Here is a 144179-nt window from a genome sequence, read left to right as displayed (position 1 = left end):
TGCTGCTTCACTGCTGCCGCCTCTCTGATGTGGCTCAATCTGTATATCTGTATACATATTATATATGTACAGTACTTGTGGTGGGTTCATTGACCATGTTGTTGTGTGTGGCTTTTCTGTAAGTGCATTGGCCTTGTAATTGCTGGTGGGGAAAGCAGATAATGCCACAGATGAGAGGAGGCCGTTTGGTCTTGTTATACGGGTCACAAGACTAAGGAAGCTGCAATGTACAATAATAAGAGTGGTAGCTTTAGGAAGTTCTCAGCTAGGAGGTTTTAATGCGGATTCTCACAACGAAAACAATTGGGACACATTTAGTAAGTGTGTTCTCATTGTTTTAATTGGCAAAAAGCTGTTCTTTCACAACAAGAATATAAAACTTAACTAAAAACTCTGGGATGTTTGTAAATATCCCCACTGTGGGACTAATAAAGGATAATCTTATTCAGCTTGAAGAGAAGCGATAGCTGCTTTTAAGTTCAAGTCTTTCCATCACAAATACAGAAATGTCATTTCCAAAGGTATGTATCTCAAATACAGAAATGACGGGAGCGATATCCATGAGAGCATTCCCATTTTGTTAGTATCTTTATATTGCTTGTTCATATTACACTTCTTTTATTTATTTATTTATTTATTTATTTTTAAGTTGCTGTTTCACTCAACAAAAACTCACAACAAAATGATGACAAAAATAAAAATAGACATGAAAGTAAAATGGGGGTCACCATACACTCTTTTCAACCTTTGATCCGTACTTTTCGGACCAGCTGAGAACACTACCCATCTTTTCTCTTATATATTGTCCATTTTCCACAGCGTTGATCAAGGATCCCTGCTTTAATCCTTAGGTAAAGAGTACATTTTTCCATTTCCTCTACTATGTCCAGCCACTGTCCAGGACTTGGAGGTTCACTTTTCAACCAGCTCCTTGTGATGGCCTTTTTACTTGCGAGTATCAGGATTTCAAAGAGGTAGATGTCCTTTTTTTGGATTATGTCGCAATCCGGGGGTCCCTGGGAATCTTGTAGCATAAAATCTCCTCCAGAATCTGAATAACCCTGTCCCAGAATGTTTGTATTTTTATACATGACCAGAAAATGTGTGAGTGATAGGCATTCATCTGCCCACACTGTCTCCAGCATGGCTGCTCTTTACACAATTGTTTATGTTTCATATGTGGTGTAATAAAAAAGTGTTCTTCCAACCGAATTCCCTCCATCTTTTAGAGCTAGTAGAAGTTTGTTGCGTTCTACACATGGAATGCCAATCACTCTTCGACAGTTTAATGTTCATATCTACTTCCCATTTCAGTTTTACATATAGTGTGTTTCTTCCGTTTCGTTTTTGTAAACTCCTGTATAGTTTGGAATCCAACTTTGAGGAGGTTTGTTTGCACTTGTCAACACTTCAATCACTTCATTACCTTCTGCTGGAATTCCTTTTTTAATTTCTGTATCATAGAAATGTCTTAGCTGTAAATATCTGAACAGGTGCCCATTTTCTAAATTAAATTGTCCTAACTTAAATAACTTAAAAAGTTATTTATTTTTTTATGTTTTTCCCTCTATGAGTGTACATACCGCTGTTATTCCTTTTTCTCTCCACCGTACAAATGTATTATCTATCTCTCCCGGTCTAAACCTGGGAGTCTGAGAAGGCCAAATCAGAAGTTTGCTGTCTCCTTCCAATTTGTATTTTTTCTCATTCCAAATTTTCAGTGATTCTTCTAATATGGAATTTTCTCCCTTTTGGTCTGTATATTCTTTTCCACCTAGCCTGGACTGAGGTTGAGATTGACCCAGATTTAGCTCAATGTGTTTCCATCCAGCTTGATACTCCGGGGAGCACCAATAAACAATGTATCTCAATTGAGTCGTGTAATAGTATTCTCTGAGATTTGGAAGTGCTAGGCCTCCGTTTTCTTGTCAATTTGGAGTGTCTTAAATTTGACCCTTGGCCTTGCCCCTGCCAGGGATTAACCAGGATATCTGTTTGTCCCATGCTGTAAACTGAGATTCTGGGATTCTGACTGGTAGTGATCAGAAGAGGTACAGCAACCTTGGCAACATATTCATTTTCACCACCTCAATTCTTGAACTAAAATCCAATACTAGTGTAAATAACCCCATGGAAGGTTTATTGTTTTGGGTTGATTGTTTTGTATTTGTCTTATTGCCTAGATGATACTGTATTGTTAGAATAATGTATAGACGTTTTATGCTACTTTATCTGTAATAGATAAATAATACTTTTATTTTGAAAAGGTTAAAAGGAAGCGCATACTTGTTTTATGCTTGAATGTGAGCTTGACGGTACGGCTACAGATCCTGTTACGCGGATGCGCGTTTTATACAGCTAAAAGTGTTATAGTTTAATGGACTCGTATGAGGCTAAAGCTCTTACGGTGGTGACTGTTTAAGGAATATATTTTGACCCAACGGAAAACAATAAAGGAGTAATTTCACCAGCAGTAAGTTTCACGCCACTTCATATACGGGGATCCGTTACAGTAAGAGCTTTTACGGAAGAAATGGATAAGGGCGGAGGTGAATTAAAGACGCGGGAAAAGTAGCAAAAGACGGGAGGAAGTCTAACGAAAATGGAGGGAAACGGCGCTGCTCTGCGCAGCAAGGATAAAGAGCAACAGATCGAAATCCTTCGAAAGGTAATTCATGAATACAAGGAAATGCTAGAAAAGGAAACAGAACAAGGTGCTGTTAGACAAGAACTAAAGGAGTCTTTGCAAAACAATCAGAAGATTCTTGCTGGACTTTTAAGTGATGAAGATGATGATACAGATTTAGCGTTTAGACGTCCTGGCCGGGCGCGAGTTCCCACTGAAAAGATGCTAGCATATCGTAAAGAACAGCAGAGCAAACGGGCAAGGATACTTGTTTTTATGAACAGTGGAAAGCCCAAGCTCGTCAGACACGACAAGAGATAAAATCTGAGCTAACGGAAAGTCACTTGGCATCCCTCGCATACAATTTGGAAATAAGGAAAATGGATATCATGAAAGTGTATGATGAACTGAGAGGGTACGGCCCGCCCGATACTGAGCTAAGGCGTAAAGTTGATGCTTGTGCAGCAGTAACGAGTGACATTATCAAAATCTTGAACGAGAGACTGACTGGTGTAAATGGAGATTATGATGCAGAACATGAAGGACGGCGCTTGCGTGAGCTACTTGAGCCCGACTATGCCCGGTCCATTTATGGCTCCTCTGCTTCAGCACTGACTGGCAGTCATCGCTCCATGCACTCAGGTGTTGCAGCCAAGCGAGCAGAAGCAACGGCGGAGTTAGCTGCAAAGGAGGCTGAATATAAGATGCTAACGGAGGAAAAGAGACAAAAGGAAAAAATCCGAGCTTTAGAGGAAGAACACAGGAGGGAATTAGAAAAACACAAGGCTGAATTAGAACGATTACAAGCTGAAAAAGACTTGAAAGCTGCCCAAGCCAGACTTGAAGCATATGACAGAGAAGTGAGAGAGGAGTCTGATGCCCAGTCCTTTAACTCATTTCAGGAGCCTGTACGCTCTTTTCCCCCTGCAACACCGCACCCTCACACAGTTGTTACTCCATCTCCTCCTATTGATGTATCCTGCCTAGCACAACTGCCAGAGTGGCTAGCCTCACGATGGAACCGGCAAGTGACACTGCGTCTCACGGAGGGAAAGGATTTCCCTAGCTTCAAGGACTTTGCCAAGTTCATGTCCGTGGAGGCCGAAACCGCCTGCAATCCAGTCACCTCTTTCCTCGCTCTCCATTCAGCTGAATCCAGTCAAGACAAGTGGAGCACAAGGGAAAGCAAAAGAAACAAAGCCAGCGCTTTCAACACACAAACAGTGGTGGAAAATAATAAGCAAACATCAACAAAGGAAAAGGTCAAGGCCCCTTGCATGCTATGCCAGGATATCGGTCATCAGCTTTGCAAATGTCCAGACTTCATGAAAAGAAAACTGGAATACAGGAGGACGTACGTCAAAGATAACAGACTGTGCTACGGATGTCTAAAACCCGGTCACAACGCAAAGGAGTGTCGGCATCGCCACACGTGTGACTCATGCAAAAGACGACATCCCACATGTCTTCATGACGATGGCTACGGAAAAGGTGAAAACAAAGAATGGGCAAAAAGGGAAAATTCCGCGCAACGCAGTGAAACAGAATTAACATCTGCTCTATCCCTCAATGTCACCAGTCAAGGTCAGTCAGAAAACACCTCCATGATCGTGCCAGTGTGGGTGTCGAGCAACAATAATCCTTTCAGACAAAAACTTGTGTATGCCCTGCTGGATACACAAAGTGACACGACATTCATTGAACAAGATGCAAGTAACGAACTGCAGCTGACTACTTGCCCAGTTAAACTGAAGCTCACTACGATGATGGGCGAAAATATGGTCTTTAAAAGTGAACGGGCATCTGGTCTGCGTGTGAGAGGGTTCAATTCCACTGTTCACATCAAACTGCCTCCTACATACACGAAAGACTGCATACCTGCGAACAGACAACATATACCAACGCACAAAACGGCCAAAGGATGGTGCCATCTCACAGAAATTGCAGACCAAATACCGCCTCTTCTTAACTGCGATGTGGGGTTACTGATAGGCTACAATTGTCCAGGAGCTCTCGTACCCAGACGTGTCATAACAGGAAAGGATGATGAACCATTTGCCATTCTTACAGACTTAGGGTGGAGTATTGTCGGCTGTTCAGCACCTCACTCTGATGCGCAATTGTCAAACAGTCACTGTCACAGAGTAACTGTGAAGGAGCTGCCCGCAGTAACTCCAATGGATGCAATAAGAATTCTCGAGACTGATTTCAGAGACACTCAAGGAGATGACAAAACAGTCTCTCAAGAAGATTTGATTTTTCTTGACAAATTAAAGGAAAGCATAAAGACAAATGGACATGGACATTATGAGATGCCCCTCCCCTTCAGAGAGAGGCCATGTTTACCTGATAACAAGCAGCTTGCTGCTGTGAGGCTCAGTCACCTGAAAAGGAAGTTCATTGCAAATGAAAGTTACAAGAACGACTACACTAACTACATGAAGGACATCATTGAAAGAGGTGACGCCGAGGAGGTATGTGTTGGAGGCACTTTTGGAGAAAAATGGTACATACCTCACCATGGTGTTTATCACCCCAAAAAGCCTGGAAAGCTGAGAGTAGTTTACGACTGCTCGGCAAAGTACAAGGGAAGTAGCCTCAATGAACACCTTCTCCCAGGCCCAGACATGATAAACAGCCTGACTGGTGTTCTCATTCGTTTCCGACAGCATCACATTGCTCTGATGTGTGACATAGAAAAAATGTTCCATCAGTTCCATGTCTCAGAAAATGACCGTGACTACCTGCGCTTCTTATGGTGGAAGAACGGCGACCTAAGCACACCTCCCCATGAATACAGGATGAAGGTCCATCTCTTCGGAGCCGTATCTTCACCAGGGTGTGCAAATTATGGATTAAAGCAGCTCGCCAAAGAACACAGTCACTCACACCCTTTAGGGTCACAGTTCATAGCCAGAGACTTTTATGTAGATGATGGCATCATTAGTGTCGAGTCTGCTGAAAAGGCCATTCAAATAGCAAAGGAGGCACGTGACCTGTGTGCAAACAGAGGTTTACGGCTTCACAAATTTGTGTCCAACAACTGTGCTGTTCTCCAGAGCATCCCCTCAACAGAACACGCCACAGACATCAAAGCAAAGGATCTCAGATTCAATGACCCAGCCTTAGAGAGAGCATTGGGAATATACTGGAACATCGAGAGGGACTGTTTCACATTCAAGGTCTCACCAAAGAACCAGCCCGCAACACGGCGCGGCATCCTGTCATCTGTCGCCTCCATATATGACCCACTGGGCTTCATAGCTCCTTACCTCCTCAACGGAAAGAATATTCTCCAGGACATGTGCCATCAAGGAACGGGATGGGATGACCCAATTCCAGAGCGATTGAAGCCATGTTGGGAGAAATGGCAAGATGACTTTGTTAAGCTGGAAAGGATACAGGTAGCTCGCTGCTACCAGCCAGCTGGCTTTGGAAAGGTGATAAAAACAGAATTGCATCACTTCTCAGATGCCAGCACCACGGGCTACGGCCAATGCACATACCTGAGACTGAAGAATGAAAGAGGAGACATTCACTGTGTTCTTCTCATGGGAAAAGCGCGCGTCTCGCCGCTGAAGGTCACAACTATACCAAGGTTAGAACTTGCCGCAGCAGTTGTCTCAGTCACAGTGAGCAACATGCTCAAAGAAGAATTAGGCTACTGTAATGTCGAAGAATTCTTTTTGACAGATTCAAAGGTTGTCTTAGGCTACATTAATAATGATGCTCGCCGCTTTCACACCTTTGTAGCAAATAGAGTGCAGAAAATCCATCATGCCTCAGACCCCAAGCAATGGTTCTATGTACCAACTGATAAAAACCCAGCAGACTACGCATCAAGGGGGAAAACAGTAGACAAGTTGCTTTCTTCTGATTGGTTCACTGGCCCCAGCTTTCTGTGGCAAAAGGAGATAGAAATGCCAACGGAGGTGCCTTCAGAGCTACCTGTCGGTGACCCAGAAGTTAGAAAGGCTCAGACATTCCAGACAAAGACCTCAGAACAAGTTGACCTTGTAGGCAGACTGAAAAGATTTTCATGCTGGTTTCGGGCCATCAAGGCAGTGGCTCGTCTCTTACGGCGTGCTAGAAAGGTCAAGTCATGTGACCTCTCAACAGTTAGTGAAAGACAAAGTGCAGAGCGACTCATCATCAAGAACATACAAAGCCAAACATACGGAAAAGAGATAAAGCTCCTAAGTAAAGGACATCAGCTTCCAAGAAACAACAAGCTGTATCACCTTGATGCTTTCCTGGATGCAGAGGGTGTGCTCAAGGTGGGAGGTAGGCTCAGCCGCTCATCTTACCCTGACGCATTCAAACACCCAACAGTCATTCCTCAGGGACATCACGTAACAAATCTGATCATCGCCCACCATCATGAAACGGTGAAACATCAGGGCAAAGGCTTCACCATCAATGAAATTAGGCCCAACGGCTATTGGATCTGTGGACTGAGCAGAGCAGTCGCAACCTACGTCCGTCACTGTGTGACGTGTCGAAGGCTGAGAAGGCCAGTTGAAAGCCAAAGGATGAGTGACTTGCCTGTTGAACGAACAGAACCCACCCCACCGTTCACTTACTGTGGGATGGACTGTTTTGGTCCTTTTTGGACAAAACAAGGGAGAAAACAAGAAAAACGGTATGGGTTGCTCTTTACCTGCTTCTGCTCTAGAGCCATTCATATTGAAATGTTAGAGGACTTGTCCACAGACACATTCATTAATGGACTGAGATGCTTTATTGCTTTAAGAGGTGCTGTGCGACAAATTAAATGTGACCAAGGCACTAACTTCATGGGTGCAAAAAATTAACTGAATGCCGCACTGCAAGAATTGGACATGAATAGACTGAATATATTTCTCACAGAAAAGCAGTGTGACTTTGTAATGAATGCACCTCATGCCAGCCATTCAGGGGGGGTCTGGGAACGACAAATAAGAACTGTCAGAAGTGTTCTCAACGCCACTCTGCTACTCTCCCCTGGTGGGCTTAATGATATGTCATTGCGCACCTTCTTTTATGAAACCATGGCTATTGTGAACAACCGTCCACTCACAGTTGATGTTTTGAACAGCCCCAATGGTTTGGAGCCACTTACTCCTAACCACCTGATCACAATGAAATCCACCACAGCCTTGCCACCACCTGGTAAATTTGAAAGAGAGGATCTTTATGGTCGAAAGAGGTGGCGTCAGGTGCAGTACTTGACAGAACAGTTTTGGAGTAGATGGAAAAAAAGAGTACCTCCATAACATCACAACAAGACGGTGCTGGCATAGCACTAAAAGGAACCTGCAGGTCGGTGATATAGTACTGGACACTGACTACACTTTACCACGAAGCAAATGGAGACTTGGGACAGTCTCAGAAGTCATTCAAGGCAAAGATGGACTTGTGAGACGGGCCAAAATCTTGTTTGGAGAAAAGGAACTGAACCACAAAGGACAGCACACCAGCAGGCCTGCTTTGGAGCGCCCTGTCCAGAAATTAGTTTTATTGCTAGAAGCTGTTTAAGCACTATGCAGTTAAGAAATGTGATATTGTTTCCTGTGTAGTATAGCCTATACATTTGAAGGGTTATTCTGTAAGTGGAAATTGTGTGTTTTAAGGTTTCCATTTTGTAAAACACTATAATTTGATGGGAGTGTAAATAACCCCATGGAAGGTTTATTGTTTTAGGTTGATTGTTTTGTATTTGTCTTATTGCCTAGATGATACTGTATTGTTAGAAGAATGTATAGACATTTTATGCTACTTTATCTGTAATAGATAAATAATACTTTTATTTTGAAAAGGTTAAAAGGAAGCGCATACTTGTTTTATGCTTGAATGTGAGCTTGACGGTACGGCTACAGATCCTGTTACGCGGATGCGCATTTTATACAGCTAAAAGTGTTATAGTTTAATGGACCCGTATGAGGCTAAAGCTCTTACGGTGGTGACTGTTTACAAGTTTAAGGAATATATTTTGACCCAACGGAAAACAATAAAGGAGTAATTTCACCAGCAGTAAGTTTCACGCCACTTCATATACGGGGATCCGTTACAACTAGTGTTGACCATTTTGTTATATCTTTCTGTATCCTATCATTTATTCTATTGTAGTTTGTTTCATATATTTTGTTCATTTCCTGAGTGATTAGCACTCCCAGGTATTTTATTGATTTTGCTTCCCACTTCAGTTGATATTTCTGCCTAATTGCTTTACTTGGTATGTAGTTAAGAGAGAGTACCTGTGTTTTTGTGATGTTCAATTTATAGCCCGACATCCGACCGTATTCAGCCAAAATTGTCATAAGTTTGGGAATTGTTGAGTTGGGATTTTGGAGATAGGTAATAATGTCATCTGCAAAAAGTCCTATTATATGTTCCTCCTTTGTTATATTGATCCCTTTCAGCTCTTTGTTTTGTCTGATAGCTTGAGCCAAAGGCTCTATGAATATTGCAAAAAGGGAGGGGCTAAGGCTTTGTATAATTAGTGTGGTAGTCCAGTGAGTCTGGGAAGTGAAAGTCTAGTAGAAGTTATCTCTTATGTGTCTAAAATTTGTGACGGTATTTAGTTGACATTGTTCCAAAAATGTACTTCTGTGAATTTATGACTAAGATATGTGTAACCTAGTGGGAAAAATTATGTTGCCACTAAAGCTACTAGAGGGCACTGTACTCCAGAGAAAGCTAGTGGGACATGAAGAGCGAAGCAGGAAGTGAAATCCTTCTTTTCGATTGGCTAACCTGTGGGGCGTTAGTTGTTTTCCGTATGTTATCAACACATGCTGAGCATTCAGGAGAGAACTGCAAGGCTAATAATGTTTAGCATTTTAAGACCATCCTACAGTGCTGTATGGGATTGGTGTCCGTGGCCGCCATATGTGCAATTGAGCTAGGACAAAGATAAGATGTGAGTATATTGAGATATACTGCATCATTTCTCTTTATTAATTAGATAATTTCAGAGTTAACTGTGTGGTATTGTTTGTTTTATTTTTGTATTAACAGAAGTTACTTCCATTACAGTTGTAGTTTGTAATGCATTGACAGCATGCATTAGATTGATGCACTGATTGTTTGTACTAAGCTACAGTTTCAAGGCACCTTAAGTCATTAAATCAGATTGGTTGATACACATTATAGGTTAGTGACATGGATTTATAAGACGTTTGAAGTGAGATTTTGTGTTTACAGTGTAACTTTAAATGCACAGGAAAATCTTTGTTAAATCTAACACAAGTTTAACATTCCAAATTGATTTAATACTCTTTTCCCCTTATCCAGGGGAGAAATAAAGATCCCTAAATATAGTTTTGTCTGGTGTTGTATCAAATTTCACCTGCCTACATATGAAAACAATTGAAAAATAGTAAGCTTATTGCTCAGAAACATATTTACTGAGTAGAATTTGTCATGCTGAGACAGAAAACACCAGAACCTCTTGTCTCCTTCTCAGGATGTTCCTAGAGACAGCGTAGCCAAACTCTGATGGAGAGTGTTAGCATTTTCAGCGAGAATGGGCAGGGGTGCGAGGGCTGCAGACAGGTGCGGTTTGGCCAGCGCTGGCAGGTCACCTGAAATCTGGACGCTGAAGAAGAGAGCTGTGGGGAAGACAGAAGACCACCAACCTCATCTCACCACATGAAAGGCCTCAGAAACGCAGTGTATATTCAGTCAACATGGTGAACTATTTTTCTCGTAGAGTTGAGCTAACAACCTCCAATGCTATTGCTTTCTGAAGAGAATGCACACAGGGTGGTTCTTACGTCCAGAGAAGACGTAGTGCTTGTATGGGTCTCTCCTCTTGTTGATGTTCTTGGTTTTTAGAATAATCTATGTCCCTATGCAGCAACCTCTGGTGGGATTTCATTTGAATCTATTTCCCTGGTTTTCTTTGAAGGGACAGTCCAACATTTTGGGGAAATTGCCTTGTTAGGCTACTGACCAGCCTGGCGAGCGACCAGTCTCTTCGAGGACCCCCTTGGTGTCTTGCTACAGGAGGTAGTGCTGCCTGATGGGAAGGTGAACCTCTGCATAATGTCTCATGGAGGACAAATATAGGTAGAGATTTTCATAGATTGACACTGTATATCAGTCTATCTGCAGCTGTGTTTTGTTACCTTGCAGAAGAATACGTGTTCAGTCGGCTGCGTGCATGCTCATCCGTGTGTCCGTCTGTCTGTCCAAAGCTAATTTCGCAAACTACTGGACCTATCGGGCTTATCTTTTTGTGCTCGTTTATGAATGCATGGACCTCGGGTGGTTGCAGTGATTCACACTTTTTGAAAACATTTTATTGACAGTTTTATACATTGACTGCAGAGCTAACGGCTAACAGAGCAAACGGAACTAATTGTGGTTTGTATTACAGCTGTGGTCTTTTCAGACGCACCTGGCTGAGATCTGCACTCGTTAATTTACATATCTAGACAGATATTAGAGCTCCCTGCTTTATAGCCACACAGTTTCACACATACTGGAACAATAGAACAAAACAGCCACACTGTTTTGAGCAAGGAATATGAAGGCAAACCACTGTCAAAATCAGAGAGCGCAAATGAGATCAATGCCCGCGTATGTAGAGGTCCAGCGCGTGCAAATCAAACAGCCGCGCACGTATATTACTTCTGCAAGCTCTTCACTTCACTCCAAGCAGAATATCTCTTCTCGCGTGAGCAAAATTGCAGCCTGCGAGGAGAAAACCATGCTTTGAGGACGAGGGGCGTCTCCTAGTGCGCGACTACTATCACTGCTCTTCTGCTCGCAAAAGCTTTTACCTGCTCACTCACAAATAGTTTTGCTTTTTGAAAGTGAGTGGGCGGACCCAGTCACCATTGTATCTCAAGATCTAATTGGTTACAATCCTCGTTTTTGGATTGGCCGGATATTACTCTGACACAGATGCTAAGTGGCGATATAGAGGTGGTTTTCAGATGGCACTACATCTCAGAGGTATACGTTGTACTTTTTACTCCACTACATCTCAGAGGTACACGCTGTACTTTTTACTCCACTACATCTCAGAGGTAAATAATGTACTTTTTTTTACCTCTGAGATGTAGTGAAGTAGTGTTTAGTGGCGGATTGAAAACCACCTCTACAGCGCCACCTAGCGCATGTGTCAGAGTGATTGGAACCAATTAAATCTAGAGATACAATGGTGAGTGGGTCATCCCACTTACTGTCAAAAAGAAAAACTAGTGTAGAATAACAGGTGATAGTAGTCGCACTAGTGATTTGCCTTCATAAAAGGACGTTTTTTTTGGACCCTGGGAACAGTACATGTCACTAAGTAAGTAATCTCAATTCAATGGTCCGCTTACTATTTTTTTTCAGATCTCACAGCTGCATCTCGTGGTCTTTCATCGTCAGAGAATGTAACTGGTTCAGGTGTCGAGAACAGTCGACCAACTGTGACCTGAACATAAGTCACCTGTTGACACCGGTTTCATTTACTGATGGAGACCGTGAGCTCTGGTTGGAAGCCCCAAAAGACAGGTGCGTGGACCTTGAGTTGAGATTATTTTTCTCACACAGCCACACTGTTCTTTTGGCCAGTTGGCAATTGTGAATTTGAGTGCCTTGCTCAAAGACACTTGAATGGTGGCTGTTAATGCATGGCACTGATGATTAATGTATCCCTCTCTTGCCGCCCAGACTGGTATTCAGCAACTTGTACTTAAACCTGGTGATGGTTGCTTAGACAAGTAAATTCCTCCCCAGGTCCAGATCAGGCCTTTGTCCCTCGGTTTATCAGTTTTAGTTGAGTCTGTATTCCTCACCGCTCTTGAAGAAGTACACAGTCTCTGCTCTGCTGCCTGCTGATTCCCATGACTGCACCCCCATCCACTCTAACACTATAGTGAAGTTCACTGATGACACCACTATAGTAGGACTGATATCAAACAACAAGGAGACGCATTACAGAGAGGAGGTACAACATCTGGTTGAGTGGTGTACTGACAATAACCTGGTCCATAACACTATAAAAACCAAAGAGATCATCGTGGATTTGAGGAGAACCAAGACGACCCCACCTCCCCCTCTCCACATAAACGGTGAGGAGGTGGAGAGTGTAAGTGACATCAAATTCCTGGGAATCCACACCACAAAGAATCTGACATGGGCCCTTAACACCTCCCACCTGGTGAAGCAAGCCCAACAGAGGCTGTTGTTCTTGAGGAAACTCAAAAAAAAAAAAAAAACTCCCCTCTCAGCTTCTAGTCAACTTCTACAGGAGTACCATAATACAATTCTCTGCCATTGCGCCACCGTGTGGTACACCAGCTGCACAGCAGAGAACCGGAGAGACCTGGCCAAAAGTCAAAACAGCACAGAGGTTTGTAGGAACCAAGCTCCCGACCCTGGACATGGTATATGCTAGCCATCTACACAAGAAGGCTAGCAACATCAGCAAGGACCCAACCCACCCAGGTCACAGTCATTTTGTCACTGACATTGAGGAGAAGGTACAGAACAATACAAACAGACTGAGGAACAGCTTCTTCCCCAGAGCGTTTTTATTCTTGTATAGTTTGTTATCGTTGTTCGCTGCTGCTGGCTGGCTGAGGGCTACCAAACAGAATTTCGTTGTATCACTACAATAAAAACCTCTTTATCTTATCTTTATCTGATGCAGAAGAAAGCCGAGATTGAGTGCCTGACAAGCGTGTTGGCACAGCGACCGGATGACGCTATCCTGAAGTTCGAGCAGTGTCAGTGGGACAAGAGAGACCTGAGCAAACAGTTGATGGCAGTAAAGGGAAACTCCATGATATACGAGTCAAAGTACAAGAGTGTGGAAAAGGAGAACAAGGAGCTGACAGATGACCTAAGGAAGTTGTCTGTCTCAACTATGAAGCAATAGCTGCTCTCAAGTTCAAGACTGTCCATCACAAATACAAGAATCAATCCAAGAATATGAATCTAAAATGCAGAAATGAGAGAAGCGATATCTCAAATGAACCTCAATGTGTTATGTGGTGTAGTAGGTGGACCCAAACGCACGCTCGCACAGCAGGTTTAATCCAGCCAAGGACTTTATTTCAAAAGCAAGTTCAAAACAGAAAAACACAAACAAAAAACTATAGCACCGTGTCCAGCGAACCGAAGTCGGGAGGGAAACTCCACCAAACTCACATCTGGAATCGGTCCGGACAGGGGAACAACAGGACCTCGATCGGTGCGCTCAGTGCCTCTTCGCACTGGTGAATTCCCGGGGATTGACTCAGCGCGACAGGAGAGCAGAAGAACAGTCAAAAAAGGTTAGAAACGAACGAATCCTTTTCCTTAAATAGACAATCTGGACTCACGTGGCAACAAAATCCAGACAGGTAACCGGACGGACTGACGGTGTGTCGGTGGAAAGCTGAGGTATTTAAGTCAGCTGGAGCTGATCATCCGAATTACCCACAGCTGAGCCCAAGGAGAGGGGCGTGGTCGAGGGCGGAAAACTGTAGGCTGACACAAAAACAAAACATAAGCACATGGCCCACAAAAACAAACCAGACAAGGGAAGAACAGAGGAGAACACACTAGGAGCATACAGGAAAACCTAACACAATGATACATCTTACTAGTGGTAATTATATATAGCATTCATTTCAAGTGAAGTATAAGATAAAACTAGAAAACTTTGCAAGAAATTTTGACGATAGATAGATAGATAGATCGATCTTCGGGCAGTCACAATTTCTTGCAAAGTTTTCTAGTTTTATCTTATGCTTCACTTGAAATGAATGCTAACATCAGCCTGCTAACATGCTCACGATGATGATATTAACATGCCGATGATTAGCAGGTATTCTTAATGTACCATGTTCACCATCTAGTGCAAGGGTATTCAATTACAGTTCAGCAAGGGCCAGTTAGAGAGAAGTTCCTCACGCAAAGGTCCGTAACATCACAATGTCTAACTTGCGCTATAATTTAGTCCCATATGTATTGAATTAGCCAACAGTTGTATTAATGTCTGTATTTAGTCAACAACTGACTTTGTTGTTGTGATAGTAGTAGTAATAATATTATTAGAAGTATTAGTAGCATCAGAAGAAGTAGTAGTACTACATTACAGTTATTTAGCAGACACTTTTATCCAAAACGACTTACAATAAGTGTATTCAACATAGGTATTCAAGATAACTACTAGTCACCAGAAGTCATAAATGCATCTCCTTTTTTTAAACAAGCATCTAAGAGCATAGAGCAAAAGTATAGTGCAGAAACAAACTAATACAATAAACTAATATGAATACCATAAGTGCTAAGTGGAAGGCTCAGGGTAGTACTTTTTAAAGAGGTGAGTTTTCAGCCTGCGCCGAAAGATGGTCAGCGACTCTGCTGTCCTGACGTCAGTGGGGAGTTCATTCCATCGTTGTGGGGCCAGGACAGAAAAAAGCTGTGACCGGGTTGATCGGCCATATGGACCTCTGAGCGACGGGGCAACCAATCAGCATGAGGCAGCAGAGCGAAGTGGTCTGTCGGTGGTGTAGGGATTGACGGCCGTTTCCTGGGAGGAACAGTAGCTCGGACAGTAGCTCGGTTTTGTCCAGGTTGAACTTCAGGTGGTGTGCAGCAATGCGTGCCTCAAAATGACAAGACCAGCTGGGTGTCATCGGCATAACAATGGTAAGAGAAGTCATGCAAGCGAATAACAGAACCCAGAGATGTTGTGTATAGCGAGAAGAGAAGGGGGCCCAGAACTGAACCTTATGGAACCCCCGTAGTCAGCATTGGAGGAGTGAAGAGAAAGTTTCGAAGAGTTTTTTAGGATTGGAAGCAGTGGTTAGGATTTTCCTCTTTTAGGCTCCGTCTATCAGTACGCACTGAGTCTGACAGCCATGGGTCAGGTGGAGTAGGCTGTACAGGCCTGGAGGTGAAGGGACAGAGGTTTTCCAAAGAAGAGGAAAGGGTGGAGAGGAGAAGATCAGTAGCAGTATCAGGGGATTGGAGAGAGAAGGATTCAGGGTCAGGGAGGGCAGAGGTAACGGAAGAGGAAAGATCAGTGGGGGAGAGGGAGCGGAGATGATTACGGGGAGAAACCATTTGGGTAGGTGGAGGAAGTAAGGGGGGAGAGGAGAGGGAGTAGGACATGAAATAGTGGTCAGAGAGCTGGAGGGGAGTGACAGAGGTGTTAGCAGTAGCTCTACTGCTACAACTATTAGTACTAGTAGAGGTAGTTATAGGAGTAGTAGTAGCAACAGCAGATGTTGTAGTAGGAGTAGCAGTAGTGATAATGTAAATATTAGCACCAATAGTGGTAGTATTAGTAAAAGCATCAAGTTGTCACAGGGTGTGGTGGACGGCTCAAAAGCAGAAATATGGAGATGCAGTGAGAAAACGGGTTTTAATGATAAGAGAACAAAATAGGAATTGTTACCGGAATACAACAGGAAATCCACGACAAGACAAGAGACAAGGGGGAGAAATCTAGCAGGGCAGGCAGACGGGAAAACCGGGAACAAGACGAGCGGGTAGATACGACAATGACCTGGCAAAGAGTGACTGAGAGGCAGGGGTTTATATAGTAAGTGCAGCAGAGTGAGCAGGTGAGAGTGATATAGCTGATGAGGTGGGTGACTAACAGGTGCACTTAATGAGCTGATTAGGAGGCAGGTGAGGGGAGTTGTGCTGATGACTAGAGTGAGGAGAGTATGGAGGGATGGGAGAGAATGGGCTCTCTCTGCTGCACCTACTATTTAGACCCCAGTCTTACACTCACTCACTGCCAGATCGTTCTCCACTTCCATGCAAGACCTTCCAGCGTTTCCCTTTGGACTGATTCCCCGTTACCGACCCTGCCTGTCTTGGACTACCCCGCCTTGCCTCTGCCCCGGTAATTCTCTCAGCCTTCTGTCCCTGACCTCGAGATAATATCGAAGAGGCGATGCAGCGAACCGAGACCATGATGGTCACCAACACCGCCAAGGTTAGCCACAACCTGGTGAATCAGAACCAGATTCTCACCACTTTGATTGACCAGGTATGGCAACTCATGGCAGCCATAGCTCAGACCAATGCAGCGGCATCTCCGTCACCTGCTCCAGTCCTCTTGGGAATGTTTCCAGCTGGTTCTACGGTGGTCTTGGACCCCCGGGTGGGGGAGCCCGAACGTTACACTAGGGATTCTGAGGGTTGCAACGCATTCCTGACAAACTGTTCCATCCTGTTTGCGTTCTACATCCTGGTACGTTCCCACCTTAGGGGTGCCTTTATTCCCTGACGGCTCCTGAAAGAGAAGTGATGGACAATTATATTAATGATTCCCTGGCTTCCGGTCTCGTACGCCCCTCGTTCTCCCCGGAGGGGCTGGATTCTTCTTTGTAGAGAAGAAAGACAAGACTCTCAGACCCTGCATCGACTACTAAATTAAATCACAATTAAGAACCGTTACCCCTTGCCACTCATCGCGACGACCTTCGAGCTACTTCAAGGAGCCACCATCTTCTCCAAGCTCGACCTCCGCAACGCTTATCACCTGGTCCGTATCAGAGAAGGGGATGAGTGGAAGACGGCATTCAATACACCTAAAGGACATTATGAATACCTTGTGATGCCCTTCGGCTTAACCAATGCCCCCGCCATCTTCCGGGCCATGGTTAATGACATGCTCCGAGACATGGACCGGCATGTATTCGTCTACCTTGACAACATCTTGATTGAACCAAGAGGAACATGTGCACCACGTCCAGTCCGTGCTTCAACGCCTACTGGAGAACTCCCTGTTTGTGAAGGCGGAGAAGTGCGAGTTTCATGTTCCCACAGTTTCATTCCTGGGATACATCGTTTCCCAGGGCAGCATCTAGATGGACCCAGCTAAATTTGCTAAATTTCCTGTGGTTCACCAATTTCTATCGGAGGTTCATCAGGAATTACAGCGCGGTCGCTTCCCCATTCACTGCCCTCACCTCCTCCAAGATCCCTTTCCTGTTGTTCTCTGCTCCCGAAGAGGCCTTCCAGAACCTGAAGTCTAGGTTCACCTCAGCACCCATCCTCCAAGTCCCGGATCCGGACAATTTGTGGTGGAGGTGGATGCCTCCGACATAGGGGTTGGGGGTGTTCTGTCCCAGCGCTCGGCCACTGACCAAAAGCTCCATCCCTGCGCCTTTTTCTCGCGCCAGCTTTCCCCTGCCGAGAGAAACTATGATATTGGTAACTGAGAACTACTAGCAGATAAGCTGGACCTTGAGGAGTGGCGGCATCGGTTGGAGGGGACCAAGCTCCCATTTCTGGTTTGAACCTACCATAAGAACCTGGCCTACATCCGCACAGCCCAGAGACTCAATTTCCGACAGGTCCGGTGGTCGTTATTCTTCACATGGTTCCACTTCACGCTCTCCTATCGCCCTGGGTCCCGCAATGTCAAGCCTGATGCCCTTTCCCGTCAGTTCCAAGGGGAGGAGGAACCTACCTCTAGCTCCTCGTCCATCCTTCCTGTCTCCTGCCAAGTAGCTGTCCTCACCTGGGACATTAAGGAGTCAGTGAGGGCCGCGACTAGGGGTCAAGCCGGTCCCAGCGTATGCCCTCCTAACCATCTGTTCGTCCCTCAGGGCCTTCGGTCCGACATCCTCCAGTGGGCCCACTCCTCAAAACTTAAATACCACCCGGGTATCCAAAGGACCCAGGATGCTCTTCGGCAGCGCTTCTGGTGGGTCTCGCTCAACGAGGACACCAAGGAATTCATCAACGCCTGCCCAGTCTGCAATCAACACAAGCCTTCTCACCGGGCTCCAGCCGGCCTCCTGCAGCCTCTCCCAGTGCCTCATCGTCCGTGGTCCCACATCTCCCTGGACTTTGTCACTGGGCTACCACCATCTGAGGGCCACACCGCCATCCTGACTGTGGTCGACAGATTTAGCAAGATGGCCCATTTTATTCCTCTGCCCAAACTCCCGTCTGCTAAGGAGACTGCAGAACTCATATCCCTGCACATCTTCCGCCTGCATGGGATTCCAGTCAACGTAGTCTCTGACCGAGGTCCTCAGTTCACCTCCATCTTCTGAAGGGAATTCTGCGCTCTGCTGGGGGCCACCGTCAGTCTGTCCTCTGGGTTTCACCCCCAATCCAATGGCCAGATGGAGAGAAAGAACCAGGAGATGGAAACAGCCCTCCGCTGCTTGGTCTCCCGGAATCCTGCCTCCTGGTCCCGCCAGCTGATGTGGGTAGAATACACGCACAACTCCCTGACCAGCTCCGCCACAGGCTTGTCACCCTTCCAGTGCTCATATGGGTTCCAGCCGCCTCTGTTCCCAGCATTGGAGAAGGAGGTTTCCTGCCTTTCAGTCCAGACCTTCATCCGCCGCTGCCACCAGACCTGGACGAAGGCCCGAGCAACCCTGCTCCCATTTACCGACCGCTACGCCACCTCGAGATTGAGAGGATCATCAACCCGGCGGCAGTGAGGCTCAAGCTCCCCAGAGCCATGCACATCCACCCCACATTCCATGTATCCAAGGTCAAACCTGTCCAGGAGAGTCCATTGGTGCCAGCTGCTCCTCCTCCTCTGCGCCCTTGCCTCGTCGAAGGAAGCCCTGTCTACACGGTTCATCGCCTGCTCGCTCCCGCCGCTGGGGGCAAGGTCTTCAGTACCTGGTCAACTGGGAAGGATACAGTCCGGAAGAGAGGTAATGGGTGCCGGCTCGTAACATCTCCGAGCCCTGAACCATAGCCAGGTTTCATCGGCAGCACCCAGAACAACCATCCAGGACCAAGACGCCTGCCAGAAAGACCCAGCAGGTTCCCGGTGCGGACTATGAGGACCCTTACTCCGGGGCAAAGGAACCCTACCGCCAGACCGCTCCACCCACCCGGCTGAGGGCTGTGACTCGGAGGCCTCGGTCGCAGCCATTTTTTCACATTCCGCTACGACACAACCTTGCAGTTTTACTTACAAAACAAAGCTATCATCATAATCCACATAATTGATCACATCATAAACCAGCTCCTTACTTTGAGATGTTCTGCAGCAAAAAAAAAAATCAATCCGTTCATGTTTACTATCGATCTGCGCAGCTCATCCGTCTCTGTGTGAATTCAAAGCTGGCGCTGCTGTCATGTGCCTTGTGTGCCTGCTAGCGGAAGGGGCAGGGTTATACGTCTCAGCAAATCGGATTTGAGAAATTTGACACTCGGGTAGTTTTTATTTTATGATTAGCTAACGGATTCTGTCATTCAAAGTCACATTAGGTTGTTTCAACAGAGCAGGCTGTGACGCGTCTATGGAATGTCCATTGGGTCAAATCGGCCCTTCACACAGGCTGTAAGGCACTGGAAGAAAAAAAACTGGAATTCAGACGATAAAATCCCATGGATGACAAACATTAACAGTCTCAGAGAGGATCCAGGCTCTCAAAATGATGCCAAACTGCTGCATATGGATAGATTGAACACTATTAGTGATAAAAGAAGTGAAATATATAATTATATAGTATATAAAATTACAATGAAACAGCTGGAACAAAATTACATTTTGGTTGACCTCGTTTGACCTCTCCGTACTAGATCAAGATGTACTAGATAAAGCTTCACTTTATCAAAGTAAAAATTTGTTTAGAGACCCTCAACATATAGTTCTATGATTTGGGAGAGCTGGAAAGCTTGGACCTACATGATTTCTAATAAAGAAATATCCTGAAATTGCTTTTTTTTCCATTCAAAAATTAGAATTTTCAATTTGTGCTGTGTGCCATCTTAATCTACTCTTAACCAGTAACATACATACTGATATTTACACATATCAACACATCTCACAAGTGTTAGGGTTATTTTAATACCAAAAGTATTAAAATAGCCCTTACAGTTGCAACGCTACACTCATTATCGTATGGGTATGCTATTTTCGAGCTGAGGGCCTAAAAATCGGTCTACGGTCCAAAAGGTTTAATTAATTAAGAACAAAATAAAGCTTTGATTCAAATCATCCCTGGTGTTTGTCGTACTGCTCCTGGGTCCTTACTACACCCGTTACATGAAGAGTGAAAATTGTGGAAATGGCAAAATAGAAATATTTTTTTACAAGATTCTGATGCTCCTCTTCACTCTGGCAATGACATCACGCTCTCTGAGCTGCGCAATACACACCCATTATAAAGTCAGAAAAGGAAAGAAAAAATCATAAATGTGACAGTTCAAAAAGTGTAAAAGAATCACCAGAAGAATGAATCATACAGTAATAGTTTAGGGTTTTGTCAATATTTTAAAGTTGAAATGGTGGCTATAGCTAAAAGTATGAAGAAGAAGACTTTCACAGTTGAAGAAGTTTAAGAGGATTTGAGAATTTTGAAACGTAATAGCAGGAATGTCCTTAAAGAGCTGAACATTTTGATAGTTGAACGGTTTCTGTAGCTTAAAAAATGCAGAAGAAGAGTGCCAAAAAATGTACAGAAGAAATATAATAAAAAGAAAATGGAAGAATAAAGATTTGAAGAACAATCAACAATAAAGATTCAGATAACAATATTTGGAATAATGCTGAATCAGCATTCCAACAATTAGCATTAAACGCTAAGTATAGCTGAAGCTGATGGTCAAAAACCATTGAATTAAGTGAAATTGTGACTTGATGATCCGATGATCTGTACTAGTCCATCTAGTAAATGTCAAGATATGAATGAATCCTCTGGGGACTTTGAATATTTGTAACATTTTAATGGCAATAGTGGAATAAAGAAATTTCACTTGTAATCACTGTTTTGATGGTTTGCCCCTCCAAGTAGCTCCTATGAACTTAACTCCATTTTAGTTTTAATTTGTTGTCTTTTTCTCTTTGTTGCTGGAGCATGTATCACAGAGCCACACCTGAAAAGGAAGCATAGTCATTGGATTAAGTGCAGTTACCTTGAGACAATCATCGCCCACGACATCTTGATGAACAATGTTTCCCTGATGGCCATATTATCTGCCAGAGAATTCTCCAGTGTTTTCTCTGCTGCCTGTTACATTCCTCCGGATGCAAACTCAAAACAAACTGTAGGGTGAGGTGGGGTCAAATGAGAGAAAGGGAGGCTGCCAAGTTCTTGGTGGACCTTTCCTTTAGTGAGCACATGTATCATTTAGAGAAACTGACTTGCTCATGAGTCACGATTCTGAATAAACGTATCAACTTATCACATTCTTCAAGTGCGAGTGGATGTTTTAACACTATTTCAACTTTGTCAGGAACACCATGTCATTTATTGCAGAACGTTTGGCTGTGACCGAGAGTTTGCAGTGATTACATAAACAGGAAGTGAGCTATAACCCCAGAAATATCCTTCCATCCATCCATCTTTTTATCTATGCAGCTAGTGACCAGGTTAGTCCTTCTTACACTAATAGTGAAACAGGCTAAGTGAGTCACTGCCTGGAGGACCCTCAGTCAATCGGGAGCAAGATGACACATGGCAGGGTAGGCTATATTTAACTGTATCTAGGTCCAGGCATACTGTAGGTACATGTGGAGGAAATGATATGTGTGGTGTAAAACAGGTGGTTCATAGTTATGAAAGCACAGAGTATTATCATCAGTTATATGGAGCTTTTTTAGCTTAATTAAGCTCATTGTTTTGCAACTTGTTTTTAGCCAGAACGTTGTCACGCAGCCGTTATCCACCACCTGGCCTGCATCAGCACACATAAGCCTTAGGAAGAAAATCAATAGAACGGTAAGTAAGTAAAAAATAACATTTCCCCACTGAAAGAAAGAAATCATGTTTCCATCCAAATTTGAACTGAATTTCAAGAATACCTGCAAATGAAAATGAGAATGAATGTATTTCCATCTACTACTGCTAGGTGAATGTTAGGAGCTGGTTCATGGAGATTCTTAATACCTGGTGGCCATAATTTTTCAGTCGGTGCCATTAAACCATTACAGAGGAAGAGGAGGTTATTAATATAGAGCCACTTTGAGCTACAATTACAGAATAATAATGTGGAAAATAGGGCGATTGTGGCTAAGTGGAGAGCAGGGCCATCCTTCAATTAGAGGATCCCCGGCTCCGGCTCCGCTAGTTGCATGATGGTGTGTCCTTGAGCAAGACACTTAACCCCCCCAAAAAATGTCTCCTGTAGCTGTGCCTACGGTATGAATGTGATGGAATCTTAATTGTAAGTCGCTTTGGATTAAATCGTCTGCTAAATGGCTGTGATGGAAATATGACATTTATGTTTCTTTTATGTAAAGGTGCAATGTTAAACAACTGGCCACCAGCTCCTAACAAATAGGATCATCATTCCACCTCTAGGTCCATACAATGTACATTTACAGTCATCAGTAATAAAGAACTAACAGCAGTCATCGGTCATAATCTTCTGGGATGTTTACTGTGACACTAATCGGAGGCTGTACATGGTCATCATGGTACATTTGATACACAGTAAAATCAACAGTGTCAATGTCACACTTAAAGAGTTAATTTTAACACTAAGTCAGTGAACATATGGTCCTTTTCTACAGAGTGTTAAAGTTACACTGGACATAGTGTTACATTTTTAGCGTCAATTTAACTCTGGTTAGAGTTAATATTTTACACTAAGAAGTGTTACTCAAATTTTACACCATGATGTAAATAACTTGTAGTGTTATTTAAATTTGACACCAGGTCTTTTTGAGTGTTAATCAAAATTAATTAAATTAATTAAGTTACTCTTCATGAGTGTTAGACCTACTTGACACTAAGTGTTGATTAAGAAATTACTCCAAATACAGTGTTGATTTTTAACTGACTCCTGCCAGTGTTAAAAAAGATTTACTCCCTTAGTGTAATTCTTACCCAACACCTTATTTTCAATTTACTTATTTTTAACTCTTCAACAGAACACTTTTAAGAGTTTTGCATTATCTACTTTACCATGTCCAGCTAACACTTATACACAAAAAAACAAAAAATGTTTGCAGGGGAATAAACAACAAACAACATTATATCCATATCTTAATAACAATTTATTAAAAATAAAAACATTAATCCTCTGGTTAAGTTTAGTGTGCATAGAATTTTTCATTATCAGTTTAGAGATGCAAGTGTAACTCCCATTTGTGCTACAATTAAACCTCACTTTTAGTTTCAAAGATGGAAAAAAAACATTGTTCTTAAAAGACATGATATATTTAGAATAGTACAATCTTAACAATGTCTGTAAACACTGAAACAAAATCTGATTATCTGCTGCCTCCAGACATTGTACTGTTGCTGGGAAAACTGGGAAAAACTAAATTCATAGGGTTGTCATTTTTTATTTGAAATACTAATTCTGTAACTATATGTTATATAAAATTTTACTGCAGTTAGATTTAATAATGGATTTTTGATTTGCCACAGATAAGTTGGTCTTCTACACCAGCAGGTATTCAGATTACATTTTTAAAGTAGAGATTCACAGATTTCTACCTTTATTTCAATTTCTCTGCTCACGATGTGTAAATCTAACTGCACTCAAATTTGGTATCAAAACATAGTTACAGATACAATATTTTAAAGTGACAGCCCTAATGGCTCTATTGTAAAGGTCTTAGTTGGAATCTATTAGTATCTTGGCAGATGATAGAAAGTTGTCTATAAGTTGAATAACAATAACTCTATTTTAACCACAGTAAATGCAGAAAAATCATCCTTCGGAAAATACAAATGACTCTTTCAATTCCTTGACAAAATGGTCTCCACCAGGTTTCTTGGCCAACGCAGATTTTTCCAACTGTGAAATGACGATTTTTGTTTAAACATGATGGTATCTGTAAAAACAACAAAAGTGAAATCACATTATGACCTTTTACATTATAACACAATTCATTCTGAGACAACACTGAAGTTAAATTGAACACTAACTAGCTTTTGTCAAACACCATAAAAATGACTGAATGTAATTAGACGCTCACGTTACTTTGAAAAGTGCTTATTCACTTTAACAGACAAAAACGAAACTATTAAATTAAACTAATTGGCTTTAAAGTGAATCCTTGTACGAGTGGCCATGCACTCAAAGGGAAAGTGTTAGAGAAATTTACTCAAAGCCGATGTAAAAGTCACTATCACAGGACATTTATTCTTGCAAGAAGGAGACAGAGTTGAAACACATACAAGTCATGCATCAAGGCTGTTCAGAGGTCTGTCTCTGAGTCTCTGATATTTATACTTCGGATAACACATAAGTGCACTGACACAGAATCATTTGCATAAAGCTACATAGCATGTCTTGAACTCGTTCTTCTCCCCTTCCGCACAAGCAAACATCATCTTGACGTTTAGTAAGATATACAATTGCTACTTACAGAAGGTCACAGTGAGTGCTAAACGAGGAACATCTGAGATAACAAGTGTGAAGAGATTTCACACAGTAGTCACAGACTTCACGGAGCCTTGTATGTTAAACAATAAGAACTGATCATTCTAAAAGTTATTTTTCTCCAACAGAAAGTTTGTCCCGGATAATATCACTCCCCACACATGCAGTATTTGCTATTTTAATTAATCTATGGACATTTAAAACAATACAACACTGTCAATCCTCCACATTGACCTCTCTTGCCCACATTGTCGAGTTTGATGTTAGCTAGTTAGCCTAGCTAACTTAATGTGGGAGCACATTTGAGCTAGCTTCCAACTCAGTCAAGTTAGCCCTCTGCTATTCGGTATTTCAAGACACAAAAACAACTGGAGTGTATGTTGAACAACAATATAAAGTTATTCTAATTATTATTTTCTGCTGAAATGCCAAAATTTGGTTTCATAAGTGATTTAGAGAAACTTACCACAGTCTTTCGAGAAGTGCAAAATGGCGGGGCGATGAAACTTATGATCTGTTTGAAAGGAGAAGGAGGTGGGGCGGAGCTTTCCAGAGTGCAGAGTTCTTTCCAGAGTACAGAGTACTTTCCAGAGTACACTAGATATTGTAGCAGTGAACAATTACATCAACACTGGGGGTGTTTTACTCTTGCTGTTGTTGTAATAACTCTGAAATAGTCAATGTACTTTGACACTGTATATTTTACACTGAAAAGTTTAACTCTGATTATTTTCACCAACACTGGCCGATCAATTGGTAGTAATTACTTTTGCTGTTGTTGTAATAACTCTGAAAGAGTCCATATACTTTGACACTGCATATTTGACACTGGGGAATTTAGTTTGTTTATTGGCTTGGGTCCGAGGTGGCAGAGACGAGGGTCTCACAGCTAATGTGGTGCATTGTTAAAAATCTCGACATCCCCTTCATTCAGAAACATTTGGTCAATCCCATGTAGACACCTCCAAGTGTGAGTTGTTTATGAACTGCATATTGTGTGGGTTGATGTCTCGTAGACAACAGAATTAATGATTCACAGCACACGTTCAAATCATAACAAACCAACATCCACAGCACAGGAAAAGTTCATCCACTTCCCGACCCACTTCTCCTTAACACACACACACACACACACAGTCACAAACACAAATTCCTTTCCTTCCTTTCATGACCATGGTGTCCATCTCCCTGTCCATCTGTTGTGTCACTGCCTGAACGCACACACACACACACACACACACACACACACACACACACACACACACACACACACACATCATCAGTTGCAGCCGTTCCCATGCACTCTCACCACATGCAGCTAGGAAGGAACACTTGACTGCACAAACACAGAGCTGATTCAGTGTGTCTCCTCAAGCAGCTGACCACAGTGAGGTGATACTGTGTGTCTCAGTCTGAAGCTGGACCGCGATGAAGCTGTGTGGAGTGTGAAGACGGCAGCGTGGGTAGGACTGATGAAGGTCACATACAGATGACATTGTGAGTTTTTACATATTTACAACTAGCAGGACTCATCATCATAAGGTGATATGATAATCATTGTTGTCCTCTTCTCATATAGCCTCTGTTCAATTTTGCATAGTGCAATAGTAGAATACAGGCTCAGGCCATTCATTTCACTTTCAAATCATCATCAGCTCAGCTGGTGTCCTTAGAGCCTTACATCTACACAAAGTCTGAAATCTTCTCTGTTATCTCCACCATAGTCCTTTTACCTCCAATAATGCTCAGACTGAAGGCATTTACACTCCAAGTTTGTATCTTTCCTATACCTTTTCTCATTCCAATAAAAACTGTTGCAGACTGAGTACGATGCGTTTTATTTTTCTACTTGTTGCAAAAAGTCGCAATACATGACAAAACTGAATTCATTACGTGGGTCCCAATGAACCAATGACATTAGCAAGGCGCGATAGTTTAGCTCCCTAGAGGACAATCTCACCTCTCTGATCTTTCCTAAGTCCTTTGTTTAGGTAACACCAAGCTGTTCTGTGATCACCTGACACAATCGGTCTTTAAAGGGACAGTGTTTACATTTTAGTAGCATCTAGTGGTTTGTGGCAGATTGCAACCAACTAAACAGCCCTCAGCCCAGCCCTTCCCTTTCCAAGTGTGTCGGAGAACGACGGTGGCCTTCAGGTAGAGAGTTATCTTTAGGATTTTAGTACAACAAGGAGCTACTCTTATCAAGATACTGTTCTTATTCATGACTAAATAATTGCTTTTTAAACAAATATAGAATTTTTAAAACAAATACATTCAGAACAGAATTAATAGTTATTTATAATTTAGATATAACTAGATGTTGTTTCTAGAGCAGCAACAGTTATGTTTACAACAGCAAAGTCACTAATATCTCACTAGAAACAAATCTAAAATGTTAATGCATAATGGGGCCGTTTAATATTGGGTTTCGGAACGCATCCCTACCTTCAGATAACATAAAACATGTATGGCTCTCACTAGGACCAGTGTTTGTTAGTTTTTGTCCATTCTGGGCTGCTGTAGAAACATGGCGGACTCTGTGGAAGACGATCCGCTCCCTAGGTAGATATAAATGGCTTTTTCTCAGCTAATGAAAACATAACAATTCTTAGTTTCAGGTCTTTATACACAGATTACAACATAGTTATAAATATTATGTTCAAAATCAATTAATCCTTCTAAATGTTACACACTGTTGAAAAAGTGTTGAAGTTGGTGCGTAGAAGTGATTGACACAGGAGGTCATATTTATTTTTAAACATGGGAATTTTTTTTTACATAATTACAGACGTGGTGCGAAAAAAGTCCTTTAAACACTTAAGATGCTACAAATCTCCTCTGCCAACCGGGAAACAACCAATCACACTGGTGGAGTCCTTCATTAAACAAGAGGCACACCAGGAAAGTGAGTTGTTGCCATGACTACCCAATTCTCTACAGCATGACTTTAGCCAGTAGTGGGCCGTCAGGGGCCTTCAAGGCCTTCTCTGCTGGCCTAAACAGAATCACAAAGTTATAGCTAGTTTATAATTTAATATTTTTTCTTAAATACACTACATGTATTATAATTTATAAAAATATTTTTCCCATTATCTTATTTTCTCATTGCACAGCTACTGTCTTCCTCTGTTGCTCTGCTTCCAGCGCAGCTTGTTTTAAGTAGAGCTTTTATCCGATCAGATTTCACCTCTATGTCTCTAGGTAAGGAGAGAGGCCCAGGGCCTTCAGAATCACAAGTGAATCCCTTTGCAGTTCAAGTGAATGGGGACAAAAATTGTTGATTGTCATAGTCTTCAACCAATCAGATCTTTAGTTTGACATGGTGGGCGTATTCTTTGACGTGCCAGAGCCTGCTAGCTGGCCCACAACTACGTCAGCATTAACGGGCAGACTTAGCAGCAATGCAGTGAGGTGCAGTGTGTGCTGTGATTGGTCAGTGGGCCAGCACGTGACTATTGTGAAATGAAACTCAAGGAGCTTATTTGGAGGAGTAAGAGTTCACATTGAAAGATATAGAAGAAATTATGAAATGTTTAGGGTTTTGCTTGGTGTAGTTTTTTTTTTTTTTTTTACCAAGATTTGTTTTTTTTAACACTCAATGGCTGAATAAGGAAGAGAAACGGATTTAGTGGTGGAGTTACTGACAACGCCTCTCTCAAGAAGGACATTTCAGGAAAAGCTGGACATCATAAGAAATTGCCAGTCAACCCCAGAGCTAGCAGCCCTGAGTCAGCCAGGAAAAGGATTTGTATGAACGGTATTTCTTACTGACAGCATCGGAGAAGCGTTGCACATGTTATGGCAGGGAATGTGTTTCATTTTAACTGAGCGTTGGTGTTTGGAGCTACACTAGCTAACCTAAGGACACCATAGCACGGCAGTAAACAAGCTATGGTGCTTTTGAAAACTTTTGGATCCACTCAAGTGGATCTACAACTCAACGACCACGTTCGCAGGGAAACAGCTCCACAACGTGGGGCGGCCGAAGACGGACGGCCGAAGACGGACGACTGGCCGGCGGCCAAAGACGGACGACCGACCAACGGCCGAAGATGGACGACCGACCGGCGAAATACAACTGGGGAGGCTCGACTATCATCACTGGCGTCCATGAATCGAGAAGGACTTCTTGCTGGAACTGAAACGATGTACTGGGATTAAACTCTTTATCAACAAAGAAAGGAGGATGAACAGTATCTGGTAAGTGAAGTGCGTTTGTTTGTTTACATCTATTGTTCCTACTGTTCATTAGTCTATCATGGCGTTATTATGAATAATATTTGAATGGCTTGTGCTCTTGTGTGGTGGAATGCGTGGATCCGCTGCAGGTTTGCTGGACTGATTTGTCATGCTTTGTTGTCATATTGATTTGGACTATATTGTCCGCTAATGACGCAGTGTCCCATCATGCTCATATTCATGTATCTGCACTCTGCAGTTCGTGTTTTGTAAGTGTTGAGCTTCATGTAACATTTTCTTTCACTTGTCAAATGTTGCAGTGTTATGTGAATATGCGGCTTTTACACAAAACAAATAATAACCCGTAGCTGTGGCGTCATAATGAGGTTATTAGAAGTGTAGTAGAACAGCACTGAAGGCCCAGATATAAAATCCACTGCCCGCCACTGACTTTAGCAATATACATACAGTAAATCCTATTCAATATTTTCATGGCACATGATATGGGGCACGTGTTATGTTATTCTAATGTTAGCATGACTAGATAGGGCAAATTAGAAGCAGTACCTACACAAAGCTAACGTAACTCGTGAATGTGCACTCACCAGCTCACCCAAGCCATGTGTAAAATACCACGTTATTAGGGAGTCCCGCAGCAGCAAGGACACAATCCCTCACTGGCTTCCCTTCAATAAGGACAGTGGTGCCAACATGGGAATTTAACTACAGACCTCTGTGGTGATGGACAATAATTTAGTATTCGGAAAAGTAAGGGTTAGGGAGTTAGTGATCTCCATATTATGCTGGTAGAGCATACTGGGATGTGTGACGTTGTGATTGAAGGGGACTGTCTAATGGGCCTATGTGAATATTAACAGAGGATGCATCATAAACTAGAAAATTTCGCAAGAAATTTTGACAGTGTGGCTTCTACTGCCCGAAGACATCGCAATATATACATAAACGCTGATGTTACCGGCAGTATCGTTGAGGTTCGATTGAGATAATGCTTCTCTCTTTTCTGCATTTTAGATTCATACTCTTGAAAAAGTTAAACCAAGTTAAAGCTGATGCTTTTATTTTGAAAACTTACCGGATGCTTTATCCCTTATCGGTGTCTGACTTCCTGCCTGGGTCGATCTGCTCTGTGTTAATTGACGCAATAAACCCGAGCCTTGGGCTCTCGCGCACCCTTCATTGAGGCAGAGTAGTGTTTGCCTCCCCTTAATGTCAGATCAGCAACACTAAATATGTTCTACACAGACGTGAAATACAGTACCTATTATATGGAAAGAAAGGACATATAATAAAAGTGTCTACAAATATTACAGTGTGTGCAGGAATGAGACAGCAAAAGGCACGCGCTCAACCCAGTTAGTGAGGGATTCACAGTCTGAGGTGAGGAACAGCTGGTCACTGCCTCATCTCACTGTCTCCTCTCTGTTTGAATAGGACATACGCTAATTCAGAGATTTTGATTATAAAAATGTTTGGAATAATACAGAAATTACATTTATAGCGCAGATCAGTAGAGAAATATTAATATTTATTTTATTTTAGCATTATTTGTTTTTTACATTTCATCATCACACCCTGACCGCACGTCCCTGCGTAGAGCACTGGGTGAACACAGATGGCTACAGTTTGTACTTCCTGATTCTACAACAACAGGACGTCAGTGATGACAGGAGAAACATCGCGGCAACCGCGTCGCTTCAAACGCATCGCCCCAAACGCGTCGCCCCAAACGCCTCAAACGCGACGCCCCAAACGCGTCGCTCCAAACGCCTCAAATGCGTCGCTTCAAACGCGTCGCCCCAAACGCGCCGCGCAAAATTCGCGTCACTGCAGTCTCATCGCGTCTGTGCAAAGACTTTGTATGTAATCTCATCACGCGAATAATTCGCCCTGCGTTCGGTGTGAACACAGCTGGCAGCCTCGTGGGGAGGGGAGGGGGGAGCTGCGCTCATGTGATTGCTTGAAAATGAGGCTGACATCTGATTGGCTACAGATAGGTCCATGTTAAAAAAAACGTATTTGTGAATCCGGCCAGGCAGGGGAGTCTCAAATAACCCACCACCAAATGTGAAGAGATCCACAAACAAATACACACAAATCCACAAACAAATAGAAAACATCCACACACAAATACATACAAATGCAGAAATATATTTGTTCTGCGTGCATTTGTGAGTCACATTTATTTGTAAATCCTTCTGTGTAGAGACAGACAGACAGACAGAGAGAGAGAGAGAGAGAGAGAGCATGCGTGCGTGTCACTGGTTGCCATGGTGACGACGCAGGGCCTGGAGAGTCTGTGAGTCTTTGTTTATAAACATCAGTAATTAGCTGAATTAAGAACACCTGTGAGCTTGGCAGACTTTTCATGAGAAAACACTGGAAAACACCTGTCAAACAAATGCACTTTATACCAAAACCATGAGTCCAATCAATAAAATAAGTGCACCGTGAGAGAGATAAGACTCTGCCGAACGCCCTGGTATGTTTTTTATGTTCATAGTGTTATAAATGTGAGCGCCAGCGCAAGTTACAAAACTGGTACCGTCTGCTTTCTTTGACAAATTTCTTTTCTGATTTAACATGGGGTTTAATGGAGCAGTCGGTTGGAATTCATGTCGCTCCACGGCTGTTTGAGCCAAATGTGTAAGTCCGTTGGATTCCATAGACACTTTGTTGCGAACAGCACAAGATTTCCAAGCTTTTTGGCCAAAAATGGTGTATAAAGAGTAAAAATTGTGGGAATGGGAGCAATTTGTTTGGAAAAATCACAGAACATTTTCCTGTTCTGCTTCACTCTGACCGTGATGTCATCACTCTAGCACTTAACGAGCTGCGCAATACACACCCATTATAAAATCTGAAACAGACCCAAAGTTTTGCTGAAACTAAATCGGTGACTTCATGAAAACTATGCTAGCTAGCAAAATGTCCATTTGGCTCAATAACGTCCATCAATTTGTCTACGTTTTAAACTTTGAATCATGTTTCTACGTTAAAGTATGGTTGGTCAATATGGGTCCAAAGTTAAGTGTTTTTTTTGCTTTCTTCACGCCGAAATCCCATTCAAGTCAATGGGCCGATTTTTCATCGTAGATCGCGATTTTCGGGGAAACCGCTGGACGAATTTCTTATAAAAGTCATAGCTCACGATTCCCGATCAAGCCGCACGTGTTGAATTACTTTTTGAGCAGGTGTTGGCAACGCTGTGGGACTAGTTTCGCGGCAAACTCTGATGTGGAAGATGGAGAATAAGAATAACTAGAAAATGCATTTCCTGCTGAAAATGCGTTGGAATGCTGAAAGCTGAAAGCTGAAATGAATTGCAAAAACATTGTTGAAAATACAGAAATGAGAGACTACCTGTCTGAAAAATGTTGAAGCCCGAAAGCATTTAAACTGCACTGCTGAAAACCCTTCTAGTTGAAACGTCTAACTATGGTGTCTGTAGCTGAAAGTATGAGAAAGAAGGCTCTGAAAGTTGATGAAGTTTAACAGGATTTGAAGATTTTCTCCATAAATATCCCATTCAAAACAAATTGCAAAAAGCTTAATCATTCAAAAAGTTTAAAGATTACAAATATGAAAAATATCACCCCTCTCCTGAAAAAGCTGAATATTTTGATAATCGAACAGCTTCTGTTGCTTAAAAAATGTCAGCAGTAGTGATATTTGTAGTAGTAGAAGTTGTAGTTGTAGTAGAAGTATTATTAGTAGTAGAAGTATTAGTAATTAGAAGAAGCAGTATAAGTAGTAGTATCAGTAGTCGTAGTAATAGCTGTAGTAGTGGTCGTAGTATTTAATATAACACGAGTAGTAGTAGAAGAAGTAGTAATAGTAATGGCAGTATTTGAAGTGATAGCAGTTGTATTAGTACTCGTAGCAATCGTACTAATAGCTGTAGTAGTATTGGTACTGGTAGTAGCATGAATAGCAGCAGTAGTGGTAGCAGAGAGAGAGCCAGAGGGAGAAAGGGAGAGACAGAAAGAAAGACAGAGAGAGAAACACAGAATGACAGGAAGACAGAGATAGAGAGACTGAATGAATGAGTGTGAGAGAGTGAGAAAGGCAGACAGACAGTTATATGTACTGAGTGAGTGAGGGCGACAGGAGGACAGACAGTCATCTGGATTGAGTGAGAAGAGCAGACAGACTGTAATATGTACTGAGTGAGTGGGAGAGAGAGACAGGCAGACAGATAGTTAGATGGACTGAGTGTGTGGGAGGGAGAGAGAGACAGACAAACAGACAGACAGAGAATGAGATGGACTGAGTGTGTGGGAGAGAGAGACAGGCAGACAGACAGTTAGATGGACTGAGTGTGTGGGAGAGAGAGACAGGCAGACAGACAGTCAGATGGACTGAGTGATTTGGAGAGAGAGACAGGCAGAAAGACAGTCAGATGGACTGAGTGTGTGGGAGAGAGACAGGCAGACAGACAGTTATATGAACTGAGTGAGTGAGTGAGACAGGCAAACAGACAGTTATATGAACTGAGTGAGTGAGACAGGCAGACAGGCAGTTATGTGTAGTGAGTGAGTGAGACAGGTGGACAGACAGTCATCTGGATTGAGTGAGAAGAGCAGACAAACAGTTATATGTACTGAGTGAGTGGGAGAGAGAGACAGGCAGACAGACCGTCAGATGGACTGACTGTGCGAGAGAGAGACAGGCAGACAGACAGTTATATGAACTGAGTGAGTGAGTGAGACAGGCAAACAGACAGTTATATGAACTGAGTGAGTGAGACAGGCAGACAGACAGTTATATGTACTGAGTGAGTGAGTGAGACAGGTGGACAGACAGTCATCTGGATTGAGTGAGAAGAGCAGACAAACAGTTATATGTACTGAGTGAGTGGGAGAGAGACAGGCAGACAGACAGTCAGATGGACTGACTGTGTGGGAGAGAGAGACAGGCAGACAGACAGTCAGATGGACTGACTGTGTGGGAGAGAGAGACAGGCAGACAGACAGTTACATTGACTGAGTGATTTGGAGAGAGAGACAGGCAGACAAATAGTTATTTGTACTGAGTGAGTGAGACAGGCAGACAGACAGTTATTTGTACTGAGTGAGTGAGTCAAAGAGGCAGACAGACAGTTATATGTACTGAGTGAGTGAGGGAGACAGGAGGACAGACAGTCATCTGGATTGAGTGAGAAGAGCAGACAGACAATTATATGTACTGAGTGAGTGGGAGAGAGAGACAGGCAGTTATATGTACTGAGTGTGTAGAGAAAGACAGACAGACAGAGAAAGAAAGACAGTGTGTGTGTGTGTGTGTGTGTGTGTGTGTCATTGGTTCCCATGGTGACGACGCAGCAGTTGGAGAGTCTGTGAGTCTGTGTGTTTATAAACATCAGTAATTAGCTCAAGCACGAACACCTGTGAGCCTGCCGCCTTTTCATGAGAAAAAAACTGGAAAACACCTGTCAAACAAAACCACAAAACCCCCATAACCATAGCCCCTATATATTAAGACTGAAGTGCAAGGATGACTTGAAGAACAGATCATGCGAATATTGGATCTGTAGTGTAAAAAAAAGTGGCTTCAATGGCGATTTTAGAAATGGGGTACGGTTGTCCGTGCAAGACTTTTTTGAAGTACGTTTTAACATTGGGGTCTATGGAGGAGAAAGTTGGTTTTCCTCTCAAGTAAAGGCTTTTGAGCCAAATGTGTAAACCTGTGGGATTCCAAAGTCATATGTCTACGACAAGGACAAGATTAGCTACGTTTCCATCCAAAAATTATGCATGTAGAATGAAAATTGAGGAGTCAGTCGCAAAAGACAAATATTTTTTTCACAGGAATCTCAAGCTTCTCTTCACTCTAGCGATGACATCACGCACTCTAAGCTGCACAATACACACCCATTATAAAAGCAGAAAAGGACTGAAAAACACATGAAAGCAAAAATGCTACTATTCAAAAAGTGTAAAAGATATCAAAATGATTATAACATACAATCATTGGTCAGGGTTTTCTCAACATTTGAAAGTTCAAATGGTGTCTGTAGCTGAAAGTATGAGGAAGTAGAAGGATCTGAAAGTTGAACAAGTTTAAGAGGATTTAAAAATATTCTCCATAGACATCCCATTCAAAAAATAAGTTGCAAAAAGCTTAATAATTCAAAAAGTTGAAAGATTACAAAAATTATGAGAAATAGCACCCCTCTCCTGAAAAAGCTGAACATTTATATAGTTGAATGGTTTCTGTAGCTTAAGAAATGTGGAAGTTTTTAAGTGCCAAAATACGTACGGAAGAAATAGTTGAATAAAGATTCGAAAAACAATACTTGGAATGCTGAATCAGCATTCCAACAATAATAAGCCCGCAGGATTACAGTCAGTGTGCTTTGGCACAGGCAGTATTACTGCCTTGTGCCACAAAGCCACACTGAATGATAGATGTGCATGTGCATCTAAAAAAAGATGCAGCTCTATAATTCAAGAGAGATTACTTAAGGCTGAATGATAAATCACATGCAGCAACTGATTTAGATAAAAAAAGATTTTCAGTATTTTTTTCCGCACAGGATTTTCAGTTCATGCTGTTAGTAAGTGTAGCTGACGCTGACTGGTGTATAAACGTTGCCATGACAACACCGGAAGTTGACTTACGCGATATGTATTATTATTAGTTTATTTCTGCAATTGTAATACATCACGTTTACTGTAATTTCGGGTACCTTGTGTTAAACTCATAACCGTTTTGTCCTTGTTTTACTCATGATGATGGACAAGTTTTTGTTGTTGTAACATGACCATTATCAAATCTGGAAAGCTGCCTAGTAACCACCAACTCTACCAGCTTGACCCACTCCTGAAAGATAATATACTGAGAGTGGGAGGACGACTGAGGAGAGCATCTACACCTCTTGCTCTGAGACACCCAATAATGCTGTTACACACCTCATCCTTGCACACCATTATAGAAAAACACAACACCAAGGCAGAGGACAAACCCTGAATGAACTAAGGACCAATGGCTACTGGATTATTGGTGGTAGCAAGGCAGTAGCCCAGTACATAAGGCAGTGTGTCCACTGTAGGAGAGCTCGCAGGCCACCAGAGGAGCAACGGATGGCAGATCTACCTAGCGACCGTGTTGATCCCTCACCACTGTTCACCTATGCGGTATGGACTGTTTTGGTTCATTCCATACTAAGCAAGGTTGCAAGGAACATAAACGGTATGGTCTCCGTTTCACTTGTCTATGCTCCAGAGCAGTCCACATAGAGATGCTAGAAGACATGACGACTGACACATTCATAAATGCCCTACGGTGTTTCATGGCCATCCGTGGAGCTGTCAGACATCTCCGATCTGATCAGGGATCCAACTTTGTTGGAGCAAAACATGAAATGGAAAGAGCCCTAAAGGAAGTGAACAATGACAGAGTGGCTGCATATCTGGCAGATAAGCAGTGCAGGGTAGGACATTTACACATTTTTTAGGGGGCAATTTTTGCCCCCACTGACTGAAATCCAGGGGCATTTAAAAAAAATTGGGGGCACTTTTTTTAATAAAAAACTAACAGAAAACATAAATCAGACAATCCAATTGTATTCTTATTTCTTTGTGGTTATTTATTGTTATTATTACATTTTTTAAACAACTATTAACAATTATAACTTTTCTTTCTTTTTTTATAATTATAAATTATATTTATTGATATACCTACCTAGTACAAGAAATACAGATAGGACAGACAAAACAAAGAACAAAAACAAAACACAATAAAAGGGCTATACATATATTAATTAAATTAAATTTACAAACAAAAACCTCAGCAGAGCTGAGGGGAAAATGTCATTTCAGAAAATTAAAAAGTACATATTAAGTTATATGTACAGTGGAGAAAAATAATAAATATGTACGTATACATACACAAGTGGCTTATTTGTCAAATAGCGCCAGTTCATCATCGTCGTCATCTGTGTCACTGTCAGCCATTGGAGAAGTTGCTGGTCTGTCCTGCTGCCTTTTCCCATAGGGTTTTATGTGGGGCCGCCTTGCTTTCTTCCCACTGCGGAACTATTTTTTCACAGCAGATTCTGCACATGCTGCAGCAGCTGCATCTTCTTCTTCTGGTTCCTCCAGTGAGATAATCATTAGGTCTTCCACTGTGGCTGTGTTGAGATTGATCCGCCAGTCAGTTTTGACTCGATTCAGAAGAGAAAACGCCCTCTCTACCTTGGAGGTGGACATCGGCATGACTTGAATTATTTAAATTATGTGGAGTATGTTGGGGAACTCCTCAGACCACACCCTTAGAATCTGTGCCCAGAGTTCCTCCCACTTTAGACCTCTCTAATTCCTGTTGATGACCTTCTTAAGACGGGTCCACTCTGCCATTACGCTTTCTACATCGCAGCCGTTTTTCGTCAGTATCTCCTTGAAATGCTCTAGGAGCAGCAAGACCTCCTCGCTACCATACTCAGTCAGATCTTCAGGCCACTGCTTAGGGTCCAGTTTACACATGACCATGAGGATTGTGTCTATTTGATACCTTTCATCACGGCAGGCCACAATGTCATGGATGAGCGGCTCTCTGGAACTCTTCAATCTCTCCTCAGCATCTGCATAAGTGTCAGAAAGCTCTACACCTCTGTAGCTACCACACCTACACTCCACCTTCACTGCTCTCAGCTTTGGGCCATCACCTTTCGCCATGTCTTTCAGCACCTCTTTGGAAGTCTCAATAGCCTCCACAGCTGTGGGAAGAGAGATGCTGTCCTTCTGGAATTGGAGAGATAGATGGGACAACTCACCCAAAACATCCATGTAAAGACATGTATGGAGGAGGAATTCATTGGACCTAACCTTCTTGAGCCATCGTCTCACTCTTGCAGCATCTGCTTACTTTATATCTTGTCGCTGATCACTTCCCACCTCACCTAGATGAGCGATGATTGCAGGGATGTTTGTCTCGAGTGCTTTAAGGGCTCTTCTGCGGTGATCAACCCATCTGGTCCCATCTACTCTAGTGGATGTCAGGACAGACTCGTCTAGCAGTTCAGCCAGCTGGTCCAGCTCCTGTCGTCTTTTCCCTGACCCTCAATAGAATGATGTATAGAAAGACAGGAACCCATCAATCTGAAAAATGAAAAGAAAAACACAAATAAGGCATTGAGAATCAAAGTCCCACAATGTTTATACTGTTTGCTTCAGGGTCCAGCAATGTTAATAAATACTATGTTTTTTATAATATGTTTTTAATATCAAAAGTTAAAATAACACACAATGTAAAAAAAAAACTAAACAAAACACAAGTGAGCCACTTTAGAGAAATCCTTGTACTGTATGTGTGTAAGTAACCTTTATATTAATTGATAAACAATAAACTTGAGCAATAGATAATTGATAAGAGATCATTGATAATTACCCTAGAAATGCCATGCGAGAGACACCTTTATGCAGGAATTTCACATAAAGGACCTCCTTCTCCGTTGTTGACCAGTCTGTGCTCCCATCAACAAGGACACTGATATATCTGGAAGCCAATACTTGCTTGCTAACCTCAAGCTGTATTTGTTCCGCGAGGTACTGGGTAAAAACTCTTGCTTGTTTGGGGTTAATGTAGGCATCTTCCAAATCAACTCCATGCCGCTTCTCCAGATTGACTAGAGATGGATAATAAGCAAATGGCTTCTCGTGTTTAGCAATATGGTAAGCAATGTCATACAGCTTGACCATTTTGCAGAACGCTGTCTTCTGCATCAGATTCACAGCTTCCACAATTGTTTCTCTGTTATTGAGCTGATTACTCCATGCTTCTGTAAAAACAAAAACAAAAATAGTATGTTACATGTGATAAGGGACTTTAAACATTTAAACCTTGAAAACCCCCAGTCAACTGCAGTCTCAACTAATTGTATTTTACCCAAATAGAGGATTGGTTGTCAACCACAAGATGGCAGTAACTTATGAGGATGGCGGACAAATCACTCACTGACTGCACTCTGTCTAACTTTAGCAAAGTTAGCTAGCTAGCTTGCAAGCAAGCCTTTGTAACTAACACACTATCAGAGCTAACTAACGTTAGCTAACTAATGTTAAACTAGCTAAAGCAAACTAAATAATTTCAAAATAATTAGTTTTAGTAAAATAATTAAAGCTTGGTGTGTGAATTTTATCTTTGGAACCTGAGATGGTGACGGAGACTGTGTTTGCTGATCCTCATTTCTCCTCACACTCGCAGTCACAGGTCTGATTAAGAAGCGCTCCATTTAAAAAAAAAAAATTTTTGAACGTTCGATCGGTCAAGGCGAAAATCAAAAACATTCTATGGCAACTGGACCGGGTCATATAGATTACGATGTTTTTCACAAGTTCATTAAATTATCATAATTATTAGAGGAAATTATGGGGGCATTTTTTGCCCCTCTCCTAGTGATATCAGGGGCAAAATTATATTTCTTAGGGGCAGTTTTGCCCTTTGCCCTCGTGTATTTCCGACGCTGAAGCAGTGTGACTTTCGCATGAATGTACCAGATTCAAGTCATGTTGGAGGCATATGGGAGCGACAGATCAGGACAGTGAGGAATGTACTAGGCTCCGTCCTTGCACACAGTGCTGGAAGACCTGACGATGCTTCCTTAAGGACATTTTTCGACGAAGCCATGTCCATCGTGAATAACCGCCCACTTACTGTTGACAGTATCAGCGATCCCACAAGTCTGGAGCCACTAACACCCAACCTTCTCTTCACCATGAAATCCTCTGTTCCACTGCCCCCACCAGGTAAATTTGTGAAGGAAGACTTGTATGCTAAAAAGCGGTGGAGACGAATGCAATATCTGTTCGAACAATTTTGGAACAGATGGAGAAGGGAATATCTTGCCAACATCACTCTAAGGCAACGATGCTATTCTCCAAGACGAAACATGCAGGTTGGCGATATTGTGATTGTCAAGGAAGAGGAGATCTCTCGCAATGAATGGAAACTTGCCAGGGTTCTCGATGTACATAAGGATGATGATGGACTTGTGCAAAAATACAGATAGGAGAGCGGAAGTTAGGAAAAGGGGTTGAACACCTTAGCAAACCGTCCATTGTTGAACGACCCATCCAGAAGTTAGTTTATCCTGTGGAAAGCAGCTAAAAAATAAAATCTGGTTTAGTCAGTCAGTGATCGGTTATCTACTCTCTAGCTTAGTAAAGTAAGTTACTATTTACCCTATGTCTGTTGAGAACAGTGTTCTTTGTTAATAACATTCTACTGTGTTGAGGTATAGAGTTTATAAATTGTTATTCAACTAGGTTGCTCAATTTTTAGATGTTCTTTGAGTGACCTTAACAATGTGCTTGGAAATTACCATCGATTTATTTGCTAAAAAGTGTACAATGTGTTAAACAGCACTGTCATATATTTGGATGTTAATTAATCCAAGGTAATTTGGTGGGAGTGTAGCTGACGCTGACCGCCGTATAAACGTTGCCATGACAACACCAAAAGTTGACTTACGTGATTTGTATTATTATTTCAATCAGGAGAGACGAGTGAATGATTAGTAGTTAACATTTGTTAAGACAGATGATGCATTAATGAGTTACACAGAAATTCTTTGGCGCTTGAACTCAACGAGGAGATTTGTGATCGAGTTGTGATTGCCCTGAGCGGCAACAATATAAATCCCCCCGTGGAGTCCAGACACTGGTGGTGATGGTGGCTGATGAGGTTGATAGGATGATGAGTTGATGAATCTGCGAAGATTGGGCGGAGATGGGGAGGTGGAGGGTTGCGTAACAGCAGCATGAACTACTGAAGATAGAGAGACGGTCATATTTAAAGACAGACAGCGGCAAGATGATAGGCTAATGATGTCCTTGTGTCGTTGTGCTATTGGCTAGAGACCAGCTGATCTAGACAGCTGATATCATGATTGACAGCCCCAAACAATACCAACAAGGAAATAATGTGTGCATGCATGAGGAGTGACGGCAGATGTATGGTAAATAAGCTATGGGCTTAGGCATGCATGAGTATAGTCTTCCTGTCTGAACTCACGCTAGAGCTTCATTAGTTTATTTCTGCAATTGTAATACATTACGTTTACTGTAATTTCGGGTACCTTGTGTTAAACTCGTAACCGTTTTGTCCTTGTTTTACTCATGATGATAGACAAGCTTTTGTTGTTGTAACATGACCATTAACCCGGAAGTTAAGCAGAGCTCAGAAAGACGAGAAATGGCTGGTGAAAACAGCGAACATTTTCTTTCCCGTCTGTTATTCTACTACTGGTCTAGCAGGCAAACACAGTAAAGTTTATTAAGTTAACTCATTAAAGTACTGTTATACTTGTTGTAGGTGATGAGAGACAGAGTATTTGTTTCTTTGTTGTTTGTACATGAAGCTGTTTTGTGTCTTCTAGTTTTCACGGTGTTCCATGAGAGGACAATAATAAATGTGAACATCAGTAAGAAGCGTGGACTCTTTTATGACCAGTGTGGATACATAGTGGGGCAGATAGTAGAATAATCGTGCAAATTATGATACAAGCATGAAATTTGGTGGAGTTGTTCTCCAGAGGCCTCTGGTCAAATCTGCCCGATTGGCCATTCAAAAATCCAAGATGGCGGCTATTTTTCAAGATGGCTGCCAATTGGGCCTCCCGAAATTAGTTTTCTTCATAAAACTGTTTGTATTTCCCCGATTTGAATGATCTTGGTGTCTATTCCTATGTTTGTAAGTACTCTGGAGCTAAATATGCTACTTTTTTAGCCTTCTGACAAAAAACATTTCAAAATTTTGCACAATTTTGATGATTTAAAGAAAAAACTTCGAAGTTGTTGATATTTGTAGCAGTAACCACTGACACATGGGGTTTATGGGTGTGGTGGTAGAAGTAGTACCTTTGTTTCTGCAGTCAGCCACATCCCTTGGATAGACTACTGGCACTGATCTTCATCACTGGCCCAACTCTTATCTATGGCTCCAAGAATTGCCAATGTACCATAGCGGCAATGGCCACACCTCGGTAAACCGCGTTTGCTCGCGGGCTAAACTAGATGAGGGTAGCACACGGAAGGTCTGTGTGTGATGGAGGACATCTTCTCATTATGGAAGTCATCAAAGAGATATACTAAAAGGATAAAGACAACTTACAAGTCCTCTAATCAACACTTCCAGTTTGTCATCAAGCAGCCAAGTATTTCTTAGCAGAATGATTGTTGGCACTACCAAGGCACCTTGGTGACATCACTGCTGTACAACTCAGCATGAGGTTGGTGTCAGCTAGGTTGGAATTTCATACCAGCTTCTATTACAACTTAGCATCCCAAATGCTGCCTAACCAACCCCTAGATCAGTTAGGCAGCCGCACCTGAATTGACAGGATGTGCCAGCGCAGAACAGCGGAGCCAAGGATAACAGGGGTTATAGTTATCTGGATGGGGTACAGATCGCACAGGACTTATGACACCAGATGAACGATCGGACTAAGTGTAGGGCAAATGCATGAACTTAGTTGCATCCCTTACAGGAAAGTCCCCACTATACATTACAGGGTGATAAAAGGATCAACCCTTGACCCTGAATGTCAGACTTGCCATGAATGCAATCTCTACTTGTAAGTCACGGACCACCAACTGGAGCAAGTGTCTATGTCAGCAGGACAGGAAGGAAGACCTTAAGTCCCCCCAGGCCAATCCTACCAAAAGAGGAGATGGTGGCTATGTGAATTTGGCAAGGAATATTCCTCAGTTTCACTCACTCAATGCACTGCCCATCAAAATCGACCCTACAAGACTTGATAGTTGTGGCATAGAGGACTCTTTGTGACAAAACAGAGCACAATATCATGAGAGCTGCAGGCTGTTGTTCAACAACACAAAGTTAGACAGAGCCAAGAAAAGATCCACCCCAGCATCAAGTAGTGATGATGGTGCAAGAAGCAAGATTCCACAGAAGGTTCAAGAGACATGTCCACAAACGCTTGAGTGTTTTCTATGTGAGCACAAAGGAGGCGAGTTAAGAGATAAATGAATGTGCAAGAACAATCAGTGATGGGAAGCTCCTTGCCAAACTTAGCAGTCAGATGTCAGCACAAGAACTAAAGTATCACCCCGCTTGTTTGGTGGCTCTGTATAACACAGAGCGAGACTATATTAAGGCTAAAAAGCAAGAAAGAGCAATGATCAGACAGGACATGCTTCATCACGAGTCCAATTTCAGCAGCACATTTCAAAATGTAGACCTGGAACAAGCTGTGCCACCATCTCTTCTCCAGTTTGTATGTATGATAGAACATGGTGCAGACATCAAGTCCCAACTCAATTATGGAGCATCAAAGTCAGACCTTGCTATATCGCAGCTCCTGCAGTTCAACTGCTTTTCAAAGTATAAAGAAGAAGCAGAAGTGCACAGGCATTCCGAGGACCATGAGACATCTTTTGCCATCTATGTTGGCATGTCTGTGTTTGCAAAAACCAGAAAGAGGAAGCTCATTGACATGCTTTATGAGAATGGCCTGAGTATCTCATATGACAGAGTCTTAGAGATCTCAGCTCAGTTAGGAGAAGCAGTTGTTGCACAGTATGTTGAAGATGGAGTTGTCTGTCCACCAGATTTGCGAAATAACGTATTCACAACTGCAGCAGTGGACAACATCGACCACAATCCATCTGCAACCACTGCTCAAACATCCTTCCATCGTACTAGTCTATCCATTTTCCAACACCCAAGCACTGAAAATGCTGGTGAAGAACGTGAAGTGCCCAAAGTGAAGTCAGATGTGAAGGTGAAGAAAGTTCCGGAGTTACCAGAAGCATTCACCAATGTCCTCCCAGCTTACATTACAAAGAATCCCAACCCTCCTCCAGCAGCATAAAATTCCCTCCCAGCACCAGAGTCAATCCAGTCACACTTGAAACAAGAATTTGCCTGGTTGGAAGATGTTTACCTCACTGAAGATGTGGATAATGCTGCCTGCATAACATGGTCAGCCCATCATGCAATGTCGAACAGGAGCCATCCATTTGAAGTTAGCATTTCAGCACTGATGCCACTAATGCGAGACCAGGCTCACTCAGTTGCAACCATCAAACATGTCCTGAGGAAGGTTCGTGATACAGTGGCTTTCCTTAACCCAGGGCAGACACCTGTTGTTATTGCTGATCAAACGTTGTATGCTCTGGCTAAACAAATCCAATGGCAGTGGCCTGATTATGGAGAGGACAAGTTGGTAATCATGTTTGGACTTCACATAGAGATGGCTGCACTGAGATCACTGGGTTTACCGAGGTGTGGCCATTGCCGCTATGGTACATTGGCAATTCTTGGAGCCATAGATGAGAGTTGGGCCAGTGATGAAGATTAGTGCCAGTAGTCTATTCAAGGGATGTGGCTGACTGCTGAAACAAAGGTACTACTTCTACCACCGCACCCATAAACCCCATGTGTCAGTGGTTACTGCTACAAATATCAACAACTTAGAAGTTTTTTCTTTAAATCATCAAAATTGTGCAAAATTTTGAAATGTTTTTGTCAGAAGGCTAAAAAAGTAGCATATTTAGCTCCAGAGTACTTACAAACATAGGAATAGACACCAAGATCATTCAAATCAGGGAAATACAAACTTCGGGAAAATTTCGGGAGGCCCAATTGGTGGCCATCTTGAAAAATAGCCACCATCTTGAATTTTTGAATGGCTAATCGGGCAGATTTGACCAGATACCTCTGGAGAACAACTCCACCAAATTTCATGCTTGTATCATCATTTTCACGATTCTTATTAAAAATTGCTTTTATCTGCCCCACTAACAGTTAGGTATGTGTTTTACACAAGTGGCCTAAAGATCTTCACAAATATGTGACAGCCAGACTCTGTGACCCACTAATCCTAAAAGATTTCTATCAGTGTGTGTAAAAATAGAGTTTATAATCCCTGGATGTTCTAAATGCTGTTTTAGAGACCTTCACTATAAAGACAGAGAAGGAGGATGGCAAGTAAGAGAGAGGGATGTTAACCTCTCGCCCATAATGAGGTAGCATTAGCTTCAAGCTGTGTGCAGACCAAACACAGAGTGCGGCAATCTGTTCTTTCTGGTTTAAAAAAAAATGTATTTGCATTTTCTCCAGCAGTTTAGTCTTTAATTTCTATAAAGCTTAGGGACTGCAGTGGCCAATATAACCTGACTTTTAGCTGTTAGATCCCACACTTCCCATAATACAAGTCAATAATGTCTCTATTAGACCCTCTGTCTCCTTCATGCCCACATTTAAGCAAGATGAAGTGAAAGACACAGCTGTTTTAGTAAAGATACAGCATCATCCACCATTAAAGGAACAATTCAACGCTCAGCTCTGTACTCAAGCTGGAGTGAGGTCGTGGTTAGCCTAGCTTTGCATAAAGACCGGAAGTAGGGGGAAACAGAACTATTTCTTGTTATAAAACGGGTATCTGAAATCAAGCAATCTTATTGGTCCATAGCAGTGAGGTGATATAATAACACATACCACGACTACGGCGACTAATTCCTTTGCACTCCATTTCTGGGAAAAACAAACGTTAGCCTAATGTGTTGTCGTGGTTACTTAGCTACAGGGTTACTGGTGATCACTTCCGCCAAAACGGAAGACGTTGCAGATACGAAGTAAGAGAGCTAGCTGCTAAAACCTACTACAAAATGGAAACATTTAAGGTTAATGTCTATGGATGAGTGGATTGGGTGCTAGAGGAAGGAGTTCTAAACCTGGAAATGAGTTAGCATTTTAGCACTTCCCTCATCTCGAAGTCAATGTTTTATTTTTTGATTGGATTTTTGGTTCAATGCCTAAAATATGGTCTTGTTAACACAAGCTTAAGAGATTTTTTAGATACCCCTCTAGTGAATTTTTAAACTTTTACGTGTTTGAAAAAACTCTATCTGGATTTATTCTATTGTTGGACTAGGATTATATGAAAAAAAAGTAGTACTAACAACAAAGTAGTTCCAGTGAGGAAGTGAATTTAATAAACACAAAATGTAAAAAGTAAATCCCCATAGAACCCCATGTTAAAATGCCCCACTTTACAGCAGAAATAAAGATTTAAAAAAATAAAAAGTTACGTATAATTACAGGTGTGGCAAACATAGATTTATTGATTATGGATGTCGCTATGTTGTTTTTTCGCAACAAATGAACAGAAGTGACCATATTTGGAATGCGGAGGAGTGACGTAGAGACGCCGTATACGACTCTGGTAGCGACCTGTCAATCACAAGGTAGCCCCGCCCTAAAGCATACCCTGCTTTATGGTCTATTTGAGTCTAAATGGACCATAATTTACTAAATGAACATCATGCTGTATTGAAGAAGACTTGAAACTAGAGATTGAGACCATAAACTCATGTTTACAATGTTTACTGAGGTAATAAATCAAGCGAGAAGTAGAGTAATTTTCCCATAGACTTCTATACAACCAGAGGAGTCGCCCCCTGATGGACAGTAGAGAGAATGCAGGTTTAAAGACATGAAGCATTGGCTTCACTTGGTAGAACCTGAGGTTGCCGCCTGGCGGCATCTTTGAGTAGCAGGTGAGGGATGTCTGGGGTCGCTTGCCACTAGCTTTCTTCTCTGCTGGGCCCACCACAGCTCCACCAACGATCTACCTCTTTGACCATTTTTTGGATTAGCCAGGAGACGGGCTTTGTCCTCACTGCTGGGATGGTGACTTCCTCAGCCGCCCACTTTGAGCTTCGCAACAGCTCATCAGAAACCTACCGGGGAGGTCATTGAGACCAGGTCTATATTCTACACGGTCTTTTACGCATTTGTCAGAGTTGTTGAAACGTTATCATCTTATGAGCTGATTCACTTGGTTCATTTGTCTCCCAGCACAAAACACTTCATGACAAACAAAGTACAGAATACAGAGATGCAGAATTTAAAGACAGATTATCGCAGTTGATCACAGAGCAGTTTGGAATTGGTGAAGGTCCCTAAACAAAGAATAAGACGGCACTCTAGGTTGCTAAATCTTAGCTTCTTGCTAATGTAATTTATTCACTACTGTTTGAGACCAGCGCTATCCATTGCACCCAAATAATGAATTCACTTTCATCCTGTATTACAAACAAGTAAAATAATAAAACACATCGGACTCAGCGTGTCAGGTTTCTGTGTGTACAGATTTTCAATCGGATGACAGATTAAACATTTTTCTAAAATGCTGCAGATTGAGGAGGACTGGAATCTTCTTTGGGTGAGAGGCTGCTCTGCTATGTTTTTTTGCTCCGTGTATTTGGCAGAGTGAGTGCTCCAGATTGCGGCACAGCTCAGCGGGCCTGGCTGCGAGGCCGAGGTGAGAGCGGCGTAGGAGGCAGCGCACATTCAGAGAGAACACTCCCTCTGAACACAGACAGAGACGGGCATGGAGAGCAGATGATGAAAACGTATTAATGTCTCCGAAGAGAGTGAAAGTGTGGTAGCGGGAGATAGTAACGTGATACATCAAATAGCATGCTTAGTGAGTACAACGTGTACGTCCGTGTCCACTTTCACAGTACACTGTATAACTTCATATTGGATACTGGATGTAAGTTTCGTTTCGTCTGAAAGGTTTGCACAAGAAATTGTGCAGGAGAGGAAATATTCAGAACTTCAATTTCAACAGATTTCCACCTGCGGAAATATATGTTTGGCCCATGAAATCCTTTGTTTCAAGTGTCATAACTCCAGCGAGCTAACAAGCTAGCTAGCTAGCATGAAGCTGGTGGAAATTTGCTCCACTGGCAACATTAGTGAAAAAAATTCTTAAAGCAAATCACACAGAATATTCAAACTGCGTTTTTATTTCATCAGAATAAAACACATTGGTTAAATACAAGCTCTCCTGAATATGTTTCAAAAGATAAATAAAATGGAATCATTTCACAAAAAAAGCTCTTGTCAATCATTACCAGTATATTTAACACCTCCATCTGAGAGCATACACCGGCATTTAGGACATTTTATGCATAACGAGTGTACCCAAACCACTGTGTCTGTCACACAGGCTGTAAAGGACCAGGTGTGCTCAGGAGATTCAAGTCATTTCATATGTTGCATAAGGTATCAATGGACACAATGTAGGGCTGGAGCCAGGCGACGCCACACGGGCATAAAGGAAGACAGAGGAGGGCAGTGCAATAAGCAGAACACAGGGCAGCATTAACACACTAAATGTTTAACTTGGTACATAGGTTATGGCACTGATACAAATGATTAACTGGATGGTATACATAAAGTTTTAAGGCCACGGTTACACCATGCAGCATGTAGCATATTTACAGTCATGTTTTGCCAGATGCACCAGTGGGGTTGATAGTGAAAGCGTTCGTGTTTCCCACCAACGTGATTGTGTCTTTTTATCGTGATGATAGTAGTTTCATTTTTTTAGGGGGAATTATACTTTGATGTCTAAACTGAGACGTGTAACATCTTAAATGAACAATTCAAAAACATGCTGCAGTACGTGCAAAGTTGCGGCAAATCAAAGACACTATAGTTGCATAAGAAGAATTAGATTTGCTCGATTTGGTCACTGTTGCCACAGCAATGTGCTAAATCAATAATAGCCTAGCCACAGAGTAACTGTGTTTGTGAGGGTGTGTGGAGGTGTTTGGGTGTATTTTTAGGGGTGTGTGTGTGTAATGTGGAAAGAGAGAGCGTGCAGGATTAAACATGGGTGGTGCCGAGGTTCACTGTGGGGTGACCGTGGCTAAGTGGAGAGCAGGGCCGCCTTTCAATCAGAGTGTCGGTGGTTCGATCCCCGGCTCCACTAGTTTCATGTCAATGTGTCCTTGAGCAAGACACTTAACCCCAAAAATTGCTCCCGTAAAAAATGCTCGCTTTGGATAAAAGCATCTGCTAAATGACTGTAATGTAATGTTTACTGCTCGGCAGATAAATAAATAAATGTTCTCACCTGTGGTTCAGGCTGTGAGAAAGACTGGCCATGCCAAAGCAGCACCAGCTCTTACAGGAACAGCTCTTACAACCCTCCTTCAGTGTGAAGAACATGGACACCTACTTATTCCTGATTCAACAGCACCTATGAGTCATGAACTTAGTTTTAACAGGATCAAAATAAAGATCAAAAATTTTATTTGACATGCTGTCAAATGTTCTACGAAGAGAATCAACCCTGAAAAAAGCCATTTTGGTTCTTCAAAGTATGTTCTGCAAATACTAACAGCAGCTCTTATTCAAATGGTCCTTCTTGATTATAAATCAGAGCATTGGATGTGTTTCCACGAGGAAATGTGTCATCAGAGGAGAAGAGAGTAGACTGCACACACACACACACACACACACACACACACACACACACACACACACACACACACACAGATACACACCTTCATTGGTAAACCATCAGTACATTTAGGAGTAAAGCTTCCATCATGTGATAATGATACTTCATGTGTGATGTGAGGATGAGACGGTTTGGATTTATGAAGAAACGTCTCCCTTCCTCTCTCGGACTCTGCCATTTTTCTGTGTATGTTTTTTAAAAAAAATGTAAGACCTGTTCCTCAATAAAATCACACTGACATAAGGAATATCAGTAAAACCAGCTTGGGAACATCACCCTGCTCAACAGTAAGTCTTACTGTTCATTCCATCCATCCAGACACGGATGTTCATTTGTTTGTTGTTGATTTAAGATTTCTGTTTTTAAAAAAACAGCGTTTCCCACAAGCCCTTAACCGTCCTGATAAGACATTCAAATGGAGATCTATGACAGGATGGGCTGAGCGACGTAAACATCTTCTGGACAGAGAGGAGAGCTCATGCAGATGAGCAGTTATTGTGGGGTGTGGTGCATGAGCTGCCACGCTGGGACAAACAGATACTGCAGCTTTAAAAGTGCTAAAAAAAAGTAAACCCCAGCAACATGTTTCACCTTTAATGACATGTTGCAAGTGGAACAGCAGCGAAGGTGGAGTCAGGACTATCTAATCTAAAATCTATGAAAAGATATCTGCATATGAACTCAGAATCTGGATCCAATGGTTGCTCATGGGACTGTAAACAATAACCAGGACACGGATAAGAAGGTCTCGGCCCGGATATGAACTGACTGCACCAGTAATATCCTCCGTATCCTCCAGACACTTATTGTCGTCAGACCGATAGCTGTTGGCTTTTGATGGGACTTTAGCTCTCTAGTGTTCAGCCAACACACTGGAGCCCACAGTCCACATTCAGATCAGGGTCCATGCGGTACAGACAGCCACACCCTGATGTGGAAGCACCGCACAGCACCGGGGATTTAAATCAGCAAAATTATCAGTCAATATCAAGAAGGTGGAAACTTCTGATCACAGCAGAAGGATTCGCCCCATTGCTCTCGGTATGAACATACAGTGAGTTATAATACCAGGGACACCTTTGACCTTCAAATTTAAAAAAAGATGAAACACAACAATTTAAAAGATAAAGCTGCACTTTGTAGTTCTTTGCAAACTAGTTGTATAAGGTTGCTACATATCATGAGTGCAGCATTAGCTAAAAGCCTTGAGTTACCTCAGGGACTCTTTGTAGGTATCCTGGTTTTCCAAGCCGGATCACTGGAGGGAGTATTTATACCGTTTAACCGTGTCATGTCCAGTTCTGGTGCTGTAGTCTTTGGTCTGGATCTCCTGCTACATGTTCCACATGGTGATAGTCTCAGTTAGTATGCAGCAGGGAGCTGTGCTCCTTTCCGCTGTCACACACTCTGAGGTTTCCCCTACACATCTTTTTTCTTTCCAACAAAGGGTGTCAAGAAGTCCACGAGTTCTGCTTTCCCTCGTGGTGTGGATGGTGCAGACACGCCTCAGTCGACCCTGTGTGTGTGTGCGATTGTAGCGGACTTCAAACTAACGTTTGCAGCCCTCCTCCCCTAGAGGGCGGCATTCTGGGGCTGCTGTTTCTAGGCAATGCGCCTCTCTACCGATACTGGTTGTGCTCTGACATAAGTAACAGCGACAATAATTCTTATGAAATTTTACAGTTCTTTGAACTTTGACCATAATTTATTCTCAATGAGATAAAAGCTTACGATCATATTTAAAATTGTGACAAAAAAATTAATCTTAGAATGAGCATTGGAGTTGTAGTCCTATTGCACTTAGGCTTATTCTTTGAGATAAGTACTTTGATTATCAGATCATTATTTTTATACGGCAAAGAAGCATGGGATGTGAGGTTGAGCAGAGTTGACGTAGCTCAGAATGCGTACAAGCATCAGGAAAATGTGGGATTTGTAGTTTGCTGATGTGTGTGGTCCTCTAGAATTCCTTCCATCCTAGTAGATGATGATATTGAAGGATGCACTGGTGTTAGCAAATCTATTAATGAGTTTTAAAATGAGATTAAGATTTGTTGCAAAGCCACTGAACCGGTCCTGTTTGTGGCATGATGATCAAAGGACAGGTGAGACATAACTCCTCCCTATGTGGGGGGCGGTCCGTCATAACGGAGCATGATGTTGAAGGACCGGGCAAAGTTGTTGGAGAGGGAGCAGCTGTTGCCTCCGTCCATGAGGGGCAGCAGGAAGGCCAGGAGCAGCAGAGCCAGGAGGAGGAGCCACAGAGGAAGAGCCAGCCGACACACCCGCCGACACAAGCCGGGCTTCTGCAACAACAGCACCAGCAACACGTTACAACTTATTGTTACATTTTCATCAATGCACACGCCACATTGTTCTCATGCAGACACACACCCACATTGATTCTGCTGATATTCACATCCCAACAGTTGTTTGGGTCAACTATTACCATCTCGACTGTAATATATTACAGCCTGCCTCTCCCTCTCTTATTGGTCATGGCTTCAGAGCCAGCTTGTGACATCATAAATCATCAAAAAAAGAAAAAGCAAGTTGGATTTTCATGAGAATTGAAGGATCAGGTATTACACGGAAACCCAACTTGTCAAGCTTCAATTTATGCATTTGTGTAAGCCAGAGTGCGGACCAATCAGATGAGCTGCTGGCAGCTACTGGCGGGACTTTGGTGTGTGTGTGACGACATAGAGAATCAACTTTTTGTTCTGAACAACGATGGCGGCTCCTAAAGAGGTTAGTGTAGCTGCAATAGCACCAGTTCTATCAGAGCAAAGAACGACACTGAAGGCTTTCCCAGATATGGACATCACAATAGCATTATAATTGTAACATATATTTATGCATAAGGACCAGATGCACTGTTTAGTGTTTGTAGCAACAACCACGCTTAAAAAAGAAAAAAAAAGTTAAAATAGAAAAAGGAAAATACATACACAAATATATACACAAAACACAAAATACTAGTGTGTCTACAGGGGTGTTAGGTATGAGAACAATGTTGTTTCTCTTTTAGCCATGATTTAATACCTACATTAAAAACATTACAATTGTGTTGCATTTTCAATTCAGTTGGTAGACAGTTCCATAGTTTTGCTCCTTTAACAGAGAAGGCTGATTGTCCAAATGAGGTTTTGCGTCATGTGATGCGACCTTTACTGTTTACTGAGGCCGTGTGTTCACTCTACTGGTGTGCTGGTGTCTTGTAACGAGTTCATTAAGCAGGGAAAGAGCATGATCATGTAGGCATTTCAAAATAAACTTTAAGTTGGAATAGCTTAGGAACATATCGTGTTTTTCCAAGACGTGACAATGGTGCCACCTCATTGTTTTTTTGTCCATAATGTTTAATGTCTGGTTATACAGTGATATGATGGGTTGAATAGTTGATTGTGAAGCTTGTGACCAGGTAGTGATGCAGATTGATAGGTGTGAGAATATCATGGTATGCATGTAGAGCTGGGCGGTGCTGAATGGCAGATACTTTCTGATGAATCTGAAGCAGTTCAGATTTGATTTAACTTTGCAGATATTACACACTTGTTTATCAAATCTTAGATGTGAGTTTAAGATGAGTCCTAAGTACTTCACATTGTCTACCTCACTGATGACCTCATTCTTTATTTTACCATAAATCTTTCATTTTTAGGGCCCGAGCACCGATGTAGTCGGAGCGGAGGACCTATTGTTATTCTAATGTTTTTTATTATTAGGGCCCGAGCACCGACGTAGTCGGAGCGGCGGACCTATTGTTATTCTAATGTTTTTAGGGCCCGAGCACCGACGCAGTCGGAGCGGAGGACCTATTGTTATTCTAATGTTTTTTTTAGGGCCCGAGCACCGACGTAGTCGGAGCGGAGGACCTATTGTTATTCTAATGTTTTTTATTAGGGCCCGAGCACCGACGTAGTCGGAGGGGAGGACCTATTGTTATTCTAATGTTTTTTATTATTATTATTAGGGCCCGAGCACCGACGTAGTCGGAGCGGAGGACCTATTGTTATTCTAATGTTTTTTATTATTAGGGCCCGAGCACCGACGTAGTCGGAGCGGAGGACCTATTGTTATTCTAATGTTTTTTATTAGGGCACGAGCACCGACGTAGTCGGAGTGGAGGACCTATTGTTATTCTAATGTTTTTTATTATTATTATTAGGGCCCGAGCACCGACGTAGTCGGAGCGGAGGACCTATTGTTATTCTAATGTTTTTTATTATTAGGGCCCGAGCACCGACGTAGTCGGAGCGGAGGACCTATTGTTATTCTAATGTTTTTTATTATTATTATTATTATTATTATTATTATTATCGTACCAGTTTCATCGCAAAAAGGAGGTGCTTGGGATACTGGGAATCTTTTGAAATTTGGCACAAAATTCAATCGTGGTGAAAATTCCAGTATTATTGGGGTGTCCAGCTGCGGCATGACATTTTGGCTCGATAGCGCCCCCTACAGAGTAGCCCCAACTTTGGGTTTCACCTAGCTGTATGAAATTTGGTAGGTATGTGGAACGTGATGGGACGTACAAAAAAGTCAAAAGGAGGTATATCCTAAACCAAACAGGAAGTCGGCCATTTTGAATTTTATGACGTTTTTGGACCGTTTCAAGGCGCCGTACTTTAACGAACTCCTCCTAGAGATTAAACCCGATTGCCTTCAGATTTGGTCAGTATGCTCTTGAGACCTTGGCAGTGAAACGATACTCAAAGATCAAAAAGTTAGCGAACTATGTGTCCGTGGCGTGGTGGCAAAAAAACACCATTCGCCATGAAACAGGAAGTTGTTGTAACTTGGCTGTACATTGCCTAATCTGCTCCAAATTTCTCATATGTCATAACATCCTGACCCTGAACACATGTATATGACAATTTAGAATCATAGTAATAGCGCCACCTAGTGGCAACAGGAAGTCATAGGTTGTGTACTTTGACACCCTACTGCTCACAGATTAAGACCTTGATAATGCTTCATTGTGAAAATTGTAGGAAGTTGTCGAAGCGTGGCGACGTGGCGGCTCTGCGAATTTCGATCCTTCGCCATGAACGAATAAACTGATGTAACTCGACTCCGCATCATCAGATCTTTACCAGATTTCACATGTTTGATTAAACTCCAGGCCTGAAGACATCTGCAAGCCAATTTTGAATCATAGTCATAGCGCCACCTACTGGCAACAGTAAGTTAAAGTCTTTATACTTTGGCTTGTTTCTCTTAGTTGGAAAATCAGATCAACATCAAATTTGTTCCACACAAATGTAAGAAGTTCATAATGCCAGTTCTCTAAGCTTTTGATGTTTCGTCGAACGCCGTTGCCGTGGTAACGCAGTCTTTGCCGTGAAAAACGATGGTCATTTGGAGAGGTTAAAAAAGCTCGAAACACAAGCAAACTTGACACACAGATCACAAGGCCAAAATGTAGTTCTATAATATGATTTTTTTCTATCAGAGTGTTAAATCGGCTCAATAGCGCCCCCTACAAAATTTCGACGAAGCAGCCCTCGCAGTACGTTTCACATAGATTAACAAAATTTGGTAGGCACATGTATCACATGTGGACTTAAATAAAAGTCTCTTGGGGCCATGCCCTAAACCCAACCGGAAGTCAGCCATTTTGAATTTAGTCTGAATTTCCAGTGTCGTTTTTTCAATTTCCAGGCACTCTACTTTAACGAACTCCTCCCAGGGAACTAATCAGATCAACTTAGAATTTGGTCAGAACAATCTAAAGACCTTTGTGATTAAAAGTTACTCAAAGCTTGTTGTTTCGTGAAATGCTGTTGCCGTGGCGATGCATTCCTCGCCATGAAAAACAAAGGTGTTTTTGAGGGGCTAAAAATACTCAAAACAAAATCAAACTTGTCACACACATTTAAAATCCTGAATGTAGTTATCTGATGTGATTTTAATGCTTCAGAGTGGCAACTCGGCTCGATAGCGCCCCCTACAATATTTTGACGATGCAGCCCTCGCAGTACGTTTCACCTAGATGTATGAAATTAAGTAAGCAGGTGTATCACATGTAGACTTAAAAAAAAGTCTTAGGGGTCAATGCTCTAAACCCAACTGGAAGTCAGCCAGTTTGAATTTTGTATGAATTTCTTGTGGTTTTATTTCCTTTTCCAGGTGCTGCACTACGAACTCCTCTTAGGGAAATAATCCGATCAGCTTAGAATTTGGTCAGAACAACCTAAAGACCTTAACGATTAAAATTTACTAAAAGCTTGATGTTTCATCGGATAACATGGACTTGGTGTCGCGGCAATTTTACATGATTCACCATCATCCATCCAGCTTTTGTAACTCAACCTTACTTTGTCAAAACTGCCCCAAACTTGACATGCTTGATTGCTGTCGTGATTTTAGGACTTCTGCATGCCAATATTAACTCATAGTCATAGCGCCACCTACTGGCAACCACGGACGTAAACAGAATTCTATAATAACAGCGGCCCAAACAGGGTTTGTGGGCACACCATGAGAAAAAGACTTCTCTGATCTAAATATGTGCAAACTAAGATGCTTGGAGAACAAAAGTTAATCAACAGTGTTTTTCAAACCATGTCAGTGGGCATTAGTATAAATGATCTGTCTAGAGCTTCTACATGAGAATCAGGTTAAATGTTACAATGAATGCTTCACACTACAATCTAAAGTTACAGAAGAGCTTAAAATGAAAACAGTGTCAAATTAAAGTGTTCAAGTAAAAACAAATGACACTGCTGTTCTGTTAACTTTCATGTAAGTCCAAATACAATCAGTAGGACACTGCAGGGAGTTGAACTCCATCCCAGTAACCTGACAGTCTGTTATGTTACAAATACTGAAGCACATTCACACGTTCATTTTGTTAATGATCTTAACAGGCTTACATTTATGATTGTATTGGAGGTACACTCAAAACATTTGAGGCTTAAGACCTGGCAACATGGTCTTGCTATGCTGCTGGTCGACGCAGGAAATATCATCTAACTTGTGCATGCAGTGTATGATGGGCACAGAAATGCATTGCCGCATCAACCAGAGTCCTGCCAGTACCCTCGACGTGTGTGACGTTGCGAGGGCCCGATCAATGCTGCTTGCAGCTTTAATTATTATTATTATTATTATTATCGTACCAGTTTCATCGCAAAAAGGAGGTGCTTGGGATACTGGGAATCTTTTGAAATTTGGCACAAAATTCAATCGTGGTGAAAATTCCAGTATTATTGGGGTGTACAGCTGCGGCATGACATTTTGGCTCGATAGCGCCCCCTACAGAGTAGCCCCAACTTTGGGTTTCACCTAGCTGTATGAAATTTGGTAGGTATGTGGAACGTGATGGGACGTACAAAAAAGTCAAAAGGAGGTATATCCTAAACCAAACAGGAAGTCGGCCATTTTGAATTTTATGACGTTTTTGGACCGTTTCAAGGCGCCGTACTTTAACGAACTCCTCCTAGAGATTAAACCCGATTGCCTTCAGATTTGGTCAGTATGCTCTTGAGACCTTGGCAGTGAAACGATACTCAAAGATCAAAAAGTTATCGAACTATGTGTCCGTGGCGTGGCGGCAAAAAAACACCATTCGCCATGAAACAGGAAGTTGTTGTAACTCGGCTGTACATTGCCTAATCTGCTCCAAATTTCTCAGATGTCATAACATCCTGACCCTGAACACATGTATATGACAATTTTGAATCATAGTAATAGTGCCACCTAGTGGCAACAGGAAGTCATAGGTTGTGTACTTTGACACCCTACTGCTCACAGATTAATCGGATCCCTCTCAAATTTTGTCACAAAAGCCTTGAGACCTTGATAATGCTTCATTGTGAAAATTGTAGGAAGTTGTCGAAGCGTGGCGACGTGGCGGCTCTGCGAATTTCGATCCTTCGCCGTGAACGAATAAACTGATGTAACTCGACTCCGCATCATCAGATCTTTACCAGATTTCACATGTTTGATTAAACTCCAGGCCTGAAGACATCTGCAAGCCAATTTTGAATCATAGTCATAGCGCCACCTACTGGCAACAGTAAGTTAAAGTCTTTATACTTTGGCTTGTTTCTCTTAGTTGGAAAATCAGATCAACATCAAATTTGTTCCACACAAATGTAAGAAGTTCATAATGCCAGCTCTCTAAGCTTTTGATGTTTCGTCAAACGCCGTTGCCGTGGTAACGCAGTCTTCGCCGTGAAAAACGATGGTCATTTGGAGAGGTTAAAAAAGCTCGAAACACAAGCAAACTTGACACACAGATCACAAGGCCAAAATGTAGTTATATAATATGATTTTATTCAATCAGAGTGTTAAATCGGCTCAATAGCGCCCCCTACAAAATTTCGACAAAGCAGCCCTCGCAGTACGTTTCACATAGATTAACAAAATTTGGTAGGCACATGTATCACATGTGGACTTAAATAAAAGTCTCTTGGGGCCATGCCCTAAACCCAACCGGAAGTCAGCCATTTTTGAATTTAGTCTGAATTTCTAGTGTCGTTTTTTCAATTTCCAGGCGCTCTACTTTAACGAACTCCTCCCAGGGAACTAATCAGATCAACTTAGAATTTGGTCAGAACAATCTAAAGACCTTTGTGATTAAAAGTTACTCAAACCTTGTTGTTTCGTGAAATGCCGTTGCCGTGGCGACGCATTCCTTGCCATGAAAAACAAAGGTGTTTTTGAGGGGCTGAAAATACTCAAAACAAAATCAAACTTGTCACACACATTTAAAATCCTGAATGTAGTTATCTGATGTGATTTTAATGCTTCAGAGTGGCAACTCGGCTCGATAGCGCCCCCTACAATATTTCGACGATGCAGCCCTCGCAGTACGTTTCACCTAGATGTATGAAATTAAGTAAGCAGGTGTATCACATGTAGACTTAAAAAAAAGTCTTCGGGGTCCATGCTCTAAACCCAACCGGAAGTCAGCCAATTTGAATTTTGTATGAATTTCTTGTGGTTTTATTTCCTTTTCCAGGTGCTGCACTACGAACTCCTCCTAGGGAAATAATCCGATCAGCTTAGAATTTGGTCAGAACAACCTAAAGACCTTAACGATTAAAAGTTACTAAAAGCTTGATGTTTCATCGGATAACATGGACTTGGTGTCGCGGCAATTTTACATGATTCGCCATCATCCATCAAGCTTTTGTAACTCAACCTTACTTTGTCAAAACTGCCCCAAACTTGACATGCTTGATTGCTGTCGTGATTTTAGGTCTTCTGCATGCCAATATTAACTCATAGTCATAGCGCCACCTACTGGCAACCACGGACGTAATCAGAATTCTATAATAACAGCGGCCCAAACAGGGTTTGTGGGCACACCATGAGAAAAAGACTTCTCTGATCTAAATATGTGCAAACTAAGATGCTTGGAGAACAAAAGTTAATCAACAGTGTTTTTCAAACCATGTCAGTGGGCATTAGTATAAATGATCTGTCTAGAGCTTCTACATGAGAATCAGGTTAAATGTTACAATGAATGCTTCACACTACAATCTAAAGTTACAGAAGAGCTTAAAATGAAAACAGTGTCAAATTAAAGTGTTCAAGTAAAAACAAATGACACTGCTGTTCTGTTAACTTTCATGTAAGTCCAAATACAATCAGTAGGACACTGCAGGGAGTTGAACTCCATCCCAGTAACCTGACAGTCTGTTATGTTATGTAAATTCACACATATTCATTTTCTTAATGATCTTAACAGGCTTACATTTATGATTGCATCGGAGTAAACTCAAAACATTTGAGGCATAATGCCTGGCAACATGATCTTGCTACGCTGCTGGTCGACGCAGAAATATCATCTAACTCGTGCATGCAGTGTATGATGGTCACGGAAATGCATGACCGCGTCAACCAGAGTCCTGCCGGTATTCTCGACTTGCGCGTAGTTGCGAGGGCCCGATCAATGCTGCTTGCAGCTTTAATTGAAACTGTTTTTTTTACATTCAGTGTTAAGCGAGAGGACTCAAGCCATTGCGATACAGAATGTAAGGATTCAGTAAGCTGGTCAGCGGCCTTGCTAGATGTTCTGGCAGATGTATAAATAACTGTATCATCGGCATACATTTTGCAGCTAACCCCAGGACAACTCTCAGGTAGGTCGTTGATATACATGCTAAATAGCAATGGACCTAGAACCCACCCCTGGGGTATCCCCATGCTATTGGCACAGATGGTGGACTTTTCCCCATTGACTCTCACACACTGTACTCTTCCCCTGAGGTACGAGTCAAACCATTGTGAGGCATGATCAGAAAATTGGAATTTGGGAAGTTTGTATATCAACACACTGTGGTTAAAAGTATCAAAAGCCTTTTTAAGTCTAAGAAAACTGCCCCCACAGCATAACCTTTATCCAAAAGACCTTTTATTTTTCCAATTAGATGGCAGTTTACAGTCTCAGTAAAATGTTTGGGTCTGAATCCAAATTGTTGTTGATACAGTAACTGATTTGTCTCTAGATGTATTATGAGTTGCTCTGCTACAATTTTTTCCAGTATCTTGGAGACAACTGGGAGGATGGCAATGGGTCTGTAACGGCATGTCAAGTCTTGCTCACCAGATTTAAAGATTGGACTGATAACGGCTGTTTTCCAGGTCTCAGGGAAAGTTCTTGTTTTAATTGACAAGTTCACAAGGTATCTTATTGGCTCAAGTAGTTGGGTTCTGTATGTCTTTATTAGTGCAGAATCAAGATTATGGATGTCCTTGGTCTTTGAGTTACTGAAGTGACTCATCATTTTGTGATGGTTCATCCAATCCCCTGCCAAGTATTTCTTTTTTCCTCAGGTAGACAAGCCTCAGAAAAAAAGGGGCTCCACATGCTTTTCGTATTGAACTATTTGTATAGTTCATAGCTAATGAAAGAGCTAGATGCTACTTGATGGAGGTATGATAGAAATAAAATCATGAAAGTGACAACAACAGTCTCTCTCTGGCAGCATCAGGTCGACCTCATTCCTCATTAACTCATTTCAACTGTATTTACTCTACTTGTAAAGAACCACATAAAGTGCCACATAAATTAAAAATAATGTTGTCATTTGAGGCATCTTATCAGATTGACAAAGATTGGCTTACCCTAAAAATTACATTCCTTGCTTTTAGAAGTATATAATATCAAATTCTAATTAAAACTGCAAGCAGCGATGTACGGGCCCTCGCACCTTCCCGCGTCTCGGGGGTACTGACGGGACGCCGGCAGATGCGGCCGCGAATGTCTTTGACCATCGGACTCCGCGTCCCAGAGTTTAACGTATTTTTCCCGCTGAACTCTGCGATGCTGGAATTTATGTAGTGCAAATATTCTACCAGTTCCTGTATCCACTATGTGGCGCTAGAGAACATGCGCACACATGCATTATGTTGCTCTACTTCAAGTGCCGACCACATCATGTAAATGTCATGTAAATCGGATTACGTCTGTCACATAATGCTGACTTCCTGTTGCCAGTAGGTGGCGCTACAATTGAGTGAAAATTGGCTTGTAGATATCCTCAGGCAATGACTGTTATCAAGTATGGCAAGTTTGGGACAGATTTAAGCAAGTCCAGTGGAGTAACATCAGCTTGTTGTTTAATGGCGAAACACGTAAAATAGCCGCCACACCACGGCTACGCCATTCCATCAAACGTAAAGCTTTGAGTAACTTACAATTGCAAAGGTCTTTAGATTGTAATGACCAAATTTGAAGTGGACCTGACAAAGTCCCTAGGAGGAATTCGTTAAAGTTTAGCGACTAGAAATCAAGGAAAAATTCACACAAAAATAAAAATGGCCGACTTCCGGTTGATTTTAGAGTATGGTCCCAAGAGACTTTTCTTTAAGTCTATATGTGATACATGTGCCTACCAAATTTCATACATCTAGGTCAAACGGATTCCGAGGGCTGCATCGGCAAAATTTAGTAGGGGGCGCTATTGAGCCAACTTGCCAATCTGAAACATTAACATCACATTAGAAAACTACATTCATGATTTTAAATGTGTGTGCCATGTTTGGTTCTGGTTGGAGCACGTTTAGCCCCTCAAAAACACCTTCGTTTTTCATGGCGAAGAATGCATCACCCGGCAACGGCCTTTCACGAAATAACAATCTTTGAGTAACTTTTCATCACAAGAGTCTTTAGACTGTACTGACCAAATTTGAAGTCGATCTGATTAATTCCCTAGGAGGAGTTCGTTAAAGTAGAGCGCCTGGAAATGTCAAAAACGACACTAGAAATTCATACAAAATTCAAAATGGCTGACTTCCAGTTGGGTGTAGGGCATGGCCCCAAGAGACTTTTATTTAAGTCCACATGATACATGTGCCTACCAAATTTTGTTAATCTATGTGAAACGTACCGCGAGGGCTGCTTTGTCGAAATTTTGTAGGGGGCTCTATTGAGCCAATTTGCCACTCTGAACAAATAAAATCATATTATAGAACTACATTTTGGGCTTGTAATCTGTGTGCCAAGTTTGCTTATATTTCGAGAATTTTTAGCCTCTCAAAATTACCATCGTTTTTCACGGTGAAGACTGCGTCGCCACGGCAACAGCTTTCGACGAAACATCAAAAGCTTCATGAACTGGCATTATGAACTTCTTTCATTTGTGTGGCATTAATTTGATGTTGATCTGATTTACCTACTAAGAGAAACAAGCCAAAGCATAAAGACTTTAACTTACTGTTACCAGTAGGTGGCGCTATGACTATGATTCAAAATTGGCCTGCAGATGTCTTCAAGCCTGGAGTCTAATGAAACATGTTAAATCTGGTAAAGATCTGATGATGTGGAGTCGAGTTACATCAGTTTATTCGTTCATGGCAAAGGATCAAAATTCGCTGAGCCACCACGTCGCCGCCCTTCAACAACTTCTTACAATCTTCACAATAAAGCATTATCAAGGTATTAAGGCCTTTCTGACAAAACTTTAGAGGGATCGGAATAATTTGTGAGGAGGAGGATGTCAAAGTACAAAACCTATAACTTCCAGTTGCCACTAGGTGGCGCTATTACTATGATTCTAAATTGTCATATAGATGTGTTCAGGGTCAGGATGTTATGACATATGAGAAATTTGGAGCAGATTAGACAATGTACAGCCGAGGTACAACAACTTCCTGTTTCATGGCGAATGGTGTTTTTTTGCCGCCACGCCACGGACACATAGTTCGATAACTTTTTGATCTTTGAGTAACTTTTTACTGCCAAGGTCTCAAGAGCATACTGACCAAATCTGAAGGCAATCGGGTTAAATCTCTGGGAGGAGTTCGTTAAAATACGTCATCTTGAAACAGTCCAAAAACGTGATAAAATTAAAAATGGCCGACTTCCTGGTTTAGGATATACCTCCTTTTGACTTTTTTGTATGTCTCGTCACGTTCCACATACCTACCAAATTTCATACAGCTAGGTGAAACCCAAAGTTGGGGCTACTCTGTAGGGGGCGCTATCAAGCCAATATGTCATGCCGCAGGTGGACACCCCAATAATACTGGAATTTTCACCACGACTGAATTTTGTGCCAAATTTAAAAAAATTCCCAGTATCCTAAGCACCTCCTTTTTGCGATGAAACTGGTACGATAATAATAATAAAAAACATTAGAATAACAATAGGTCCTCCGCTCCGACTACGTCGGTGCTCGGGCCCTAATAATAAAAAACATTAGAATAACAATAGGTCTTCCGCTCCGACTACGTCAGTGCTCAGGCCCTAATAATAATAAAAAACATTAGAATAACAATAGGTCCTCCGCTCCGACTACGTTGGTGCTCGGGCCCTAATAATAATTTGTATCTGCTCATGCTTTAACAATCAAAAATATGTGTTGACTGTTGATTGAACACTTGTGTTTGTCAATCCTCAGTCATACTGTATGAGTTTAAACTGGAATAACATAATGACAAACAAATATAATTATCACAAGAAAATAATATATGAACCATTGGAACATTACTGTAGAGCAGGGGTATTCAATTAAAATTCCAAAAGGTCCAGATTGAGAAAATCTCCTCGTGCAAAGGTCTGGAAAATTACAATAATATCTAACTTGCGCTATTAAGTGCTATATATATGTACATATATACAGTTGAGGCCAAAATTATTAGCCCCCCAGGAATTATGGAACATTTTCCTAAAATTCTCCCCAATGTTTGCAGCATTGACAAAACTTGATATAATCAAACATTCACCAGTGCTATTTAGTAGCTTTTGGTACATTTTGGAATATAAAATACATTTTTAGGCTTGCTTTATATCAAATATAGTGAAAAACGGGGTGGTCAAAAATATTAGCCCCCCTGATGGGGTGGTCAATAATATAACCCCCCCCATGTGAATTTCTGCTTTCAAACACACCTAATTAACCAATCAGCTTTCAAGCCACACCTGTGCAGTCAATTAGCTTCCTAACAACACCTGAGCATTCAATCAGCATAAAAAGACTCCAAGGAACAGGGCACTTGAACACATTATTGAGAGGGACTACTTTTACTCACCATGCCAAAGACAAAGGAAATCAGTCTTGAGCTCAGAAAGAAGATAGTGGAGGCTCATGATAAGGGGGAAGGCTATACTGCCATTTCCAAGCGTTTCACAGTGTCTCGAACCGCTGTACGTTGCATCATTGCCAAGTACAAGGAGACAAATTCTGTAAGAAACAAACCTGGGCGTGGTCGTAAGCGCAAGATTTCAAGAACTCTTGATAGGAAAATAGTCAGAGATGTCAGCAAGAAGCCCCGGACATCTGCCAAGATGATTGTTGCTGACCTGGCCTCTTCTGGAGTTGATGTTTCAAGGAACACAGTTGTGAGGGCTCTCCATCGTGGTGGGCTTCAGGGCCATCGTCCCAGAAGAACCCCTTTACTCAAAGAGCGGCACATCACAGCCAGACTGAGGTTTGCTCGTGAACATTTGAAAGGTAAAGATGCGTTTTGGAAGTCTGTGCTTTGGTCTGATGAGACTAAACTGAAACTTTTTGGGCACATGGATGTTGCTTATGTTTGGCGAAGAAAGGGAGAAGCCTTCAACCCTAAGAACACAGTTCCCACAGTTAAACATGGTGGTGGGAGCATCATGCTACAGGGAGCCTTGTTCGGGTGCATGGCATCATGAAAAAAGAAAATTATGTTGATGTTTTGAGGGATAATATGCAGAAATCTGCTCGCAGTCTATCCTTAGGTCGCCGCTGGGTCTTCCAACAAGACAATGACCCAAAGCATACATCGAAATTGGTCCAACAGTTCCTGAAGGATACCAAAACCAAGGTCCTGGAGTGGCCCGCACAGAGCCCAGACCTCAATCCTATTGAGAATCTGTGGCGGGTGCTCAAAGTGAATGTCCATGCTCGGAAACCACGCAATTTGGACCAGCTGGAAGAATTTGCAATGGAAGAATGGGCCAAAATCCCTCAGGAGACCTGTGCCAACCTAGTAAAGAACTACTCTAAGAGGTTGTTGTCAGTTGTGGCTCAGAAAGGGTACACTATAGACTATTAATGGCCAGGGGGCTAATCATTTTGGATGTCTCATTTTTGCCTTTTTTTGTTTCAACTCAGTGTATCAATAAAATATCCTAATCAAACTTAGTGGACATTTTGTCTTTGTTATTTTGGAAACAAATACACTATAAACACTTGTTGTTAATGGTCATTTCCATGGAGAAATCAAGAGTTTTGTCTAATTTCATAAGGGGGGCTAATAATTTTGGCCTCAACTGTATATATATTCAAGAAGTCTAGTATTAGTATTGTCTCTGTGTAGTCAACAACTGTTAAATCAAATAAAGAAAGTACACATCAATTATATTTTAACAATTATTATTCTCAGTTTTCAAATTGAACTGGATGGATTATAAATAATACATAGAAATACATGAATAAATGTTCATCTCATTTCAAGTAAAATAAGGGCTGGATTAAAGAATAACTGACATAACTGAAAACTTTCAAAGAATGTGCATCTTAAGAGGAAATGGTGCATAGTTACAAAATCATTTCACTTCAGCTTGATAGCAGACCACCTCAAGGTTTCACTCAGAGAGAACCAGGATATTCTTTTCAGGATATATTTCAAAATTAAAGCCCTTCAAAATCGCATGCATGAGACAATTTGTCGAATTCCAGATAGGATTTTAGAGGAAATGGTGCATAGTTACAAAATCATTTCACCTCAGGCTGCGCCGGTTAAAATATAGGCGCTCCGTCAAAATGTAATAATTCTCAATTATCTATCGGTTTTAGGTCCAGGGTCCGGACACAACGGCATCTGGGTCCGGATCCGGATCCGGACCGTGGTCCGCCCATTAGTGACCCCTGCTGTAGAGCAAGTAACATCTTTTAACATTCCTCAGATACTGTTGCTTGTTTATCTACAGCAATGATGACATGCTATAGTTGCTGGTGTTTAAAGATTTCTCTCAGAACTTTAGTTGGATTCTCGTTTATGTCTCTCTTCTCCTGGCAAAATTTGTTGGATTCTCTTTCTCTGCATCTTATAAATGAAACTACAATTTCTTGTCTCTTAACAATCATAAAACCCCAATGTGTAGCATTTATGTTGATCTAGTAGCAGAAATTAAATATAATGTTCAGAGCTATCTTTTCATTAGTGTGTAATAACCTGAAACTAAGAACAGTTGTGTTTTTGTCATCTTACAATGAGCCCTTCATATGTACATAGCGAGCAGGTCCTCTTCATGGAGTCCTCCATGTTGCACCGCCATGTTTCTACAGTAGCCCAGAACGGACAAACCAGACACTGGCTCTAGAGAGACTTTCATGTTTTTACGTTACTTGAAGGCCACAGTCTTGCAGAGGGAGAGGTGAGTGGAGGGGTATTCAGCTGGTTGCAATCTGCAACCACACAGCAAAATGCCTGTCTCTTTAAGACAGAACTCCTTCTTTGATATTTGCCTTAATGACTGCACACCCAGATGTGCCTCAACTGCTTTTTTAGCTTTCTACCTCATATTCTTCATTATTTTTTAAATGTTATTATATTCATTAGCTCAGAAACATATTTTGTTATCAACAAACACTGACAGATGTAGATTGAGAAGGCTTGGTAAGTAAAGGGAATCTGAAGAGTTATAAGATGAAAGCAGAAGCAGTCCGCCCACAGAGTCACAAACATCATGTACCACAGTGAACTGATTCAGTCTCCGACACTCTCTCCCATTTCTCTCTGAATTCTGTTTACCGCCTACGCTCATCTTTCACCTTCTAAACACTGCGTCACACAGAATCACTGGAAATAACTTTGTGTAAAACTAAACTGTTGCCTTCAAAGATACAATTCACTGAGGCTCGGCACCGAACACAAATACATCAGACAACCGATGGGCTGCTTTTGTGTAAGATGGTTGTGTTAATATCATTTGCTAAAATCCATTACACCGACACTCTGTAGTACGAATACAAATGTAACAACTGTAGTTCCTTCATACAACAGTGTTAGAAAAATATAATTTTCCTTATGGTTGTAATACTTTAGAAGTAAACTTGGCCTTATGACTGATTGCCATTATGAAATATAAATAACTGTAGGGACCTATGTTTTATGTGCTGTCACGTTTCTGAATGTTGCCATTTATCCCTCATTACACTGAAAAACTCTGTGTTCACTAAGTACAGTCAAAGTTGGTAGTACTTTACATTTCAGCACAGTAATAACATGGTAGTAGTGGGGTAATAGTTTATAATAAAGAGGTAATAATATAGTAATACTATGTGCTTAGCGAAATATTCGCCATGTAATAGCATTTTGCAGCCCTGATTCATGGTTATTACACAGTAACAAAGTAAATGAATTTCAGTCTTATAAAATGGCAAATACCAATTTTGACTTCCAAGAATTTTTATGTGATGTTGACAGTGTATGTTGGGTGTATGTTTAATACACTTATTGTAAGTCGCGTTGGATAAAAGCATCTGATAAATGACTGTAATGTAATGTAAAGGTATTTTGCTAATAGGAGCCTATAATAAAAGATTGTCCTATATTATCTCACTGTTATCAGGGTATAAACAAATTACTGTCACCATATTACCATTTTTAAATCCAAAAATTGCACTGATATGACCATTCTATTATTTACAGGTCACCATATTGTTACCAAAATATTCCTATTGCCAATGCTGTTGGCCTTGCTCAGAGGCCATTCTTACCATATTAATACTACTAAAGGAGCAACAGAAGTCAGTAGATGGCTGGTGGTGCCACGGTTTTACACTCTGCGGCTCAGGTTACCACAGTTTCACAAGCATGTCAGAGAACTATGGCCTTCAGGTAACGTAAACATTATTTTTTTTTAAACTCTCTTTAGAGCTAATGTGCAGTTTGTCCATTCTAGGCTACATGGCGGTGCAAAAGGACCAAACTGTCTGATTGTCTGACTGCTTGTGCTTCCTGCATCACAATCACAATTACTTTGTTGAGCACAATATTGTCACAACTGATAAAGCTGATGGTGAATCTACAAATTCACCATCTGCTGTCACCTGGATTTCCTGCATTGTCAATGTAAAAAACTGGACAGGAGTTTTACTTCCGGAATGAAGGAAGCCACAAAATAACTTGAATCCCACTTCACCAGTGTTTTTACAGTTACCTTATGAGTATTGCTTCCACCACATTTACCATAATTAGTTTAACAGTTGTGCTGACAATTAGAGTAAATCCCATAGAATATGAGTCAAGGGTCAGTTTAGTTAAAAAAAAGTGATACCAAATGAGGGCTGGGATTGAATAACATAGGAACCTACAACGATAACATTTGTCAGCTTTTATCTCAAGAACCATTTTCAAGTGTTTAAATACAAGCCTCGAGGTACATGCACAGTGTGTGGGACTGTGTGTGTGTAAAGGTTAATGATTGATGGAAGAGGGAGTGAAACTAGCTAATCATACCTCCATATGACAAACAGCCACAGGACAAAGGTATGTGTTTATGTGTTTCTTAGAGTCAGCTTCCTGTGAATGAAGGCTGGGTATCGTTTGAGCAGTTACCTTACCAGTAGTAAAAACAGTGATCAAGAGTACTTCATTTGATACATTTTGTTGTGTACTTCATTTGATACCCATCATGTGAGTGGAAACATTTAGTTTTATTATCATTAACTTTTTATCAGATGCCACAGGCATGTAGTGTAGCCATACTTTCCAACGCTTTGGTGACATCTCGGCAAGCTGAACTACCAACTCCGTCAAAAACACCGCACTGGACTTCACTCACCGCAGACTGTATGGGCAGTAGCTGCTGCGGTAGTGGGCCAATCATACTTGGCATTAAATCCTAATGCCTAACCCCTAAACATGTTCTCGTAGAAACCCAAAATACAAGTATGAACCTTAAAATAAACATGATGTGTCCCCTTTATGTGTAGGATTTGTGCCTGGCAACATTGTAGGGCTGGACCTACCTTTACTCTTGTAATCCACATGGAATTCACAATAATGTGCTTTTCAACAACATTTGCTTGATCGCTGGCAAGCTACCATCAATGAAAATACAACATGTCCTGCAGACATTTTACAGTAAAATCCTTACAGTACTTTTTACATTATGCTTTCTTTGAGTTAATGAATTAAACATGTATTGTGTACCTATGAGTAAAAAATAAATCTGCTTGTGGTTATATGACTTAAAGTCGCATAGCTTTCTCATAAAGCATCATGTGTAACTAGCGTGTCAAATTCAAAGTGTTCTCATCTCAGGCGGTGAAGGGTGACAGGAGGATTCCAGGTGGAGTCTGTATTACAGACTTACCAGTTGTCTTTGTTTTATTCACTTTTGGTGACATACCTTCATAAGCCAATTTGTTTTTGGAGCCAATAGAGCACAATGTCTCTGGAAATGTTCAGTCCACCGGTTTGGACTGATATATCTCGATAACCACTGGATGAAAACTACCAAATTAAGTTCAGACATTCATGTTCCCTTTCGGATAAATTGTAATAACTCATCAGGGCAACATTTCAACTGGTCCAATACATCAGCCTCAGCTAAATTTTGTAGTTACAAATGTTAGCATGCTAAAATGCTAAACTAAGATGGCGACCATGTCAAACGTTATACCTGCTAAACATCAGCATGTTAGCATGCTGACTTAGAGCTGAAGACTCTTTTACCCATTAATGTATAATGACATTAAATTGTCTCATTGTCTATGTAAGCAGCCGAGCAATGCATTCTGGTATAGTGTTTACGGCTGCTCATTTGCATAAAGTTGAGGTCTTAGCTACTTCATGCAAATCAGAGGCGTCCAGCTTGACTCCTTACCTCTAGAGACTGCAGAAACACTTTTAAACTAACTGCTTGTCGATCTAAAATGAAGATGGATTCAACAACTGAATGGCTTACATCTCGGCTTGTTTTTCAGAAACACATTTTGGTGAACTTCCAAACTCGCTGCAATATTTGTCCGGTTTGAAAGCCAGGAGCAGACAGACCACAGGTTAAAGTGTTCGTCCAATCAGGTGCATAGTGCCAGTGGCAGCTCCTCAACCATAATACACCTCAAATGAGCATAGTCTCAGCGAGGTAAACAAAACAAAACAAAAAAAAAGGAAATAAGTCTGTGGATCAATATGTCTAATGCTGACAGAAAATGACAGTTTTTATATTTTGATATAATTTATTGTGCCCCTCTCTCTTACACATTATTCTACGGATGTGGGACTGTTGGTTGGACACAAGACATCAGTTTGGGCTCTTTTTCTGATAAGTTACAGACTAAATCTGTTAACCAGAAAATAGACAGATAAATAACTGGAATGCAGACAATGAGCTGATTCCATGAGCTCTGATCACATGTGTAAGTAATGTAGTGCTACTCGTTAGCTGGTGGAGCATCATGCCACAATTGTGCTGTCCAGTTATGGTGACCCATCTTTTTAACACTTAATAGTTTGGTGTTACCTTTTGCACTTTGGCTGCGAAGGCCGGCTCCTCTTGTTTGGCTTGGATTCTCTGCAGAGATATAAAACACAGACACAGTTACACACCTCAACTTTGTGCTGAATCATCATACTAAGTTCAAACCACATGGATGGCTCTTACAAATCACATGAGATTGTGCAAACATTTGTTTTTATTTGGTTCCACCACATCTGGAGAACACTGTCAGTAAGTCCACTGAGCAGCAGCTACTTTACAGACTGTGACTGTGCGAGCAGAGCTCTAAATGGTGTTACACCGCCACCTGGTGGAGGAAAAACACATCAGTGCACTTAAAATGGGAATCCTGTGACAACACATTACAGTGAGGACACGTCAGGTAATGCATGAGGACCCATTTATAGACACAGAATACATGAACTGACAAAAGCTTCATACATTCAACACGTCTCTATTTGCCCGTAACCAGAGCTCAACCTGAGAACGCTCTGATCATGCAGCTGTAGGATGAAGTCACAGGATTAGTGCTGGACTGCAGGAAAGTCAATACATATTTTTCTCCTTTCCAACGTTACTCTGTAATGTTTGCATGGCAACAGGAGAGCAACAGTTGGATTGGAGCATCAGGATTTATAATGACATATACCTGTTGTGGTTGGACTGGAGTGGATGGACACATCCAGTCACACCAGAAACTATATCCCTATATGCTCCTCATTTTTTTATGACAAAACCATATGAAAAAGATTTGTTTCAACATCAATGTTTTTACATGAATTTGGTGTTGTGAATGGTCTAAATCTGACTCAAAACTAATGTCACTCACTTCAGAGACAGGATGTTGAAGGAATTTCAAACATCAATCAATGACAGAGTGAGACCGACTCCCAGATACAGCAGCCTCAACAACTCACCAATAACAGGAGAGAGATCGATCCTCATCATGCTAGAACATTTTCCAATTCTTGTCTCAAAGAAGTGACCACATCAGATTCATCAAACACTCCTAACCTTAGATAACCAATATGGTGTATGACATCTGTCATGAATGAGCGTATATATATGTATATGTATGTATGTATATGTATGTATATATATATATATATATATATATATATATATATATATATATATATATATATATATATATATATTACTATACTCCTATATTAAAGTCCTGCTTTCAGAGATCCATACAGAAAAGTTTGTGATATGTATCAGCATCAGGAATGGGGACAAATAACGAGTGCTGTCAATGACGTCAGTGAAATAAAGAGGAAAGGATTCCATGTGAAAAACGTCTCGATGACAAATGATTTAAGATGTTCATATTCATATTTTAATAGCATCAATAGCCATTTCAAATCAATGGTGATATGGTTAGGCCATATGCATACATTTAGAATGATAATAGTCTATAATTTGATAATGTCAACATAATTATGAGGTGTAATCTTCAAACTCAAAACTGTGTCAAAGTTATGAAACATACAATCGATTAGTGAAAGACTGAGGCTTGGATAACAGCAGACTAATGTGACATGACTCCTATGACAGGTCTGGTCATAGGAGTGAGAAAATTCAAAATACAAGAAAATTGGCGAATGTGGCATGTTCTCCTGATTCACACAAACAAACCACTTAAGAACCAATCAAAGTGTTTCTTGCATGAGGCCCAATGAGAGCAATCAAGACTAAGTCTGAAGAATGTATAGTGGACTTTCTGAGTTTAGCGTTGACTAAAGTACAATGGTTGGCTCTGCCAGGGTTCTCATGAGCAATGAGATTACTCTACCTCCTGTTTAGGATTAATGCTTACATACACAAAAAGCATTTAAAAGGAATTATCTGTGAAGTCCACAATTCTAAAAGAAAGGCTCTGCTCTCACCTTGGCACTGGCCCTGGACCTGACGTCTCCCACGTCCTTTAGTTTGGACTTGTAGAGCATCCAGCGGTAGCGGAGTTCCTCCAGACTAACATCCTCTGCTGGTCCAGAACCAGCCTCGCTGCCTGGACTCTCCTGGAGCAACAGCTGGAACTGCTCCTGACCCCAGCCCACTCCTGCCCTCAGAGCCTGCACCAGGACACAGCAGAGATTTTTAGGTGAGTGGACTAGAACAGGACATTACTGGTGTCTGAATGACAAGCAGCATGAGGTGCAACTAAACCTTTACCACAAGAAGTCAGTGCTGTTCAGCCGAAAGCTTTTTGTTCCTCTGTCGGTTTCTTTCCGTGATGTTTTCAGACACTATTAATAATAATAACAAGACCAAGCCCTTTTAGTGGACGTACATTAACGGTGCTTGAAGGATTACATTACAGCTCGTTTAGCGGCTGCAGCATTTTTTAAAATGTTGTCCCCATTAGTCACTTGAGCCCCTATCCCACTGGACAAAAAAACAGCCACTAACATCTGACTTTTGCCAGTGGGCATTCATTCCCAGGACAAATGACTTCATTCAAACTCTACATAAACTAAATAAAGCTCATCATAACCAACTCTGGTTTGAGAGTTTGAAAGAGAGACTGAATAAGTAACAGATATAAGAAAATAAATAACCAGCGTAATATTTCCACTTTTTGCTAACTCTGCTTCTGGAGCTGGCCGGCGCATCCAATATGTTGAATGTGACAAACAAGAGAAAAAATAAACATGTATGCCTGTGCAACGTCACGGCATACTCACAATTGCCATACAAGCTAATTATGGTGGAAGAAGAGTATTAGACACAAAAATATAAGGAAATTACCCTTTATCACTCTGAGCAAAAAATAACAAAAACATGCTGCTGTGTTTTCTAGAATCTTCAGCAGCAGCATGCAGCCGTGGTTGTGTTGCATCAATTCATGCCAGCACAGTGATAGGTAGCTCAGGTTCTTTTTTAGTACTAATATAAATGTCAGTTCAGTTCAGACTCTATGTACATGTGTCTTACATCACTTGTCAGAGTCAGTCATTCTCAGGAAGCACAAACAGACACCAGAGTGTGAAGTATTACATGTGGAACTATTGGTAGGATTTAGCAGTGCACAGATTACTCTGTGTTCTACACGTTCCTATCACTGCCTGACATGTGGGTACATTTCTGCAGACAAATATATGAGTGGACCCACAGGTGACAGACAGAGCAGTGCCTTCCCATTGGTTACATCACAGTGTGTTTTATTGATATAATCATCTATTAGGTTATCTGTAAAATGGGATCCGGGGTACTTGACCTCATTAATTACTGGAAGTGCACTTCCACTTAATCTGTTATTACATCACTGTCAGTGGCGCTGGATTTGATGTCAAAATTAGCACCATATTGGTAGCATATAAGCAGGGCCAGGGTAGCAGGGTCATACTCCAACTACAGACTGAGCTGTGACAGTGTTTTAATGTCAACAGAAACTCACCGTGAGTGTGTCCTGTCGGATCTTGACTTCTTTGGCGCCGAGTGATGCTCCCTTGCTGCTGAAGATCCCTGAGAGCAGTTCATTCTCTTTGGACAGCCAGGCCTCAAACTCCCTCCTCCTGGATCTGTACTCTCCTGTGCCCCCCTAAAAAAGACCCCAAACAACTGGTACTGATACTGACTGATACTTGGCACATGTATTGACTTGCAATACACACATAAGGTGTTCTTCTCTCAAATCTTAAACGTACACACACTACAGGGTTTGGAAATAATTGCATATCACACTCTACGGGATATCACTAAGATTATTGTGCCAGAGGGAGCAACGTCGCCATTTTGGGAGGTCCTTTCATTCATGTCCGTCTCATTGGAGCAAACTTCTTAATTTCTGCTCTGATTGTCAGGAGGGGGGAAATCAGGGTTTAACCAGTCCAAAACTCCTGTGGTCTGAGCCAGGCTTAAAACTGGAAAGATACAGAAAGGTGACGTGGGATTATTTTTTATGGAACATTTCTTATTCACTTTTTATCCCGAAAGCCAATTATACATGACTTGAAGTTGGATATTTCTGACACGGACAAAAAAAAATCCTTCCTGTTGAGTTATCAGTACAAACAATGAACCACTGTGCTGGAACATTCTGGTTTGTTGAGTAAAAGACTAATGGGAGCAAAGTTGACTACGAGGCCTAGAGAGCGTTGTCGTCAATAAGTATTTTCAGCAGCTTGAATCAGTTCACTGGATCGGTTTGGGGTGAATTCAGTGTTTCAGTTATGGTGAAGTATTTTGCACAACATAGAGGAAGGAAAGACACAACCCTTTAGTATTGCTGTGTGTCTGAGTGGAGGAACATTTACTTCATCACTGAACTATGAGATTAAATGTACAGAAACGAATGGTCCAGATTGCTACTCTACAAATTTAACCAAGGGGCAGGAAGTATGAACCCTGCACAACCATACCACTGGGTGTTGAGTTGGTGTTGTTGATGATGGCTTGGTTGGGTCCCTTCTGAACAGCATGAACGCTCCTCCTCCTGCCTCCACGCTGCCTTCACCAGAGCTCATTCTTAGCCCCTCAATATAGCTGACCTTTGAGGTTAGCGATGTTCCCTCTCTGTCTCCAGCCAAGATGCTGCTGCCACCCCCTGTTGATGTATCACTGTCAAGGCTTTCAGTGGAACCTTTCTGGCCTGCTCTGCTGCAAATTCTCCAAGCGGAGGAATCTACTTGGTCTCCTTTAAAGGAGAGTCCGCTGTCCTCGTCCGTCCTTGATGGGCTCACGTGTTTATCGTCTTGTCCAGCCAGAATGAGGTGACCTTCAACGTGGCCCTGGATCTGACCACCCATCCCAGCCATCACCCCCTCTCCCGCCTCTCCCTCCAGGCTTCCTCCTCCCCCTCCAGGCCCAGAGCTGGTCAAGGCTCCGTACATCCCAGCTGACTTGTCTCGTTGTCGGCCTCTCTGGCTCCTGGAGCCTCCTGCCCTGCCCTGACTGGCTCCCGCCCCCAGACTGAGCTCTGTTGTCAGGGATGCGCTGTCTGCAGACAGGCCTCCAACACTCCATGAGGCAGACTGTGTCTGCTCTGTGGAACTGTTCAGCAGCCTGGGAGATAAAGAAAGAGACAGGTTAAGTGTCTCCACAACTCACTTCAAAGTCTGCCGTGGCACAAACACAACAAAAGACGCAATGCTCCACTAATTTCTCTAGCCTTCAACCAGGTTTTATTCTGATGTAAAACTTTTAAAGAACAACTATTTGTTTATATGCATGCATTAATATTCAGTACAACAACCATTCATTAACACTGAGTTTGTGTTCATTCTGGACCTTAAATAAACAGCAAATTCAACAAGAAAATTGCAACTTGCTTCGTAAACACCAAGTGACCAGAGCTTGTGATAACATTTCTTTTGTCAAACTTCTACCACAAATCCAATGGTTCTTTGGTAGCTACATGTAATACCAACAGTCAAGAGGGAGCACTATGGGCAAAACACTGTGACTGAAGAATGAAGTATTGATATGAAACATATGTTTACAGTTAAAAAATGTGTCTATGTAATATAATTAATGTAAAACCTTGGCTTGAGAATGATCCATTCATTAACATTGACTTATTTCTCTTATTCTAATGTCTTGAGCTTTCTGTTTTACATCCCGTCATGCCTTGTCTCAAACCCTAATCTGTGGAAATAACAGGTGACAAAATAATACAAAAAGTATTCCGAGTACCTGTGAAGATTGAGACTCATATTGTACAGGGCAAACCAGGACTCTCGTAGGCGCTTAATGTCTCGCAGAATGTGGACCTGTCCATCCTCTGAGGTCCTCTCCAAAACCCCCTGACCCTGGACCTCCATCTGCTGCAGCTGGAGCTCCTTCTCAGGAAACTCTCCAAGTGCTCTCTGTGGACGAGGACAATGCAGCACATTAGTAGATGCGGTGGTGAGAGAGAGGAGACCAACAGCTACTGAGAGTGAACTTCATATGGTGTGTACAAGTGGTTTTCAAAACGTGTCCAAAATGACACGTGATACATTATTTTCAGTCACAGCCCATCTTCACTAATGTCATATGTCTGTCTGTAGTCCAGCTGTTTGTCTATTAACCAAGTAACAATCCAGCTCTCAGCTTAGCCGATAGTACACAGTAGATGGCTTCATACACATTTTGGGTTTGAGGTCTGGTTTGAAATTAAATCTTTATGGCAACAGTTTCTCAAAATCTCTTCTACTTGATGTACCAATATCTAGCACATGGGTCTCCACCAAGAAGCGTGTGAGCTACCCGTTACTAAGTGGCTCATTAAAGGTTCAGAGCATCTTTTAAAAAAGGTACTTTGTAAACCTGTTCCAATTTCTATCCAATCAAATTCACAGACTCCTGACACAAAGTGAACATTTGTCAATCAGCTGTCAATTCAACGAGTTTCGTTACTTTCAGGGTTGGTTTAATCAGTGACGGAGTAACAATAGGCGATGTGAGTGTGCACACCAGATTTGACAATTTTTAAATTAATGTATGAGTCTCATTTGCTGTGTAAGCGTGTTAAAAGATCTATCAAATTACACCAAGGGGTTTAATCACATACTTCAGGAACTACACATTCATGTTTAATGCTGACTCAGCTGTGACGATTCAGACAGTCACAGATTGTTGAATGCAGCTTTGCAAATCTCATTCTATCACTGCTGGATAAGAAAGAAGAGACACATCATTTTCTGTCTGTGGTGAAGTGCACAGCTGTTTAATGATCAAACACAATGAACCAACAGTGTGTCTTTACTGGAATGGATGTCTCCTCTCTGGTACACTCCAGGTGTCTGTTTTAGGCTGATAAGAGGGGTGCTACTTTTTTTGATTCCTAAAAAGGAAACTTTTCTGCACACAGAGACAAACATTTGATATCCGTGGAACAGCTTTAAGAAGGGCAGTGCTCCTGAACAGGAAGACAATGCTCTGAGTTAATGAAATGCATTGGCGAAGAATCTCGACCCGCAGGTCGATAGGCAGGTCATTCAGTGTAACAAAGAACACTGTAATTATAAAGAGTCTCTGAGGTATTCCCATTAACATTCATGGTCAATGCCAGCACTAAGGTCGCTGTGAGCTGCTGTCCGTGCTTTTACAGAGAACAATACATGATAATAATATGAAATGAAAAGGGGATTTCAATGAATTCATGAGTTTATCCATCATGAACCCCAACACCTGCAGGTCTGGATTTCCACTCTACAAGCAACACTTAAGTGCCTCAAGGCTCCTACTTAACCATGAATCATGCTGCCTGTAGAGAGAAGCAGACTGTAGACCTCTCCTCTCTATCATGAGGAAACTATACTTATATGGTGTTTTATTAGGGCTGCACCAAATGACGATTATGGTGGAATATCCCGATGATGATATTACCTGTGATAAACAAAAAGATATTGAAGTGTACTCAGTTCATGACTCAGACTTGCACAGTACCTAGTGCTTGTTATTTTTACTCTGTTTGTGACTTGAGGAGTTCATTCATGTCCAAACTGAAACCCTACTATTGACTACCACTTTACTGAACATTTCTTTTCTGCTGCAATGCCTGTGTCTCTCGCTCGACCACACACTCCCTATGCACTTGGCTAATTGTATTCACTGGACGAATATAACTTTTTACTGGCCACAGGCCATCGGGAAATCCTAATTATAACGTCAAAAGTTCTGTGTGATTGGCCAGAGCGTTAACGGTATGATGCGTATCAGACAAAACAGACAGAATGTAATTGAAACATTGTTACTATATTCAAAGTGCAATATTGCAATCTTTTGTGATGGGTTTATCGCTCAAGTTATAATAATAATGCACCGTAATGAAACACACTCGCATGTTGGTCAGGCAGGCACGGCACAGAAGGAATGTTCCGCCATGGAAATTAGACCCAGAGTTTACTAGAAAAATCCTAATACCAGTAACAGTTCAGACGAGCGTTTTGGCAAGTGAAGCGCTACAGTTTGAGACGGGGCTATCACTTGAACATTTTTTATTTAAACTATTCAGCAAGAATTACAAAAGTGAAAATATGACTGCATGCTTTGTGAAACTCATTCTGAAATAAATAACGTCACTTTTTTGACACGTAATATCTCGCATTCTGTCTTCATAACACAAACAAAGTCAAAACAAACAAATGACATGACAAACAAACAAATCGCACAGAAAAAAAATGAATGTGTACAATCTTACATGTTCCCTACAAAATCCTAGTACTGAAATAAACCCTGAAATAAATAAAGAGAGATAGATGTGAGGTGCCATCCTGTGGGCTCACCACCTGCGGGAGGAACCGCTGGGGTCGGGTGCGCTGCCCCATGGGTGGTGTGTCATGGGGGCCAGTGAAGGCCAGGAACCTCGACGGACCAGACCCGGGCGGCAAAGGCTGGCTCTGGGGACGTGGAATGTCACCTCTCTGTGGGGGAAGGAGCCGGAGCTTGTGCGGGAGGTGGAACGCTACCAGTTAGATCTGGTGGGGCTTACCTCTACGCACTGCATCGGTTCTGGAACCGTACTCCTGGATAGGGGTTGGACTCTTTTCTTCTCTGGAGTTGCCCAGGGTGTGTGGCGCCAGGCGGGTGTGGGGATACTCACAAATCCCTGGCTGAGTGCCGCTGCGTCGGAGTTTACCCCGGTGGACGAGAGGGTCGCCTCCCTACGCCTGCGGGTTATGGGGGGGAAAACTCTGACTGTTGTCTGTGCATATGCACCGAACAACAGTTCAGAGTATTCAGCCTTCTTAGAGACTCTGACTGGAGTCCTGTATGGGGCTCCAGTGGGGGACTCCATAGTTCTGCTGGGGGATTTCAACGTGCACGTGGGCAAAGATGGGGATACCTGGAGAGGCGTGATTGGGAGGAACGGCCTCCCTGATCTAAATCCGAGCGGTCGTTTGTTGTTGGACTTCTGTGCTAGTCATGGATTGTCCATAACGAACACCATGTTCGAGCATAAGGATGTTCATAAGTGTACGTGGTACCAGAGCACCCTAGGCCGAAGGTCGATGATCGATTTTGTTATCGTATCATCGGACCTGAGGCCGTATGTTTTGGACACTCTGGTGAAGAGAGGGGCGGAGCTGTCAACTGATCACCATCTGGTTGTGAGTTGGGTCAGAGGGTGGGGGAAAACTCTGGACAGACCTGGTAAGCCCAAACGGGTAGTGCGGGCAAACTGGGAACGTCTGGTGGAGGCCCCTGTCCGGGAGATCTTCAACTCACACCTCCGGCGGAGCTTTTCTAGCATCCCTGTGGAGGTTGGGGGCATTGAACAGGAATGGACGATGTTCAAAGCTTCTATTGCCAAAGCTACGGCGATGAGCTGTGGTCTCAAGGTCTTAGGTGCCTCAAGGGGCGGTAACCCTCAAACACCGTGGTGGACACCGGTGGTCAGGGAAGCCGTCCGACTGAAGAAAGAGGCCTTCCGGGATATGTTATCCCGGAGGACTCCTGAGGCAGTTGCAAGGTACCGACAGACCCGAAGGGCTACAGCCGCTGCCGTGAAGGAGGCAAAGCAGCGGGTGTGGGAGGAGTTCGGAGTAGCCATGGAGAAGGACTTTCGGTCGGCACCAAGGTGTTTCTGGAAAACCATCCGGAACCTCAGGAGGGGGAAACGGTGAAACATCCAAGCTGTATACAGTAAGGATGGGACTCTGTTGACTTCAACTGAGGGGGTAATAGGGCGGTGGAAGGAGCACTTTGAGGAACTCCTGAATCCGACTAATACGCCCTCTATGGTAGAGGCAGAGCTGGAGGCTGATGGGGGAGCATCATCAATTTCCCTGGTGGAAGTCACTGAGGTAGTCAAACAACTCCACAGTGGCAAAGCCACAGGGATTGATGAGATCCGTCCAGAAATGCTGAAGGCACTGGGTGTGGAGGGGCTGTCTTGGATGACACGTCTCTTCAACATTGTGTGGAGGTCTGGGACGGTGCCTAGGAAGTGGCAGACCGGGGTGGTGGTTCCCCTGTTCAAAAAGGGGGACCAGAGGGTGTGTGCCAATTACCGCGGCATCACACTACTTAGCCTCCCTGGTAAAGTCCAAGGTGCTGGAAAGGAGGGTTCGGCCGATAGCCGAACCTCGGATTGAAGAGGAACAATGCGGTTTCCGTCCTGGCTGTGGAACAACGGACCAGCTCTTCACTCTCGCAAGGATCCTGGAGGGGGCTTGGGAATACGCCCATCCGGTCTACATGTGTTTTGTGGACCTGGAAAAGGCGTATGACCGGGTCCCCCGGGAGATACTGAGGGAGGTGCTGCGGGAGTATGGGGAGAGGGGGCCACTTCTGGGGGCCATCCAATCCCTGTATGCCCAAAGCGAGAGCTGTGTCCGGGTTCTCGGCAGTAAGTCGGACTCGTTTCCGGTGAGGGTTGGCCTCCGCCAGGGCTGCGCTTTGTCACCAATCCTGTTTGTGGTATTCATGGACAGGATATCGAGGCGTAGTCGTGGGGAGGAGTGTTTACAGTTCGGTGGGCTGAGGATTGCATCGCTGCTGTTTGCAGATGATTTGGTCCTGATGTCTTCATCAGGCTGTGACCTCCAGCACATACTGGATCGGTTCGCAGCCGAGTGTAAAGCGCTTGGGATGAGGATCAGCACCTCTAAATCTGAGGCCATGGTTCTCAGCAGGAAACCGGTGGATTGCCCACTCCAGGTAGGGAATGAGTCCTTACCCCAAGTGAAGGAGTTCAAGTACCTCGGGGTCTTGTTCGCAAGTGAGGGAACAATGGAATGTGCAGCTGGGGCGGAATTGCAGTCGCTCTACTGCACCGTTGTGACGAAAAGAGAGCTGAGCCACGAGGCAAAGCTCTCTATCTACCGGCCAATCTTCGTTCCTACCCTCACCTATGGTCATGTGGACTGGGTCATGACCGAAAGAATTAGATCGCGGGTACAAACGGCCGAAATGGGTTTCCTCAGGAGGGTGGCTGGCATCTCCCTTAGAGATAGGGTGAGAAGTTCGGTCATCCGTGAGGGACTCGGAGTAGAGCCGCTGCTCCTTTGCGTGGAAAGGAGCCAGTTGAGGTGGTTCGGCCATCTGGTAAGGATGCCACCTGGGCGCCTCCCTAGGGAGGTGTTCCAGGCACGACCAGCTGGGAGGAGACCCCGAGGGAGGCCCAGGACCAGGTGGAGGGACTATATCTCCAAACTGGCCTGGGAGCGCCTCGGGATCCCCCAGTCAGAGCTGGCTGATGTGGCTCGGGAAAGGGAAGTTTGGGGTCCCCTGCTGGAGCTGTTGCCCCCGCGACCCGATCCCGGATAAGCAGTTGAAGATGCAATGAGATGAAGATGCAATGAGATGAGATGTGAGGTGCAAGAACACACACACACACACACACACACACACACACACACCTGAGCTTCGTGCTGGCGGCCCTCTACGCTCCACTCCCCTGAGGGGCTGTAGAAGGACTCCAGCTTCTGCTTCATGATCATCAGCCACTTCTCTACATTCAGCAGGCTGTCGTGGAAGCTCTCATGGTCTGCGATGCTCTCCTCGCTCTTGTGCACCTTCACCTGCAAACACAAGAAAGAGGTCAGCTGGTCAGTCAGTGGTCTTGAAAAAAAGCTTGAAAATCCATGCGATGCATTGGCAACATCTGTAACATCTGTCATTATGTAAAAAGTAACTTTGCATTCCATTAATGTTTTACAGCTCAACTGCTACGACACCAATATCAATCCTTCATCCTTCATTCAGCAATCCTTCATTCAGCATTCCAAGTATTGTTCTTCGAATCTTTATTGTTGGAATGCTGATTCAGCATTCCAAGTATTGTTCTTCGAATCTTTATTGTTGGAATGCTGATTCAGCATTCCAAGTATTGTTCTTCAAATCTTTATTCAGTGTGGCTTTGTGGCACAAGGCAGTATTATGCCAAAGCACACTGACTGTAATCCTGCGGGCTTATTCAGTGTGGCTTTGTGGCACAAGGCAGTAATACTGCCTGTGCCAAAGCACACTGACTGTAATCCTGCGGGCTTATTGTTGGAATGCTGATTCAGCATTCCAAGTATTGTTGTCCTAATCTTTATTAGGCTCTGCACTCTCCCTGTTTGCATCCTACCTGACGGGTCGATCCTACCAGGTGACCTGGAGGGGGGCCGTGTCGGAACCACGCATGCTGACTACAGGGGTTCCGCAAGGGTCAGTTCTGGGCCCCCTTCTCTTCTCGCTCTACACAACATCTCTGGGTTCTGTTATTCGCTCGCATGACTTCTCCTACCATTGTTATGCGGATGACACCCAGCTGGTCTTGTCATTTCCCCCCGGTGACACCCAAGTGGAGACGCGCATCGCTGCGTGTTTGGCTGACATCTCGAAGTGGATGACGACACACCACCTCAAGCTCAACCTAGACAAAACTGAGCTACTGTTCCTCTCGGGGAAGGGTTGCCCGCACCGGGACCTGTCCATCACCATTGATGATACCGTGGTGACGCCAACTCGGACTGCGAGGAACCTGGGTGTGACCCTGGATGACCAACTGTCATTCTCGGCAAACATTTCATCCGTTACACGCTCCTGCAGATTCCTGCTGTACAACATCAGGAGGATTCGTCCCTTCCTGACTGACGAGACGGCGCAGGTTCTCATCCAGGCTCTTGTCATCTCCCGCCTGGACTACTGCAACTCTCTACTTGCCGGAGCCCCGGCGTCAGCCATCAGACCTCTGGAGCTTGTCCAGAAAGCCGTAGCTCGCCTGGTGTTCAATCGCCCCAAGTTCTCCCACACAACTTCCTTTCTCCGTTCTCTACACTGGCTACCTGTAAGAGCTTGCATCCAGTTTAAGACTCTGGTGCTAGCCTACAGGGCTGTGAAAGGAACAGCTCCTTCCTATCTCCAGGCCATGGTCAAGCCTTACACCCCCGCCCGACCACTTCGCTCTGCTGCCTCGGGGCGATTGGTTGCCCCGTCGCTCAGAGGTCCTGGCAGCCGATCGACCCGGTCACGGCTGTTTTCTGTCCTGGCCCCACAGTGGTGGAATGAACTTCCAACTGACGTCAGGACAGCGGAGTCGCTGCCCATCTTTCGGCGCAGGCTGAAAACCCACCTCTTCAGGAAGTGCTACCCTGAGCCTTCCACTTAGCGCTTATTGTTTTCATACTAGCTTGTTGCACTTATTGTATTCGTATTACTTATAGCACTAACTGTTTTTATTGTTTCTGTACGGTACTTTGGCTCTGAGTTATGCTCTGCTTCATGCTCTTAGATGCTTGTTTGGAAAAGGAAATGTACTTATGACTTCTGGTGACTAGTAGTTCTTTTGATTACCAATGTTGAATGCACTTATTGTAAGTCGCTTTGGATAAAAGCGTCTGCTAAATGACTGTAATGTAATGTAATGTAATGTAATTTGTTGGAATGCTGATTCAGCATTCCAAGTATTGTTATTCTAATCTTTATTGTTGGAATGCTGATTCAGCATTCCAAGTATTGTTCTTCGAATCTTTATTGTTGAAATGCTGATTCAGCATTCCAAGTATTGTTCTTCGAATCTTTATTCTTCAACTATTTCTTCCGTCCCCCGTATTTTGGCACTTAATAACTTCCACATTTCTTAAGCTACAGAGACCGTTCAACTATGTACATGTTCAGCTTTTTCAGGAGAGGGGTGCTATGTCTCATAATATTTCTAGTCTTTCAACTTTTTGAATTATTAAGCGTTTTGCAACCTATTTTTTGAATGGGATGTCTATGGAGAATATTTTTAAATCCTCTTAAACTTCTTCAACTTTCAGATCCTTCTACTTCCTCATACTTTCAGCTACAAACACCATTTAAACTTTCAAATGTTGAGAAAACCCTGATCAATGATTGTATGTTATAATCATTTTGATATCTTTTACACTTTTTGAATAGTAGCATTTTTGCTTATATGAGTTTTTCAGTCCTTTTCTGCTTTTATAATGGGTGTGTATTGCGCAGCTTAGAGTGCGTGATGTCACCGCTAGAGTGAAGAGGAGCTTGAGATTCCTGTGAAAAAAATATTTGTCTTTTGCGACTGACTCCTCAATTTTCACTCTACATGCATAATTTTTGGATGGAAAAGTAGCTAATCTTGTCCTTGTCGTAGACATATGACTGTGGAATCCCACAGGTTTACACATTTGGCACAAAAGCCTTTACTTGAGAGGAAAACCAACTTTCTCCACCATAGACCCCAATGTTAAAACGTACTTCAAAAAAGTTTTGCACAGACAACCGTACCCCATTTCTAAATCGCCCTTGAAGCCAATTTTTTTTACACTACAGACACAATTTTGGCATGATCTGTTCTTCAACTCATCCTCCCTCTCCAGTATTAATATTGGAGCAATAGGGGCTATGGTTATTGGGTTTTGGGGGTTTTGTTTGACAGGTGTTTTCCAGTTTTTTTCTCATGAAAAGGCGGCCAGGCTCACAGGTGTTCGTGCTTGAGCTAATTACTAATGTTTATAAACACACAGACTCACAGACTCTCCAACTGCTGCGTCGTCACCATAGGAACCAATGACACACACACACACACACACACACACACACACACACACACACACACACACACAGACACTTTCTCTGTCTTTCTGTCTCTCTCTACACACTCAGGACATATAACTGTCTGTCTGCCTGTCTCACTCAATCACTCAGTACATATAACTGTCTGTCTGCCTGTCTCTCTCTCCTAATCACTCAGTCAATGTAACTGTCTGTCTGCCTGTCTCTCTCTCCCACACAGTCAGTCCATCTGACTGTCTGTCTGCCTGTCTCTCTCTCCCACTCACTCAGTACATATAACTGTCTGTCTGCTCTTCTCACTCAATCCAGATGACTGTCCGTCCACCTGTCTCACTCACTCACTCAGTACATATAACTGTCTGTCTGCCTGTCTCACTCACTCAGTTCATATAACTGTCTGTTTGCCTGTCTCACTCACTCACTCAGTTCATATAACTGTCTGTCTGCCTGTCTCTCTCTCCCACACACTCAGTCCATCTGACTGTCTGTCTGCCTGTCTCTCTCTCCCACTCACTCAGTACATATAATTGTCTGTCTGTCTCTCTCTCCCACACACTCAGTCCATCTAACTGTCTGTCTGCCTGTCTCTCTCTCCCACTCACTCAGTCCATCTAACTGTCGGTCTGCCTGTCTCTCTCCCACTCAGTACATATAACTGTCTGTCGGCTCTTCTCATTCAATCCAGATGACTGTCTGTCCTCCTGTCTCCCTCACTCACTCAGTACATATAACTGTCTGTCTGCCTGTCTCACTCACTCACTCACTCAGTTCATATAACTGTCTGTCTGCCTGTCTCTCTCTACCACACACTCAGTTCATCAAACTGTCTGTCTGCCTGTCTCTCTCTTCCACACACTCAGTCCATCTAACTGTCTGTCTGTCTGTCTCTCTCTCCCACACACTCAGTCCATCTAACTGTCTGTCTGCCTGTCTCTCTCTCCCACACACTCAGTCCATCTAACTGTCTGTCTGCCTGTCTCTCTCTCCCACTCACTCAGTACATATAACTGTCTGTCTGCCTGTCTAACTCACTCAGTACAAATAACTGTCTGTCTGCCTGTCTCACTCAGTACAAATAACTGTCTGTCTGCCTTTCTCACTCTCTCACACTCATTCATTCAGTCTCTCTATCTCTGTCTTCCTGTCATTCTGTGTTTCTCTCTCTGTCTTTCTTTCTGTCTCTCCCTCTCTCCCTCTGGCTCTCTCTCTCTGCTACCACTACTGCTGCTATTCATGCTACTACCAGTACCAATACTACTACAGCTATTAGTACGATTGCTACTAGTACTAATGCTACTGCTATCACTTCAAATACTGCCATTACTATTACTACTTCTTCTACTACTACTACTGTTATATTAAATACTACGACCACTACTACAGCTATTACTACGACTACTGATACTACTACTTATACTGCTTCTTCTAATTACTAATACTTATACTACTAATAATACTTCTACTACAACTACAACTTCTACTACTACAAATATCACTACTGCTGACATTTTTTAAGCCACAGAAGCTGTTCGAATATCAAAATATTCAGCTTTTTCAGGAGAGGGGTGATATTTTTCATATTTGTAATCTTTAAACTTTTTGAATTATTAAGCTTTTTGCAATTTGTTTTGAATGGGATATCTATGGAGAAAATCTTCAAATCCTGTTAAACTTCTTCAACTTTCAAAGCCTTCTTTCTCATACTTTCAGCTACAGACACCATAGTTAGACGTTTCAACTAGAAGGGTTTTCAGCAGTGCAGTTTAAATGCTTTCGAGCTTCAACATTTTTCAGACTGGTAGTCTCTCATTTCTGTATTTTCAGCAATGTTTTTGCAATTCATTTCAGCTTTCAGCATTCCAACGCATTTTCAGCAGGAAATGCATTTTCTAGTTGTTGGAATGCTGATTCATTCATTCATTGTTGGAATGCTGATTCAGCATTCCAAGTATTGTTATCCTAATCTTTATTCTTCAACTATTTCTTCCGTACGTATTTTGGCACTTAATAACTTCCACATTTCTTAAGCTACAGAAACCGTTCAAATATGAAAATGTTCAGCTTTTTCAAGAGAGGGGTGCTATGTCTTTTTATGTTTCTAATCTTTCAACTTTTTTAATTATTAAGCATTTTGCAATTTTTTTTTGAATGGGATGTCTATGGAGAAACTTTTCAAATCCTCTTAAACTTGTTCAACTTTCAGATCATTCTACTTCCTCATACTTTCAGCTACAGACACCATTTAAACTTTCAAATGTTGAGAAAACACTGATCAATGATTGTATGTTATAATCATTTTGATATCTTTTATACTTTTTGAGCTGTAGTAATTTTGCTTTTATGTGTTTTTCAGTCCTTTTCTGCTTTTATAATGGGTGTGTATTGCGCAGCTTAGAGTGCGTGATGTCATCGCTAGAGTGAAGAAAAGCCTGAGATTTCTGTGAAAAAAATATTTGTCTTTTGCGACTGACTCCTCAATTTTCACTCTACATGCATAATTTTTGGATGGAAACGTAGCTAATCTTGTCCTTGTCGTAAACATATGACTGTGGAATCTCACAGATTTACACATTTGGCACAAAAGCCTTTACTTGAGAGGAAAACCAACTTTCTCCTCCATAGACCCCAATGTTAAAACGTACTTCAAAAAAGTCTTGCACAGACAACCGTACCCCATTTCTAAATCGCCATTGAAGCCACTTTTTTTTACACTACAGACACAATTTTCGCATGATCTGTTCTTCAAGTCATCCTCCCTCTCCAGTATTAATATTGGAGCAATAGGGGCTATGGTTATGGTGTTTTTGGGGTTTTGTTTGACAGGTGTTTCCCAGTCTTTTCTCATGAAAAGGCGGCAGGCTCACAGGTGTTCGTGCTTGAGCTAATTACTGATGTTTATAAACACACAGACTCACAGACTCTCCAACTGCTGCGTCGTCACCATGGGAAACAATGACACACACACACACACACACACACACACACACTCTCTCTCTTTCTGTCTGCCTCACTCACCCACTCTGTACATATAACTGTCTGTCTGCCTGTCTCACTCACTCACTCACTCACTCCATATAACTGTCTGTCTGCCTGTCTCTCTCTCCAAATCACTCAGTCCATCAAACTGTCTGTCTGCCTGTCTCTCTCTCCCACACACTCAGTCCGTCTAACTGTCTGTCTGCCTGTCTCTCTCTCCCACTCACTCAGTACATATAATTGTCTGTCTGCTCTTCTCACTCAATCCAGATGACTGTCTGTCCTCCTGTCTCCCTCACTCACTCAGTACAAATAACTGTCTGTCTGCCTGTCTCACTTACTCAGTACAAATAACTATTTGTCTGCCTGTCTCTCTCTCCAAATCACTCAGTCAATGTAACTGTCTGTCTGCCTGTCTCTCTCTCCCACACAGTCAGTCCATCTGACTGTCTTTCTGCCTGTCTCTCTCTCCCACACAGTCAGTCCATCTGACTGTCTGTCTGCCTGTCTCTCTCTCCCACTCACTCAATACATATAACTGTCTGTCTGCTCTTCTCACTCAATCCAGATGACTGTCTGTCCTCCTGTCTCCCTCACTCACTCAGTACATATAACTGTTTGTCTGCCTCTTTCACTCACTCACTCAGTACAAATAACTGTCTGTCTGCCTGTCTCACTCACTCAGTACAAATAACTATTTGTCTGCCTGTCTCTCTCTCCAAATCACTCAGTCAATGTAACTGTCTGTCTGCCTGTCTCTCTCTCCCACACAGTCAGTCCATCTGACTGTCTTTCTGCCTGTCTCTCTCTCCCACACAGTCAGTCCATCTGACTGTCTGTCTGCCTGTCTCTCTCTCCCACTCACTCAATACATATAACTGTCTGTCTGCTCTTCTCACTCAATCCAGATGACTGTCTGTCCACCTGTCTCACTCACTCACTCAGGACATATAACTGTCTGTCTGCCTGTCTCACTCACTCAGTTCATATAACTGTCTGTTTGCCTGTCTCACTCATTCACTCAGTTCATATAACTGTCTGTCTGCCTGTCTCTCTCTCCCACAGTCAGTCCATCTGACGGTCTGTCTGCCTGTCTCTCTCTCCCACTCACTCAGTACATATAACTGTTTGTTTGCTCTTCTCACTCAATCCAGATGACTGTCTGTCCACCTGTCTCACTCACTCACTACATATAACTGCCTGTCTGCCTGTCTCACTCACTCAGTTCATATAACTGTCTGTCTGCCTGTCTCTCTCTCCCACACACTCAGTCCATCTGACTGTCTGTCTCTCTCTCCAAATCACTCAGTCCATCTAACTGTCTGTTTGCCTGTCTCTCTCTCCAACACACTCAGTCCATCTAACTGTCTGTCTGCCTGTCTCTCTCTCCCACACACTCAGTCCATCTAATTCTCTGTCTGTCTGTCTGTCTGCCTGTCTCTCTCTCCCACTCACTCAGTACATATAACAGTCTGTCTGCTCTTCTCACTCAATCCAGATGACTGTCTGTCCTCCTGTCGCCCTCACTCACTCAGTACATATAACTGTCTGTCTGCCTGTCTCACTCACTCACTCAGTACAAATAACTGTCTGTCTGCCTGTCTCACTCACTCAGTACAAATAACTGTCTGTCTGCCTTTCTCACTCTCTCACACTCATTCATTCAGTCTCTCTATCTCTGTCTTCCTGTCATTCTGTGTTTCTCTCTGTCTTTCTTTCTGTCTCTCCCTCTTTCCCTCTGGCTCTCTCGCTGCTACCACTACTGCTGCTATTCATGCTACTACCAGTACCAATACTACTACAGCTATTAGTACAATTGCTACTAGTACTAATACTACTGCTATCACTTCAAATACTGCCATTACTATTACTACTTCTTCTACTACTACTACTACTGTTATATTAAATACTACGACCACTACTACAGCTATTACTATGACTACTGATACTACTACTTATACTGCTTCTTCTAATTACTAATACTTCTACTACTAATAATACTTCTACTACAACTACAACTTCTACTACTACAAATATCACTACTGCTGACATTTTTTAAGCCACAGAAGCTGTTCGAATATAAAAATATTCAGCTTTTTCAGGAGAGGGGTGATATTTTTCATATTTGTAATCTTTAAACTTTTTGAATTATGGGATATCTATGGAGAAAATCTTCAAATCCTGTTAAACTTCTTCAACTTTCAAAGCCTTCTTTCTCATACTTTCAACTACAGACACCATAGTTAGACGTTTCAACTAGAAGGGCTTTCAGCAGTGCAGTTTAAATGCTTTCGAGCTTCAACATTTTTCAGACCGGTAGTCTCTCATTTCTGTATTTTCAGCAATGTTTTTGCAATTCATTTCAGCTTTCAGCATTCCAACGCATTTTCAGCAGGAAATGCATTTTCTAGTTGTTTAATAGTAACATATTAGTGTGTTCGGTTACTTTTGACAAAAAATAAGCCCCTTTTCAACCGCAGGAACTTGATCACAATAAAACCTGCTCACAATAAGTTCATCGTGTGCATTTGCAATATCAGGTTAACCTTGGTGTGGGTGTCACATGTGTAACTTGAGAAAGCTGTCTGGCTTGCTTTCATGTAAAGAATGAAAAACAGAGCCTGATTAAAACAATTATCATGTAAGAAAGAAAGAACAGACTCTGAAAATGTAGCAATTTTTTAAAATGATCTATCCTTTATGCATGCAGGGCGACCCTATGATTACCTTAAATAAGATCGATTGACTTTTACTGAAAAGGATGTTCATTAAAAAAAGATCTATCTCTGGTGCAATCAAAATATTTGTTTCTTAACTAAATCTAAAGTAAAGCGATTCCATATGTTTTAGTGCCGTTTTAAGTTTTAAGCATATTTTGATGATATGGTTAATCGCAAATGTTTTGGCCAGGATAATCATGACATCGAATTTTCATATCACCCTTTGCTCAGTCGAGTATTATTTTTTTTGCCACAAGTTTAAACAATTATCAGTTTGTAAAGTCACCTGCTGCTATTGATAACAAGGTGGATAAGAGAGACTGAACCAAAGCAGTAGTGTTTCAAGACTACGAACTAAAAGATCGTTTATGTGTTGTTTCGTCACAATGAGCAAGCACTTACCCGATATTACGCACAGCCATTTGATCCATTGTTAACATAAATAGATGGATTGGAGCAGCTTTGACTCTTTTGTCTTACCCTGGCTGTCTTGTGCAGGTGTTTCCACTCAGCATAGAGCCTCTCCAACTGAGTCCTGTTGCTCTGACTGGACGAGACCAGAGTCTCCAGCGCTGTGATGTGGGCCTCACAGTCCTCCAGGTCCTTTAGTATCACCTGAGGACATACAGGACACACAGCGAGACAGTTATTACTGGTTCATTTTTAAAAAAATATATATAATCTACATATTTAGTATGATATTGCAGTAATGAATCATAATGTATCCTAATGAATGAATCAATCAATCACTTTGACAACACAAAAAGCAGCGATTACCTAACTCAAGTGAGATGAACTGATGACTGCCTGAAGGTAGCCAAACACATTAAAACACTACCGCATGGGTTCACAAGTGGCTGCTAGGATAAGTGTAATTGATATGATAAATATGACAAAGCTGACACAGAGAAAACACTGAGCCATTTTCTGATCTCTGCACTGCAGCTATCATCTGTAACTTCTGAAAAGTTGTATGGCACTTGATCTGAACTCATCTAAATCTGCAGGAGGCGACAATAAGACCGTGTGCTCAGAGCATCTGGTGCTCCGGCTGACATTTTGAGCGGACTCCGACTTGGCCGGGCTCTAGTCTGGCATTAAACTCACCCTGAACTGGTCTGACTGGCTTTTCTTGGCCAGGATGTCAGGCTGGAGGCCGTCAGCTGCCTTCAGTTGGTCCCGGAGAGCAGCCAGCTTGGAGCGAATCAGCTCATGGGCGTCGCCAAAGTCCTTGGTTCTTGAGATTAAGCCCTGAGAGAGGGGGAGATGAATCGTTAAGAGGGCTGTTATACAGCCAGTCATGAGCACGCCCTCTTTGTTTTCACCTCCTCCATAATTAAATGAGGTCTGCACAAGGAGCTCAGGCTTTCTAAACTATTATCATATCCTTTAAATGCTATTTTGGAATTATATTTAGGGCCCGAGCACCGAAAACGTCGGGCCGCGAGGTCCCTATTGAAATTGTAGGAGTTATTATTATTAGGGCCCGAGCACCGACAACGTAGGGCCCGAGCACCGACAACATCGGGCCGCGAGGTCCCTATTGAAACTGTAGGAATTATTGTTATTATTATTATTAGGGCCCGAGCACCGACAATGTCGGGCCGCAAGGTCCCGATTGAAACTGTAGGAATTATTATTATTATTAGGGCCCGAGCACCGACAACGTCGGGCCGCGAGATCCCTATTGAAACAGTAGGAATTATTAGGGCCCGAGCACCGACAAAGTCGGGCGAAGGCCCTATTGTAATTCAAAGAATTATTAGGGCCCGAGCACCGACAAAGTCGGGCGAAGGCCCTATTGTAATTCAAAGAATTATTATTAGGGCCCGAGCACCGACGTAGTCGGAGCGGAGGACCTATTGTTATTCTAATGTTTTTTATTATTAGGGCCCGAGCACCGACGTAGTCGGAGCGGAGGACCTATTGTTATTCTAATGTTTTTTATTATTAATATTATTATTATTAGGGCCCGAGCACCGACGTAGTTGGAGCGGAGGACCTATTGTTATTCTAATGTTTTTTATTATTATTATTATTATTATTATTATTATTATTATTATTATCGTACCAGTTTCATCGCAAAAAGAAGGTGCTTGGGATACTGGGAATCTTTTGAAATTTGGCACAAAATTCAATCGTGGTGAAAATTCCAGTATTATTGGGGTGTCCAGCTGCGGCATGACATTTTGGCTCGATAGCGCCCCCTACAGAGTAGCCCCAACTTTGGGTTTCACCTAGCTGTATGAAATTTGGTAGGTATGTGGAACGTGATGGGACGCACAAAAAAGTCAAAAGGAGGTATATCCTAAACCAAACAGGAAGTCGGCCATTTTGAATTTTATGACGTTTTTGGACCGTTTCAAGGCGCCGTACTTTAACGAACTCCTCCTAGAGATTAAACCCGATTGCCTTCAGATTTGGTCAGTATGCTCTTGAGACCTTGGCAGTGAAACGATACTCGAAGATCAAAAAGTTATCGAACTATGTGTCCGTGGCGTGGCGGCAAAAAAACACCATTCGCCATGAAACAGGAAGTTGTTGTAACTCGGCTGTACATTGCCTAATCTGCTCCAAATTTCTCAGATGTCATAACATCCTGACCCTGAACACATGTATATGACAATTTAGAATCATAGTAATAGCGCCACCTAGTGGCAACAGGAAGTCATAGGTTGTGTACTTTGACACCCTACTGCTCACAGATTAATCGGATCCCTCTCAAATTTTGTCACAAAAGCCTTAAGACCTTGTTAATGCTTCATTGTGAAAATTGTAGGAAGTTGTCGAAGCGTGGCGACGTGGCGGCTCTGCGAATTTCGATCCTTCGCCATGAACGAATAAACTGATGTAACTCGACTCCGCATCATCAGATCTTTACCAGATTTCACATGTTTGATTAAACTCCAGGCCTGAAGACATCTGCAAGCCAATTTTTAATCATAGTCATAGCGCCACCTACTGGCAACAGTAAGTTAAAGTCTTTATACTTTGGCTTGTTTCTCTTAGTTGGAAAATCAGATCAACATCAAATTTGTTCCACACAAATGTAAGAAGTTCATAATGCCAGTTCTCTAAGCTTTTGATGTTTCGTTGAACGCCGTTGCCGTGGTAACGCAGTCTTCGCCGTGAAAAACGATGGTCATTTGGAGAGGTTAAAAATGCTCGAAACACAAGCAAACTTGACACACAGATCACAAGGCCAAAATGTAGTTCTATAATATGATTTTATTCAATCAGAGTGTTAAATCGGCTCAATAGCGCCCCCTACAAAATTTCTACGAAGCAGCCCTCGCAGTACGTTTCACATAGATTAACAAAATTTGGTAGGCACATGTATCACATGTGGACTTAAAGAAAAGTCTCTTGGGGCCATGCCCTAAACCCAACCGGAAGTCAGCCATTTTGAATTTAGTCTGAATTTCTAGTGTCGTTTTTTCAATTTCCAGGGGCTCTACTTTAACGAACTCCTCCCAGGGAACTAATCAGATCAACTTAGAATTTGGTCAGAACAATCTAAAAACCTTTGTGATTAAAAGTTACTCAAAGCTTGTTGTTTCGTGAAATGCCGTTGCCGTGGTGACGCATTCCTCGCCATGAAAAACAAAGGTGTTTTTGAGGGGCTAAAAATACTCAAAACAAAATCAAACTTGTCACACACATTTAAAATCCTGAATGTAGTTATCTGATGTGATTTTAATGCTTCAGAGTGGCAACTCGGCTCGATAGCGCCCCCTACAATATTTCGACGATGCAGCCCTCGCAGTACGTTTCACCTAGATGTATGAAATTAAGTAAGCAGGTGTATCACATGTAGACTTAAAAAAAAGTCTTCGGGGTCCATGCTCTAAACCCAACCGGAAGTCAGCCAATTTGAATTTTGTATGAATTTCTTGTGGTTTTATTTCCTTTTCCAGGTGCTGCACTACGAACTCCTCCTAGGGAAATAATCCGATCAGCTTAGAATTTGGTCAGAACAACCTAAAGACCTTAACGATTAAAAGTTACTAAAAGCTTGATGTTTCATCGGATAACATGGACTTGGTGTCGCGGCAATTTTACATGATTCGCCATCATCCATCAAGCTTTTGTAACTCAACCTTACTTTGTCAAAACTGCCCCAAACCTGACATGCTTGATTGCTGTCGTGATTTTAGGACTTCTGCATGCCAATATTAACTCATAGTCATAGCGCCACCTATTGGCAACCACGGACGTAAACAGAATTCTATAATAACAGCGGCCCAAACAGGGTTTGTGGGCACACCATGAGAAAAAGACTTCTCTGATCTAAATATGTGCAAACTAAGATGCTTGGAGAACAAAAGTTAATCAACAGTGTTTTTCAAACCATGTCAGTGGGCATTAGTATAAATGATCTGTCTAGAGCTTCTACATGAGAATCAGGTTAAATGTTACAATGAATGCTTCACACTACAATTTAAAGTTACAGAAGAGCTTAAAATGAAAACAGTGTCAAATTAAAGTGTTCAAGTAAAAACAAATGACACTGCTGTTCTGTTAACTTTCATGTAAGTCCAAATACAATCAGTAGGACACTGCAGGGAGTTGAACTCCATCCCAGTAACCTGACGGTCTGTTATGTTACAAATACTGAAGCACATTCACACGTTCATTTTGTTAATGATCTTAACAGGCTTACATTTATGATTGTATCGGAGGTACACTCAAAACATTTGAGGCTTAAGACCTGGCAACATGGTCTTGCTATGCTGCTGGTCGACGCAGGAAATATCATCTAACTTGTGCATGCAGTGTATGATGGTCACAGAAATGCATTGCCGCATCAACCAGAGTCCTGCCAGTACCCTCGACGTGTGTGACGTTGCGAGGGCCCGATCAATGCTGCTTGCAGCTTTAATTATTATTATTATTCTTTTTCTCTCAAATGAATCGCTTTTTTGGGGGCTTTATCATATCCCAAAACTCCCTATATTTGGCAAGCATACCAGGACTGCGAGAAAATTTGATAATTTATAGGTCCCATGCTTAAGTATCAAAAAATTGCTCACTAGCGCCCCCTAGAAGTCTGACCGACAACGCCTTGCGGCAACTCTTACCCATTGTGTCCGATTTACTTGAAATTCGACACACATGTCCACCTCCACCTACTCTACAAAAAAGCCAATCAGACCCCTAAGCTCCGCCTCCCAATATTTTCCGCCATTTTGAATTTTGTGAAAAACACATTTTCACAATCTCCTCCTACAAGCTGGGTCTGATTGGTACCAAATTTGCTGTGGATCATTATTGGATCTATATCATCAAAACTTACTAAAAGCTTGTTGATAACCCATTGCAATAGGAATATATGGACCAATGAATTTCATAGGGGCGTGGCCTTTTACAGCAATACATATAACTTCAAAACCATGTGGCGTATCATCACGAAATCTGGTGTGTATGTCCACATTGTGTTCTGTAACATACACTCAAATTTTTATTCCATACAACCACTCGGGGGCGATACAGTAATCCTCCCATTTTTTGCATTTTTAGGCATTTTTCATCGTTTTCAGGCGTTGTACTTTAACAAACTTCTCCCACAAAATTTATGCGATCAACTTCAAATTTGGTCAGGGTGATCTAAAGACTTTAATGATGAAAATTTGTAAAAATGGTCTACTGACATTGAACGACCTTTGTTTTATGTGGTGCCCATGTCACGCACATTTCGTGCCGTTCGCCACGAAAGAGGAAGTTGTTGTAACTCCAAGGTACTTTATTCAATCTGCCCCAAACTTGTTATGCATGATGCTGGTCCAGTCTTGAGCACATTCTCATGCCAACATTTTCAAAAAGGCATAGCGCCACCTACTGGCAAAAGGAAATGACAAGTTTTATACTTTGATGTACTCTGACTAGGAAGTTACCCAGATCAGTCTTTAATTTGGTAAGGTAAGCCGTAAGACATTGATAATGCTTCATCATGAATATTGTGAGTTGATGCAAAACGCTGTTGCCGTGGCAACGCGTCATTCGCCATGAAAAATTAAGCTTATTTTTATGTGGCTTACGATGCTCAACAAGCCTTAGAACTTTACACAGGTGTCATAGGTGATGTAAATAATTATTTAATTTGGCTTTTTGTCTCGACTGTTTCAAATTGCCTCGATAGCGCCCCCTACAAATATTAAAAAACGCAGCCCCAGTGCTACGTTTGACCTACATGTATGAGATTTGGTAGGCACATGTATCACATGGAGACTTAAAAAAAAGTATCTTGGGACCATGCTCTAAAATTAACAGGAAGTCGGCCATTTCGATTTTTGTGTGAACTTTCCCTTGATTTCCAGTCGTTATACTTTAACGAACTCCTCCTAGGAAATTAGTCAGATCGACTTCAAATTTGGTCAGTACAGTCTGAAGACCCTTGTGATGAAAAGTTACTCAAAGATTGTTATTTTGTGAAAGGCCGTTGCCGTGGCGATGCATTATTCGCCATGAAAAACGAAGGTGTTTTTGAGTGACTAAACATGCTCCAACCAGAACCAAACATGGCAAACACATTTAAAATCATGAATGTAGTTTTCTAATGTGATTTTAATGTTTCAGATTGGCAAGTTGGCTCAACAGTGCCCCCTACAAAATTTTGCCGATGCAGCCCTCGAAATACGTTTGACCTAGATGTATGAAATTTAAGAGGCACATGTATCACATATAGACTTAAAAAAAAGTCTCTTGGGACCATACTCTAAAATCATTTTGATTTTTGTGTGAATTTTCCCTTGATTTCTATTCGCTATACTAACGAACTCCTCCTAGGGACTTTGTCAAATCCACATCAAATTTGGTCAGTACAATCTAAAGATCTATGCAATTAAAAGTTACTCAAAGCTTTACGTTTGATGGAATGACGTAGCCGTGGTGTGGCGGCCATTTTACGAGATTCTCCATTAAACAACAAGCTGATGTAACTCCACTGGACTTGCTTAAATCTGTCCCAAACTTGCCATACTTGATAACAGTCACTGCCTGAGGATGTCTACAAGCCAATTATCACTCAAAGTCGTAGCACCACCTACTGGCAACAGGAAGTCAGCGTTATGTGACAGACGGAATCCGATTTACATGACATTGACATGTGGTCTGCACTTGATGTAGAGCAACGTAATGCATGTTTGCGTGTGTTCTGTAGCGCCACATAGTGGATGCAGAAACTGGTGGAATATTTGCACGACATAATTTCCAGCATCGCAGAGTCCAGCGGGAAAAATATGTTAAACTCTGGGGCGCGTTGTCCGATGATCAAAGACATTCGCGGCCGCGTCTGCCAGTGTCCTGCCAGTACCCCCGAGACGCGGGAAGGTGCGAGGGCCCGTCCATCGCTGCTTGCAGCTTTAATTGAAATTGAATTTGATAACTTTGATTTACAGGGCTGATAATGTGTAATTATTAAGTGTGTGTGTGTGTGTTTCACCTTCCTCCAATGGACATAACACCGCAGCTGTGTTTCCATTCTTGGTTCTTCTTATGCACATTATGAAGTATCGCATTAGAAACGCAAAACATTTGCTATAACTTCCTCAATTGTGCAAACATTTTTTACCCTTGCTTGAGGTTGTTTTTGCCTTTGTCAAAAAGAGTTGATGTGCTAAATGGATTAGGGAAAGGCCTTAGCCGAATAAATTCTGACGTAGAGAACATTTAACTCACATGACTGATCAGCTGTTTCTGCTGTCTGCGTCTTCCGGGATACATCTTTATATTGTCTTTGTTTTTGCACAACATGAAACATGGCCAATACTAGCTGACATGAAAGTTGCCCAGTTGAAACAAATTCCTGAAGACCTGTCTCCATTTTTGTCTAGTAGATGGAGTTATGGACGGACTTGTACTTGTATAGCACTACACTACGTGTCATTTATTCATTCATTCCCTGATGACAGGGGCTACCATGCAAGGTGCCACCTGCCCACCAGGGCTATCTAACATTCACACCCATTCATTTACTGTAGGCACAGGCTTCAGGAGCAACTTGGGGTTAAGTGTCTTGCCCAAGGACACATGGACACGGACTGGAGGAGCCAAAGAAATAACATTTATTTTTACAACTAACACTTGAAAGGATGAAGGCACTTGCAAATGACAAAGAAGCACAATATGTAAGCCATACTTTGGTGTTTCATTTTTACCTCTGTACTTAAGATTCAACATTTTTACAAAATTAACCAAAACACTGGCAATGTGGAAAATCTTGGGTCAATAATAATGAGAGCAAATATGAAACAAAATTTAGATCGGAACCTCTAAACTAATAAGAAATCTGGTTTGACGAACCACCAGTCTTTTGACTGAAAGTCGACCCTCAACCTCTGAGCCACAGCGGCCCTTGTAGATGTTAGATGGCCAAGGTGACTTGTTTTTCTTGCTGTTCACAACCTCTACCTCTTCTTCTACTCTATTTACTGCTGGATTACAGCCATGTGTAGCCTATAGCGCCAACTTCTGACCAAAAAATTCTTTGGCTGAGTATATTCGCTCCAAACCAGATGGAAACACATTTCTTTTTTGCGACATTTAAAAAATGTGCTTAGAATTGATTAGAAACACAGCTTGAGGGGTAACAGGTGGCTGCTAGTTAATTTTCATACTTTTAATGCAAGGATCAGATTTAATGATCACGGTAGTTTTTTTTTGGTCTTTTGAGATGGTCACTCTGTCCAATTAGGCAATTATAGAGTTAGAAATTCTTGTCAGACTGTGACTTGTCTGACATATGACAGACGACATGTTGGCAAAACAAATCGGACATGCTAGTCTTTTTGTGAGGACGTCTCATGGCTGTCCTGCATGAAAGATGACAAATCTTTTGTCGTCAGTTGAACACGGAAAATACTGCACTATCAACTTTAGACCAGGGATTTATTGGTCACTATCTTTCTGCCGCCTAAAGATAAAACCACACCTCATTTTAACACCAAACTCCTACGGGCGTAAATGGATGCAAGTACATTTGCATCAGTCTGAAACTAGCAATGACTGTCGTTCGCATTCAAACTGAAGATGCAGTGAAGCCAATGGATGACAGCATGTTAGTACCTGCAGCCTGCTCTTCCTCTGCAGCAGCTGAGCATGCAGCAGCTCTCTGTTCCGGATGGCGGCACTCAGCTCGCCCTGCAGGCTGTCGGACCCCTCGGGACCGAACACCGAGTCCAGCAGGTCACCCTTCACCTGCAACAGGCTGAGACGCTCCTGCAGCTGGACACTGGCCTTCAGCAGACCCTAGAATAGAAGGTCATTGGAGAGCACATGAAGTCTGCTGTTCAAACTTATCCAGGCCACCCCTATTTAAAGGCTCCACACTGCTGAGGGGTTGCCACAAAGATTTTGCAAAGATTAGTGAATTTAATTTACAGATCAAATCTATAGTGTCATTCAATATAAAATATATAAATATGTACACAAATATAATCCTGAAATAAATGAGGCAATATAGTTAAATAAATAAAAAAGTTTTTTATTTTAAAAAGGAGGTTTTCAAAGGACTAATTTTATTTAATTCAGAGAACTATTGTTTCATAATTCCACATGTATTTATGTCAGGGGACTTAAAAGAAAATAAATAAAAGTCCCCTGAAATATAAACAGTAGTAAAAAATAATAAAGTAAGTTTTTATTTATTTATTGAACTATATTAACTAATTTACAGTATATATTCATATTCACATTTATTTATATATGTATTGTCTCCTTTTTTATTTCATGGGCATATTTAAAAATCCATGTATTTATTAAATATTGAATGAAATGGTATTCCATACAAATCCCCATAGTTACTCACATGTCATTCAGAAAACTTCTCCTGCAGAATTTCATAGAGAACTTCATATGGATTTTTTACGAGAATACTAGAGTGCTGCCACAGTGACGCAACTCTTACACAAGCTTTGACTTTGAAATTTCTTTTACATGTAGACTTGAAATTAGAGAGTTATAAATCTTTCTGATCTTTTTTTAAGAGTGCGTAAATGTGTAGGCAGCAAGAAAGCAGAATTCCACTTTTTGAGCTTTTTTTTTCCTTCTCCTCGGTGACCCTTGGAAGCACATTGCCTCCTGACAGGTATTGATTGACATTGTTTATCCGCATCATTTTATGTGATTGTGTAACAGAGTGAGCACGAGAGAGATACATGCAACAAACGGTACCTCTGAACAGTTTTCTGTCAGAGCTCCTGCTTGGCCTGAAGACCAATTCAAACGACTTTATGAGGGAGGAAATTAACTGCAGAAACTCCCTGACATCACATTCGATAGCTGTCTCACAGTTTTACTGAATATGTATCTGACAGAGAATCAAAGATGAGTGGCAACCACTGACATTCTGTGTAGTTTAGAAACAACTGGAGCACATTGGAAAGTTGTTTAATTTACAATTAGGGTCAGAGCTTCAGGTCCCTTATGTGCAATGGAGGTCACTAAACTGCTCAGAATGCTTGAAAAGTAGCTTTTGGTTTTGGAGTGTGTAGTGAAAGCAAAGCAGAACAATCACAGATTATCATCAGAGTGCATATGACATTTTAGCTGGAAACTACTGTTCAAGGAAATACAGGGCACATCTATTGCCTCTACATGGCTCTCAACATGGCGACGGCTAACAGCGCAAACAACAGCAACAGTGTTGACAGAGCTCAGACACTATGAAAAAAAAGCACAGAGAAGCTCAGATCACAACATACACAGAGGGAGAGTGACTTCACTCTCTGCTCAGGTAGACTTTACTCCTCTACATCTTCACATGGATAATAGTTATTTGGTGCTGTATTAATGCTCTGAATGTCATAGTTCAAGTTCATGACGACTTGAGAATGAATAGGGTGAACTTGTTAAGTTTTTTTGTCGAGATACATATGTTTAGGGTGTGTGTGTGTGCGTATACTCATAGCGTCCAGAGTGATTCAGGGACGTGCGGTCAGGGGAGGCAGGTGAGACAGAGCCTCACCTGTCATTATGAAAAGTAAAAAACAAATAATGCTAAAATAAAATTAATATTAATATTTCTCTACTGATCTGTGCTATAAATGTAATTTAAGTATGATTATGATTTATGTATAATCAAAATCACTGAATTAGCGCATGTCCTGTTCAAACAGATAGGAGACAGGTGAGGCAGCGACGAGCTGTTCCTCACCTCAGAATGCGCAATCCCTCACTAACTGGGTTGAGCGTGTGCCTTTTGCTTTCTCATTGTTTGTCACCACTGTAATATTTGTAGACACTTTTATTATATGTCCTTTCTTTACATAGAATATGTACTGTATTTCACGTATGTGTAGAACATATTTAGTGTTGCTGATCTGACATTAAACCGCAGTGAAAAAGCACAGAAGGGCGGCAAACACTACCTCTACCTCAAAGAAGAGGGCGTGAGCCCACGGGTCGGGTTTATGCTTGTTCTGTCGTTGCTCTTCTTCTACACTTCTCTTCTTCTTCTTATATTTTGCTTTGAGTTTGACCACAAAAATGTAAGATTCTATATCCAAGCTTAAAAATGTCTCAAAAAACAAGGAAATATGACCAAATCAACAGCAATTCAACGGCGGACAGGTAAAGTAATCTTTTATGTGTTTGTTGTTCTCTTTATACATCCGTGGTTGTTACACAGATTATCGCGGAATCTCACGATTTTCGTGGGTGGCGCCCGCGTGCACTCCGCTTCTGAAACGCTCCCGGTGGAATCAAATATGGACCTTACCGATGTGTGTGTAAAGAACGCTGATATGAAATATGAAAAACAACCAGTAGTCAATGTGCAAGCTGCCAATTGAATGGTGATTTAAGCTACTCTATTGGGTTCATATATTTGTAAATCTGATTTATGTAGTGTCAGTGCCTCACCAGCCACGAACCTCACCGCACGTCACTGGAGTGATTGATAGGTTCTTTTTTAACATAATTATTATTAACAGGTTGATATCTATGCCAAAATAGGCTATATATCATGGTTTATTGGGAGAAACCAAGCAATTATATGTAAAATAAGACATTCAGAACCCCCATATAGACCAGAATGGAACAATCCTTTGCTTTTATAACCATATGTCGAATCAGGCTCCTTAGATCGAACCATCGATAAGGTCATCTCTATATTAATTATATAGTATAAATCTTTGGCATCACTACGAGGGACACCTCTCGCATTAGACATTACACATGCATTATAATTATTTAAAAAAACCATTAATCATAGCCGCTTTAAGGAAATGTAGTGTATGTTTTACCTCTATGCTCTGGATCATCATGGCGATGTGGGAGAAGTCAGTGAACTCAGCGGAGACCTCCACAACCTGAGAGACCATGTGGCTCCACTGTGCGTAGACCAGCAGCGGGTCCTGGAGAATGTTTCTCAGCCCCGACTCGGACTCTGAACACAACCTCGTCGCTCTGCATTTCACACTGTTACATGAGCACACAAATTATGACAGAGAACTTTACTATGGAATGACAAAATGTACCTACAAGGCTGTGATTAGGATATCGTACATTATAATATGTGAGAAATAATAATAAACCAAAAACTTTTACCAAAGGAAAACAAAAGTAAATAATTACACAGTGAGAGACTACAATATTCTGAGTCAAGTCAAGTTTCCCCACAGGTGTCATCAGGTTCTCTTTACAATTACAATGGTGGGGAGCATCAAGCCTACATCAATCAGTAACATTCAACCTCTAGAATAATGCTGAACGTACACAGAAGCCCAGTCTGTTCAGCCACATTCATGATGTAGTTTTTTTTTTTTTGCTGTATTTATAATGTCCATCCATCCATCCATCCAGCCATAGGATCCAGGCTATTCCAGATGTCCCTCTGCCCAGCATTGTTTTCTAGCTCCCTCCAGGAGGATCCCGAGGTGACTCCAGGCCAGATGAGATATACAGGTGCTAATTAGAATATCATCAAAAAGTTGATTTATTTCACTAATTTCATTCAAAAAGTGAAACTTGTTTATTATATTCATTCACTACACACAGACTGATATATTTCAAATGTTATATCTTTTAATTTTGATGATTATAACTGACAACTAAGGAAAATCCCAAATTCAGTATCTCAGAAAATTTGAATATTGTGAAAAGGTTCAATATTGAAGACACCTGGTGCCACACTCTAATCAGCTAATTAACTCAAAACACCTGCAAAGGCCTTTAAATGGTCTCTCAGTCTAGTTCTGTACGCTACACAATCATGGGGAGGACTGCTGACTTGACAGTTGTCCAAAAGATGACCATTGACACCTTGCACAAGGAGGGCAAGACACAAAAGGTCATTGCAAAAGAGGCTGGCTGTTCACAGAGCTCTGTGTCCAAGCACATTAATAGAGAGGCGAAGGGAAGGAAAAGATGTGGTAGAAAAAAGTGTACAAGCAATAGGGATAACCGCACCCTGGAGAGGATTGTGAAACAAAACCGATTCAGAAATGTGGAGGAGATTCAGAAAGAGTGGACTGCAGCTGGAGTCAGTGCTTCAAGAACCACTACGCACAGACGTATGCAAGACATGGGTTTCAGCTGTCGCATTCCTTGTGTCAAGCCACTGTTGAACAACAGACAGCGTCAGAAGCGTCTCGCCTGGGCTAAAGACAAAAAGGACTGGACTGCTGCTGAGTGGTCCAAAGTTATGTTCTCTGATGAAAGTCAATTTTGCATTTCCTTTGGAAATCAGGGTCCCAGAGTCTGGAGGAAGAGAGGAGAGACACACAATCCACGTTGCTTGAGGTCCAGTGTAAAGTTTCCACAGTCAGTGATGGTTTGGGGTGCCATGTCATCTGCTGGTGTTGGTCCACTGTGTTTTCTGAGGTCCAAGGTCAACGCAGCCATATACCAGGAAGTTTTAGAGCACTTCATGCTTCCTGCTGCTGATCAACTTTATGGAGATGCAGATTTCATTTTCCAACAGGACTTGGCACCTGCACACAGTGCCAAAGCAACCAGTACCTGGTTTAAGGACTATGGTATTCCTGTTCTTAATTGGCCAGCAAACTCGCCTGACCTTAACCCCATAGAAAATCTATGGGGTATTGTGAAGAGGATGATGCAAAATGCTAGACCCAACAATGCAGAAGAGCTGAAGGCCACTATCAGAGCAACCTGGGCTCTCATAACACCTGAGCAGTGCCACAGACTGATAGACTCCATGCCACGCCGTATTGCTGCAGTAATTCAGGCAAAAGGAGCCCCAACTAAGTATTGAGTGCTGTACATGCTCATACTTTTCATGTTCATACTTTTCAGTTCGCCAAGATTTCTAAAAATCCTTTCTTTGTATTGGTCTTAAGTAATATTGTAATTTTCTGAGATACTGAATTTGGGATTTTCCTTAGTTTTCAGTTATTATCATCAAAATTAAAAGATATAACATTTGAAATATATCAGTCTGTGTGTAATGAATGAATGAATATAATAGACAAGTTTCACTTTTTGAATGGAATTAGTGAAATAAATCAACTTTTTGATGATATTCTAATTATATGACCAGCACCTGTATAATCTCTCAAGTGTGTTCTGGGTCTAACCCTGGGGCTCTTACCAGTTGGATGTGCTCGAATAATCAACTAAAGGGAGGCGTCCAGGTGTCAGATGCCAAAACCACCTCAGCTGGCCCTTTTAATGCAAAAGAGAAGCGGCTCTACTCTGAGCTCCCTCTGGATGTGTGAGCTCCTCACCCTATCTCTGAACCCAGCCCCCCTATGGAGGAAGCTCTCTATCAGCGATCTCATTCTTTCGGTCAATACCCCAAAGTTGAGGTGAGGGTCAGAAAGCAGATACACTGGTAAATCGAGAGCTTCGCCTTCCGGTTCACCTCCCTCTTCAGCACAGCGGTCCGGTACAGCATCTATATCTATATCCTTTGTTGCCTTTAACTTTCATCCCTCATTTTGTAAAATGTAAAATGGCCAATCTCAAAGCATAGCTGCTGTAATAAACCTGTGTTTTTGTTTATTTGGTTTGACGGTGTCCTTATCATAAAATGATAATTTCATCTGCAGCTCGGTGAAAATTGATGGCGAAAATAATGTTTATGAGCTACGTTCCATTGTCTGACAACAGAATATTGTGAGTTGTACATTGTGAATTCAGCTGCATTAAAACACAGTGAGAGGACCCCTTGACTTTCTCCTTCGCGCTCTCTCTCTAAATACAAAATACACAAGTTTTACTGTGTATGTCTAAAGACAAACAAATCAAATGCATCATTAAAAATGTATTTTCAGTCATTCGTCAATTCAAACAAAGGCATTTATGAAACCTCACAAGTGAGATGCAAGCTGCTTACGGCAAAAACAGATCTGCTGCGTAAAGAGGAGGCGTCACTCTGTCCGGCTTGTTCATTGGCTGTAAGCATTTCATAGAGGGACGGCTGCAAAAGACTGCAGCTGTTACTTTGTTCTCACACACCTATGTGCACTATGTATTATACTATATCTTTGGAATAACACATTATTAAGACACTTAAACTTTTTGATTTAATAAATATGAACACTGATCCGAGCCTGTCAGCCACCAAACCCTTTACAGTTGTTGACCACTAGTGGCGCTGTGGAGCAATGTTATAATAAATGGGTCCCTGTTTCGTTGCACATTCCTACTTCATTTCTACATTCCTATTCCGATGTAACACATCAAAAAACACAAAGCGTGAGGAGAAAGACTACTGACTACAATTCAGGTTTGAAAATCTGCTTTGCAAATGTTTTACAAATGTTTTACACATGAGCCAATGCACAAAGAGAGAAAGAGTGAACGCGATGTTGTTTACAAGAAAAACTTCAAGAGTACCTTTAAGGAAAAGTAAAGCCACATTGTTATTTATAAATCAATTCTCAGCAGTTTCTAATGAATTCATGCTCTGTCTCAATTTCCTCCTGACAAAGGAAGCATTTGTCACAGGCGACTTCAAGGACTGTCAGGGTGTGACTGCAGTTATTTATAGGGAGGCATATATTAAATTCCCCTCCAGTAAAACATGTGTTTTGATTATTGTTCTTCGCTGTGATGTCAGATCTTCATTGTGCTGAGTGGTGTGTGTGAGCACAGTTTGTTTTCACTGTCGTCTGCTGAAGCTGGAGCGTTTCTTTGTGCTCCTCTTCAATCTCAGTTTAGCACCCAGAGAGTACCCGCGGGGTTTATGTCATGATGACTTGTTTGAAAGCAAATCATGGTCCAACATGACCTGATGCGCCAGATGGTTTGTGACAGAGAACCATCTGAGAAGGTGTCGTTGGAAACTGTTTGGTAATGGGCAGGCACTTTCAAAAGATATCTGGAAAACAACTTTTCCATGGAGGAAAGCCTTCAGAGGCGTTCTTTACTCTTCTTTCAATGACAAAATACTTTCCAGTTCTGATAGAACTGATGCTATTGCAGCTACGCTAGCCTCTTTAGGAGCCTCTCGTGTGATCTCACACACACCTAAACCACATCACCATAGATACCAGTAGCTCCTCACACAAATGCATTACATATCCTGAGAGAGGGATCGCTCCGCTGTTGCCTTCCTGGAGGTTTCTTGTTTTTTTTCACATGCTGTACAGATTGTAAAGCCCTCTGAGGCAAATTTGTTATTTTGGGCTAGACAAATGAATTGAGTTGAATTAAACTGAATTACTTGAAACCTGACAAGATGGGTTTTTGTGTGATCTTGTCATTTAGCAAGGATTCCGCTACTTTGCAATATAAGGTCCAATATGCTACTTGCAGTGAAATGGAAACTGGTAACTTTCATTGCAACAAACCCTGAGGATGGACCTTTCATTGAAGTAGGAGGCATCTTTCGTCCAGCAGTTAAACAAACAATAGCTGCATGTTTTTAGATTGTGGATATTTAATGAAGGAGTAGATGTCATTTGAAGAATTTAATTTATTGAACAAGCATATAAAATGGATTAGTATTGAAAGCTACTATTTATAGAGGTAATAAAACATGTCTGGCATATAGAAATGTCCTTAATAGATAGAATCTGAAAAGCATACAAAAAGACCTCTGCATATCAAGAAACATATGCCCACAAACTATTCCATAAAATACTGGCCTTGCACCGTGGGATCCCCCAGGTGGCGCTGGAAGATGTTGCTGTGAGAGGAACGTCTGCACTACGTTGCTTAGCCTGTTGCCACGAAAACCCGGCCCCGGATATGCAGCAGAAAATGGAATGGATGCATGGATGGACTAACTAAATTCACTAAAATGATGTCTCTGAATCTCTGAACTTAATTTTCTGATGGTTAATGATTTCTACATTTACCACTACAGCACATAGCTCTTCCAAGGAAACTCAACAAATTATTCGGAAACTATTTGGAAATAAAGGACCCATTTAATAAAGTGTTGCCACCATTTCTTAGTAACAGGGGCAAAAAAGGGTTGGGGCGCATAATTAAAGCATTAAAGCAACAAAATACACAAATGGGATGCCTAATGGTTTGTTACACGTCACAGAGCAAATTGTGAAGTTGTTTTTCGTTTTTCTTCACTGGACTAATTTTAGTCGTTTTAACTAAAATACCACTTTAACATAATGACCTCCCAGCTCAGGGAACACATGGCTCAAAACAGCTAACTCGAGTCTGAGTTTTAAATATCTAAAACTAGAGCACTCCATTAAGCCTCGCAAATCTCTGAAAGTAGCACTAAAAGCTAAGTAGGACATCCTGCTGCAGGGAAATACAATTCAGATGTCTAAAATTATATTTTGAGTCATTCATATTGTTAAAATGCACGAGAAGCACGTTTAATAATGACCTGATTTTGGTCAACTATGTTGTTTTCTTTGGCTTGTGGTCTTCTTCTCCGCTTTCCTTGACCACATTTTCAGATGCATCCTGAACACCAACTGTTAATTTACATAAACGTGGGCCAGCAGAAAATCTGGATCCAGACCTTTTGTTAACTAGGTCTTGGTTTACCTGACCCTGGTTTGTGTCATTTTCTGCTGAGTACAGTTTGCACAGAATATTTATAATTGTATTTATTTCCTCAGTTGATTGTGCTGAGTCTTTGATAACTGGGATGGGTGTTTTATCTGAGTTGCAAGGTATTTACTAGTTTTATTGGTGTACTCAAATTCTTCATGCCTGAGCATGTGTATCCGGAATTCACATTTGCACAGATATATTTCCTATTTTAGAATTAGCAACACACAAGTAGATAAACAAGGAAGTTTTAACATATTATGTGGCCTACATATGGTCCACAAGGTTTTGACTTTCAGGGTTTTTCAATAGCGGTAAGCTTCCTGTCACATACCTTTGATGTTCTTTGACAACAGCCAGGACATCATCAGAGAGGTGACGCGAGTCCTCTGAGAACCTGAAGAGCTCCTTGAGCTGAGCCTTGAGTAGTTCCACTTGGGACTCCTCCCCTGCCAGAGTATTCCTCACGCCCTGCACGATACAAGTATGGAACACAAGCAAAGTGAGCACAAGCCACAGCAGCAGCAAACTTCAAGGTTGCACACTCGCTAAGCTGCTGTTTGATGTAGTGGTGTAATGAACCATTATCAATCTCCCCTCACGGTTCGGCACACATGTAAACCGCTGATTAATGACACAATTTAACGTTAACCATCACAGTGTGAAATAAAGTTTTACTGATGATCGTTATCGTCCGATATTCAGTAGAATATGTGATCAGGACATCGGCATTCATGCTTTCTTTTCGCTGATCCCTGATAATGTTACATTGTAAACAACCAATTCCATTTTGAAATTGTTAGGAGAAGAGCTAGTAACGTTAGCAGTACCGCTAACGGCTAACGAACGGAGATTCCGTTCAGTTACATTATGATGCGTTCAGGCTCTGTTCAGGGAAAATGAATAAATTCAATAAATCCAGTTGTTTGACGGAGATGCTTTTTCAGCAATGTAAAATAGATATTAGAGATAAATTAAGAGCTGTTTACACTAGCTCTAAGCAGTATATAATACATCATGAAAACTACTAATGACAAGATTTGTTTTAATTTAAAAAAGAAAATACAATCTTTCATTACCTTATCATTTGAATTGTGTATTTTATGAAGACAAAAAAACACTGACTTCAAAGTGGTTGAAATAATTTTTTGGGATGGTGGCAAAAATAAAACATCGGGATCCTTGTAGACCAGCTGCTATAACCAAAGAAAACAAAAAAGGGATCTGTATCTGCCAATATGGATCATCAATGATCGGCAATAAGTATTGGCGGCAAACCTCTAAAAGTTCTATTTACTCCATTTTTTCTTTTGTGCTGATCCAATCCGTGAGCCGTAACTCCAATCCATGATACAATCGGAACCGTAACTTTTATGATCCGTTGCACCACTAGTTTAATGCTATGTTTGTGGCATATTTTAAGGACCATAAATAGTCAAAAATTCAGCCTCTTAGTGTTAATTCTGATTTGGGGACACCGACACAAACACTTAAAGGAATGATGGTGTTTATGCTGTCTACATATTCGACAGAACATTCCTAAAACCAAAAAGAAAACTGAAATAATCCCCTATTCATTCTCCCCTGAATGGGGCAAATGAATAGGGGACAGCCAAGCTGTCAGAGGGGAAACTGAAAAAACCTAAATAAAATCCGGTGGTGACTGGACTTTAGCTGCTTGTGAGGGGGTAGGGCGTGCAGCACTTGGGCTCTTTTCTATACTTGGACCCGGAGCAGGAGGGCTACTCCAGCTGCTACTCGCAGGAGAGCGAGTGTTGCCATCTTCACCACATGGGAGCGTTTAAAAAACGCAGATATTGTTGTCTGCTTTTCAGGTGGTTGACGCAACATATTTTCCAACGCGCACTCTCTGTCCGCTGGTGGGAGTGTGCTCACCTGTGTGTGCGCGTACATGTCTCTGTGTGATCGGGGCGGAACTCCGCCGTGCACGATACAGAGAGCAGAGGAGAATGGTAAACGCGTGACCATGTAGAGACAGAAATGACATGCCGTCGTGTAAATAAGATAAATAACATAAGACTATTTAGTTTGTTTAATAAAAGAACAAGGTATAGACCTGTTATATAGGAAAGGGATCCTTAAATGACTTCTGTTGTGATCTTCGGGATAATGGGCTTTCAGTCAAATGGGACATTTTTCTGACTATTGGGGTTTTGGAATAATGGGCCGTCGTAACAATGGGCAGTACCCATATTATCACTTATACAGTCATTTAGCCAAATAGAAAAGAGCTATATCCTGATCTATGACAAATTATGTATTATAGTCAAGAATACACTTTGAATTGTGACAAATATGTAACTCAACAAAAATAGCTAATTTAGGCCCTTTACATGGGGTGACTACAAGGCTAACAGTGGGGGTAACCATCTTGGAATAATGCCTGGAATACATCAAATTGACAGGTTTTCCTGGTCTTCCTATTATACCAACACTGCATGAATGCAGCATGACGTCAAATAGTTCTAGACGTTTTGTTTATCAGCTCCAGAAAACAAATCCCAGAATGCACAGTAAAAAGCTGTAATTTTTACACTGTAATGGTAATTTTTTACATAGTATATATTTCTACTTACTTAGTATATATTTCTACTCAGTATATTGTATTCATGCATAAGTATTTTTGCTCTGAACTCCCTTCTCCTTTGCCTGTTCACATAGATAACTAACTGTGTTGTATGAGAATGTTCCACCACCAAGGCCTTTGGGCCGCTGGTTTTGGTTGCTGGCTGTTTGTTTTCAGTCTGAGACTAAAAAGTCGGCCCCCACGTTTGCTCATTGTGTATAAAAAAAGCTTGTTCACTTTTTTCTTGGTTCTTCCTCACTGAGACTGTACGCATTCTGTTATGATGATTGAACCTTGCGCAGAGAATAAATACTTAAAAGACAACCTGGTTTTCGGTATTCCTTTTTCAGCAGTAAAAGACTCACGTATAGGAATATTTCCACCACAGCACTTTGCACATCAGAAACAGCAACATCAGTACACTTCCAATGGACACTTTTTACACCTTCCTGTGTTTCAATGCACTGTTAACATATAAATAGTCATATCAAATAAATGCATGTAGTGCAAACAAAAAATGTTTGGAACATTAGAACATATAGAACATTTTCACAATTGAAAACTGAAAAAAATAATCTTTTAAAAGTGTACTTTGAGACCTTGTTACTATATCTGTTCTATAAGCTTTCTGAAGCAGAGGCACCAACGTCCATCTCTTTTTTCAGCTTTAAGCAGCTCCTCCACCTTCGTTGTATTTGTCATTTTAAGGCCATAGACCTTTCTCTTGGTGGATATTTTGACTTACATAGCAAGAGGAGCAACAGGTGCAACTAACAAAAGCAACAAAGGCTCTGTCTCATTTAGATGTGCCAGTCAACAAAATTCACAATACCAAAGCCCTGGAAATGGCTTTGGTATTGTGAACATTACTTTCTACGAACTGCGAACATTACTGATGTCACTAACGATGGACAGAATGACACAGCTGCAGATAATTACGATAAGTAAGTTTGCTTCAGGTGTGTCAAGGACAAAGCACCAACTGTGTTATCATTGGCTGTCAGCTAACTGGCAGAGCTAAATGAAGCGCAATGGCGTTTATCAGCTGCGGCCGTGATTAGCCGGCGATGAGAACACCTGTGAAAAGAGTGAGCTGAAAAGCACAGCTGTGCTAATGTGAAAAAACCCATTCTTTCCAGCAATTGACATGTGCTCTCATGAATTATTAAACACACTTATTCAATAAGAGCACACCACTGTATCTTCTTTAAGGTTAGGACCATTACTGGAGAATGTTCTGTAACTGTTTGGCATTTCTATCCATTACCACTTTATGCAAATTCTCAAGTAGAATATCTCAGCTCAAATGTAGATAGACGTAGAGGTGTTTACAATCCATTTCACGTCTGAAACTACAAGTAAAAACAGTCACAGTGAGGTGACAGCCTGTCTAGATTCCAGCAGATGACAGACAGATGAGTCCACCGGATCGTTAAGCATTCCAGTCACACCCAACCGAAGCAGCTCCACAGGTCCACAGGAGCAGAAAGATTCTCTTTGAACTGAATTCTCTGTCTCCTGCTGATTCTGCCCTTTATCCATCACACGGTGCAAACGTGTGTATGAAAACGTACAAAAGCTAAATTCTATGGAGGCAAAGTTTGTCACGTTCATGCACACTTTTCTGCCAAACAATGCTGCTCATCAATCCACGGGCAGACAGATGGATGGATGTCGCAGTATGAGGCACCCTGGTAGAAATAGTAATCTGACTGGGATTCTGCCACACCTCTCTGAGGCACTCATTAAGTGGATCCACTAAAGTGATAGAGCAGCTTCACTGACAGGGCAGCCAGGAATGTGAGATAGGTTGTAAAATATACTGTGATGGAGAAAAAGAATCCAGTCAAGAGTCATCATGTCAGGGCACGTAGATAGTATCAGCTCTGAGCGGGACTAGAGGAGGAATGATGTTTATGTAAAGGATAGGTAGAGAAAGAAGATATCAACATGACAGATATAAGAAAATGAATGTGTGCAACCACAGAGAAGAATGGATAATAGAAAGGAAGAGAAAAAAGATGGGGGAGGACAGATGGAGTGCAAATACATTTGGTATCCTGGAAATGAGCAAAGATTCAAACCTCAGTCCCTTTGTTTCTAAATGTGTCCGTAGCACCGTATCAAAAACTATCAAGTACTAAATATGGCAACTGGGAATATCCTGCAAGAGTCCTCTAGAGTAGTGAGAAAGCCAATAAATCCTTATTGATATAATATTGTAATTTATTAATTTATTCTTATTTATCAATTATATTTTCTATTGTTAAGTAGAATGTGCAAAGTAGCTAAAGCTCTAGTTTCAAGTCTTCTTCAATACAGCATGATGTTCATTTAGTAAATTATGGTCCATTTAGAGTCACATAGACCATAAAGCAGGGTTTGCTTTAGGGCGGGGCAACGCCATGCATCTAGAAAACTTCCACAAAACTTTATAAGACGGCAGATATGTTTAAAAACCTACCGTGTATTTCCTCCACTGGCCCACCATCTGCTCCTCGGTCCGGTCAGTGCAGTCCCTAGCCTCGCGGCCCTCCTCCAGTTCCTGGTCCAGCCCCTGCAGCAGCACCCTGAGCTGGCTGATGTCTTCTCCCAGCCGCTGGCATCTGGCCATGTACTGACTGTGGGAGTCCAGGCTGGAGCGCAGGCCCTCCTCAGACTCACACAGGCCCTGCCTCAGCCTCTGCCAGCCCAGCCTCAGCTCCTCGGCCTCCTCCATCACCATCTCCGCCCCAGAGGGAGAGGTGTTGCCCCTCACCGCCTCTGCCACTCCCTCGATATGCTGCAGAGTCTTCTCCTCGCCGGCTACGCTGTCATCCAGAGCCTGACACGGGGACAGAAGAAGAAGCATTACAATTCATGTGTTGGCTTGGATTGGAGGTACAGGTGGAGAAAAAATATATTCGACTTGGTTTCAAATCATAAGAAGTATTTCTCTATAACATGAAATACTTGTGACCACTAAGATTCTTACAAAAAATATAGGCTAGTCACTAAAAAGGCCAGGTAAAAAAGTCTGCCACTACCTGGCAGGGGCACGGGCAAAAAATTAAATAAAAAGGGCACCAGCTGCATGCTTCGGGGAACCAGAGCGCACAACATTTTCTGACGTATAGGGCATCACGTTTTCTCCTTTTACCGGCAGCCATTAGAGCGCTGAATCTAGTTTTCTCCACTGGAAGGAAACCCACGAGGGCTCTTCATCGAACGTCATGAAAATAGAGTTTTCCAGAAGCACAACTATATCCACAGTTAGTGACTTGGCAAAAGGTCATTTCAAAAATTAAAACTTGAAGGAGCAATAAAAGACATTCAGAGCATCAATATGGCAGCAAACCACTATTGTCTATGTAAAGACATAGTGGATCAGAGAATGAAGTCACTCTCCCTCTGTGTGTGTTATGATCAGACCTCCTTGCTTTCTTTACACAGCCGGCCGGTCGTGCGTGCTTTTAATGCATGTGAGCGTGCCCCACAGGTTAGCTCAGTCAGCACTTTCAACGTAGTTTGCACTGTTAACGTTTTTAGCACTGTTAGTTGTTGTTAATTTATATTCTATTGTAAATTTGAATATGTTTCTATTTCTGGCACTGTGTGGATTGTTGTTGATTGTTTAATGTTATGCACCACCCGCCATGACAAATTCCTTGTATGTGCAACGTACCATGGCAATAAACGGTTTCTGATTCTGATTTTAAGCCAACTTTGGTACAGTACAACATTTATGTTTAATATTGTACATGGTCCCTTACAAATACAAATTTGTTATATTTAAAAGACATTTTAATCAATCTATTCATGACATGTTTTATTTTTTATCTATGATATTTTTGAAGTGGTCAATTAATTCATGATTTTAATTAAACAGTAAAAAAAGTGTATACTTTTTTCCCCCGGAGACACCATAACAGTCAGTAAAATCACACTTAAGTAAACACTCTAATCATGCCAGCTTTAATAAACTGTGCAGTTGCAGTGGAATTACACAAAATACTGCAGTTATATATTTCTAATGACATAGATAAATAGACCACACTTATTGTACCCCTCCATTTATGTTTTTTTAATGTCTTGCTGCAGTGGCAACATTCACCATGAGGATAGTTGTATCTATTTTTCATTTGGTTGGTACTTTTAGTTCATGCGTAAGTAAATGTTACACAGCTGAGAATATTTATTCAAACTATTTCCCTTTGCATATTGAAAATTAGAAAGACAGTTTTGTTTTTTTAAGTTTCCTAATTCTCTTCAGTGAGTCTCACTTGTAAGGCTTTGAGCTTGTTCTCGGAGGTATCCTCCCTCTCCATTAGATCAGTGAGCTCCTTGGTTTTTGACAGCAGCCAGGACTGGAACCTCTGAACGCAGCCTTGGTATGTCTGGTGCTCCTCAGCGATCTTCTGAAGCAGTGACAGACGCTCCTAGCACAGCAGGAGACATTTTAGCGTCACACTGTTAAAAAATGAAGGGAGACCTTTCAACACACATTACAGACTTCACATTTGGGTATCTGAGCGAGAAGCGTGAATATGAATTTGTATTCTCCTGTGAGACTGAGAGCTGTAACTACATAACACTTGAGAGCACATTGACATTTTAGATAAGAACACAGAGACTAACCAGGAAAAGCCAGTTCACGGGTAGGAGGTGCTTCCAGAAAGGGTTACCCCGTGAAACACAACAACGTTCCCATTGGGAGTCAAAAGTAGAGATTTGCCAGCAGACTGGTGTGTTCAAGTGAATGCATGATGTAGGTCAAATCTGACTGACATTTGAAAGAGCTCTCTGAAAAAGGAAGAGGAAGAGCTGTCTCATTGTGTGGCAGCTGGCATGTATTTGTTAATGTTGACTAATCCAGCAATATCTCTACTCTGAATGAAATTTAATAAACAGTTAACTGTTCGCTCCCTTTGCAGATTCAATATAGACACAGAATAAATATAAAATGTATATACTGGTGTGTGGCGGAGGGATTCGCTCATAAAAAGAGTAAAGTACAGAAGTGAACATGAATTACAGTTTTAAATGTAATTGGCTTGGCTTAGATGCAAATTAAACCAAGGGATCACTGATTTGTGGGCACATAGTGTACGCTCACTTTGATTCAAACATAATGCAAATCCCACAAACAGACTCACACATACAGCCAACTACACAGTGAAAAAACATTTCATCCTTTGAACTCACCACCACAATTCCTGTTCTCTTCCATCCCTCGCAAAAAGAAGTCAACAACATGTACTGTAAATGTGTGTGTGTGTGTGTGTGTGTGTGTGTGTGTGTGTGTGTGTGTGTGTGGTGGTGGAAGCAAAGAATGAGAGCTGAACAAAAGCCACTGGCATTTCATCTGCAAGTGATTCTTAAGCTCCGTGCTTCCTGTTACAAAGATGCAGTTCCTCATTCAAACAAAGGAATTCTCTTTAGTTTTACTCAAGAGGATCCACATGCTTTCACTGCATGGTTCCTTTTTCTTTTTCTTTCTACCAGTGTGTTTACTTTATTCATTTACTTGTCTTTTCTCCTCATGTGCTTAAAGTATTATTCCACACACATTGTACCAGCTGACCTGTGTGCATTTTTTACACAAACCATAAGCTTTGCATTAGCGTGAGCTGAGCTGCCACAGACTGGGTGCAGGGCTCTGTCCGAACTTGTGCAAGAGTGCAAGACCCTGATCACTGATATGCACAAGCATTAAACCACTCAAGACTGACTTAGTTGAGTCCAAGTCAAGTTCAAGACCAGGTGCAGTTGAGTCTGAGGCAAGACCGAGTCAAAAGCCAAGACTAGACACAAAGTCCTGTTCAAGACGTAAGCTCGAGCACGCAGCTTGAATGTCAGCTCATTTCGGTTAATGCCAAGCAAAATGCATAATAGATAACAGACTAGTTGTAACAAAGTATAAATAGCAAACGTGGCAAAGATAAAAGTAGATTACTGGCCCATAATAAAATACTCATTTGCATACTTGTTACTACACAGCAGCCATCAGCGAGACATGAACAAATTAGAATCGATGTTGGAATTGAGTTGGAACTCCTGGAAGTTGGTTCCAGGGGTTGAAGCAAAGTCAAGCAAAATAACTATATGGTGAAATTTTCCAACCGGCGACCACCAACAACTGGCAAGTGGTGATATATTCATGCAGGTGTGTGTGTGTGTGTGACGGGCTCCACACATGAAAACACAGACTGTGTGAACACTTGCCTGCAGTGTAAATTCGTAGTCGGGAACATCTCTAGTCTGCTGTCATGTTTACATTTGAATAAATAGCAGTACTGTAAGAGATGGACTCACGATGCATGAAAGTCACTTTTCTTGTTTGATTTGCAGCAAACATAGCAATGCTACTGCGGCTGCATCTCTCTCACATCTGTTGGCTCTGAGCATATGCACACCTTCCATGTAGGTATGCAATAGGATGGACTGCAGTAGAGTCTGACCACACACACAAGCACCTCACCTCAGCTCTGTCTCTGACATCGTTGTAGGCCTCCTGCAGCCTCTCCTGGGCCTGGGGCTCCACACTGGGGTCCTGGGTTCTGTTGTGCAGCGTGGCGGCCTCGTCCAGCAGCCTCTCCAGGAGCACCGCCTGGCTGTGGATGTCGCTCACCACCACCCTCTGCTGGTCCACCTGCCAGAGCTTCTCCTTCACCCCCAGCTGCAGCTCCACCACGACATCCAGGCCGCGCTGCCGGCTCGTCAACCACAGCTCAAACTCCTCGTAGGCCTTCAGGTACTCGCCCCAGTGGAGCCACACCCACTCTATGCGACTGGGTGTGAGGTGAGACACATGAAGAAGAGTTAGCCCGTAGCACGGAAACATGGCACCCACCGTCCCATTCCCCCTCAGGTAAACACTGTTAGCTCTGTCACCAATGTTACCTTTGCTTGCACTGTGAGTGCTAATAGCGCCGTTGGCTGCTAGCTTGCTCAGCCATCGCTATGTTGAGCCGTGCGGAGGCAATAAACTAAGACAGCTATTTGTCATGTAGCGTCAGATGTTGTGCAAACCAGATGTGTCAACAACAGCTCAGTGACAACTGCCTGATAACATACTACTCCAATTTAGCTAGAGAAATTAATATATACACAAGATGCTTAAAATAGAGTCTGGTTGTCATTTCAACTCCTGCTAAAACTTCCAGAATTAGTGCTGAAAGAATTAATTATCAATGAATTAGTTTAAGAAAATATCCAATAATATATCCCAAAATATCCAAAACAAGTTACTTCTAATATGTCACGTTGGGCTTTGGGAAAGTGATGGCCATTTTTCCCTATAATTTGACATTTTGTAGCTTTACAACACGTAAGCGTCCCCATGGTAGCACGTAAATCACTCAAAGGTAAGGCAGTGCAATGTAAAGAACTCCAAACAACGATCTAGACAATATTTGGGGAATCCCCGCAGTTTAGTCAGATACTGTAGTCTAGTATCTGACTGTAGTACTGTAGCATGTTGATACCAAATCCAGCTTTTAAAGGCATTTAAAACGTGTAATGCTCTATGCACATTTGATGGTTCAGGTGTGGCACAATTACCTGAAAACACACATCTGAAGCGACTTAAAACAGATCATTAATGGCTTAACTGTGAATGCAGCTAAAGCAGACCTCAGACCTCGGGTGCGTCAAATACCTACAAATCACGACACACACATGGTCCACCTGAGGTCTGCAGTGAGTAGGGCAGCACCTGTGACAGTGGGTGATATAGGTGCTAGTCTCCTCCCACAGGCTTTTCAGGTCTTTGAGCTTAGAGTGGGTGTGGTTCCTCAGCTCTTCGTCTCCGCTCTGCAAAAGGTTCTCAGCTGCCACCAGCGCCATGTCCATCTTCACACGACCCTCATGCTGCGAGTGATGGATCTTCTACTCATTCAGTAGAGCACAACATAAAAAGCAACATCAAAACTCTCATGTGGTAAAATGACTGGGAGCTTATTAGAATTGTATGGTTGGTAGCAGCTTTCTCTCACAACGTGTATCATTACTGCTAATACTTCTCAAAATGAAGACCACATTTCCCATGAACCCCATTACTTATCTGTCACTCTTCCTGCCTAGCATCTTTGACACTTGAGAACATTTTTATCATTTTCATCATGTATGTTGCACACATTTCTCCTAAAGAAGATCAAGAGCCAAAAAATTCCCACTTCATAATTTATATTTGAGATGTCACTTCTTGCATTAAAGACCAAGGGAATAACAAACAATAAAGATATAAAGATGTGAATATAAACAGTTCCTAGATGACTGAAAAGAAGACATCACACACTTAGGAGCATTATTTCCAACATGTTTTGTGTTATTTTGTTACATATATGTAACACACATATATGTGGATCAAGTGTGCATTGCTTGTATATCTACTAAAATGTAAGTAGACATTGGTCCCTAATGAAGGATCCTCAGATACTGTACCTGCTCAAAGACCACAAACACTAGAGTCTACTGACAGAGTACTAAAGTGGCAGCAGGGGTCAGAAGTGAAGGGTCAGGAGTATCTCACCTCCGTCTCCCTGAGTCGGCCCTCCAGGGCATCACGGGGTCCCTGGGTGTTGTCATTGGCCTTCAGCCTCTCCTGGATGGCCCGCATCCAGGAGAGGGCCGCTTCCAGACTCTCCATGAACTCCTGCTGCTCCTGCTGCGTCATGGCCAGTCCTTGTGCTGAAAAGAAGAACAGAAAGTGAAAAGTGAACAGTGAACAAATATGGATTAAAGCAGGATATTTCATTCCATAAAAACATATTTAGAACCATTCGTTACAGCCCTAGTTCTACATATGATTTGGATTGTGATATTGAAGATAAGATAATAGCCTGATGTTGAACGTACCATGATGCAGTGATATTGTTGCACCAAGCACACACAGACTTTGAAATAGGAGCATAGTTTGAATAGAGGAGACATTGCTATTAAATAGATTGATTTTAATATTTAATATATCTTAAATGAAAAGTTTACACAATTTCATTCTTTTTAAAAAGCTGCCTCTCACATGTCCCCCAACTCATACTACTGAAAAAAGTAACTCTCTCTCTCTCACTAGAAATCATAAGAAGAATTTTACAAAACTGTGGTTTGTATGATAAAAAAAACAGCAGGCACACTTTTCAGTGACTGGTCATGCAACTCTACCACGCAGTCTGGAAACCCCTAACCTAAGGCATGTATTTGTGTCCATCTCCTCATACTGGATATTATATTTCATACTTTTGCAAGAAATTGAAATAACTTGTCTTGTTGTGTGCATTTTTAAGAACATGGTAATGGCAAAATTCCAGGAATTCCTGACTACATTGAGAGCAGTAAGATGAAACTGTGTGCCTCAGGACAGGCTGCTGGAAGGAAACCCTTTGAGAGAGAACATAACTCGCAGAGGTAACGCTAGTAAAGAAGAGTCTGCAGTCAGATGTATGGGAGGAGCACAAAGAGGCACCACATCATTTGTTAGAGGGAAAATAAAACATTTTCCTCATGACTCATTTCTCCCAGCACCACGACATTCCTTCTATTTGCTTGTTTTGCCTCAGACTTTTGAAACTTGGTCATATGAGGAACTCCTTGTTCTCAGTGAAAAACAACAAAACAGTTCTTTATACTTAAAAATCAAAATGTCTCATCCTAATACTTTCTAGTTGTCTTTTTTAATGTTTTCATTTTTAATAGTCTAGTTTAAACAGTCTATCATTTTCTCTTTTGGAATTCACGAGCACCAATGTACAGTTGTGGTCAAAAGTTTACATACACTTGTAAAGAACATAATGGCATGGCTCGCTTGAGTTTCCAGTTATTTCTACAACTCTGATTTTTCTCTGATAGAGTGATTGGAACAGATACTTCTTTGTCACAAAAAACATTCATGAAGTTTGGTTCTTTCATGACTTTATTATGGGTTAACAGAAAAAGTGACAAAATCTGCTGGGTCAAAAATATACATACAGCAACATGAATTAGCAATTTTGGTGACTTAGAAAGTTGTGTCAATGAAATGAGCTTCATAGCATGGCCTCTTAACTTCTTGTCAGTGATTATGAGTGACTACAACTGGTGACTTCTCTGAGGCCATTTAAATAGGGCTCATTGGATACAAACGCACACAAACGCTACAATGGGAAAGTCAAAGGAGCTCAGCATGGATCTGAAAAAGCTAATCATTGACTTGAACAAGTCAGGAAAGTCACTTGGAGCCATTTCAAAGCAGCTGCAGGTCCCAAGAGCAACAGTGCAAACAATTGTTTGTAAGTATAAAGTGCATGGCACTGTTTTTTCACTGCCACGATCAGGAAGAAAACGCAAGCTATCACTTGCTGCTGAGAGAAAATTGGTCAGGAGGGTGAAGAGTCAACCGAGAACCACCAAAAAGCAGATCTGCCAAGAATTAGAAGCTGCTGGAACACAGGTGTCAGTGTCCACAGTCAAGCGTGTTTTGCATCTCCATGGACTGAGAGGCTGCCGTGCAAGAAGGAAGCCCTTGCTCCAAAAGCGGCACCTTAAGGCTCGACTGAAGTTTGCTGCTGATCACATGGACAAAGATAAGACCTTCTGGAGGAAAGTTCTGTGGTCAGACGAAACAAAAATCGAGCTGTTTGGCCACAATGCCCAGCAATATGTTTGGAGGAGAAAAGGTGAGGCCTTTAACCCCAAGAACACCATGCCTACCGTCAAGCACGGTGGTGGTAGTATTATGCCGTGGGGCTGTTTTGCTGCCAATGGAACTGGTGCTTTACAGAGAGTAAATGGGATAATGAAGAAGGAGGATTACCTTCAAATTCTTCAAGATAACCTAAAATCATCAGCCCGAAGGTTGGGTCTTGGGCGCAGTTGGGTGTTCCGACAGGACAATGACCCCAAACACACATCAAAAGTGGTAATGGAATGGCTAAATCAGGCTAGAATTAGGGTTTTAGAATGGCCTTCCCAAAGTCCTGACTTAAAATCCCATTGAGAACATGTGGACAATGCTGAAGAAACAAGTCCATGTCAGAAAGCCATCAAATTTAACTGAACTGCACCAATTCTGTCAAGAGGAGTGGTCAAAGATTCAACGAGAAGCTTGCCAGAAGCTTGTGGATGGCTACCAAAAGCGCCTAATTGAAGTGAAAATGGCCAAGGGACATGTAACCAAATATTAGCACTGCTGTATGTATATTTTTGACCCAGCAGATTTGATCACTTTTTCTGTTAACCCATAATAAAGTCATGAAAGAACCAAACTTCATGAATGTTTTTTGTGACAAAGAAGTATCTGTTCCAATCACTCTATCAGAGAAAAATCAGAGTTGTAGAAATAACGGGGAAACTCAAGAGAGCCATGACATTATGTTCTTTACAAGTGTATGTAAACTTTTGACCACAACTGTATAACTTCTAGCTACTTATCTTTCTCTCTGTCACACTCTATTTCTCTTTCTCTTTAGTTTGAACAAACTCACAACATATGGGCTACATGTTTGTAACACCTGTTTAAACAGAAGAAAAGCTGTAAACATGCGCTATAATAGCTTACAGTTCTCTCCATTTGAAAAGAGTAAAGTTACTCTTTGGTTGAATTGTAGCGACCGTTGCAGTCTGTTTAGCCACAGTGAAGCCCCTCCCCCCTCAGTTTGACAGCTCGTACAGTAAACTCGCGCATTAACACTAACCTTAATCCAGTTCACTCACATGTGCCACCGTCAGCGGTCATATTCACTCTGTTTGCTTGTCATGCAAACTGCGGTTACCGTGCTCGTTTTTCACTAAAGTCTAATAGTTTAAACATAGAACTTCAGTCTGTTATTAACGACCTATATGCTATGCTAATTTAAGGCTGAAGAGTCAACGTAACTAGTTTACGGTGAATATCCCAAAAGACAACAGACCGGTCTATGCCACAGACCCGTATCTTCACAGCTCATTATAGTTCAGTAACTTAATGTAAGCACGAGAGGCTCCAGGGAGTTCCCACGTTCGTAGATAGAGATAGGCCTATTATCGTTAAGCTAGCCGAACAACGGTGCAGTTATATTGGTCAAGTACGGTTTGATAGGGGTAAAAACACTTACGGCTTTGTGTTCATCGGGTGAGAGCCGCCTCTACAGTGAACGCTGTCTTACTGTGTTGTGTACAGTGAAGTTATGGCACAGGAAGTAGAGCCGAGGCACTGGGGGCTGGAGTCAGCACACACTTTTATGCTGCCTTCAATGACTCCTTGTAAAATATAGAACGACCCGACATTACAACAGAAACAACCATCGTTTATTACTAAACATCTTTCAGTGTACGGGGAAAGAGCAACGTACATAAAAACCGACTAAACACAGTACATAGAAACGGACTAACAACAATAACACTAAAGTGATGCATTTTCGCTTCCTGAAAGAATGAAACAACACAAGGATTCATATTTTGCATGTCATGTATTGTGAATTGATGGATGTATTCCTCTAAAACAATGTCCCTTACAGGCACAAGTGTCAATAATAACATTAAAGAAGCTTCCTCCAAAATGAGACAATATATATATATGCTTATACAATTTGTTATCGTTTAGAACTTGTATTTGTCCTCATAAATACTAAACATCTACAGTATATCCGATAGGGAAAGTTCTGCTGGAAACTATGTAATGAGGTTGTAATAGCAACCAGCCATCCATGGGCTTTTTATCTTACAATTTAGCCCTCTCCTGAAAAGGAGGGAAAGAAAGATTGGAGTGCTTCTTGCTATGGGACCACAATGGCTATAATTAAGCACATTTATTCATCGAAAGCATGCATAACAGCACTTTTTAAATCGAATTTCAACTCATACTGTATTTCAGTATTTATGACAGTTCCCTTCAAACTCACTCGTAGTGTATTTCAGTGTTACCCGCAGCACATGAACTCATCAGCAGACCAGCTTGAACCAGAGGAAGGAACAAATCCAGGGCAGCTGCTGACTCAGAGCCTCGCACGTCACAGATTCAAACTGCAAGCCGCGTCTCAGAAGTCTGTTCCTATTGGAAGAAAGAACAGTGACCACCCAGTTTCCATTCAGTCCATCAGAATTTATCCGGGGTTTGAATTTGAAATATACAGTAAATACTTGATGAAGAAAAACGTTTAGATCACCATTGACAACATTATACAATAATGGATATTAATGAATTACATATCAATTTGCAGTCCTTGACAACCTTCTATAAACATATTAAACCAGAGTTGAATTGTTTTAATTTAGTATTACGTTAAATTGATTGATTTCACCAAATTATGGCTGCTAACAGGCCAAGAACTGGATCCCACTCACTGGCTGCAAAGCTAATATTAACAACCAGTTACAGTCCAGTTCAGTTGCACTATGCGGTATGTAACCAGCTTTTATTTACCTTCTTACTAGTTGGAGTTGAAAATGCGGATTTACTCAAATTCAGTGGTGGTGAAAGTATTCAGATCCTTTACTTCAGCAAAAGTACAAATTCCACACTGTAAAAATACTAAAATCAGGAAAGTATAGTTGAAGTAGAAAAATGTCCCCTGTGATTGTAAAATATATTGCATCATAAGATTATTATTACTCATGCATTCATGTAAAAGCAGGACTTTTCTGTTGTAGCTGTTGAGCTGGAGCTCATTTTGAACTACTGCAGCTAATGATCATTTTCATTATGGATTTATCTGCTGATTATTTTCTCAATGTTCCATTAATCTAAACTCGTCATATGTTTGGTGTGTAAAAATCTTAATCTGTAAAGTAACTAGTAACTAAAGCTGTCAGATAAATCTATTGAAGTACAAAGTACAACATTTCCCTCTGAGGTGTTGTGAAAGTGGCACAAAAACATCACCATTACCCATTTACCCTCGGTGGTAGCTAACCATGTAGAATTTTGGCCTGTACATTTCTAGTTCAAGTAAAAAGTAAAATATATGGATCATCTGAACAAATTGTACCTAAAATGTTATAATAACATCGATAATTGACCCTTCAAGACAAGTGAATTTAATCTTAATTTTGTCTCCAAACAGGAAAGAAGAAGACAGAAATGTGCTTTAAACAGCATGCAATCTGACATCTTTGTATCTCCCAACATGTGACGGCCTTTTCTCTCTTTCCACTCACACCCGTCTCCTTCCTTTTTTCTATCCATGGAAATCGAAAACCGCCCTAACAGACAACTCATTCAAATTGCAGCTGGCATGCAGCCAAACAAAAGTTTATGGAAGGTCAAGTTGGAACTGAATAGAAACGACAGCTGCTTTATTTCAGTGTTAGCCTGGCATTCGTTAGTTTTGAGTGTTGGTTTACTAGAATTACTTGGGTTTTGATTAAACTATTAAATTGTTTTGCAAGTGTTGATTGTTGATTTTGGTTTGTTATTTTGCCTTCTCGTCAAACAGTTAATTCTATTGTGCATTTTTTTACTGGGATAGTAATTCATCCTCAATGATGTTCATATTGGAAACACTTTGCAATGTTTTCTTGTTCAACCCTTCACATAATGCAATTTATTTTATTTGATAATAAAATTAAAAAAAATGTCCTAACACTTTTGTTTCTTGATGCTTTTTATTCAATAATGCCACTTTTCATGTCAATGATGTAGTCAGGCCCTTTCCCCTCTCAGCCAATCAAATGCAATATACAGGATTCAGAGCATTAATATAGCAGCCAACAACTATTATCTATGTAGAGATATAGTGGACGAATGTCTACCTGAGCAGAGAAGGAGTCATTCACCCTCCGGTTCTCCCTCAGGTAAACACTGTTAGCTCTGTCTGTACTTTTGTCATAGTTTACACTGTAAGCACTGTTAGCTTCTAGCCGCCAGCTCAGCCATCTCCACATTGACAGCCATTGAAAGGCAATAGAAATATTCCCAATCTTGCACCTTTACTGCTACCAGAATTAGCCAGTTAGCGCCTATTAGCTAGAGCAACAACAATACTTAAGTAATTCTATACTACCTAGCTGCTTCTGTAAATAAACACAGTATAGCTATGTATAGTTATTTAGCTTAACAAGGCTGCACAGGCTACCTACCTGTTAGCTAGGCGGGGTTGTGAGCTTGGTTTATGGGTCAGCGTCAAAGTGAGGAGAAAGTGTTAGTGTCTACAGTAGCTCCTGAGCAACCAAAGAAAAAGTCTGTTTTTACTTGACACCAGTTGTTGATGGTCTGTGGGGTTGGCTGTGAATGTCCTGCCCACTGACTCCCGGACGATGACCTTTGACCTTTTCTCGGTCCAAACTGTGACTAATTTGATCTTTTATTCAGTGTGGCTTTGTGGCACAAGGTCTGTGCCAAAGCACACTGACTGTAATCCTGCGGGCTTATTGTTGGAATGCTGATTCAGCATTCCAAGTATTGTTCTTCGAATCTTTATTCAACTATTTCTTCCGTACGTATTTTGGCACTTAAAAACTTCCACATTTCTTAAGCTACAGAAACCATTCAACTATATAAATGTTCAGCTTTTTCAGGAGAGGGGTGCTATTTCTCATAATTTTTGTAATCTTTCAACTTTTTGAATTATTAAGCTTTTTGCAACTTATTTTTTGAATGGGATGTCTATGGAGAATATTTTTAAATCCTCTTAAACTTGTTCAACTTTCAGATCCTTCTACTTCCTCATACTTTCAGCTACAGACACCATTTAAACTTTCAAATGTTGAGAAAACCCTGACCAATGATTGTATGTTATAATCATTTTGATATCTTTTACACTTTTTGAATAGTAGCATTTTTGCTTTCATGTGTTTTTCAGTCCTTTTCTGCTTTTATAATGGGTGTGTATTGCGCAGCTTAGAGTGCGTGATGTCATCGCTAGAGTGAAGAGAAGCCTGAGATTCCTGTGAAAAAAATATTTGTCTTTTGCGACTGACTCCTCAATTTTCACTCTACATGCATAATTTTTGGATGGAAACGTAGCTAATCTTGTCCTTGTCGTAGACATATGACTTTGGAATCCCACAGGTTTACACATTTGGCACAAGAGCCTTTACTTCAGAGGAAAACCAACTTTCTCCTCCATAGACCCCAATGTTAAAACATACTTCAAAAAAGTCTTGCACAGACAAACGTAACCCATTTCTAAATCGCCATTGAAGCCACTTTTTTTTACGCTACAGATCCTATATTTGCACGATCTGTTCTTCAAGTCATCCTTGCACTTCAGTTTTAATATCGGAGCAATAGGGGCTATGGTTATGGGGGTTTTGTGGTTTTGTTTGACAGGTGTTTTCCAGTTTTTTTCTCCTGAAAAGGCGGCAGGCTCACAGGTGTTCGTGCTTGAGCTAATTACTAATGTTTATAAACACACAGACTCACAGACTCTCCAACTGCTGCGTCGTCACCATGGGAACCAATGACACACACACACACACACACACACACACACACACACACACACACACACACACACACACACACACACACACTTTCTCTCTTTCTCTGTCTGTCTCTCTCTATACACTCAGTACATATAACTGTCTGTCTGTCTCACTCACTCACTCACTCCATATAAATGTCTGTCTGCCTGTCTCTCTCTCCCACACAGTCAGTCCATCTGACTGTCTGTCTGCCTGTCTCTCTCTCCCACTCACTCAGTACATATAACTGTCTGTCTGCTCTTCTCACTCAATCCAGATGACTGTCTGTCCACCTGTCTCACTCACTCACTCACTCACTCACTCACTCACTCAGTACATATAACTGTCTGTCTGCATGTCTCACTCACTCACTCAGTTCATATAACTGTCTGTTTACCTGTCTCACTCACTCACTCACTCACTCACTCAGTTCATATAACTGTCTGTCTGCCTGTCTCTTTCTCCCAAACACTCAGTCCATCTGACTGTCTGTCTGCCTGTCTCTCTCTCAAAATCACTCAGTCAATGTAACTGTCTGTCTGCCTGTCTCTCTCTCCAAATCACTCAGTCAATGTAACTGTCTGTCTGCTTGTCACTCTCTCCCACTCACTCAGTACATATAACTGTCTGTCTGCTCTTCTCACTCAATCCAGATGACTGCCTGTCCACCTGTCTCACTCACTCACTCAGTACATATAACTGTCTGCCTGTCTCACTCACTCAGTTCATATAACTGTCTGTTTGCCTGTCTCACTCACTCAGTTCATATAACTGTCTGTCTGCCTGTCTCTCTCTCCCACACACTCAGTCCATGTGACTGTCTGTCTGCCTGTCTCTCTCTCCCACTCACTCAGTACATATAACTGTCTGTCTGCTCTTCTCACTCAATCCAGATGACTGTCTGTCCACCTGTCTCACTCACTCACTCAGTACATATAACTGTCTGTCTGCCTGTCTCACTCACTCACTCAGTTCATATAACTGTCTGTCTGCCTGTCTTTTTCTCCCAAACACTCAGTCCATCTGACTGTCTGTCTGCCTGTCTCTCTGTCCAAATCACTCAGTCAATGTAACTGTCTGTCTGCTTGTCTCTCTCTCCAAATTACTCAGTCAATGTAACTGTCTGTCTGCTTGTCACTCTCTCCCACTCACTCAGTACATATAACTGTCTGTCTGCTCTTCTCACTCAATCCAGATGACTGTCTGTCCACCTGTCTCACTCACTCACTCAGTACATATAACTGTCTGCCTGTCTCACTCACTCAGTTCATATAACTGTCTGTCCACCTGTCTCACTCACTCACTCAGTACATATAACTGTCTGTCTGCCTGTCTCACTCACTCACTCAGTACAAATAACTGTCTGTCTGCCTGTCTCACTCACTCAGTACAAATAACTGTCTGTCTGCCTTTCTCACTCTCTCACACTCATTCATTCAGTCTCTCTATCTCTGTCTTCCTGTCATTCTGTGTTTCTCTCTCTGTCTTTCTTTCTGTCTCTCCCTCTCTCCCTCTGGCTCTCTCTCTGCTACCACTACTGCTGCTATTCATGCTACTACCAGTACCAATACTACTACAGCTATTAGTACGATTGCTACTAGTACTAATACTACTGCTATCACTTCAAATACTGCCATTACTATTACTACTTCTTCTACTACTACTACTGTTATATTAAATACCACGACCACTACTACAGCTATTACTACGACTACTGATACTACTACTTATACAGCTTCTTCTAATTACTAATACTTCTACTACTAATAATACTTCTACTACAACTACAACTTCTACTACTACAAATATCACTACTGCTGACATTTTTTAAGCCACAGAAGCTGTTTGAATATAAAAATATTCAGCTTTTTCAGGAGAGGGGTGATATTTTTCATATTTGTAATCTTTAAACTTTTTGAATTATTAAGCTTTTTGCAATTTGTTTTGAATGGGATATCTATGGAGAAAATCTTCAAATCCTGTTAAACTTCTTCAACTTTCAAAGCCTTCTTTCTCATACTTTCAGCTACAGACACCATAGTTAGACGTTTCAACTAGAAGGGTTTTCAGCAGTGCAGTTTAAATGCTTTCGAGCTTCAACATTTTTCAGACCGGTAGTCTCTCATTTCTGTATTTTCAGCAATGTTTTTGCAATTCATTTCAGCTTTCAGCTTTCAGCATTCCAACGCATTTTCAGCAGGAAATGCATTTTCTAGTTATTGTTGGAATGCTGATTCAGCATTCCAAGTATTGTTCTTTGAATCTTTATTCAACTATTTCTTCCGTACGTATTTTGGCACTTAATAACTTCCACATTTCTTAAGCTACAGAAACCATTCAACTATATAAATGTTCAGCTTGTTCAGGAGAGGGGTGCTATTTCTCATAATTTTTGTAATCTTTCAACTTTTAGAATTATTATGCTTTTTGCAACTTATTTTTTGAATGGGATGTCTATGGAGAATATTTTTAAATCCTCTTAAACTTGTTCAACTTTCAGATCCTTCTACTTCCTCATACTTTCAGCTACAGACACCATTTAAACTTTCAAATGTTGAGAAAACCCTGACCAATGATTGTATGTTATAATCATTTTGATATCTTTTACACTTTTTGAATAGTAGCATTTTTGCTTTCATGTGTTTTTCAGTCCTTTTCTGCTTTTATAATGGGTGTGTATTGCGCAGCTTAGAGTGTGTGATGTCATCGCTAGAGTGAAGAGAAGCCTGAGATTCCTGTGAAAAAAATATTTGTCTTTTGCGACTGACTCCTCAATTTTCACTCTACATGCATAATTTTTGGATGGAAACGTAGCTAATCTTGTCCTTGTCGTAGACATATGACTTTGGAATCCCACAGGTTTACACATTTGGCACAATAGCCTTTACTTGAGAGGAAAACCAACTTTCTCCTCCATAGACCCCAATGTTAAAACGTATTTCAAAAAAGTCTTGCACAGACAAACGTACCCCATTTCTAAATCGCCATTGAAGCCACTTTTTTTTACACTACAGACACAATTTTGTTGATCTGTTCTTCAAGTCATCCTCCCTCTCCAGTATTAATATTGGAGCAATAGGGGCTATGGTTATGGTGTTTTTGGGGTTTTGTTTGACAGGTGTTTCCCAGTCTTTTCTCATGAAAAGGCAGCCAGGCTCACAGGTGTTCGTACTTGAGCTAATTACTGATGTTTATAAACACACAGACTCACAGACACAAGCCTCACTCTATCTCTGTGTGTCTCTCTCTCTCTGCGTGTGTATCTCTCTCTCTGTGAGTCTCTCTATCTCTCTGTGTGTCTCTCGCTCTCTGCGTGTGTATCTCTCTCTCTGTGTGTCTCTCTATCTTTCTGTGTGTCTCTCTCACTCTGCGTGTGTATCTCTTATACAGTCATTCAGGTATTAGAGACTTTTAGAGGACCCCCCACACACACACACACACGCACACACCATTTTAAAGTACAAGCCCCACCGAATGAATTCCAACTGAAATGCTTTTGATGAAGCCTGTCATTTAATAACCTGTTTGTGTTTATCTAACATTATGATTCAGTCTCCTCTCCTCCTGTCTAACCCACCCAGCCCCACCCTTTCAAAATAAAAGCCCCATGGATTAACTGTATTTAAACATTAAGCTCAAAATGAGGCTTTTTTTGTTGAAATAATTAATGCTCTTACTAATACTACGACAACTACTACTACTACTGCTGCTAATATTTCTAGTATTACTACTACTGCTACTAATACTACTAATACTACTTCTACTACAACTTTTGTTGTTGCAACTATTACCACTACTACTACTGCAATTATTACTACCACTACTGCTAATACTACCAGTACTACTATTACTTATACTACAACTGCTACTACTACTACTACTGCTGCTATTCATGCTACTACCAATACTAATACTACTACAGCTAAAAGTATGAATGCTACTAGTATTTCTACTACTGCTATTACTGCTACTTCAAATACTGTCATTACTGTTACTCATACTACTACTTCTTCTACTACTACTACCGTTATATTAAATACAACAACCAATACTACAGCTATTACTACGACTACTTCTACTACTTCTTCGAATTACTAATACTTCTACTACTAATAATACTTCTACTACAACTACAACTTCTACTACTACTTTAAATATCTCTATTGCTACTAATACTTCTACTTTAAACAATACTTCTACTACAACTACAACTTCTACTATTATTACAAATATCACTACTACTACACATTGTTTAAGCCACAGAAACCATTCAAATATCAAAATTTTCAGCTCTTTCAGGAGAGGGTGATATGACTTTTCATATTCATAATCTTTACATTTTTGAATTATTAAGCTTTTTGCAATTTGTTTTGAATAAGATATCTATGGAGAAAATCTTCAAATCCTGTTAAACTTCAACTTTCAAAGCCTTCTTCTTTCTCATATTTTCAGCTACTGACACCATAGTTAGACATTTCAACTAGAAGGGTTTTCAGCAGTGCAGTTTAAATGCTTTCGGGCTTCAACATTTTTCAGACAGGTACTCTCTCATTTCTGTATTTTCAGCAATGTTTTTGCAATTCATTTCAGCTTTCAGCATTCCAACGCATTTTCAGCAGGAAATGCATTTTCTAGTTCTTATTCTTATTCTCCATCTTCCACATCAGAGTTTGCCGCGAAACTAGTCCCACAGCGTTGCCAACACCTGCTCAAAAAGTAATTCAACACGTGCGGCTTGATCGGGAATCGTGAGCTATGACTTTTATAAGAAATTCGTCCAGCGGTTTCCCCGAAAATCGCGATCTACGATGAAAAATCGACCCATTGACTTGAATGGGATTTCGGCGTGAAGAAAGCAAAAAAAACACTTAACTTTGGACCCATATTGACCAGCCATACTTTAACGTAGAAACATGATTCAAAGTTTAAAACGTAGACAAATTGATGGACGTTATTGAGCCAAATGGACATTTTGCTAGCTAGCATAGTTTTCATGAAGTCACCGATTTAGTTTCAGCAAAACTTTGGGTCTGTTTCAGATTTTATAATGGGTGTGTATTGCGCAGCTCGTTAAGTGCTAGAGTGATGACATCACGGTCAGAGTGAAGCAGAGCAGGAAAATGTTCTGTGATTTTTCCAAACAAATTGCTCCCATTCCCACAATTTTTACTCTTTATACACCATTTTTGGCCAAAAAGCTTGGAAATCTTGTGCTGTTCGCAACAAAGTGTCTATGGAATCCAACGGACTGACACATTTGGCTCAAACAGCCGTGGAGCGACATGAACTCCAACCGACTGCTCCATTCGGCCCCATGTTAAATCAGAAAAGAAATTTGTCAAAGAAAGCAGACGGTACCAGTTTTGTAACTTGCGCTGGCGCTCACATTTATAACACTATGAACATAAAAAACATACCAGGGCGTTCGGCAGAGTCTTATCTCTCTCACGGTGCACTTATTTTATTGATTGGACTCATGGTTTTGGTATAAAGTGCATTTGTTTGACAGGTGTTTTCCAGTGTTTTCTCATGAAAAGTCTGCCAGGCTCACAGGTGTTCTTAATTCAGCTAATTACTGATGTTTATAAACAAACAGACTCACAGACTCTCCAGGCCCTGCGTCGTCACCATGGCAACCAGTGACATGCACGCACGCGCTCTCTCTCTCTCTCTCTCTCTCTCTCTCTCTGTCTGTCTGTCTGTCTCTACACAGAAGGATTTACAAATAAATGTGACTCACAAATGCACGCAAAACAAATATATTTCTGCATTTGTATGTATTTGTGTGTGGATGTTTTCTATTTGTTTGTGGATTTGTGTGTATTTGTTTGTGGATCTCTTCACATTTGTTGGTGGGTTTTTTGAGACTCCCCTGCCTGGCCGGATTCACAAATACGTTTTTTTTAACATGGACCTATCTGTAGCCAATCAGATGTCAGCCTCATTTTCAAGCAATCACATGAGCGCAGCTCCCCCCTCCCCTCCCCACGAGGCTGCCAGCTGTGTTCACACCGAACGCAGGGCGAATTATTCGCGCGATAAGATTACATACAAAGTCTTTGCACAGACGCGATGAGACTGCAGTGACGCGAATTTTGCGCAGCGCGTTTGGGGCGACGCATTTGAGGCGACGCGTTTTGAGCGACGCGTTTTGAGCATTTGGAGCGACGCGTTTGGGGCGTTTGAAGCGACGCGTTTGGAGCGACGCATTTGGGGCGACGCATTTGGGGCGTTTGGAGCGACGCGTTTGGAGCGACGCGTTTGAAGCGATGCGGTTGGCGCGATGTTTCTCCTGTCATCACTGACGTCCTGTTGTTGTTGAATCAGGAAGTACAAACTGTAGCCATCTGTGTTCACCCAGAGCTCTACGCAGGGACGTGCGGTCAGGGTGTGATGATGAAATGTAAAAAACAAATAATGCTAAAATAAAATAAATATTAATATTTCTCTACTGATCTGCGCTATAAATGTAATTTCTGTATTATTCAAAACATTTTTATAATCAAAATCTCTGAATTAGCGCATGTCCTGTTCAAACAGAGAGGAGACAGTGAGGTGAGGCAGTGACCAGCTGTTCCTCACCTCAGACTGTGAATCCCTCACTAACTGGGTTGAGCGCGTGCCTTTTGCTGTCTCATTCCTGCACACACTGTAATATTTGTAGACACTTTTATTATATGTCCTTTCTTTCCATATAATAGGTACTGTATTTCACGTCTGTGTAGAACATATTTAGTGTTGCTGATCTGACATTAAGGGGTGGCAAACACTACTCTGCCTCAATGAAGGGGGTGCGAGAGCCCAAGGCTCGGGTTTATCGTGTCAATTAACACAGAGCAGATCGACCCAGGCAGGAAGTCAGACACCGATAAGGGACAGAGCATCCGGTAAGTTTTCAAAATAAAAGCGTCAGCTTTAACTTGGTTTAACTTTTTCAAGAGTATGAATCTAAAATGCAGAAAAGAGAGAAGCATTATCTCAATCAAACCTCAACGATACTGCCGGTAACATCAGCGTTTATGTATATATTGCGACGTCTTCGGGCAGTAGAAGCCACACTGTCAAAATTTCTTGCGAAATTTTCTAGTTAACAAATATCATTCAAGATCAAAAACAACAACTAATGTATAATTTTTTTTATGTATTATGTGTGTATCCAAAGCCTGATATATCTTCGTTTTCTATGCTAAATAGCTCTTTTGTTGTCCTAAAACTATTAAAACACATCAATGAGCCACACTGTTGCACTGATGTTCCTTCACTACCATGAACACACATACTGTAGTTTATTTGACCTCAATCAGGACATTTCAGGATGCTTTCCCACGGCCTTCAAGACCGCCAGAGTCACCCCCCTTCTGAAGAAACCATCACTTGACCCCTCTGATGTCAAGAACTTCAGACTGGTTTCTCTTCTACCCTTTCTATCCAAAACACTTGAATGTGCTGTCTTTAACCAACTGTCTTCATATCGCCACCAAAACAGCCTTTTGGTCCCCCACCAGCCCGGGTTCAAAGTGGGTCACTCGACAGAGACGACCCTCCTTGCGGTGACAGAGTCGCTTCACGCCGCGAGAGCTAACTCTCTCTCCTCTGTCCTGATTCTCCTGGACTTGTCTGCGGCGTTTGACACTGTGAACCATCAAATCCTCCTCTCATCCCTCGAGGGGATGGGCGTCTCAGGCTCTGCACTCTCCCTGTTTTTTTGACCTGGAGGGGGGCCGTGTCGGAACCACGCATACGGGGGTTCCGCAAGGGTCAGTCCTGGGCCCCCTTCTCTTCTCGCTCTACACAACATCTCTGGGTTCTGTTATTCGCTCGCATGACTTCTCCTACCATTGTTATGCCGATGACACCCAGCTGGTCTTGTCATTTCCCCCCGGTGACACCCAAGTGGAGACGCGCATCGCTGCGTGTTTGGCTGACATCTCGAAGTGGATGACGATGCACCACCTCAAGCTCAACCTAGACAAAACTGAGCTACTGTTCCTCCCGGGGAAGGGTTGCCCGCACCGGGACCTGTCCACCATTGATGATACCGTGGTGACGCCAACTCGGACTGCGAGGAACCTGGGTGTGACCCTGGATGACCAACTGTCATTCTCGGCAAACATTTCATCCATTACACGCTCCTGCAGATTCCTGCTCTACAACATCAGGAGGATTCGTCCCTTCCTGACTGACGAGACGGCGCAGGTTCTCATCCAGGCTCTTGTCATCTCCCGCCTGGACTACTGCAACTCTCTACTCGCCGGAGCCCCGGCGTCAGCCATCAGACCTCTGGAGCTTGTCCAGAAAGCCGCAGCTCGACTGGTGTTCAATCGCCCCAAGTTCTCCCACACAACTTCCTTTCTCCGTTCTCTACTCTGGCTACCTGTAAGAGCTCGCATCCAGTTTAAGACTCTGGTGCTAGCCTACAGGGCAGTGAAAGGAACAGCTCCTTCGTATCCTCAGGCCATGGTCAAGCCTAACACCCCCGCCCGACCACTTCGCTCTGCTGCCTCGGGGCGATTGGTTGCCCCGTCGCTCAGAGGTCCTGGCGGCCGATCGACCCGGTCACGGCTGTTTTCTGTCCTGGCCCCACAGTGGTGGAATGAACTTCCAACTGACGTCAGGACAGCGGAGTCGCTGCCCATCTTTCGGCGCAGGCTGAAAACCCACCTCTTCAGGAAGTGCTACCCTGAGCCTTCCACTTAGCACTTATTGTATTCATACTAGCTTGTTGCACTTATTGTATTCGTATTACTTATAGCACTAACTGTTTTTCTTGTTTCTGCACTGTACTTTGGCTTTGAGTTATGCTCTGCTTCATGCTCTTAGATGCTTGTTTGGAAAAGGAAATGTACTTCTGGTGACTAGTAGTTTGTTTGATTACCAATGTTGAATGCACTTATTGTAAGTCGCTTTGGATAAAAGCGTCTGCTAAATGACTGTAATGTAATGTAATGTAATCACACTTTTAAACAGTCCTGCTGCACAAAATACCCAGTAGTGCACCAAATGTGGATTAATTTGCTGCTGAAAATAGTTCCCAACAAAAACTACAGTGACCAGTTGTTTTGTCAAATTACTAAACCTGAACATTCTAAATAATTAAATTATATCTATCTTCAGCACTAATAAATGTGCTTGGAGCTAGGAGCCACAGACCAGGGTGGAAGTCAAAAACTAATAACAGACAGACTAACACATTGTTGGTTTAGGTTTTTCATGGAATGCTGTAAAAGATCACTGTTCAAGTTCCTCAGAGAATATGTTTTTCCCAATTACACTCCTTCAGCTTTCCTCTAAACCAGTGGTTCTCAACTGGTCTGGCTGAGGGACCCACCATCACCCATTAATGACAAGCCACGACCCAAATTTTCAACTTCTCAAATGTATTTAATTAAAAGATGGTGCAGTTTGAACCTGAGCTGAAAGTGTCCTCTGCAGTCGTAGTAGTAGGGAGCATCCCAGTTTGTTGAGTAGGTGAGATGACTGTTGCTACCAACTTATAAGTCAGAGAGTGAGTAGCTTCTCCTTTTTGCATTCAGCTTGTGTGTCACAGTTCAGTCATCCAGCCATCAGTAATTTTCCATTGATCCTGCCTCTGCCCCACTCAACCTGTCAGCCACGCCCACCTTGTCAGTTCACTCCACTCACCTGTGCACACAGCTGCCTCTCATCACATGCAATCAGCCCAGCATATAGTCACCAGCTCCACACTCACTCCTTTGCCAGATTGTTCTTTGCCATGCGAGTCTTTCCAGCGTTCTCCTGCCTGTCTTTCCGGTACCGACCTCGCCTGTCCCTGCTTCCCTGCTTCATCTGCCTCCTGGTTATTCGACCTAGCCTTCCGTCCCTGACCAAGAACTTTGCCTCTCCTCTCCTGATTCCTGTTTGCCGGTTTCTAAACCGTTTGCCTGTCTGCCGGAGTCTAAGTAAAATGTTGAACTTTTTACCTCTGTCTTCTGAGTCCTTTGTACTGCAATTGGGTCCATACACCACCTGTTACATTGTGTATCCAGGGGATATATTCATGGACACCTGTTTGTGTCTTTTTGCAGTTCCACATTAAGGGCCCTGAGATGCTGTCAGAAGCTCCACTGTGTCATAATGTTAAGCAACATCACAATTGATCAGCTTCCATCCCAGGGCTGCATCCCAGGGCTGCATCCCAGGCTTTTGGCTTTGTCCCCTCATTGGCTTAAAGTTATTGTATGTGTCTAAACAAAGCAATCAGCAACCGTGGTGGCCTTTTTTTGATAGGCAACAGGGTCAATACAATAAGCCAAAAACTGTTTGCTTTTGCCCAGTCTGCAACTCCTGTTTGAAGTAACCCTCTCTCCTCCCTAACCTGTTGCCTAATTGACAGTGGCACTACTTCCCCAAGTGGTGGGAGGTTTAACAAAACAAAACAATTACAAAATGGCTCTTGACATCATACAGTATAAATACGAAAGCATTTGTTGATAATAATACTGGGAATTCAAGTTTACATTCAATACTGGGATTTTTGTGTATACTTTAAATGTCAGCAAATTGCACCAGCAGTTCATAGACTTAGAATCAGTAAAGTCTGGTAAAATGTTTATTGCTGCAATTGACCCTTTACTAAGTCCCGCCCCCCGCTGCTACTCTGTCATCATAAAGTATGTTCTTTTTTTACTTTGAACAATGATGGATTCATTTGTGTACAGGAAGCTGCAGCAACTCCTGTTTTGTCTTTTACACATGGGTTGCTGCTCACCAGAGTACAATGTTTTTGTCAGACAGTACGTTGCCTGTTTTGTCGGGTGGGTTGTCATGTTGAGCGCAGTGGCTCCACCGAGAGAACATTATATTTCCCACAATTTAAGCTTTTGCATTTTCCAAATGCAAAAGTATTATTCAAACATATTGTTCGGTTTGTAATGCGTACCGAACCATGAGCCTCCAAACGGTTCAAAACGAATATGTGTATTGTTACACACCTACTAGATAATATGTGCTAACGTAGTCTGCTAATGTTAGTAGTAATGTTTTAGAAATGCATATCTCCTTCCAACCTCTACCGGCAGCAAGTATCAGTATTACACAATGTTTGACCATCAGTACTTTGAAATCCACAAAACCAGCCTGTAAATGAAGAAATTCTGAAACCATTGCAGGAAAGTCTACGGAACCTAGCCAGTTATTTGTAGGACCCTGTAGGAGCTGGTTGATGCTACACTTTGATTGGCCAGTCTGCATTCGAGGGGCAGGTCTTGGCAGAGGTCAAATAATCAAACCTATCAGCCTGTGGAGAATTAGTCAGGTAACATTAGCTGGAAAGCTAGACTTATTGTATTAATCAACCATCAAAAATGAGCAGGTAACAGGGCTACTAAGACTATGCTAAGCTAAACTAACCAGTAAATGCAGAGTCACAGCCTAATTTCCCCTCTGCCCAATGTTTTCTCAGCATCATCCTACCCCTTGTTCTAATCTGTCTATAACTTTTTGAGATATTGGGCCAACAATATCCGCTACAGACAGGCAGTCTGGCTAGTACTCGTTACCTTCATTGGTTGGTATAGGCATGAGGAGTGAGATTGATTAGGGTTAGGGTAAGATCATTAGAGTAAGACAATCGGAGGCAGAGTATGACAGGTCAAGCCTTCGCCATAGTTGGAAAGGTGTGATTACGTCATTCTGCATAATAATTAGCTATTTGCTGTAGTATGTGTGTTTATTGTATTTTCTGAGAAATGGACCTTCAGAGAAATGTTTGTTTTCAAGATAACACGCTATTGGACAAATTTAATTTTTTACCATAGGGTTGAAGGAATATCGGACTGTGGGAACATAGGGCTGATGAAACATAGGGTTGAGGGAACATAGAGCTGAGGGAGCATCAGGCTAGGGCGGGGGTCGGCAACCTTTACTATCCAAAGAGCCATTTTGCCCTATTTTTCACCAAATATATTTCGTCTGGAGCCGCAAAAAGCTATTTGATATTACAGCTTATAAAGTTTTATATATAGTTTTATTTATATATATATATATATATATATATATATATATATATATATACAAAAACTATAGTTTGTTGTATTTATGAAATTATAGAACAATAATAAAGACAATTCTTGACATTTTATTGCTATTTCACCTGTTATAATAATATTAAACTCTTATGAAGAGGAGAAAAAACTTGTTCAGTTTGCTGAAGCAGTTGAAAAATCACACTTTTTCGCTCATCTCCAGCGTGATACTTTTCAGCAAATGTGTGATTGTTCTGGAAATGTCTTTCAACATTACATTTTTTGTTGTTTGCTAATTTCTCACCACATTTCAAGCATACAGGTAAGCCAGCATCGTTGGCAGTGAACGCAAATGAATACGTCCATGTAGAATTAAATTCTCCATTTTCCTCTGTGACTTTTCTTTTTGGGGGATTTATTCATTGATAGTGTAGCTGAGCTGGTGCACCAATACTTTATGATAATAATAAAATTATAAACACGGGGCTCCGTAATCTGCGCCAAGACGGCAGCAACTTTATTCACTTCTCCCACACTTCACAGGAACCTCTTTTTCTCTTTCCGTCTCATCCTCCACAAAAAAAGCACCAAACAGATAAACAGGAACACTGCTTCCTGGACAGCTCTTAACGTGCTCAACATAATAGCTTACAATAGTTTACCGAGGGCGGAGGTCTGTAAATCATAATTAGCTTGACAGCGACGTAGTAGGATGTGACATTTTAGTTGACAAACTGTTAAAAAAATATATATTTTGGCGCCGTGTCCAGCGGCGTTACCAGCCCTACGGACCGGACTTCCTGTTTACATCGCCACCCACCCGCATGCTCAATGTACGTGAATAGTCACGTGATATTCGTTTTCAGACGTTTTAGTCTGGACGGAGATCATTTAGAAAACGATGCTGAAACGCTGTGTGGACGGAGATGGTTTTCGTTAGTGTGGATGTAGCCTCAGGGAGCTGCAACAGAGGGGCTGAAGAGCCGCATAGGGCTCCGGAGTCGCGGGTTGCCGACCCCTGGGCTAGGGGAATATAGGGCTGGGAATCTAGGGTTGAGTGAACATAGGGTTGAGGAAACATATAGGCTGAGGACATAATGGCATGAGGGAACATAGTGCTGAGGGATCCCAGGGATGAGGGAATAGGGCTGAGGGAGCATAGGGTTGAGGGAACCCAGAGTTGGGGGAACATAGGGCTGAGTTAACATAGGGCTGAGTTAAAATAGGGCTGAGGGACATAGGGCTGAGGGAACCCAGGGTTGGGGGAACATAGGGCTGAGTTAATATAGGGTTGAGGTAACTCATGACTGGTGGAACATAGGGCTGGGGTAACACAGGGTTCAGGAATCATAAAGCTGGTGGAACATAGGGCTGAGGGAACATAGTGCTAAGTTAATGTAGGGCTGGGATAACAGGGTTGAAAAAACATAGGGCTGCTGGAACATCAGGTTGAGGGAGCATTGGGCTGGGGAATCATAGGGTTTAGGAAACAAATGGCGGAGTAAACATGTGCTTCCATAAAAGCAGCTAATAGAATTGTGTGGGAATACAGAGTTGTACTTGTACAGATGTGTAATGTGTTATATCTGTTTTTCGTAATTTTTAGATAAATGTTTTGGAGTTCAGGTGTAGTGCACACGCAAATGTTTCATTCTGTACTCTGTGTGTCAATTTAGGTATGAGAAGTCCAGAGCAGAATTATATGTTAAGGTTATTACAGCTTATGTACATTGAGTGAATGCCGGACAGTGATATGAACACTGTTGCTCACTAGTGTCATGAATATGTTTTTCGAATGTGACCCCTATAATTGAATGTGTTGCGCCAGTCTGGGCCAAATAGTGTTTCATTCTGAGCATGTAACATAATCACATATTGTTGTTTGTATATGATGTTAAAATATTTTAACAAAATTCATACTAAAAAAACAGCTTATATGTGTCTGCTTGGATTTGAAAGTTTGATCTAGCTTCTCCTCAATGGTTTAAGAAAGGGAATTAGATCAGTTCAACCCTAATTATCCCCATCACCACACACCAACTCTGTAGAAATGGTTACTTTGTTGGACAAGATTTGCATACACCTGTCAGCAGCTTGGCAGTGTGATGAACAAATCTGAAAATGACTGAAATGGAAATGCATTCTCCATATCAGCCTTGATGTGTGGCAAGATTGGACTCTTTGAAATAGTAATTTGTCAGCACCCTACAGAATAACATCTCAAGCGGTTTCATGATATATCCCTTTAGCATTCCAATGTTAGGTTTGAAACTTGAAACGTAACCTTGTAAAACTACTAGCAGAAAGTGCTATCAATCGAATGGAAATGTTTCTAAATCAAAGGCATACTTAGTTCATCATAATTACATTTAATATACCCTGATAAATACATTGTAACATTCTTTAATGTCAGTAGCAACTCATTAATGCTTACAGTGATAGGCCTACAGAACAATTCAATCACAGGCTTCATGTTTGATAGGAAAAGCTTCCAAAAAAGGTATACATTTTATAAATGTACATACTGTGACAGTATGTAGGAATACAACTTTACTGTGGACATATATTTAATATTATCAATTAAATGTTAGCAAATTTTCAGTTGAGCAATGTTCACATGTTCCAATTGTCAATTTGATAGAACCACTCATGGCTGTATTTGAATAAATTAGACACATTGCAGTTTGGTTGATCTATAAATGGCTACAAATAAAATAATTTTAATTTTTTTAATAAATACTTTTCATTGTTATAATACATTAGCACAACCGTTATATTTTAAATGTCACCCTAAAATAATATCAATCAATTGTTTTTATTTGTTTTCAAAAGGTTGTTGAGGTCTAAAAAAACTGTATTTCCTCGGCTTTAAATTATTATTTTTTTACTTCACACATGGATGACTCGAAAAAATGTATGGTACAGTTTACAATTTGTACCACCTCATAAAAATTTTACAATGTGCATGCTAGTTATTTTCCTGGCTTTAAGGGTTTTGACATTTCACTTCAATAGAACTGCAGTAGTCCTGAGGTGCAAAATAAAATGTCAGAAAACAATGTGGTCCTCGGTTTGAATCCACAGACCGGTTTATGTCTAACCCTTTGGAGGGTAAGTGGTTCTAAAAAAAATGATGGATAGAAATAAATAAAAAATACATCCTCTTTTTAACACCACAACATAACAGAATTAAAGCATTTACAAAAACATGACATTTCAGAAAACATGACACCAGAAGAGGTAGCCGCTATCTTTTACATCCTTAAAAGGTACAATGTGTAAGATGTGGCCAGAATTTTTGTTTAAAACATAATAAACTGACATTATCAACAGAATGTGAAGAGGTCACAGTGTTGTCTGTGTATTGTGTTGCAGAGAAATCTGCTAAAATGAGCATGCTAAGCAGCTAGCCTCAGCCAGACCTGTCTTGTAATACCACTTGTACCTAGAAAGGTGATAGTGAGTCACTGTACCGTCTAGTTTGTCCTCAGTCCAACACGAGAGGACACAGAAGAAGTAGCGCTGTCTGAGCAGTATACATCCATGGTTCATGTACGTTTTATAGTTTGTATAGTTTGGATTTAATCCAAAGTGGCAGACACGAGAGGTAAACGAGAGGTTGTCCCCTTCACTGCCAGGAACATGAATTTTGGCACATAGATGGACCTTCTGTCAGCAGTTAGCTCAAATTCAGCCAGTAGTACAAACCCCAGCCCTGGGGGTCTGATCATGTAGGACTGCCCCAGATCAAACTTTCTGTAGCTACCGATAGACAAGTTAGACCCAGCAGGGCCAAGGTTTTTTGACCTTGGATCCAAGCCATTAAACAAACTATCAAAACGTACCCTGAATGTACCGCCCCTTTAAGTATAACAGTTACCATACAGATGACGAACGTAAACTATAGACCGACGCCACACCTGAAGATGATAAGATAACAGTTATTTTGACCGGCTCTCTGAGTTTCAGAAGTTAGGTTGAATTTTGCGTATTCTTGTCCTGTTGTTATTTATATGCTGACGGTTTTAAATATAACTGAAGACTGTAAATTTAGATTGTATGGACCCAGTGGTAGAGGTAAAATGCTGGCCCCTATTTCTTTGGAGCAGGCGACCAGATCTTTAATACATTGAACTTGTTTTCATATTGTTTTAATCATCTTCTTAAAATATAAAGTGCTCTCAAGACCAATTGCCAAAGGGAATACATGAATAAACAATGTCTGGCTCCAATTTAAACAGCAACACTTAATTCTGCTACTGAAACAGGATGCTGGTGGATACACATGGCCAGGGTGAGCTAGTTTTCCTCCTCAGTACGACCCTGACTGGTGACCACCCTGAACAGTAACTGGTCCGTATCTCATCACAATATCTTATAGCCTAGACTAAATTTCAGGAGAACAAGTAGAACCACACTACAGACTGTAAATTCAGTTCATGGGTGGTGCACAAATAAAAACAATTTTTCAGTTTTTCACTGTGCTTGTTATTAAAACTTGAGCAGCTCAACCAAAGAGATGATAATTGGTCAGAACATTGATTGGTTTGTCAGCCTTTACATTTTCCCTACAAAATAGTCTGTCTTTTATCTTTGTTAGAATGATGGGGTATCCAAATTTTATCAACCAGTACAGAATCAGATACACATGAACAGAAATCCCCAGTAATGACAAGTTATGATGCTAAAAGCCATACATTCAGTATGAATTCACAAATGACAAACAACCATAGTTTTGTCATCTGGGGAACTGTGTTCATTACCACTTAGACTTACTTAAATAATCCTAGCCTATAGGTCATATGCACACACTCTTATTGAGACTCAGGTCACATTGTTTCAGTCACTGTTGGTTCTATTTATGACATTAAATGAGTCAAAAACATTATTTCACTGAAAGCTTAGATCAATATCCATCTACATCCAAGTGGGTCAGCATTTTCACACTGT

General features: G+C 41.7%; 1 protein-coding gene across 1 annotated transcript; it reads right to left on the bottom strand.

The window, feature by feature from the left end:
- Window positions 1-47840: 47840 nt before the first annotated feature.
- Window positions 47841-123048, bottom strand: syne3 (spectrin repeat containing, nuclear envelope family member 3). The gene is made up of 18 exons (XM_068717782.1): window positions 122958-123048; window positions 119423-119580; window positions 118607-118779; window positions 117371-117680; window positions 115173-115328; window positions 113375-113734; window positions 108658-108794; window positions 102632-102806; window positions 99453-99635; window positions 91497-91640; window positions 90870-91004; window positions 81549-81710; window positions 75895-76067; window positions 74622-75264; window positions 73658-73801; window positions 72147-72332; window positions 70279-70329; window positions 47841-51667 (listed from the first exon to the last, which is right to left on the bottom strand). The coding sequence occupies exons 2-18, from the start codon at window positions 119564-119566 to the stop codon at window positions 51485-51487; spliced, it is 3459 nt and encodes a 1152-aa protein (XP_068573883.1). The 5' UTR covers window positions 119567-119580; window positions 122958-123048; the 3' UTR covers window positions 47841-51484.
- Between the last annotated feature and the right edge of the window lie 21131 nt (window positions 123049-144179).

The sequence above is a fragment of the Cebidichthys violaceus genome, unplaced genomic scaffold (genome assembly GCF_023349555.1).
Source record: "Cebidichthys violaceus isolate CVI_PGR_0920_01 unplaced genomic scaffold, fCebVio1.0.p SCAF_22, whole genome shotgun sequence".
In the NCBI taxonomy this organism is placed as follows: domain Eukaryota; kingdom Metazoa; phylum Chordata; class Actinopteri; order Perciformes; family Stichaeidae; genus Cebidichthys; species Cebidichthys violaceus.
Note: the sequence above shows the minus strand (reverse complement) of the source record. Positions and strands in the feature narration are given on the sequence as shown.

Bases quoted from the DNA above. Each gene is read 5' to 3' on its own strand.
- syne3 (XM_068717782.1), bottom strand. From the start codon at position 119,566: ATGACGCAGCAGGAGCAGCAGGAGTTCATGGAGAGTCTGGAAGCGGCC. The intron at 115,329-117,370 runs GTGAGGTGCTTG...CTGCTGTGCTAG, and splicing joins ATGTCAGAGACAGAGCTGAG to GAGCGTCTGTCACTGCTTCA. The intron at 108,795-113,374 runs GTAGGTTTTTAA...TGTATCGTGCAG, and splicing joins GCCAGTGGAGGAAATACACG to GGCGTGAGGAATACTCTGGC.